The sequence below is a fragment of the Callithrix jacchus genome, chromosome 22 (genome assembly GCF_049354715.1).
Source record: "Callithrix jacchus isolate 240 chromosome 22, calJac240_pri, whole genome shotgun sequence".
NCBI lineage: Eukaryota > Metazoa > Chordata > Mammalia > Primates > Cebidae > Callithrix > Callithrix jacchus.
Window position 1 is genome coordinate 30683946 of NC_133523.1, and position 144179 is coordinate 30828124.

A 144179-nucleotide genomic window follows, 5' to 3' on the forward strand; every position below is an offset into this window, starting at 1 on the left:
TCTTCATCAAGTTAACATCATCAGCAACAAGAGACATTGGAAATGTGTGCCATCTGGTAAAAAGAGCAGAGCCCCACCTCTTGGATATTCCTGCTTAAAATACATAACCTGAATCTAAACACGAGGAGACATCAGTCAAACCAAACTGAGGGACAAACAAAGTGGCCAGTAATCTTCAAAATAACTACAAAATAACTATAAAAAATGACCAATAATCTACAAAATAACTGGCCAGTAATCTTCAAAAGTTCCAAGGTCAAGGAGAGACTGAAAATAGTTCAGCCTGAAAACTAAGAAATGTGACAGTTAAATGCATCGTGTTAACTTAGACTCAATCCTTCTGCTCTTGAAACAACTGATTACATTTGAATAAGGTCCAAGGAGATGTTAGTAATGTATCAATGTTAATTTTCTCATTTTAATTGTGTATTGCAGTTATTTAGGATAATCTCCTTGTTTGTAAGAAATACACATTCAAATATTAGAAAGTGGGCTGGGCACAGTGGCTCACACCTGTAACCCCAGCACTTTGGGAGGCCGAGGCAGGTGGATCACCTGAGGTCAGGCATTCGAGACCAGCCTGCACATGATGAAACCCCATCTCTATTAAAAATACAAAACTTAGCCAGGTGTGGTGGCACCCCTGTAATCCAAGCTACTCGGGATGCTGAGGCAGGAAAATCACTTGAACTTGGGAGGTGGGGGTTGTAGTGAGCTGATATCTGCCATTGCACTCCGACCTGGGCAACAGAGTAGAAAAAAAAAAAGTATTAGGGAGTGACAGGACATTAAGCCAACAACATATTCTCATACTTTTCAAGAATAAGGGAGTTCTTCTATTGTATGTACTTGCAAATTTTCTGTAGGTTTAAAATTATTTAAAAATAAAAATTATCTAAAAGCGATCCTTGAAGAGACACAGATGGCAAATAAGCATATGAAATGATGTTCAATGTCATTTGTCATTAGGGAAATGCAAATTAAAGCAATAATGTGATACTACTGCATACATATTAGAATGGCTAAAATCCAAAAAACTGACAATACCAATGGCTGGTGAGAAGGTGCAGAGCAACAGGAATTCATACATTGCTGGTGGAATTCCAAAATGGTGCAGCTACTTTGGAAGACAGATTAGCAGTTTCTTACAAAGCTAAGCACAGTTTTACCATACAATCTAGCAATAAATATCCAAGCCATATCAGAGCATGATTGCTAAATTGCATGGTAAAACTATGCTTACCTTTGTATTTCAGGTTGAAATATAATCCCCAACATTAGAGGTGGGGCCTGGTGGAAGGTGTCTGGGTCATGGGGCAGATCCCTCACAAATGGCTTGGTGCCATGCTGGCAGTAATGAGTGAGTTCTCACTCTGAGTTCATGTGAGATCTGGCTGTTTAGCATAATGTGACATCTCCTCCCTCCTCTCTTGCTCCTGCTCTTACCATGTGACACACCAGATTGCCATTTGCCTTCCACCACAATTATAGGCTTCCTGAGGCCCTCACTAGGAGCAGATACCAGCACCCTAGAGCCTACAGAACCAATTGAACCTCTTCTCTTTATACATTACCCAGTCTCAGATATTTCCCTCTTTTTTTTTCTTTTTTTGTGATGGAGTCTCACTCTGTCGCCAGGCTGGAAGGCAGTAGCACAATCTCAGCTCACTGCAACCTCCACCTCCCAGGTTCAAACAATTCCTCTGCCTCAGCCTCCCGAGTAACTGGGACTACAGGTGCGCACCAGCATGCCCAGCTAATTTTTGTATTTTTAGGAGAGACGGGGTTTCACCATGTTGGCCAGGATGGTCTCTATCTCTAGACCTCGTGATTCACCCACCTCGGCCTCCCAAAGTGCTGGGATTACAGGTGTAAGCCACTGAGCCCAGCCACGTTTTTCTTTATAGCAACACAAGAATGGATTAACACAGGCTGCTCAGCATTCACCCAACTGATATCAAAATACATCTGCACAAACATCTGCATGTGAATGTTTAGGGTAGATGTATTCATGAGCATCAAAAATCAGAAACTACTAAGATGTTCTTCAATAAGTATAAGGATAAAGAAACAGCGGCAGGTCCATTCAACAGGATACTATTTAGTGCTTTAAAAAAAATGAGCCATGCAAAAATATGAATATTAAATGCATATTGCTTATTGAAAGAAACCAATCTGAAAAGGCTATAGGCTATGTGATTTCGTCTGTCTGATATTTTGGAAAAGGCAAAACCTTAGAGACACTTAGCAGTTGCCAGGGTTCTAGGAAGGAAGAGACTTGAATAGGTGAAGGATTTTTTTAGGATGGTGAAACTGTTCTGAGTAATCCTGTAATGCTGGATACATTACATTGCATTTATCATATATGTAGACCTTTACAGCACAAAGAGGAACTCTTAATTATGGAGATTAAAAAAATAATTTAGGAGGTTGGAGGATCCCAGGAAAAATGTAGATGATAACAAAAGAATCTAACTGTATTGTAAGGGTATGAAATGATTTCACTGAAAAGGCAGGGTATAAATAGTGCTGACCTATGTAACTATGGAGATGAGTGAAGACTTCAGACTAAAGGCAAAAGGAAGTGTACATTAGCAGTGAACTCCAGTTGATGAAATTATTATCCATGGGAGTAAGCAGTTTGAAAACATTACACCAATAAATTGGAATTGAACAAGGAAATGAATGGGTGATGGAAGGTTGGAGCCAGGTTTCTCACTATCAGAGTGTAGTTTACAGATCAGTGATGGGAGAAGAGTAGAATGACCCAGGCGGTAATGGATTAGAGTTGGAGGCATCAGTATGAATTCATGTTTAGCTGCATATAGAAAAGTTTGGTTATATAAAAATAGAATTATAGAGGTATGTATTTACACTGGTTAGCAAATCCACTTATATTTTCTTGTTCTGTCATTTGAAAGGGTCTAGAAGCAGTAAGACCCCAAGAGCAATGAGCACACCTCGTGCCCAGATCTTGGATTCTAATACCATTCTCCTATAAAAGGAACCCCAGGGTAGGATGGTTAATTTGATGTACCAATTTGACTGGGCTATGGGGTGCCCAGATATTTGGTTGAACATTATTCTGGGTGTGTCCGTGGGGGTGTTTCTGGATGAGATTCACATTTGAATCAGTCGATTGAGTAAAGCAGATAGCCCTCCCCAGTGGGTGAATCTCATTCAATCTGTTGAAGCCTTAAATAGAACAAACAGGCTGAGTAAGAGAGAATTCACTTTCTCTGACTGACTGTCTTTGAGCTAGAACATTGGTCTTCTCCTGCCTTCAGGCTTGGGCTTGTATAGAACTATGCCATTATCTCTCCTGGTTCTCAGGCCTTCAGACTGAATGCAGCTATACCATGGGCTTTCTCAACCCTCAGCTTGCTCACTGCAGATCTTGTGACTTCTTAGCCTTCATAGTCCTGTAAGCCAATTCCTTATAATACTTACCTATCTATCTATCTATCATCTATCTATCTCTGCTTGATTGATTGATTCTGCTTCTCTGAAGAATCCTAATGCACCTGGAGAAATGGCTCCTGCTAGGACTGATGTATATAAGATTAGCCAGGAGCATTGTATCGTGTGAGAAATTAAGTGCTCCCCAAAAAGCATATTTATGGAGTTATATCAAAAAGACATGGGAACCACCTGAAAGGACTTCCAATGGCAAAGACAGGACAATTTGATCAATCAAGTAGATGACATAATGTTAGATTATAACTCAAAGTATATTATAGTTAGCCATGAGTCCATATTAGTATAAATAAATTATTGAATAAGTGACTAAATGGCAGGAAATACACAAATCTTCCATGGAGGTTTTTATTTGTTTGCAACAGAGTCTTGTTCTGTTGCCCAGGCTGGAGTGCAGTAGTGCAGTCTCAGCTCACTGCAATCTTGACCTCCTGGGCTCAAGTGCTCCTCTAACCTGAAGTAACTGGAACCACAGGCACATACCACCATGCCTGTCTAATTTTTGTATTTTTTGTAGCGATAGGGTTTAGCCATGTTGTCCAGGCTGGTCTCCTGGAGCTTAACTGATCTGCCCGCCTGAGCCTCCCAAAGTGCTAGCTAGGATTACAGGCATGAACCACTGTGCCTGATCTCCATATGGGACTTTATATAACTTCTACAGACAGCCTTTCCTCAAGGAGGTGCAACATGGCTGCCCACTCCTGAGGCATCATAGCCTCCTTCCAAAGAGTACATAGCATGTACCCTTGATACCACGTGATGGGAATGGCACGTCACCAATGTGGTCTTCCTTCCTAAAACCCATAACCCATAATCATGAGAAAATCATCAGTCACATTCCAATGGTGGGACCTTCTGCAAAACACCTGCTCTCAAATCTGTTAACGTCATTAACATCAGGAAAGTCTGAGAAACTGTCAGAGCCAGGAGGAGCCTAAGGAGACATGATACTTAAATGTCACATGGTTTCCTGGATATGATTCTAGAACAGAAAAAAAAGACATTAGGTAAAAACTAAGACAATCTGAATAAAGTGTGAACTCTACCCAACAGTAATGTATCAACACTGGTTTGTAAGTTGTGAGAAATGTATTATAATGAAGCCAGATGTCAACATTGGTTTGTTAGTTGTGAAAAATGTATCATACTGATGCCAGAGATTAATAATGGGGAAATTGGGTATAGTGGATTTTGGAACTCTCTGTACCATCTTTGCAAATTTTCTGTTGGTCTAAAAGTATTCTAAAAGAAAGCGTTAATTTAAAATTATCTTTAGCATTTGAAAAGGTTTGGCATTCTGGTAGAGAAAGTCATCATTCTTTAGGCCATCAGTTCCTCCAGTCACTGTGTTACACATTTGGGACACTAGTAGAGGATGTTGCTAGATGGCAGTTATGTCAGAGGGACATGGGATCCAACTGAAAGAACGTCCACTGGCAAAGATGAAACAATTTCATCAACCAAGTTAATGACAGTGTTAGATTATAACTCAAAGTATATTATAGCTAGCCATGAGTCCGTACTAATATAAATCAATTATTGAATATGTAACTAAATGGGGAGAAACAGACATATCTTTCATGCAGAATTTTTTCTTTCTTTTTTTGAGACAGGGTTTCACTCTGTTGCCCAGGCTGGAGAGCAGTAATGCAGTCTCAGCTCGCTGCAATCTTGACCTTCTGGGCTCAAGCACTCCTCCTGCCTCAGTACCCCAGGTAACTGGAACTACAGGCACATACCACTATGCCTGGCTAACTTTGGTGTTTTTTGTAGAGGTAGGGTTTCGCCACATTGTTCAGGCTGGTCTAGAGCTTAAGTGATCCACCCACGTTGGGCGGATCAGCATTTTGTGTGGAGGGGTGAGACTCACTTGGGAAGCTCTACTGGTCAGAGTGACACTGCTGTTGCTACCGCCCCTGGTCCTGAAGCTGTCCTTCCTCTCCAATGTACTTGACTAAGGCATGAGTATAACCTGCTCCTCCATCCCTGAGTGTGGAGATCCAGTCATGGCTAAGATGCAGTCTCACATAAGAAATCCCTCCAGCTTTGTGTGATGCCTGTAAAAGTGGTCTCCAGGTGCTTCAGAAGTCGACTTTAAGATTGCTGTCCTCACATATTTTTTTCCTAATATTTTGGCACATATTTGCTACTTTGCACAATCATCTCCGAAAATTTCATCTTTTAAACCCTATCTCTAGAATGCAGCAAGGGAGCAGTGTCATTGGTTTTTGATGTAAGAAAATCATCTCTGTCTTAAAAAAAAAAAAAAAATAGGCTGGCTGTCGTGGCTCATGGTCTGTAATCCCAGCACTTTGGGAGGCCAAGGCGGAGGATTGCTTGAGCCCGGGAGTTCCAGGCCAGCTAGGGCAACAAAGTAAGGCCCTGTCTTAACAAAATAATAACAATAATAATAATAAATAAATAAAGGCTGGATACGGTGGCTCATGCCTGTAATCCCCAGCACTTTGGGAGGCCGAGGTGGGTGGATCACCTGAGGTCAGGAGTTTGCGACCAGCCTGACCAACATGGTGAAACCTCATCTCTATTAAAAATACAAAAAATTAGCTGGGCATGGTGGCAGGCACCTGTAATCCCAACTACTCGGGAGGCTGAGGCAGAAGAATTGCTTGAACACAGGAGGCAGAGGTTGCAGTGAGCCAAGATTGCACCATTGCAGTTTAGCCTAGGCAAGAAGAGTGAAATTCCATCCCAAAATAAAGTAAAATGGGGTTAATGACCAACCCGAGTCTTCTTTGAGGAAACTCAGAGTAAGACAGACACAATGTCTGTTTCTGTCTCCAACCTGAGCTCCTGCCTGGTCTCAGCATGGCTTGGGAACTATGGATTGCCACTGAAAGAAGCTCCAGATAAAAACAGCAAAATAGTAAACAAGTGGCTCCTGACCTCTGGCCTTCTTCAAAAGCTGATGAGCAAATGGAGAGAAACGAGGCAAACCAAAAACCTCCATGTGTGCCCGATTAGAGAAGTGCAAAGCCACCTCTTGGCTTTAGTAGGAAGCTTGTGGTGGTTTCAGATTCATACAGAGAAGCCACCTTACCCTCACAGCACTATTCTTAGGAGTCAACCATGGCCAATGTTCCCCTCTCTTTTACAGAGGGACTGAGATTGGAAGGGCAGACAGCCTGCCTACTCCCAGGCACAGGCTATACACTGCCACTACTACTATTACCGTGACTGCTATTTCTGCTACTACTACACACTACAGAAAGGTGGCCTTATCTTCTATCTAGGTTTTTAGACTAGTTAAATGTACTACCAGTTGAATGGATTGATGGAAAGTTTATATTATTTATTTACTTATTTTTGTAGAGATAAGGTCTTGCTCTGTTGCCCAGGCTGGAGTGCAGTGCCACCATCATGGCTCACGGCAGCCTCGGCCTCCTAGGCTCAAGCGATCCTCCCACCTCAGCCATCCAAATAGCCAGGACTACTGGTACACACCATGACATTCAGCTAATATTTTTAAATTTTTTCTAGAGATGGAGTCTTGCTATGTTGCCCAGAACTCCTAGGCTCAAGTGATCCTCTCTCTTTGGCCTCCCAGAGTGTTGGGATTACAAGTATGAACCATGGGACCTGGACATTTTTTAAGAAATGGGTTTTATTTTTTAGAGCAGTTTTTGGCTTATAGATAAATAAATTGGAAAATACACACAGTTCTCATATACTCCCTCACCCTGGCAGCTTCCTCTACTACTAACATCCTGCATTAGTGGCTACATTTGTTAGATTTCGAGAGCTAATATTGATACACTGTTTGCTACATTTGTTAGAATTCTCGAGCCAATACTGATACATTATTTGCTACATTTATTAGATTTCATGAGCTAATATTGATACATTGTTTGCTACATTTGTTAGAATTCATGAGCCAACATGGACACATTGTTATTAACGAAAGTTTACAGTTTACCTTAGGGTTGACCCTGTGTTGTACATTCTACTGGTTTTCACATGTATCCACCACTATAGTCTCATGCAGAATAGTTTCACTGCCCTAACAACCCCCTTCATTTCTCCCTCACTCTCTTTTCCTGTGAACCACTGAAAACCATTGATCTTTTTCCTGTCTCCATAGTTTTCGCTTTTCCCAAAATGTTATACAGTTGGAATCATACACTATGTATCTTTTCAAGTTGGCTTCTGTATTAGTCCCTTCTCACGCTGCTAATAAAGACATACCTGAGACTGGGTGATTTATAAAGAAAATAGGTTTAATGGACTCACAGTTCCACATGGCTGGGGAGGCCTCACAGTCAAGGCAGAAGGCAAAGGAATGGCATGGTGGCAGACAAGAAAGCATATTCAGGGGAACTCCCATTTATAAGACCATGGGATCTCGTGAGAATTCACTATCATGAGAACAGGATAGGGGAAACTGCCCCCATGATTCAATTTTCTGCAGCTGGTCCTTCCCATAACATGTGGGGATTATGGGAACTACAAGATGAGATTTGGGTAAGAACGCAGCCAAAACATACCAGCTTCTTTAACTTGGAAATATGCACTTAAGGTTCCTCTATGTCTTTTCATGGCTTGATAGTCCATTTCTTTTTATTGCCGTATAATATTCCATTGTGTGGTTATACTTCAGTTCGTTTAACCATTCAACCTATTGAAGGATACCTTGGTTGCATCTGAATTTTTGGAATTATGAATTAAGCTACTATAAAGATTCACGGGGGGGGGCAGGTTTTTGTGTGGATGTAAGTTTCCAACTCACTTGGATAAATTCCAAGGTGAAAATTGCTGAATCCCATGGTGAGAGTATATTAGTTTGCATTCCCACCAGAAATGAATGAGAATTCTATTGCTCCCCATGCTTGTCAGCATTTGGTGGTGTTGGCATCTTGATGGGTGTGTAGTATAGTGCATTGCTGTTTAAGTGTGCAATTCTCTCATGACATGAGGTTGAGCTTTTTGATATTTTCATTTGCTATATTTTAACAAGATGTCTGTTAAGGTCTTTTATCCATTTTTAAATTAGGTTGTTTTCTTACTGTTATTTTTAAGAAATATTTTAGAATGTGTGTGAATGTGTGTGTGTGTATTTTAATATTTTTAGACAGAGTCTCACTCTGTTACCCAGACTGAAGTGCAGTGTAGTACAATCTCAGCTCACTGCACTCTCCACCTTCTGCATTCAAGTGATTCTCCTCCCTCAGCATTCTGAGTAGCTGGGATTACAGGTGTGCACTGTGAGACGCAGCTAATTATTGTATCTTTAGTCGAGACAGGGTTTCTACTACACCATTTTGGCTAGGCTGGTCTCCACCTCCTGATTTCCAGTGATCTGCCTGCCTTGGCTTCTCAAAGTGCTGAAGTTACAGGTGTGAGCCACCAGACCCAACCCTTTTTTCTTTTTTCTTTTTCTTTTTCATATTTTGAATACCAGTCTTTTGTCAGGTATGTGTTTTGCACAGATTTTTCTCCCAGTCTGTGGCTTGTCTTTTAATTCTCTTAATAGTGTCTTTCACTGAGCAGAAGTTGTTAATTTTAATGAAGCCCAACATATCAATTCTTTCTTTAATAGATCATGTTTTTGGTGTTGTATCTAAAAGGTCATTGCCAAACTCAAGGCACCTGATTTTCTTCTTCCTTATCTTCTAGTTTTATTGTCTTACCTCTTATATTGAGGTCTATAAAGACGTCTTTTTAATTGCAAATCTCCAGGGTGGAACCAGACTATCAACATTTGGAATTCCTGTAGTGAAAATAATAAATAATAATGGAAGGCTGGGGTTGAAAACACAAGCATGGCAGGCGAGATTCGATTCTGCCGGGAAGATGGCAAGCTCCTCTTTCACAAGGAGGCACCAGGAATTTCTCTAAGGATTCACTGCTTCCCTGATTCCTTTCCAGCCACATAGGGAGCTTGATCTTATCAAGGGGAGAGACAGAGACAGACATATTCCTGCTTAGGAGCTAAAGATCACTTCTGTCTTCATCCTCAGAGCCATTTCCACCCTTAAAAGGGAGGACAAGTGAATAGATCTGGCCCCAGAAGCAAGAAGGAAAATCCATTCTGCTCTCAGATCATAGACAGGGAGCTGAGAGGAAAAGAAAGGGTGAGTGAGAATTTGGAATTATTGCTTATTTTTGGTTAATGTTTTTTTCTGCTGCTGTATTGTGTCTTTGCATCTGATTCCAAGAAAAGGTGTCCCCAAGGTGGAGGTGGGACGTTCACACAGGTGACATCACTGTATCACTGCAGCTCAGAGCTGGGAGTCAGGAAAGGGATGCTGCCAAAGCTGGCAATGGAGGGTGGAGCTTCACAAGGAGAATTGTCCTGGTGGATGTGAGCCTTGAGAAAAGCCCTCACAGGGCTGGGACTGAGTCTTCTCTTCTCCAAGTCAGTTCTAAAGCATTTTAGGAGAAAACACACCCTCCATTTGGAATGTACTGAGTAGAATTGAAAGGTCTGGGAGAAGGATAGTAGGAAGGACAAATGGAGGAGGGCCAGGGAGGACTCCTGGGCTTTTGGCATGGGCGGAGTTCTCCAACAAGGAGGAGAATCCAGGGACCACTGTTTAAATGTGCAAAGTCTAAGCCAGGCATGGTGGCTTATGCCTGTAATTCCCACATTTTGGGAAGCTGAAGCAAAAGGATGGCTTGAGGGCAGAAGTTCAAGACCAGCCTGGGCAACAATGCAGGACCCCATCTGTACTAAAATAAAACAATTTAAAAAAATTAGCCAAGCCTGGTGGCATGCACCTGTAGTCCCAGCTTCTCAGGAGGCTGAGGTGGGAGGATCGCTTGAGCCCAGGAGGTAGAGGCTGCAGTGAGCTATCATTGCATTACTGCACTCCGGCCTGGGTAACAGGGCAAGACCCTGTCAAAAAATAAATACATACATAAATAAATGTGCTTAGTCTAAAGGGCCTCTGCAATGTTTGAAAAGCAATCAATGCCTTGTAGAAAGCCCACTAAATGGGCCAAGGGTTTTCTGTTTTCTGGGGGTGCCCAGGGTTCTAGATGGAAAGAGACAGGCATGGAGATAAGTGGCCCAGCACAGACCCTTCTCCTTTTCTAACCTTAGTACTAAAATCCCTTTGATGGTCCAGTGGGCCTTAGGCCAAAGGAAGAAAAGAGTTTATGAAAAAACATTCAAAGAACTAAAAATAACTCGTTTATTTCTTGGCTAGACTGGCTTTGTTCAAGTCTTGGAAAAGGCAAGAAAAAAAAAACTCGAGAGCAAAAAATCCATGGCAACAAGCATCTTCTGTTTATGGATAGCATCCGGGGAAATTAGGTATCTGGCTCCTAAAGACTAGATGTGAAGGCGAAGTCATCCGTATCTGTTTACTTTTCTCAGATTGAGCAAACTGAAAACCCATACCTGTTCTATATCTCCACGAGAAATAAATATTTGTATTTTTGTTTGACAAGACATAAGCCAAATGGTTTCAGGAGTTTTGAATAAAGATGATAACATATCACTGTGATTGCTGGATGACAGACTGACTTTCTATACCAAGGATTGCCAAGAAGGAAGGACAGAATGAAAGAAGTGGGTGTTAATAGGTATGGGTTCTAATTTCTAGTAAAAATCACTATCATGTTTTCATTTAAACTATTGACTGTTTTTCCTTCTTTGATTCTCATTTTTATATTTATAATCAATTTCAAACCACAGAGAAAGTAAAGTGAACCATTCTCGATCTCTAAGTAAGGTAAACATTTTTATTATTTTATTTTAATTGATTGATTGATTGATTGAGACGGAGTCTCACTGTCGCCACCTCTCAGGTTCAAGTGATTCTCCTGCCTCAGCCTCCTGTAGCTGGGACTACAGGCGCACACCACCAAACCCAGCTAATTGTTGTATTTTTAGTTGAGACAAGGTTTCACCATGTTGGCCAGAACATTTTTTATTTTATATTCATTTTAAAGATGGGGTCTCGCTATGTTGCCCAGCCTGAAGTGCCATGTCTATTCTCAGGAGTGGTCACACTTCTGATCACCACAGGAATTCTGACCTGCTCCATTTCTGACCTGGGCCAGTTCACCCCTTCTTAGGCAACCTGGTGGCTGCGCCCACCCCCACTCCTGGGAGGTTACTATATTGATGCCAAACATAGCACATGACAGCCCAGAACCCCTGGACTTCAGCGAGCCTTTTGTCTCAGCCTCCCGAGTAACTGGGATGGCAGGTACACACCACAGTACCCAGCCATACTTGTTTTAGAATTTATTTCATGTTTTCTATTATTTTCAGTTCTTAAAATGCAAATTCATCACCTGCTGCTGCAGCCTCTCCCACACAGTAGTTATTTATTACTGTAGTCATTTATTACCCTTCAACTTCAGGAAGGGGTTTTCTGAGAGTCTCACGTACTTGACCTGCAAAAGTCACATAACTGAAGCCCCTGCTGTTGGTTTATTCTCACCCAAGACCCTGGACTCAGCTCTCAGCTCTAACCAGAGCCATCCCAGGATCTGGCACAAACACTGTTTACAGATGTGTATGTTAGAGCTCATCTCTCAGACACGCCCAGGTCCAGAGAAAAACAACAAATGCTACAGGTGTTTCTGAAGTCACTTCCCCCTCCCTGAGCTCTGGTGCCTGTCCTGAAACTCCTTTCACAAATGAAGACATTTCTATTTCACGCCCTCTACATCCTCCTGCCAGGCCCTTTGGCCTATCAATACTTTTAGCTGACAACATTCCCCACAAGCTGAAGAAATGTCTCTCTCACCATAGAGACAAACTGAGTCTTCTTCATGGGTTTACTGGTGATATCAAGTTTCTATTTTACTGCCTGGTGCAGGCATTTAGAAAACCAGGCTTCCTAAGTTGTCTGAATAGAAAGGAACCTATTTATTATGCTGACTTATCCTCCTCTATAGACTCAGGGATAGCCTGACTTTAGCCATACACACCACACTTTCTTGGCTGCTGCATGTGGGACCCAGCTAAGAAGGCTAAAGAGATATAGGTGACACCGAGGTGGAGGAGGGAAGAACCACAAGAAACCTTGGTGCGAGAGGCAAGATACAAGGAGAAGGAACCAGACCAGCCACCCAGGATTACTGAATGATGACTACAGAAGCCCAGAAGAGGAAGGCACAAGGGATGCCAGAGGATGGAAGTTGGAGGTTGTGAGTATGTGCACTGCTGTGCGGGTATGCAGGTGTGTAGTTGAGCAAGTATGCATGTGTGCACGTATGCAGGTATGCAGTTGTGCAAGTGTGCAGGTGTGAGAGCATACAGATGTGCAACTGTGTAAGTGTGCAGGTGTACCAGTGTGCAGGAGTACCAGTGCACAAGTGTGCAGGTATACAGGTGTGCAGGTGAACAAGGGGGAGCCTGGGAAACAGGCTGACCTCTCCAAGGCCTCATTATCTGACAAGGCCAGGGTTCCAGCATTGGCCAAGAGGTTGCCATCACTGCAGCCACCTGGGAATCCTGGGGCTCTGGGACCACAGTTGCATCCTGCTGATGGACTACATTGGCTGAAGGGAAGGCCTGGAGCTAGAAGACATTTCCAGGCTCCACCACACAGCAGCCCAGGAAAACTGGAGGCTCCTCAACAAGGAGAAGCAGCCAAGCCCAGCCCTGCTAGGGTCCCATGCCCACTCTGCTCAGTGAGTGCTCCCTCTCAAGGATGCTTTGGTCCTAGCCTCTTGGGTCATTTTGGTGATGAGACTTCATGCCTGCAGAAGTCAGGCCAGAAAAGGGAGAAAGAACAAAATTCCAGAGACAAGAACAGTGGCAAAGGGACAAAGACCTTCCCTGTGAGGCCCCATCACCCAAAAGGACTTGGCCTGCTGCCAAATGGGAGCTTGGTGAGCAAGCAGTTTCTTTGAGGGCATCTGTAAATCAGGAACAGGTTACTGGAGGTACACCTGACACACACACCCAGCCCAAGATACCCAGATATGAGGATGTGAGGTAGGGCTTTCATAACACTGGCTGCCCCTGAGCCCTCCAGGTCTAATCAGTTATCCAAATCCTGAACCTGCTCAAATGGCCTGGTTTTAATGCACAGCATGTGTCTGCTGTTCATTCTGTTACTCAATCAGCATTTGCAGAGTGCCTTGCAAGAGGCAGCCTGATTCTATTAATTTTTTTATTTTTGTTTTTTTTTAGAGACAGGATCTCACTTTGTCACCCAGGCTGGAATATAGTGATGCAATCATAGCTCGCTGCAGCCTCAAACTCTTGGGCTCAGGCAATCCTCTCAACTCTGCCTCCTGAATAGCTGGGACTATAGGTAGACATCACTATATCCAGCTATTTTTTTTCATCTTTTGTAGAGATGAGCTTTCACTATGTTGCCCAGGCTAATGTCAAACTCCTGGCCTCAAGCAATCTTACTGTCTCAGCCTCCCAAAGTGCTGGGATTACAGGCCTGGAGCCACTCTGTCAGCAGGGCATGGTTCTAAAGGGGTCAGTATGAATTAGAGAGACCAGACCACCAACCTGTCCTCATGAAGCTTACATTCAGGCAGGAGAGACAATACAATAACAAATAAGCAAGACCGTTTCAGAGATCCTTCTGAATGCTAAAAATAAAATAATAAATGTTATTAATAGTGGCATATAAAGTGACATGGGGGGGCAGAGTTGGTGAATGGAAAAAGCACCTCACACAAGGTGGTTCAGAGCTGTGATCTCAATGACAAGGAGAAGCCAGCCATGAAGATGAGAAGGAAGAAGTTTCTGGGCATCTTTATAGCCCATGCAAAGGCCCTGAGGCACAAAAGGGCCTTGAGGAGTTCCAAGGACTGGCAGAGGCCAGGGTGGCTGCAGCCTTGGGGAAGGAGGAGTGGGGAACTGAGAGCTGCTGAGGAGAGGCTGGCCTTGGGCTGTGGCTACGGCTCAAATCTACCCCAGGTACAGTGGGAAACCATGAGCCAAGTTGACACTGAGAGTGATGTGATCAAATCATGTTTTTAAAATTATTTTTTGTTTTATTATTATATATTTTTAGAGACGGTCTCGCTCTGCCACCCAGGCTGGAGTGCAGTGGTACAATCATAGCTCACTGCAGCTTCCAACTCTTGAGCTCAACAGATCCTCCATTGTTGGCCTCCAGAGTAGCTGGGGCTACAGACACAACCCACCACACCCAAATAATTTAATTTTTTTTTAATAGACAGGGTCTTGCTATGTTGCCCAGGTTGGTCTCGAACTCCTGGGCTCAAGCAATCCTTCCACCTTAATCTCTCAAGTTGCTGGGACTACAGGTGTAAGCCACCACACCGGGCCATCACATCATCTTTTAAGAAGTCCTCTCTGGCTTCGTGTGAAGAGTGGGCTACAGGGGACCAGAGAATGGCAGGATGCCAAGTACAGGGCACCAGGTGGGATTCTGTAGCATTAGTCGAGGAGAAAGGGGATGCAGGCTGAGCTAGGATAGCAGGGACAGCTCACATCCCTCTCCTGGAGTACTTCCCCAACTGATTTAACGGCAGAACCTTTTGACCCTGGTGCTGCCTTCCAGCTGTTCCTGCAGCATGGGAAGAAGGATTTTGCTCTGCTCACTTCAGCTTACTTCTTCACAAAAGCATCTCCTTTGCTGGTCTTGCCCCTGCCAGTTGGTCTAGGCATGAGACTATGTGCTATGTTAACTTAATTACAAAAGACAATTATTCCGGAATCTTGGGACACTTAGGCACTGCCTTTCCTTTCTTAACATAAAGACTCAGAAAATAATTTAGAAAATGAACCAACTCCCTAATCAGACTCCTGACCAAATGTCCTGGAGGATGCTAGAAATGGGGATAACATTTTCTTTCCTTTCCTTTTCTTTTTTGAGATAGTTTCACTCTGTCACCAATGCTGGAGTGCAGTGGTGCAATCTTGGTTCACTGCAATCTCTGCCTCCCAGGTTCAAGTGATTCTCATGCCTCCGTTTCATGAGTAGCTGGGATTACAGGCAGCCTCCATCAGGCCTGGCTAATTTTTTTTTTTGTATTTTTGTATTTTTTGTATTTTTTTTTTTTTTTTTTAGTAGAGATGGGGTTTCGCTGTATTTGCCAGGCTGGTCTCAGACTCAAGTGATCCACCTGCCTTGGCCTCCCAAAGTGCTGGGATTACAGGTGTGAGCCACTGCACCTGGTCAGGATAACATTTTCTGTCCATGAGCAGACCTTGTTTTTTCTCTTGGGTCTTATTTTGCGGGGGGGGCACTGCACGGTATATCATTAGGATGGGCAAAACTCTGCAAAAGTGACATGAGCACAGAGATTCAATGGTGACTTTAAGTGCAAATTATACACTTTAAAAATACAAGCCATTATTCTAATCAGAATAATTACTAATACTATATGTGTGAAGACAAAGGTGAAATTCAAGAGATACAGTTTGCTTGTGGTGGGATCAATTATCAGACCTCACTCACTGCAGTGCACTTCTTTTATTACCAGGAGCAATAGATTTGGCACTAAAGGTTCTCACTTAAATCCTACTGTGCTATGCATCGTCTGCAAAACATGACACTAATGTAAGCATCTTAGAAAACACTTACATGTATACATGGAAATAGTGGGAAAATCAACTAAACTGAAATCAGCAAAGGCATTGCTCTTCAGGGAGTGAACAAAAGGTAGCTCTGCAAAAAAAGGCACATGGCCCTTCATGTTCTTTATTTTTTTATTTTTTTAGTTTACTTTTTTTTCTTTCTGGTCCCAATTTACATTAAAGGTACATGGCCCTTCAACAGTTTAAGATGGTTTATCATCCCAAACTGTGTGCGGGACTAATGTCGAGTGATGTCATGGGGCCCCACAACCATGGCAGCTCCCTGGATTCTGGTTCCAGGCTCAGATCTGCTGCTGATCCCAGAAACACATTTTATATTTATTTTATTTTATTTGTTTTTAATTAAGACAGGGTCTTCCTCTGTCACCCAGGCTGGAGTGCAGTGGCCCCATCTCAGCTCACTGCAACCTCCACCTCCTGGGTTCAAGCAATCCTCCCACCTCAGATTCCCAAGTAGCTGGGACCACAGGCACCCCTCACTACACCTGGCTAATTTTTTTTTTTTTTTTTTAATATTTGGTGGAGACGGGATCTCGCCATGTTGCCCAGGCTGGTCTCAGACTCCTGACTTCAAGTGATTCGCCTGCCTCAGCATCCCAAAGTGCTGGGATTACAGATGTGAGCCACCATGCCTGACCCCAGGGACACATTTTAGAACCCATCTGACAGCATACAAAACATATCTCACACTCCCAGATTGACACGGTATTTGAGAGTTAAATCAATTGCCTTAAACTATAATCCTTGGATGTACCATAACTGAAATATTGTGAAATAGGCTGTGCTTGAATGACTGAAGCCAGCTGGAATTTATACATTAAAACCCAATTATGACAACTGGAAAGGCCTGTCTACTACTTCAGCCCCAACCTGTGAGATGTATAATCTCTTGTTCTGTAAATAAAAGGAGAGGACAAAGGAAGCATGTGAGCATGTGGCTCTTGGTTTTTCTGCTTTTTTTTTTTTTGAGACAGAGTTTCACTCTTGTTACCCAGGCTGGAGTGCAATGGCATAATCTCAGCTCACTGCAACCTCCACCTCCTGGGTTCAAGCAATTCTCCTGCTTCAGCCTCCCAAGTAGCTGGGATTACAGGTGCCCACCACCATGCCCCGCTAAATTTTTGTATTTTTAGTAGAGACAAGGTTTCATCATGTTGGCCAGGCTGGTCTCAAACTCCTGACCTCAGGTGATCCACCCGCCTCAGCCTCCCAAAGTTCTGGGATTACAGGTGTGAGCCACCATGCCCGACATTTTTTTTTTCTTTTGAGATACAGTCTTGCTCCTCTGTCACTCAGGTTGGAGTACAGTGGCAGAATCATAGCTCACTGCAGTCTTCAACTCCCTGGCTCAAGTGATCCTCCTGCTCCATCTCCTGAGTAGCTAGGACTATAGACACTCACCACTTCTGGCTAATTTTTTGATATGTTTGTTTTACCATGTTGCCCAGGCCAGTCTTGAACCGCTAAGCTCAAGTGATCCTCCCACTTCAGCCTTCCGAAGCACTAGGATTATAGGTGTAGGCCACTGTGCCAGCCAGTTTTTGCTGTGTTTCTAAGGCCAAACAGGAGATGATGTTTAGGCACAGGACCTAGAAGATATTGTGCACCAGGCAGGAACTCATCTCTCCACCCAGACAGAAGAGCTCAAGTGAGTTCAGTTCATAGCCTTTCAAGGGCAGGAGGCTGTTGGTGCTGTTTGGTTCTTTCTTTGTGCCTCATCTGAGCCAGCTCTTGTTTCTGCATCTGTGGCAAAGAGAGTTGTCCTCCGAATTCCCTTTCTACATTACTGTTATGAATCTTTGCAAACATGAGCCTATGACCCATGGGGAGAATGCAACCTCCACCCACACTTTCCAGAGGCTGCAAGCAGCATGCCAAGACAGTGGCCTGATTGAGACTGTGTGTGTGATTTTAGATCTTAAACTCTTGAAGATGGCTTTCGTTTCTGTGCAAAACTGATGCTTTCCTAAGAATTCCATTAGCTGCAGTGCCACAGAGAGATGTTCAACAGATAAAAGGCTGGTCAAAATGGGATAAGGCTTAGCTTGCTGGCTTATCTCACTTCATCTCTCCCCAGGTTTCCTCCTCTATTCCTGGAACCTCGGGTGTGTCCAGGAGCCACAAGGAACTCTCGTGGGTTGGTAGGGAGACATAATATCCCTGGGGAAAAGCACAGGGAGACTATCTATAAGGAAGCATGCAGAGGCTGTGGAGCAGGGACAAGGTTAGTTCTGTCTGGGTCCTGAGCAGGCACCTTTGCTGCTGAGACCAGAACAGAGGTGGGGTTGGACATAGGTGGCCAAGGGAAGGTGGAGTGGTAATGGCGGGGTATTCTGGGGTACTGCATGGGTAGCAGCTTATGCTCCAGTGCCAAGTAGGGTACATCCCAGTGAGTCTGGCCTGGTTGGAAAAAGAAGGGGTGAAGTATAGAGAAAAACAGTGAGTGCCAAGGCTAGACTTAGGGAGTCTCAAAGAACCCTAAGAGAGTGTTAGTAGAAGATAGTCTAAAGATCACTGACCTGAAGGAAACATTTTGCTGTTGCATAGAATAAGGCTCTGGAGAAACAAGGCTGACAAGGTTGTATTTGAATGGCATGATCACACCCTGATCACAGACAAAGATAACAAGCCCATTCCTAAGAACTGCAGTTGGAGAAACTGAGGCAGGATCAGTGGTCACAGCACAGAATGCTATGCTGCACTCTACAGCTCTTCGTACCACACAGCCTTCCACTGCTGTCAGGCAGCACGTGTGTGATTCTAAGCAGGGCTGGGGGAAACAGCCTTCCCTACCCCCACCCCTGAAATGAGGACTCCTGTGATCCTCTGTGGGAGGTCTGCAGCAGGGTTCAGCAGCTGCCCTCAAGCAGCATCAGGGTCTCAGGGCCTCAGATACACTGCAGCTGGCTCTACTCTGAATCAGACAACCCAGCTCTGAGGATGACTTTGGCAGTTAGATGAGAGTTATGTCAAGTCCCGGTCCCAACTTCTCCTGGAAGAATCAGTTACCCTGCAGGTTTCTCGGACTTCAGAATCTAAAGCTTTGCATTTGAGATCAAATCCAATGACTCCAAACAAAGAAATCTTCTTTCTGGCTAGTAACAATTTTTGCATGCAGATCTAAAACTTCCTGGGACACTGAATTCAACCTTCCCCTCCCTGGGTACCAGCTCAGCAGAGGCAGGTACAGCTCTGTCAACAGGCTCCACAGCAAATAGACACCCACAGGACCCAGGAATCAGACAAAAGAAACAGGGTGTGGGACACACAGGGAGTGTTCATGGGACAGGGAGGAAGTCCACAAGCCGTCTCTCTCCCGACAGCTCATTGTTGGTTTTCACCTGGAATATCTTTGGCCCACATCCAGATTAAATGCCAGTTAGAAAGCTCTGCCCGCTTGGCTTTTCCGGGCAGACAGCAACGATGGTGAGCTCTAATCATTTACAAAGGTCACGATCCAGAGCAAGCCCCGGAGCAGTCATTTAAAATTCGATTGATCCCTATTTGTAGTCAGGGAAAGAAAATGGGCACTTGGACTGTATTGTAATTATGAGGCTTCCAGGCAACCATAAATAGATGTGCAATCTCAGTACTGGAAAATACCTGGAAGAAGAAATTATTACTCTGGCATGGCACGTTGCTAGGAAAGGTTGAAGACAAAATTGCGCATAAAAAAAAATCAATCATCTTTTAGCTAATTTGCCTTGCTCACCACTCATCAGGGTTATCACAATTATCAGATGTCTGCTGAATTACTAAGAGGAGGATCTGCTGACTGGAAATGATTCTCAAGAAAGCAAAGGCCTCAAATTTGGTGGGGTCTCTGGAGTGCTGGCATTTGGGGCTGGGTGGGCTCCAGGGGCCACGAGCTTAAGGGAAGAGCTTTGGGTGGCTCTCTCGGAGGCTCTTGCTGAGAGATAGGTTCCCAGAGTTCTCAAGAGTGTCAGCCCTGCCTGGGCACTGCAAATATCATCTTGATGCCCCTTGCTGGGGAAATCAGTCTGGTAGGAAGAGGGCCTGCTCATTCTGTGAGTAGCAGAAGATCAAGTGACCAGCACATCTTCTGCTGCTTAATCCCATGGGGCTGGCCCTGGTACTTGACATCCATAACCTTAACCTTCTAGCCACACCCCCAGGAATGAGTATTACCAGCCCCCTATTCCTGGTGGGGAAACTGAGGCACAGCAAGATTCAGAAGTGTGCCCAAGATCACCTGGATGTATGTAGCAGAGCTAAGCCCAGAGCCAGCTGGAGGTGGGGACCAAGGGATCTGGGGACCCCACCTTGTTCCAGGCAGGGCCATGCCAGTGCTTTTGGAAGAGCCAAAGGCGGGGGTGCCCACACTCCAGCTCTACCTCTGCCTGTCTTCCATACCCCTGCAGAATCTCTCCCTTCGAATCCTTAGGAAACTGCAAGGCTCTAGGCAAAAACAATGCTTGCTGGATGAAAAATGTTCCCCACAGGGGCTGGCGGGCCTTCTGGGTCTACTTCCTGAGCCTGCCATAGTCTGGAGGGCTGGCCCAAGTTCTGCATGGGGAGAGTTTCTAACGTTGGCTCCATGGGGTCACCCCATCTTCTGAGCTGGTGCTCTTCTGATCCCAGAAGCTCCATGACAGCCCCCAGTGGGATCAACAGAGCACTCTTAGAAATGATGCCAATTAAATCAAGGTCCCCTGTTCTCCAGCCAATACCAGCCAGCAGTGCCAGATCATGAGCAGGGCCAGGCACTTCCCAGCCAGGCAAGGGTGACAAAGGGAATAGTGTATTTGTCTTCCATGGAGCTAGCATCTAAAGGGGTGTAATGTTATACTCAATTTTAATTTTTCCTTATTTTAAAAAAATAATTGAGATGGGGTCTTGCTGTGTTGCCCAGACTGGTCTTGAACTCCTGGGCTCAAGCAATCTGCACCACTTGGCTTCCCAAAGTGCCGGGATTACAGGCGTGAGCCACCACACCTGCTCATACTGATGTAATTCTACTTCTACAGGTCTATCCCAAGGAAATAGGGTGTAGACAGAGATGTATACACGGAGTTGTTGATCCCAATGTCATTCAACAATGGCAAAGAATGTCAGTATTCACCACCGGGGACTGGTCAGATGAAGTAAGTCTTAAGAATTGTATAGATATTACACCACCATTGCAAGGCTTTATATAGAGTTTCTAGTACTCTGAGAAATGTTTATGATATAATGCTAAACAATGACTGCAACAAAAAAAGCAGGAATAAAATTATATAAAACCTTGTGGAGTATAAGTGCATGGACAACTATGAAGATTACTAGTGGTGAGCTCCTACTTTCCTATCTTTTGCTTCTTTTCAAAATTGTATGCAAGTTCAAATCAAAACCGCAATGCAAAACCACTTTACTCCTACAAGAATGGCCAGAATCAAAAGAAGAAAAATAAAATAGATGTTGGCATGGATGTGGTAAATAGGGAACTTTTGCATTGCTGGTGGGAATGTAAGCTAGTACAACCACTGTGGAAGACTGTGGAGATTCCTTAAAGAACTAAAAGTAGAACTACCAATTGATCCAGCAATTCCACTCCTGGGGATATACCCAGAGGAAAAGAAGGATCATAAAAAAGAGATTTGCATACACATGTTTATGGCAGCACAATTCACAATTGCAAAAATGTGGAACCAACCCAAATGCCCATCAATCAATGAGTGGATAAAGAAACTGTGGTATAAATATATAAAGGAATACTACTCAGCCATAGAAAGGAATGAATTAATGGCATTCATAGCAACCTGGATGGGACAGGAGACTATTATTCTAAATGAAGTAACACAGGAATGAAAAAACATCGTATGTTCTCACTCGTAAGTGGGAGCTAAACTATGAGGATGCAAAGGCATAAGAATGATACAATAGACTTTAGGTCCTCAGGGGAAAAGGGGATGAGGATAAAAGACTACAAATCAAGTTCAGTGTATACTGCTCAGTGATGGGTGCACCAAAATCTCACAACTCATCACTAAAGAACCTACTCATGTAACCAATCACCACCTGTTCTCCCAAAACTTATGGAAAGAAATAATAAAAATAACTTTTTAAAAATTGTCTACAATTAGCTACCATCCTTCTCTTCCCAACTCTTGTGGCCTTGGAGTAGCAGCTGGGGTCCTGGCCTGCACCCTGGGTCAGCCATGCTGACAGCAACTCAGGAACCCCAAATCTAGGTTTACCAGAAGGTGCTAGTCTTTTAAAAATATTGTTATGAAATTTACCCTTTCAACCATTTTTAAGTGTAAAATTCGGTGGCACTAAGCATATTCACAATGTTGTACGACCATCACCACTATCTATCTTCAAAACTTCATCTCCTTAACTCTGTGCTGGTTAAACAATAATGCCCTGTTCCTCTGACCCCAGCCCCTGGCAGCCCCATCCTGCCTCCTGTCCCTGTGATTTGTCCAGTGCCACAGCTCCTACAAATGGAATCACACAGTCTTTGTCATTCTGTGTCCAGCTCTTGCACATAGCACGATGTCTCCAAGATTTGTCCCTGTTGGCCCGCTCACCCCGTCCCTACCTCCATTTAATCCTCATTGAACTCAGGATGGGCGAGGCTGTTCCCATTTAAGAGTGGGAGAAAGTGAGGCTCAAGAAGGCCAAGCCAGGACATGTTCTCGGTTGGACCCTGAGTCGATCTCTTGTTGCAGCGGCGGAGTTCTGCTGTGCGTGTTCCAGAGGCAGGCAAGGAAGGAGCCGTGGTGGGTGCAGCCTCTCCAGCCACATCACCCATGCTGAGCTGAGTGTCTGCACATTCCCCCACCCCTACTCCTGAGAATAAACAGTCCATTCCCCCAGAAGCTTTCCTAAGGTCACAAGGGTGTTGGGAAAGACTCCAAGCTTTTCTGGGCAGCTGGGCCTCAGCTGGTTTCTTCTCAGAACCCGGCTCTGACACCCAACCCTCCTCCCCACCCGCAGGGAGGCAGACGTTGGCAGATCAGATGTCCTTGCCCTTACATCGGCCCGCTGCCCTCACCAGGTTCTGCCCGCTCCCAGCAGCATCTCGAGGTCCCTTGAAGGTATCAGACCAGGATGGCTGACCTGTACGTGGGGAGGGTTGGGCTGGGGCTGTGGGGCCCCTTGGCAGCCACCTTCACCTAAGGTCACAAAGTGCTGTGCACATTCACCCAAGGGTCCCAGCCAGCCACCAAAGCAAGCAGAAGAGCTTCTGTGCAGGCCCTGTCAGGAGCCACCTTGAGTCTTTTTTCAAACCAGTCCTCCAAAGGGACCTGGTCACACCAGGCCACAGGGGCTCTCAGTCCCCAGAAACAGGCCTTCTCCCAGTCCTGGCTGTTTCCACCCCGGCTGGGAAGCACCCCCACTCTCAACACTCTATTATGGCAATGAGAGGCTTTGTGAAAAGTGTATCCCTATTAAAGATACCTTCTCCACAACCAAATTAGAACAGTTAAGTAATGGATGGAGTCCTCTTAAACTAGTATAATACCTGCTAAAAATGCTCATTACCTCTGAAGTAGGCAATTATCGAGTTCCACTCTATTTCCACAACACATTACATCACTACTGAGGCACATACACCTTAGAAATGATAACTTCATCCTTCTCTCTCAGGTATCTCTGTCTCTCTCTTTTATTGTTATTTATTATTATTTTAGAGACAAGAGTCTCACTCTGTTGCCCAGAGTGTCATACAGTGGCGTGATCAGAGCTCACTGCAGCCTCGAACTCCCAGGCTCAAGAGATCCTCCCACTTAAGCCTCCTGAGTAGCTGGGATTAGAGGCACTCACCACCATGCCTGGCTAATTTTGTTTTTACTTTTGTAGAGATTGGGGGGTCTCACTGTGTTGCCCAGGCTGGTCTTGAACTCCTGGCCTCAAGCGCTCCTCCTGCCTCAGCCTCCCAAAGTGCTGGGACTACAGGTGCATGCCCCCATGCCTAGCCCTGCATATCATTTTAGTCTTATATTGATTAAACCAAAAATCCAGACAGGTCATCCCTGTGTCTTTGCTCCAATGTCTCCCACCATCCCCAGCTTGGATGGCCACGAAAACCTCTTCACCAGACTGCCTGCCTTTCTCCTTTCCCCCTTTGAAACCATCCTCCTCACAAAAGCCAGAGGGACCTTAAAAATGTAAATTAGATCATGTCATCCCTGCTTCAAGAGTTCCTATGGCTTTACACACTGGCACACAGTGCCCTGTGTTAGGACCAAAAGCCTCCTGGCCTCATCCCGCCCCTCACCCTCTCTCTCACTGCTCCAGGCACATGGCTTCCCCTCTCCTCCTTGAACGCCTTCCCCAGGGACTTTGCACTGGCACAGACACCCCCAGTTCTCTGCCCAACCAGGTCCTTCTCATCACCCATAAGTTGGCACAATTGTCACCTCCTCCGAGGCCTTCCCTGACCAGTCTAGCTGAAGTAACCCTGTGTTATTTTATCTCATCACCCCAATTTATTTCTTCATGTTTCTTATCAGCATCTGAAATCATGTATTTTTTGCTACATGTTTACTCTCCAAGGACAGAGCTTTGTCTTTTTTTTTGAGACCGAATCTCACTCTGTCCCCGACTGCTAGAGTGCAGTGGCATGATCTTGGCTCACTACAACCTCTGTCTCGAAGGTTGAAGCAATTCTCCTGCCTCAGCCTCCCAAGTAGCTGGGATTACAGGAGCACTCTACCACACTAGGCTAATTTTTGTACTTTTACTAGAGATGGGGTTTCACCATGTAGGCCAGGCTGGTTTCGAACTCCTGATCCCAAGCAATCCACCCACCTCGGCTTCCCAAAGTGCTGAATTACAGGCATGAGCCACCACACCCGGCCAGCTTTGTCCTTTGATAACCACTGTTTCTTCAGGGACTGTTACAGATTAGGTGCTCAACAATGTTTGTTGACTGACTGATAGAATAGTTGGGTTTTAAGTCCACAATTGATCCAAGGCTCCCCTTGGCCTCTGCCCCATCTTTCTCCTTGAAGGAGTTGTCCTTACTACTTGGTCCATTTTGTGTTGCTATAAAGGAATACCTGAGACTGGATAATCTATAAAGAAAAGAGGTTTATTTGGCTCATAGTTCTGCAGACTGTAGAAGCAGCATGGTGCTGGCCTCAGAGTGCTTCTAATCATGGCGGAAGGGGAAGGGGAGCTGAGTGTCAAGTGGTGAGAGAAGGAATGAAAGAGAGAAGGTGCCAGGCTCTTTTTAACAATCAGATTTCATGGTAACTAATAGAGTGAGAACTCACTCATTACCAAGCCATTCATGAGAGATCCATGCCCACTTACTGTCTTACCCACTCTGATGGCTTCCAGAGCTTCTGCTGTGTCCTGGATCAACCTGCCTGGACCCCCCAGGAGATGCAAACCCAACCCACTGCTGACTCAGCACTGTCTCTTGGCCTCTGCTCTTGTTACTGGGTTTCTCCCCCAAGTACTTGCTCAAGTCAGAAACTCAGTAACCTGAAGCAGCTATTTTTTTTTTTTTTTTTTTTTTGAGACAGGGTCTTGCTCTGTCATCCAGGCTGGAGTGTAGTGACATAATCACAGTTCGCTGCAGCCTCAACTCTTCAAGCCTAAGTAATCCTCCCACCTCAGCCTCCCAAGTAGCTGGTGCCACAGGCCCACACCACCACACCTGGATAATTTTTGCTTTTGTAGAAATGGGGTCTTCCTATGTTGCCCAGGCTGGTCTTGAACTCCTGGGCTCAAGCAATCCTCCCGCCCCAGCCTCCCAAAGTGCTGGGATGACATACATGAGCCACCGTGCCTGGTCTCAGATGCATTTTGTGTCCCCCACTTCCTGTCCTTTTGAGGGACAATCTGGAGGTATGCTTCACATGAGGTCCCCTGCAGGGCTGCAGACTCCAGCTCAATCACCCACCTTTGCAGGAATCTCTTCCCTGCCTTGCTCTCTTGGTGTCCTCTCGCTGGGCTCCCCTCCAGCACCTGTGGCTGAGTCTCAGGCTCACTTTCCAGGGTACCCAATGTGATGTCCCTAAAAATGCTTCCTTCACCAAGCACAACCAGTCAGTCCCCAGTCTGGTGGATTCCACCCCTAGGTCTCTCCAGTGCTGTCTGAATCCATTTTCTATGTCTGCTATAACTGATTACCACCAACTCAATGGCTTAAGACAGTGGAAATTGACTTTCTCACAGTTCTGGAGGCCAAAATTCAGTATCTGTGGGCCAGAATCAACGCGTTGGCAGGCTCTGGAGGAGAATCTGCTCCGTGCCTTTTCCAATTCCGTATTCCTTGGCTGGTGGCAACCTCACTCCTGTCTTTGCTTCCATGGTCACGTCACTGTCTCCTCTTCTGTCTACATGCAATCTCCCTCTGCCTCCTTAGAAGGATACACGTGGTTGCATTTAGCACCCATCTGCATAACTCAGAGATGCTCCCCATCTCAGCAGCCTTAACTCAATCTCATCTGCAAAGTCCTTTTTTGTTTTTGGAGACTCAATCTCACTCCATCACCCAGGCTGGAGTGCAGTGGTACTTTCTTGGCTCACTGTAACCTCAACCTCCCCACTTCAAACAATTCTCCTGCCTGCCTCGGTCTCCCAAGTAACTGGGATTATAGGCACACAAAACCATGCCAGGCTAATTTTTGTATTTTTAGTAGGGACAGAGTTTCACCATCTTGGCCAGCTGGTCTCCAACTCCTGACCTCAAGTGATCTACCTGCCTTGGCCTCCCAAAGTGCTGTGATGACAGGCATGAGCCACTGCACCTGGCTCTACTTTTTTTTTTTTCCTGTATAAGGTAACCTTCATAGATTCCAGGAATTAGGACCTGAGATCTTTGGGAGGCATTATTCAGATGCCACATGTCCCACCATCACTCCCCTGCCCCCAACTATCGTGAATAAACTCCTGTTTGGCCCCATCAAATCCCCAGCTATAATCAGAGACATCTTTCTGAAGGCAAATCTGCTCCAGTAGCTCCACACTCAAAGCCCTTGCCTGGCTTTCTGCTGCCTGCAGGACATGGAGTCCACCCCTAAGGCCTCACTCTCTCTTTGCACCAGCCTCTCACACCACAGCTCCCCAATGCCTCGAGGGGCCAGGAAGGCTCTGCTGCCCCATGCATGTGCAAGGTGGGGCTCATGGCTCCAGCCAACTGCAATCAGGTGGGAATGCAGATGCCAGAGTTTTAAGAGAACCCAGAAATCCAGGTTTGGTTGGCTTTTAGTTTGTGTGTGAAAATTCTCTGTATTTATATGTTGATAGCTAATTAAAGAAGAAAATGTGACATAGCACAGGCCACACAAAGCAGTCTTCCAGCTACCCCTTTACAACCTCTGCAGGAGCGTATGGCTCCCTTCTGTCACGGGCCTCTTCCTGCTCTTGCCTCTTGCTAGAAACAACCCCTGGCCCTGTTGCCTACTCCCTAATATGTCCCTTGCCTAATGAGCCCTAGCACTCCCTTGTCCTCTGTGTGGATGCCACCTTCCTGAAGACTGACTAAGATACTCTCATGGGCTGACTCCCATCCTGGCTCATATCACCCTGCAGAGATGGTGCCCACCCAGGGTCTCTGTCTCCCACAGGACCGGGAGCACCTGCAGGGCAAGATCTATGCCCTCAGAACCTGGTGCATAGAGTGTGCTCAACAGATATTTGCAGAATTACGAATATAGTTCTCTCCCTTAGGAAAACACCAAATATTTTATTTTCAGGATGCAGCCATAAAGCCACTAAATTTGGAAGCAAAAACATGAGTTAAAGTTGTTTTGAAATGAGTCCTTAAACTTAGACTTAAGAACTGTTTGCTAGTCTTGCAAAAGACCAATAGGAAAGATGAGAGGCTGCTTGCATTTTAAACCAATTGTCAGGGTTTGCTGCCAGCACTTGGAGGACCCACCAAGCCTTCCGTGGTTTGGATATCTGCATTTGTTTGCACTCCCCTGCATACCCTCATAAACAATCATCCAGCAGCGCCATTGCTCTTGGGTTGACAGACCCTTATCCAGGCTGGAGTGCAGTGGCATGATCTCAGCTCACTGCAACTTCTGCCTTCCAGGTTCAAGTGATTTTCCTGGCTCAGCTCCCCAAGTAGCTGGGAAGACAGACACATGCCACCATGCTTGGCTAATTTATATATTTTTAGTAGAGGTGGGGTTTCACCATGCTGGCCAGGCTGGTCTCAAACTCCTCACATCAAGTGATCTGCCTGCCTCAGCCTCCCAAAGTGCTGGGATTACACGTGTGGGCACCGCCTCAGCCATCAGTTGCTATTTTAATACTGCTTTTATTTCACTGTGGTTTTTTTTTTCTTTCACCTCTTTACTTTCTTGTAACTCATGCTACCAAAGCAAATTACTTGCTAAAGAAACACAGCCTGGCACCGAGGCAGTCTTTAAATGCAGGGAGACTTGGATTTTAAGCTGAGCACCAATCCCCTGGAGAGGCCTCAGCCACATGACCCTTCTGGAGGCTCTTCTCTGAAGAGTACTGGGGCTGTGAGCGACCATGTCAGTGCTCAGCATGCTGCCTGGCTTACATAGGTGATGGCTGAATGAGGATCTCAAAGGATTAGAGATGCTACATTTTGGATATTTGACCTTCCAAACCTCATGTTGAAATGTGATCCCCAGTGACGCAGGTAGGGCCTGGAGGGAGGTGTCATGGGGGCAGATCCCTCATGAATAGATTAATGCCCTCCCAAAGGGGTGAGCAAGTTCTCACTCTTCTTAGTTCCCAAGAGAGTTGGGATCATTTGAAGTCATGAGTTCGAGACCAGCCTGGCCAACATGGCAAAACCCCATCTCTACTAAAAATACAAAAATCATCTGCGCATGGTAACAGGTGCCTGTCATCCCAGCTACTCAGGAGACTACTTTTTTTTTTTTCCTCTAATGAGATAGGAGAATCACTTGAACATAGAAGGCAGAGATTGCAGTGAGCCAAGATTGCGCCATTGCACTCCAGCCTGGGCAACAGAGTGAGACTCCATCTCAAAATAAATAAATAAATAAAGCTTAGCATCTTTCCCCTCCTCTCTCCCTCCTTCTCCTGCCCTGTGATCTCTGCCTGCCAGTTCCTGGGTCATGGGGTGACCTTCCATGACCTTCCTGACCACCATGACCCTCCTGGATACTGAAAGTCAAATATCCACCATGGGTGGAATCTTCTCAAAGGCCTCACCAGAAGCAAATGCTGGTACCAGGCTGCAGAACCATGAGCCAAATAAACCTCTTTTTCTTTCTTTCTTTTTTTTTTTTTTAAGAGACTGTGTCTTGCTCTGTTACCCCAGCTGAACTATAGTAGTGCGATCGTAGCTCACTGCAGCTTCTACCTCTTGGGCTCAGGCAAGCAATCCTCCTGCCTCAGCCTCCCAACTAGGTGAGCCTACAGATGTGCACCACCATGCCCAGCTAATTTTGTTTTTACTTTTGTAGAGATGGGGGTCTTGCTATGTTGCCCTGGCTGGTCTCGAATTCCTAGCCTCAAGTGATCCTCCTGACTTGGCCTCAAAAAGTGCTGGGATTACAGGCATGAGCCACCACGCCCAGCTCTCTTTTCTTTAAAAATGACCCAAACTCAGATATTTGTTTATAGCAATATAAACAGACTAAGACAGTAGATTACATCCAAGCTGCTTTTCTAACTGAAAACAGCAAAACTTAATTCTGGTTGTGACCACCATGGAGACAGAGGAGAGTGCTGACCTCTCTCGCTCTTTCCCAGGGAGAAGAGACTAAGCAGATTATTTGAGGGCTGCTGGCATCTGCTAAGTCAATATTTAGACATTGTGTTGAGCCTCTCTCTGTGATCTGGAAAGCTCCCTCCACAGACAGGACTTGTCTGAAAAGGAGAAGGTGGTTTCACTCCCATGGAGGTGCCCCAGAGGTCCCTGAATTAGAAAGGGGCCCGGCTCTGTGTCCCCTGGCAGCTTCTTCCTCATGCCCGGTACAAGCTGGACCAGTCACCATAACAAAGAGGGATTTTCTTTAAAAAAAAAAAAAAGGTGGGAGACATACCATATGAAATTGATGGGGGTGCCACAGTTTGCAAATGCCATTTCACAACCACTTTAGAAGAAGCAGTGTGTTCTGGTGGTAATGAATTCATCATCGGATCCAGCACCACTTGGGCAGTGGGTGGGAATGTGGTTGGATTTTCCATTTTCATGGCTGTAAACCAGTAAGCTGTGAAGCAGGAAGTCTCACATAGCTATAAGATACAACTGCTAGACTCTAGAATAGAAGGGTATTAATTCACTATTATGCTGTCTCCTAGGCTGGAAGCTTCCTTGTGGATAGCCCTCACCTCTCACCACTCAGAGGCCTCAGAATCTCCCCTCAGGCTGTGCTGGCTCAGGCCCTGGTGAGATCTTGCCTGTCTGGTACAATAGCCTCTACCATTGCATTGCACAAAACCTTAGAAAATAATGTGAAAAGCGCCCCTGGCATTGTACAGCTGCAGTCAGCAGAAGTCTCTTGTATAAATTCAAATCCAAACCTGTTTATATTTGGCCCTAAATGCTACAGTCCTCATTGCCCTGGGCCCTACTGCACACCCTCCAGGCTCATTCTCTGGGTCAGAACCTTAGTGAGTCCTTGCAGTCCCTGAACACACCATGTACATTCACCTGGCCTTGCTCTTGAACTTGCTGCTCTTTGTCCAAAGAACCCTTGCCCTCCATTCTTGTCTAATAAGCCCCTATTCCACCTGTAAAACTCAACACCAGTGCCACGTTTCTCCATGATGCCCCCTGCTCCTGGCTGCTGCTTTCACACTTAAGAATGAGCTCTCTACCTCTGCAAATATGAATTGCTTCTGTCTGGCTCTTGCAAGCTTCTTACAGGCAGGAGATGGTCTTTTTCATCTTTATATTACTGGTTATTTGCACTGACTCTAGCAAAGGGCAGGTGCCAGCTCATGTCGGAAGAGCTGAATGAGGTGTCTGGAAGTGCTGCATGACAGCCTGTGGTTACAACCTGGATCTTCAATAAATTCTCAAGATCGAACAGGTTGAGGCTCTAACAGAGGTGGCTGCTTTTTCCTGTAAGATTCCTGGTAGGTCCATCTCTATCCGCCATCACCCTCCCCTCTTTTTTTTTTTTTTTTTTTTTCTTTTCTTGAGATGGAGTCTTGTTCTGTTATCCAGGCTGTAGTGCAGTGGTGCAATCTTGGCTCACTGCAACTACTGCCTCCTGGGTTTGAGCGATCCTCCCACCTCAGCCTCCCAAGTAGCTGGGACTACAGGCATGCGCCACTCTGCCCAGCTAATAATTGTATTTTCACTAGAGACAGGGTTTTTATTGGCCAGGCTGGTCTCCAACTCCTGACCTCAGGTGATCCGCCCACCTCAGCCTCCCAAAGTGCTGGGATTACAGGCATGAGCCATGCGCCTTGCCCCTCCCCTCTTTACTCCCTATGCCTGCTGTTTCCTGCACACAGAGCTGGAACTGTGCAGAAGGCAAATATGTCAAAGAAACCCCACACACTCCTGCATCCCCCTAAGGTGTCCCACAGACCTGCCTGGGCTCTTCCTGCTGAGCCAAAAAGTCCATCTAGGGTGCCCACACGTTGACCCCTCTGTCCACCCAGCCAGAGCTCAACAGTGCACATAATAAGTACTTCTGCACCCAAAAGCAGGCCCAGGTCACATTTGGAGACTGAAATGGCAGCCCTTTGGGACTTGACCCTATCTCCCTGCCTTTGCGGTCACCTCTCCTCTCACCCATGCTCTGGCCTTCCCAAGCCACTCACACCCTGGAATAGACTGTGCATTCCCACCAACTGTACCCCAATCCTGCAAGTCCTTCTGCACCTGGCTAGCGCTACTCATTCCCCAGGAGCCCTCACAAGTGTATCTCCCTCTGTGACTTCTGTCCTGACTCCCCTCCCCTGTGCTGGCACAAGGGCTTTGGAGCACTCACTACCGTGTGCTAGCGCTTTGCTGCTTCTCCACTGCACAGAGCCCAGGAGGCCCTGAAGACAGGAATGGTCTCTGTGTCTTGGGTTTCCCTCCAGGCTAGGGTGGTGTTTTACATGCAGCAAGTGCTCAGTGTGTGCTTGTGGGCACCAAATTAGATGTTCAGAATGGTGGAAAGCACATCCTAGAAAACGGCCACTCTGGTTCATCCATACCCTTCCTAGGAAGAGCAGATATAAATATAGAATCTTTTTCTTTCTCTAAAAAAATATTTGCAAATCTTTTGCCAAAATCTCTTCGAGTGAGTGTGTACAATTACTGCAAATTACAATGAATGAACAAAAAGGTTAACCATGTTGCAAACATCAATTCACCCCCTGTCTGATAATAGGGTTATTGAATCAGACTCCTCAGCAGAGACCCCCCAGACCATGGGACTGAGCCCCTTGGCTTTTTTTTTTTTTTTATGGGAAAGCCACATCTTTAAGCACCATCCTTCTTTTCACCAGTGAGAAATCCTGAGTCTCTTCCTAGTCTTGTTTCACTATAATTCTTTATTTTAATCAAGTAGTTGGAGAGAAAGCTGCTGAAACTTACTTAACTGCAACACTTAATTTTAATCAAGTAGGTGGGGAGAAAGTCCCTGAAACTAATTTCCAAAGTATCCCATACAGATAGGAAAGAAGGTAACATGCTGTTTAGAGGCACTCCTGCTTCTGTGACTGGGTCCATAGTTGAATACAGCCAAAATATATTTTTTTTTTAATTAAAAAAAATTTTAAAGACATACATTTAAAACCTCAATTTCAAAATGTGGGGCTATCTATTATAAAATAATATCTCAATCAAAGTTACCTGTCATGCCCTGTCTCTTCCCAAGCAGACTGGTCCCTGGGGGAAGCTGGGGAGAAGGAGCTTGCTCTGGAGAGCTCCTCTGAGGCCTGGCTTCCAGAAGCTTCCCCCTCTCTCTGTGCAAGTGAACAACAAACCACTGGACCAGACTCCAGCAGCTGAAATAAAACAGCTGTGTTTCTCACTCAACACCCTCTTTTACCAGATGAAGGGCACTGATTCTTGGAAAGGAGACAAATATTTCAGGCCATTTTCTCAGACCCTGACAAGGAGTAAATTAGGAAATCGTGTAAGTACAATGTGCGCGTCATCGCTTCCTATTGATCACATGTAATTTACATCTTACAAAGATGTGAATTCTTGCATTCTCACTCCACAAGGAAAATCTCGATGATTTATTCATTTCAAATGAAAAATAGAAGGTAGATGAGAAGAATGACTTCACAGACTGCATCGTTCTCGGGGCACTGGTGCGAGGCTTTCTCATACACTGCCCGAAGGGCTCCGTGTGCAAGTCCCTCTAATTAACAAGGTGAATCACGCTGCAGTTCTCTAATTAGTGAGCCTGACAAGCCAGCGGAAACAGCCAGGCAGACTGGTACACATCGCTGGCCGACAAAGGCATGGCACATTCCAAGTGAAAAATGCAGATTTCTCCGAAATAACTAAAAAAGTAAGATGGTTGGAGGAAAAGAAAGACCCATCTAATTTTAATTCTCATGTTTCATATGCAGTTCTCATTTGCTCTCATGGGTAACTCGCTCCTTGATAAGACGAGATTTGCCTACACTCTTTGTATAACCTTTCCGGGGAAACCATCCTTTAAAATGTAGGCATTTTTAATGTTACTTTATTGTGGTAAGAACACTTAACATGAGATCTACACTCTTAACACGTTTTTGAAGTGGACAATGTAGGGTTTTACTACAGGCACAATGTTGCAAAGCAGAGCTCTAGAACTGATTGATCTCGCTTAACTAAAACTTTGTGCTGCTCATGCTTGTAATTTCACCATTTGGGGAGGCTGAGGCAGGAGGATTGCTTGAGACCAGGAATTTGAGGTCAGCCTCGGTAAGATAGCAAGACCCTGTCTCTACAAAAAAATAAAATAAAATAATTAGCTGGGTGTGACTGTATGTACCTGTAGTCCCAGTTACTTGGAAGGCTGAGGCAGGAGGATTGCTTGAGTCCAGGAGTTGGAGGCTGCAGTAAGCTATGATTGCGCCACTGCACTCCAGCCTGGGAGACAAAGTGAGACTCTGTCTCAATTTTGTGCCTGTTGATTAATAACTGTTTGTTTCTCCCTCTCCTCAAGCCTGGAAACCATCCCTTCACATTTTGATTCTATGAATTTGGCAATTTTAGATACCTCATACAAGTGGAATTATGAAGTATTTGTCTTTCTGAAAACATAGGCATTTTTGCTTGAAATAAGAATCAGTGTCTCAATTGGAAATTCATGATACTCTGTGTGTATTTTTGTTCAATATGCAGTGCCTTCTAGAATTATTACTAATTCTGCCAAAACCAGAGATGTCTGATGTCAAACCCCTTCATGATTTTACTCGGTGCCATTCAGTCCCACAGCATTCCCTACAAGGAGCCCTCAAAAATCAGGAACAGGTAGAAACTTCTACTCTCCAAAGAGGGGTGGTACCAGCCTGGCTCACAGGTCCCACTGGAGATAGCCCTGGTACACTGGCCATTTGCCCTGGTTTTACCTGTTTTTGCTCATCTGCTAACCAGAGGCTCTTTCTGTATTAGGATAATTAGTTCTGTATTATCAGATAAATAATTTATATGTAAATATATATATATACACACACACACATATATAAAGGGGAGATTCTTAGGTAGTATTAACTCACACGATCACAAGGTCCCACAATGGGCTGTCTGCAAGCTGAGGAGCAAAGAAGCCAGTCCAAGTCCCCAAACTGAAAAACTTGAAATCTGATGTTCAAGGGCAGAAAGCATCCATCACAGGAGAAAGATGTAGTCTGGGAGGCTAAGCCAGTCTGTTCTTTTTGTGTTCTTCTGCCTGCTTTTATCCTAGCCCTGCTGGCAGCTGATTAGATGGTGTCCACCCAGTTGAGGGTGGGTCTGCCTTTCCCAGCCCACTGACTCAAATGTTAATCTCCTTTGTCAACATCCTCACAGACACACCCAGGATCAATACTTTGCATCCTTTAATCCAATCAACTTGACACTCGGGATTAACATCACACCTTCCATGATCATTAGCTAGGCTTTCTGAGTGGGTCCAGAAGCTTGGGAAGTGTTCTGGGGGTAGCTGCCAGATGAGTTCTTATATGGTTTGGCTCTGTGTCCCCACCCAAATCTCATCTTGAATCATAATTCCCACATGGCAAGGGAGGTATCCGATGGGAGGTGACTGGACCATGGGGACGGTGTCCTCACCATGCTATTCTCGTAATAGTGAGTGAGTTCTCAAGAGAGAGCTGATGGTTTCTAGGTGGCAGTTTCCCCTGCACTCTCTCTCTCTCCTGACACCATGTGAAGAAGGTCCTTGCTTCTCCTTCACCTTCCACCATGATTGTAAGTTTCCTGAGGCCTCCCCAGCCATTCAGAACTGTGAGCCAATCAAATTTCTTTCCTATATGAATTACCCAGTCTCGGGTAGTATTTTTTTTTCTTTTTCAGGAGTCTCACTCTGTCACCCAGGCTGGAGTGCTCCATTCACTGCAACCTCCAATTCCCAGGTTCAAGAGATCCTCCCAAGTAGCTGAGATTACAAACATTAGCCACCACACCTGGTAATTTTTGTATTTTTAGTAGAGGAAAGGATTCACCCTGTCGGCCAGGCTGTTCTTAAACTCCTGACCACAAACGATCCACCTGCCTTGGCCTCCCAAAGTGCTGGGATTGCAGACATGAGCCACTGCACCCAGCCATGGGTAGTATCTTTATAGCAGTGTGAAAATGGACTAATACAAGCTCTCTCCCTGCATCAGCCATGTTTCTCAGGTGCAGCCTGCAGTCACCCACAACACAGGGATGTGCTAAGTGCTCGCTGCAGCACACGACGGTGGGAACACCACCGTTCACGTTCACCTCCTGGCCTATTACTCCAGAGGACATGGCCACAAGCTGCTTCCTTGCAGGCTGGTGGGCTCGACCTCACTGAGAACTGGGAATGACCTCTCTGTCCTTTAAATTCCAGCAGCTTCCAGTGGAGCTTGGAAGGTATTTTCTCTCAGCATTAGAGAGCAGTTGTTCAATGGATGCAGAAAAAAAAAAAAAAAAAAAAGTCTTGTGGGCCAGGCGCAGTGGCTCACTCCTGTAATCCTTGGGAGGCTGAGGCAGGCGGATCACGAGGTCAGGAGTTCAAGACCAGCCTGACCAACATGGTGAAACCCTGTCTCTACTAAAAATACAAAAATTAGCTGGGTGTGGTGGCACATGCCTGTAATCCCAGCTACACAGGAGGCTGAGGCAGGAGAATCACTTGAACCCAGGAGGTGGAGGTTGCAGTGAGGTGAGATCGTGCCATTACACTCCAGCCTGGGCGACAGCGGGAGATTTCATCTCAAAAAAACAAAAAACAGTCTTATGAAGAGAGGACTTAGATTCAGATTCAAAGCACTTCTATTGAACCCAGCTCTATGCCAGACACGTGCTGGGAACTTCCTCTGGAGCAGGCATGGTGTCGCTACTGCTTTATAGGCAGAGACACTAGGTATCTGGAGTGTTGAAAATTGTGCCCAGAGCAGCTAGGAAATAAAGAGAAGCCAAACATAAACACTGGGTTTAGAACCCAGTCTGCACCCACATCTCTCTCTTTGTTCTAAGACTCATGTTCCCTAGCTCTAGACTTACAAACCAAAGGTTGTCACTTCATAAAACTCACTGCTCTTCTCAGCCAAGACCAGTCACAACAGCACACTCTAATGCCAGTGAGCAACTCAGCAGTTCTTTGCAATGAATGGTCTTCCTGCCTCTCGCTGGGCAGAAATAAGAATGACACGTTTAGAACTGTGGGGACACTTTTAAGGACAGCCTTGTCCCTGTACCATGACTCCCCCTGAAAGACTGAAACTGGCAAAACATTATTTGAAGGCAAATATATGTGAAAGAGATCTGAGAACCATCACCGAGGAGAGGACCAGTAGAAAGAAGAAGCCAAAAGGAAGCTATGGCCACAGAGGAGGCCACACTTGCTCCCACTCTGCCACCACCTGGGGCTCTTTCCTCCTGCTGCAGCCATGCGGCTCCCAGGTTTAAATTTTCTGTGAGACTTTCTCTGCATCCAAGCAAGCATCGCCACACACCTTTTCTTCCCTCGAACTCCCTATTTAGAATCATACAGTATCTCATCTTCAGCACTTAACATTTAAGAGTGTCCAGGCCAGGCTTGGTGACTCACACCTGTAACCCCAGCACTATAGGAGGCCAAGGCAGGAGGATTGCTTGAGGCCAGGAGTTTAAGATTGGCCTGGGCAACATGGCAAAATCCCATCTCTACCCAAAATACAAAAATTAGCCAGGCATGGTGGTGCACGCCTGTAGTCTCAGCTACTTGAAAGGCTGAGGTAGAAGGAGTGCTTGAGACCAGGAGGTTGAGGCTGCAGTAAGCCATGATCATACCACCGCATTCCAGCTAGAGCAATAAGGCAAGACCCTGTCTCAAGAAAAAAAGTTTCCAGCACACGCTACTCCACAAGAGCAGCTGTCACTGAGGGGAGAGCCAGGGCAAGGATGTCACCCGTGTTTCCCATGGTCTTCACACACCTGCTCCACCAGATCTGCCTGCAGAAGCCTTCCTGGCCCATCTCCAGTATCCAGTCTTCCATGAAGCTGTCCTGGGTCACCCTTACTGCCAACTCCCTGCCAGAGTAACTTCTCCATCCTCTGGATCCTAAAGAGAGGTGAAAAGTGCTCAAAATAGAATTATCCCTAGTTTTAAAAAGAGGAATATCTTTTTTTTTTTCTTTTAGACAGGGTCTTGCTCTGTCACCCAGGCTGGAGTGCAGTGGTACAATCTCACCTCACGGCAGCCTCCACCTCCTGGGTTCAAGCAATTCTCATGCCTCAGCCTCCCGAGTAGCTGGGATTACAGATGTGCACGACCACCCTCAGTTAACTTTTTTTTTTTTTGAGACGGAGTTTCACTCTTGTTACCCAGGCTGGAGTGCAATGGCGCGATCTCGGCTCACCACAACCTCCGCTTCCTGGGTTCAGGCAATTCTCCTGCCTCAGCCTCCTGAGTAGCTGGGATTACAGGCATGCACCACCATGCCCAGCTAATTTTTTGTATTTTTAGTAGAGACGGGGTTTCACCATGTTGACCAGGATGGTCTCCATCTCTTGACCTCGTGATCCACCCGCCTCGGCCTCCCAAAGTGCTGGGATTACAGGCGTGAGCCACCACGCCCGGCCAATTTTTGTATTTTTAGTAGAGATAGGGTTTTGCCATCTAGAGTTGTCCAGGCTGGTCTCAAACTTCTGACCTCAAGTGATCCACCCACCTTAGCCTCCCAAAGTGCTAGGATTGCAGGTATAAGCCACCATACCCAGCCAAAAAGGAATATCTTAAGATCCCCAGATATTGGTACATTTGAAGGTTTAAAAAAGTGTGTCTATGTTTGCATGGAACAGGAGGAACTGCACGGCAGACAAAGACCCCTTCATCCTGCCCCAAATAAAGAATTCTATGACCAAGACAAAAGATTTCGAGCTAAGCATTAGCCTCAGCAATGAGAATTGAGAATCCAGGAGGATTCCACTTGTGAAGGGGTCAACAAAAAACTCTGAAATAAACCAAAAGGCCTGAGCAGAGGTTAAGAGAACAGGGCTTTCAAGTCACGTAGCCCTGGGTGTGAACTCCAGCATCTGTCTTCCTCCATTCCTGCTCCTGAATTACTTTCAACCTCAGTTTTCTCATCTGCAAAATGGGACTAATGATAGTGCTAGTGGAGTAATTAAATGAGGGAATGTATCCGGAGCACTTGGTGTGGTGCCTGGCCCACAGTCAATGATCAGAAGTCTTTGGCCACCATCAACTGCATCATGAAAGATATTAATATGTTCTGTTTGTCTGTAATGGTCAAAGTCAATTGCAGTGAACAAATCCCAGGACACTGGCCTGGGCCTTGCTTTCTGGCTGTGAGGTCCAAGACTCAGGCCAGCAGGGCCGTGTCTCTGCATGAATGTTTCAGTTTTTTTTTTTTTTTTTAGATGGGGGGGTCTCACTCTGTCGCCCAGGCTGGAGTGCAGTGGCGCGATCTTGGCTCACTACAACCTCCACCTCCTGGGTTCAAGCAAGCTTCCCATCTCAGCCTCCCTAGTAGCTAGGATTACAGGTACCCACCACCACACCCAGCTAATTTTTACATTTTTATAGAGAGTTTTTCACCATGTTGCCCAGGGTGGTATTGAACTCCTAAGCTCAAGCGATCCACATGCCACGGCCTCCCAAAGTTCTGGGATTACAGGCATGAGCCACTGCAGCCGACCTCATTTCCCCTTTTTGATGCTAACTCACTTTTGTGTGCCCAGATCAATCTTATTACTCTATCAACTGGATTTTTCCTTACATTTATGCAGAATCAAAAAATACAATTAGTGAGTATTTGTTCATCAATAGAATTATCTTCCATTAGCCAGAGTCAAGATAAACACTCTATAATTATCAATGACTTTTAGAAAGATATTCAACAATATTTAAATTTATCAGTTCATTTTTAACATATCCAGTATCTGATCACCAGAAATATTGATCATATTTTAACTGCTTTATAAGTCTCACAGAAAAATTTAGTACAGTACACCTTCTCAAATATGTAAAAACAAACTCCCTCCCAACTCTCATAAGTTACAAACTCACACACTATAAAGAGAGACAATTGGAGAAAATTGGCCATGCTGTTTACATTAAGAATGAAAATAATGACACTCTTCTTTTTAAGAACCGTAACTAGGCCCAGCACGGGGGCTCACATCTGTAATCCCAACATTTTGGAAAGCCGGGGCAGGTGGATCACTTGAGGTCAGGAGTTCAAGACCAACCTGGCCAACATGGCAAAACCCCATCTCCACTAAAAATACAAAAATTAGCCAGGCATGGTGGTGTGTGCCTGTAATCCAGCTACTCAGGAGGTTGAGGCACAAGAATCACTTGAACCCTGGAGTCAGAGGCTGCAGTGAGCCAAGATTGCACCACTGCACTCCATTCTGGGCAAAAAAAGAAAAAAAGAAAGAAAAAGGAAAAGACGTGTCACTAGAGGTGTGATGTGATTTGGCTCTGTATCCCTGCCCAAATCTCATATCGAATTACAATCTTCAATGTTGGGGGAGGGGTCTGGTGGAAGGTGAATGGAGCATGAGGGTGGATTTTGCCCTTACTGATCTCATGAGAGTGAGTGAGTTCTCAGGGGATCTGGTTGTTTAAATGTGTGTAGGGCTTCCCCTCTCCTTCTTGGCTATGTGAAGACGTGCCTGCTTCCCCTTTGCCTTCTGCCATGATTATAAGTTTCCTGAGGCCCTCCCAGCCATGCTTCTTGTACAACCTGTGGAACTGAGTCAGTGAAACCTCTTTTGTTCATCAATTACTCAGTCTCAGGTAGTTCCTTATAGCAATGCAAGAACAGACTTAACACAACGGGGGGGGGGGGGGAGACACATTTTTGAACAACAATACGTTAAACAGCATCTCATTATTCAATTGAGATGACATCCTTATAAATCAGAAAGCTCTTTAACAAGCCGAAAGATAAGGTACTTTCCACGCAAATAGGAAACTAAAAATAGATCTTCAAACAAAGCTTCTTTAGTCACCTGGACACCAATTAGTGACACACTGTTTAATTTACTCAAAAGCTAAATTTAGGGAGGATGGCTATATCTTCCTTAGCATTACAATTTTTGATACTTTGGAAAAATGGGAATTTTTACATCTCTTTGGACAACTGGCTGTGGGGATGGCAAATGGTGCCCTAGATGTGAGCTTGTTCTGTCCTCTCCCTGAGAGGAAGGGAGTAACTATGTCAGACTCAAGCCCACAGGGAGGCCCAAGCAGGGGTTCTCGGTCAGGCATAGGTCATCCAGACGGGGCTCATCCAAGCAAGCTCAGGGGTCAAGGCTGGATCCCAAAGTCTTCTCAAGGTAAGTACGATCTTTTTGACAGGTTTTTGTCTTTCAGTGGGCACCACTAGAGACAGAAGGTTAAAAGGTCTTGTACAACGTGGGGTTTTTTTCCTCTGCCCTATATTTTCCTCTCTTAAATATTTGAGACCAGGTCTCACTCTGTCACGCAAGCTGCAGTGCCATAGCACAATCACAGCTCACTGCGCCTCAACTTCCCAGACTCCAGCTATCCTCCCACCTCAGACTCCCAAGTAGCTGGGATCACAGGCCTGAGCCACCACGCCCCGCTAATTTGTGTATTTTTAGTAGAGACAGGGTTTTACCATGTTGGCCAAGCTGGTCTCGAACTCCTGGTCTCAAGTGATCCACCTGCCTTAGCCTCCCAAAGTGCTGGGATTGCAGGTATGAGCCACTGCATCTGGCGGCCTCTCTTAAATATTAAATTGCTATATTCAAGGAACATGAACTTTGGCACCACAGGTTCAGAAACCCTGATCCGATGTCCTTATAGCTTTGCCTTGTCTGTTCCTGGCCTGCCACGCAAGCTGTCCTCCCTCAGTATCTGCAAAATGCAAGTCACTCCCCAGCTAGTGCTCTCAGCTTGGTCCTAATGGCACACTAGCCCAGGCCAACTGATAACAGCCAGACCTGCATTCCTTTGGTAGACCAGCATCACTCAGACCCCACTTGGGAGAGTTCAGGTGACTCCTTCTTGTCCACTCATTCTTGGCCTTCTCTACAACCCAGTAAAACCAGCCTGAAATCTCACACCTGTGAAGGGGTTGGCCTCTTTTTCAAGCTGAGACCTCCAGATTATGGATAAAGATGTCCCAACAAGGGTGACTCTCCTGTAGTTCCAAAGAACCTAACATCAGTAAGGCTCCATCCAGGTCATTCATCTCTATCCGGATGTTTCTTTCAACCTTCTTTGCACACATGCCAATACATCGTTCCCCACTCACAATAGAACTAGTTTTTAAAAAGCATCCCACATATGAAATGTTGTCAATGTCCCCACCATTAGCCCTGCAGATGGTTATGACACTTAGGGACATCGCTGGGTCTGATTTTTTCTTTTCCTCAATCACTCAATCCCTCTTGCTTTTTTTTCCAATGCTTTTTATGCATTGGGAACTGTATTTTATTTTATTTTGAGACAGAGTCTTGCTCTGACATTTAGGCTGGAGTGCAGTGGCACAATCTCAGCTCACTGCAGCCTCAACCTCCCAGGCTCAAGCAATCCTCCCACCTCAGCCTCCTGAGTAACTGGGACCACAGGCATGCACCACAGTGCCCGGGTAATTTTTTTGTATTTGCAGAGAAGGAGTCTCATTATGTTTCCCAGGCTAGTCTCCATCTCCTGAGCTTAAGTGATCTGCCTGCCTTGGCCTGCCAAAGTGCTGGGATTACAGGAGTGTGCCACAGCATCCAGCCTCTTATATGTTTTATTTAATTAATTTTTTTAACTTAAAAAAAAATTAACATTTCACATTTGTTTCAGGTTTATATTTTGTTTTTGTTGTATAAGAAATAAAACATTACCACCAGAGGTGAAGACCTCCTTTCTTTACTCTGTCCCAACCCTTAACCCCTAGAGGTATCCGGAAGTTGGTGTGTGTCCTTTCCATAAACATGTTATATCTTTACAGCCTCTGCATGCATCTTAAAAGAAGTTTTGTATTGTTTTTTCCTTAGTTTTAAACTTTGGGCCAGGCACAGTGGCTCACACCTATAATCCCAGCACTTTGGGAGGCCGAGGTGGATGGATTGCTTGAGCTCAGGAGTTGGAGACCAACCTAGCCAACATGGTGAAACCCTGTCTCTACAAAAGTACAAAAAGTTAGCTGGGCATAGTAGCATGTGCCTGTGGTCCCAGCTACTCAGGAGGCTGAGGCAGGAGGATTGCCTTAGGCAGAGGTTGCAGTAAGCCAAGATCATGCCACTGTACTCCAGCCTGAGCAACAGAGCAAGACTGTCTAAAAAAAAACCCCACAACTTTGCATTATGTCATACTGTACACGTGACCATTCAACATGTTCTTTCCCCATTAATACGGTCTCAAGATTTATCCATGTTGATGCACATGGATCTAGTTCAATAATTCTTGCTGCTTTATGTTAATTCATTATATAAATGTATCTCAATTGTTTTAATCCATTTTCCTATTGATGGGCACACAGGTTGTTTCTCATTTTTTATTATCAGTATAGTGCTGTAATAAAGACTCTATAGAAGTATCCTTTGTACACATTCAAAAGTATCCCAAGGATATATAAAAATGGTTAGGTTGAAAGGAATGCATACAATCAACTTTCAGTAGATATTGCCCTCTGAAGCACAATTGGCTGTTCTGATTTACACTCTGGCTTACATGGTGACTTCCCGTTTCTCCAATCTGTTTCAAACACTTGTCAGATTTTTTTTTAATTTTGGCAATATGATGGGCATGAAACATGTCACTGTTTTAATTCTGAGTCCCTAACTACTAGAGAGTTGGGCATCTTTTCATATGCTTCTACTAAAACTTCCTCTTCAGATCATTGTCTGTATCTTTAGCCATTTTTTTATTGAGTTGTTTGTGTATTTTGTTTATTCATTTCTCTTTTTTCTTTCTTTTTCTTTATTCTGGATACAAATCTTTGATCAATTATGGATACTTATAAAAAATATTTTCCCAAATGGGCTTACATTTTACTTTTAGTTTTGATGACTATTGTTGTTAGGAACTTTTATATTCTATTCTGGCCTAATTTATCAATTATTTCCCCTAGATATGCTGTCTGACTACTTCTATCTTAAGAATGTCCTTTATGCTAAAAACCCTCAATAAACTCGGTATCGATGGAACGTATCTCAAAGTAATAAAAGCTATTTATGACAAACCAACAGCCAATATCATACTGAATGGGCAAAAACTGGAAGCATTCCCTTTGAAATCTGGCACTAGACAAGGATGCCCTCTCTCACCACTCCTATTCAATATAGTACTGGAAGTTCTAGCCAGAGCAATCAGGCAAGAAAAAGAAATAAAGGGTATTCAAATAGGAAAGGTGGAAGCCAAATTGTCTCTATTTGCAGACGACATGATAGTATACCTAGAAGACCCCATTGCCTCAGCCCAAAAACTCCTGAAACTGATAAACAGCTTCAGCAAAGTCTCAGGATATAAAATCAATGTGCAAAAATCACAAGCATTCGTCTACACCAATAACAGACTTAAAGAAAGCCAAATCAAGAGCGAACTGCCATTCGCAATTGCTACAAAAAGAATAAAATACCTTGGAATACAACTCACAAGGAACGTAAGGGACCTCTTCAAGGAGAACTACAAACCACTGCTCAACGAAATCAGAGAGGACACAAACAGATGGAGAAACATTCCATGTTCATGGTTAGGAAGAATTAATATCGTGAAAATGGCTATACTGCCCAAAGTAATTTACAGAATCAACGCTATCCCCATCAAGCTACCATTGACTTTCTTCACAGAACTGGAAAAAACCACCATGAACTTCATATGGAACCAAAAGAGAGCCCGCATAGCCAAGTCAATTCTAAGCAAAAAGAACACAGCGGGGGGCATCACACTACCGGATTTCAAACTATACTACAAGGCTACAGTAATCAAAACAGCATGGTACTGGTACCAAAACAGAGATATAGACCAATGGAACAAAACAGAGGCACCGGAGGCAACACAACATACATACAACTATACAATCTTTGATAAACCTGACAAAAACAAGCAACGGGGCAAGGATTCCATGTTTAACAAATGGTGTTGGGAAAACTGGCTAGCCATGTGCAGAAAGCAGAAACTGGACCCCTTCCTGACACCTTACACTAAAATTAACTCCAGATGGATTAAAGACTTAAACATAAGACCTGGCACCATAAAAACCCTAGAAGGAAATCTAGGCAAAACTATCCAGGACATAGGAGTAGGCAAGGACTTCATGAACAAAACACCAAAAGCATTGGCAACAAAAGCCAAAATAGACAAATGGGACCTAACGAAACTCCACAGCTTCTGCACGGCAAAAGAAACAGTCACTAGAGTGGATCGGCAACCAACAGAATGGGAAAAAATTTTCGCAGTCTACCCATCTGACAAAGGGCTGATATCCAGAATTTACAAACAACTCAAGCAGATTTACAGGAAAAAAACAAACAAGCCCATTCAAAAGTGGGCAAAGGATATGAACAGATACTTTACGAAAGAAGACATATATGAGGCCAACAATCATATGAAAAAATGCTCATCGTCACTGGTCATCAGAGAGATGCAAATCAAAACCACATTGAGATACCATCTCACGCCAGTTAGAATGGTGATCATTAAAAAATCTGGAGACAACAGATGCTGGAGAGGATGTGGAGAAAAAGGAACACTTTTACACTGTTGGTGGGAGTGTAAATTAGTTCAACCATTGTGGAAGACAGTGTGGCGATTCCTCAAGGCCTTAGAAATAGAAATTCCATTTGACCCAGCAATCCCATTACTGGGTATATATCCAAAAGACTATAAATCGTTCTACTATAAGGACACATGTACACGAATGTTCATTGCAGCACTGTTTACAATAGCAAAGACCTGGAATCAACCCAAATGCCCATTGATAATAGACTGGATTGGAAAAATGTGGCACATATACACCATGGAATATTATGCAGCAATCAGAAATGATGAGTTCGTGTCGTTTGTAGGGACATGGATGAATCTGGAGAACATCATCCTCAGCAAACTGACACAAGAACAGAAAATGAAACACCGCATATTCTCACTCATAGGTGGGTGATGAAAAATGAGAACACATGGACACAGAAAGGGGAGTACTAAACACTGGGGTCTATTGGGGGGAAAAGGGGAGGGCCAGTGGGAGGGGGAGGTGGGGAGGGATAGCCTGGGGAGAAATGCCAAATGTGGGTGAAGGGGAGAAGAAAAGCAAAGCACACTGCCAGGTGTGTACCTACGCAACTGTCTTGCATGCTCTGCTCATGTGCCCCAAAACCTATAATCCAATAAAAAATTTAAAAAAAAATAAATAAATAAATAAGGAAAAGGTCCCAAGGGGGGGAAAAAAAAAAAAAAGAATGTCAAAATAGGATATTCTATTTTCTTATAAAATTTTCTTATTTGAGCCTTTAATTTATGTGGAATGTATTATTGTATATGAAGCAGGTAGCAGCTCAATTTTCTTTTTTCAAGACAAGACAATTTTGGAAAAACAGGAACAAAACAAGTACTTCTACTTTGAGTAATGCAGAACCAGTTTCTGCCAACCCTACAACTAAAAACAATTAGAGAATCTGGAAAAAAGTAAAATCTGCTTGAAAGCATCAGAGAGGTCGACCATGATAGTAAGGAATTACCAGGCAGATCTGGGAAAGGATGGAGACCCCAGGAGTACAGAATAGCATTTGGGGCCACTTTCCTTTAGAAGGCATCTGCCAATTCTGAGGTGGGAAGTCTGAGAAGCCAAAAGGTTAAACTACAAGATTGATATCCTTGAGAGTGAAAGGGATTGGTACTCAGGCCTACTGAGTAGAGACATGACTAGTGAACCCCCAACTTTTGCATGGAACCTCAAGTCTGTATACTGGGAGTAAGCATGAACCACAGGTAGGCTCTTGCAGGGACTGCAACTCAGTTACAAATCATCTCAAGCCCCAGCATTAGATTAAAGTAGACCTCGATGGCTAGTGTCCTCAGCTGCTTCTCCAGACTTACATGTTATTCTTGTTGTGTGCTTTGTTTCTCTTTATATTTTAAACCTTAGGAAACATTATTATAAAGTTTATTTATATTTACTCTCATATTAATCTCTTTTTGTTGTTGTTCTTCATTACTTCCTGAATCACCAAGCTTCCATCTGGGGCAATTTTTCCTTCAGCATGTCCTTTAGTGAAAATCTGCTGGTATTTAATTCTCTCCATTTTTTTTTGTTTATGTAAAAACATATTCAATTAATCTGTATTCTTGGAGGATATTCTAATTGCATATAAAATTCCAGGTTGACAGGGGTTTTTTTTCTCCCCATCATTTTAAGATTATCATTCTAGCCAATTCAATTCCTTTTCATTCCATTATTGACAAGTCAACCATCAATCTAAGTGTCACTTCTTTGAAGGTAATCTTTATTTTTTTCTAGAGCTGCTTTAAGATTTTCTCTTTGTCTTTAGCTTTTTACAGATTAGATAGATAGATAGATAGATACATAGATAGATAGATAGATAGATAGATAGATAGATAGATAGATAGATAGATAGATAGATAAGATGATAAATTAGAGGGTATAGTTTTAGTCATATTTACCCTACTTGAAATTTTCAGACTTCATGAATCTGTGGCTTGATGTCTTTTTGACCAATTCTTAGCTATTATCTTTTCATATATTATTTCTATCCTAGTATTTCTCTCCTTTTCTTGGAACCTAATTACTTATATGTTGAGCTTTCTTACTATATGCACGTATCTCTTATCCTTTCTTCTGTCTTTCCCATTTTCTTGTTTTTATAATTCATTTTGTATATTTTCTCTTGACTTAAATTCTAGCATCTTGCTATTCAAATAGTCTATGACGGCATTGGCAAATGCAGCATCTTAGCCCCAACAAAGCCTACTGAATCTTTGATAGAGGAGTACTAAAGTCTCCCACTATAATTGCAGATTTGTCTCTTTCTTCTTGCAGTCCTATCAGTTTAGGCTTCATGTATTTTGAAGCTTTGTTATTGGGTGCATAAGCATTTAGAATAGTTATTTCTTCTATCACTTTTATCATTGATAAATGAAAATGATAAGATAATCCCTGTTTAACTTTCTTTTGACTAAAGTTAGCATAATATATCTTTTTCCATTCTTTTACTGTTAACCCAATTGTGTCTCTATATTTAAAGTGTGTTTGTAGTAAACAGCATATAGTCAGGTCTTGCTTTTTTGGCCAATCTAGGAATCTCTGCCTTTTGAGGTATATAGACCATTTACATTTAATGTCATAATTGATATGGTTAGATTTAAGTCTATTATCTTGCTAATTACTTTCCACTTGTTTCTTCTATTCTTTCTCTTTTCCTCTTTTTCTAACTTCTTTTAAATTAATTGACTTTTTATTCCATTTTAACTCTTTTTTGGGGGCTCGTTAGACATGACTCTTTGTTTTATTATTTTCATAGTTTTTAAATTTATAATACATCTTTAACATATCACAATTGACATTCAAATAGTATTGTAGCATTTCACATATGGTATCAGAGCTCTACAATAGTATATTCCCATTTCTCCCATCAAGGCCTTTGTGATGCTGTTATACATTTTATATAAATTTATATTACTCTGTACATTACTCTGTAAATTCTGCTATGTATTTTTCTGCTGCCTGTCTCTCATGATGCTTTGAGTGTGTATGTGTATTTTGTATATGTTTTTGTTTATTTCTTTTTTACCATATGCTCATTTTTTTAGAACTTTATCCAGGCAAATGCTTAAGATTATAATAAAGGTGGATTCCTCCAGAAGGAGAATTTTCATTTGTTTCTGTCTACTGAACTGGAGTACTACCAATATGGCAATACTTCTATAGTAAAATCTCAGATTAAGATTTTTTTTTGACCATCTAGACAGTGTGAATTTTGGGTGCAAACTAGCCTGAGAAGAATCTGTTTGTTATTGCGAATTTTCAAGGGAGACTGAACCCTGCCCCAATCCTATACTAGCACCATTCATAATTTTTTATAAAATTCCCTGAGGATAGTAGAACTGGTTTATCTCTAGTTTGTCCTTGCTTTAAGAGTATAATCTCTGAAGTCTCAGCTTTATGATGTATGTCTTCCATTAGACTTCCTGTTTTGGATAGGCCCCAAGCTTGTGTCCTGCATTCCACAGCCCAAAAGGAAATAAACCCAACTTCAAGTTCATCTTATTTAGTAAATGCTCTCAAGGTAAAGAAGCAGCATCTATGCTTCCTTTTCTGAATTCCAATCTTCACTTGATTTTTGGTTTGAGTGCTTCTTACTTTCTTGCTAGCTCATTGGTTCATTTAATAATTTAAAATTTATTTTTCATCTGGCATTTTTAGCCATTTTCCACTGGAGATGTTGGCCAGGATTCCTCATCCACTGAGGTGCTGTAAACTCAGCACTTTGGAAGGCCGAGGCAGGCAGATCACTTGAGGTCAGGAGATCGAGAACAGCCTGGCCAACATGGTGAAATCTCATCTCTACAAAAAAAAAATCCCCCAGGTGTGGTGGTTAATGCCTGTAATCCTAGCTACTTGGGAGGCTAAGATGGGAGGATTGCTTGAGCCCAGGAGTATGGGGCTACAGTGAGCTATGATCATGTCACTGCACTCCAGCCTGGGTGACAGAGTAAGACCCTGTCAAAAAGAAAAAGAAAAAAAACCCTAAATGACACTGAATCACAGCTCTCCATTTTGTATGCCCAATCTCCTTGAGACCTCTCTGGCAGTTTAATCCCTACCCATTACCAAGGTTGTCTTTAAATGAAGCCTGCTTTAAAATGGATTTCTCCATCACAATTGTTGCCCACATCCCAGCCAACATCTCTTGCTATGCTAGGCTTTTCAGGGTACACATGACTCACGAAGGCAAAAATATGAAAACTGTTCCCCAGAGTGCATTCTAAGGCACCCAAAGAGGTTGGGATCCCTGCCCCTGCCCCATACACCGCACTATCATTCTGGAGCCTGCAGCAATAAAATTTTTAACACATCTGTGTTTTTAGTGGAATAATAGTGTAAGTCTTGTTTTCTCTCCTGCATATCTAGAAACTAAGGAGACTCTCAACACATGGCAGACAACCACATTTAACTTTCATTAGCTATTTTATCATAACTAGCCTACTTGTAGCCTTGAACATGATGTTTAAGCTCTCTGAGTCAGTTCTGTATGTAGATGCTGTAAAATCAAAATCAGCTCACTGGTGTCCCAGAGTTGTCATAATGAAGGATCCTTATGAGCCCATGCACATTTGAGTTTTCCTATATAGCTGATCTTGGGGACAGAGACTACTGCAGAAATTCACAAATGAGGCTGGGTGTGGTGGCTCCCAGCACTTTGGGAGGTCCAGGCAGATGGATCACCTGAGGTCAGGAGTTAGAGACCAGCCTGACCAACATGAGGAGACCCTATATCTACTAAAAGTATAAAAATTATCTGGCCGTGGTGGTGCACATCTGTAATCCCAGCTACTTAGGAGGCTGAGGCAGGAGGATCGCTTGAACCTGGAAGGCAGAGGTTGCAGTGAACCAAGATCACACCACTCTGGTGACAGGGTGAGATTCCATCTCAAAAAAAAAAAAAAAAAAAGATTTACAAATGAGTAGAAACTCACAAATGTATAAAATAAATGTTAGTTAAATGCTCCAGTTATGTTTGGTTACATAACAAATGATCCCAAAATTTAGGAGATTAAAACAACAAACATTTGTTATCTCCTACAGGTTCTGAGGATCGGGAAGCAGTTTAGCTGGGCAGTTCCAGCTCAGAGTTTCTCAAGAGGTTCCACTCGAGCTATTGCCTGGGGCTTCAGTCATCCTGAGGCTTGACTAGGGCTGAAGAATCCACTTCCAAGCTCACCCACATGCTGTTATTAGGCCTCATTTTCTCCCTGGCTGTTGGCTAGAGGTCGGCATAATGCTCTGCTTAGGACTGCCCACAACACAACTGGCTTCCTTTGGCCTGAGCAAACAGACAGCCCCCGAGGTGGAAGCCACAGTGTCTTCTATGAACTAATGTTGGAGGTGATACAATGTCACTCTGCCATATGTCATTGGTCACACAGACAAAAGCCAGTACAATCTAAGAAAGGACTACACAAGGGTGTGAATACTGGGAGTAGGGGTCATTGGGAACTACCTTGGAGGCTACCACATCAAATGAATAAACATATCCTTTAGGAAACTTGTGTAGCCTATTTATCTGGTTTCCCTGAAGAATTTCCCCCCAAGATACTCCTGGCCCCTTATCTCCTCCTCCCACCCTTTACCACTGAAGAGGTGCCTGGATAGTTATAGGCACTGGTGCACATTTCTTGCATAGATGGAGGTCATTTATTAAAATTTATGAGTAAAACTACCTTCTTCTCTCTGAGCTAGTTCATGACAGAAATCACGGTTAAGTGAATCCGCTTTGCAGACCAAACTTGCCTTCAGATGGAGAATTCCAAGGTCTAAACTGGCTACAGAGAGTCAGAGAAGCCACCGGCCAGGATGTCTGGCTACTCTTTTCAATATATTGTTATGATGGAGATGATATTTAATTTCCATTCATCTGATTCTCATTTCTTCCCTTGGTTGATTCTGAACTCAGCTAAGGAACACAGGCATTTTTTTAACAGCAACTCAAGCCCCAACTAGAAGGAATGCCTTGACATAATGAGAAAACATCATCCAGTGGCATGGGGACATTTTATATAATTGCAGTTGACTAGATTCAATCGTCACTTTAGGAATTTTATTCAATGATTGGCCTCACTGACATGGAGTAAATTTTTAATATATTAATTAGGCTTTTTTTTCCTGAAGGTTTCAACCCTTAAAATTGTCCGCTTTTTTTGTAGGGGTGCTTTCTTCCTATGGGATAAAAACTGGAAATGTAGCCATGACAAATGCATGCACAGTTTTAGTTATTTGTACTCCAATTGCCATGGAATAATCAAGAGGCGCCAAAGGACTGTTACTTTATAACGTTCAGTCACTTCTGCTTCCGTTTTTGCATAACACTGGACTCCAGCTGAACCTACCTTTGTGATCTGATTCATGGGTTCGTGTAAGTTATTAATGTAATTCCTCAGTTTTAAGACACATTTCCTCCTACCTCTTAATGTTTCTGGGATCAAGATGTCAAAAGAAACTTGCCAGTGCTTTCTTTTGCTATTAAAGGTAGGATGCGTTCTAAAACTAGTGATGTTTTGGAATCAAAGAGATGTAAATGTGAGGCACCTGGGCTGATGGCAGTCTTGCAGCTTGAACTGTCTAGGTGAGAGTTGTTCAACAATAACATTTGGTATGTTTTATCTGACGGTTTTTTGATATGTAACATGGCTATATCTCCCAGCAATCCTGATTGGCTTTTATTTCTAGGAAGGTTGGGGGTTTCTTGGGAGATTTGGAGAATACTAAATCAAGAACTTGTCTAGCTGGATAGGCCATTCTCACAGACATGGGTGGGAAATTCATTGGAGGACCCATGATACCCGTGGTTTCTAAGCTGTCCTGAATTCCTGCAAGGGCTATCTAAAGAGTGAGCCTTTCATTCTGTGTCTCTGAGCCCTCAAACTTGACCTTACTGTACTTCCTGCTAAGTGACATAAAATCAGGACCCCCAGAGAGGTGTTAGAGGAAAGAGATTTCTTAGGATATCTAAAGACTAGAAACACAGCCTGGAGGAGGGCCTTTGGTTGGTAGAGTGGAATATGCTGTACTATGTCTAAGAAAGCAGCAGTGAGTGATGCTACCTGTGAAAGAGGATGGAAAATGACTAGTTATAGCCCTTAGGAATTAAGCATAGTTATGTATGTCAGAGGCATTTGAACCAGAGCAACTCCATCTTGAATAGGGGCTGGATAAAATGAGACTAAGACCTACTGGCTACACTCCCAGAAGGTTAAGGCATTCTAAGCCACAGGATGAGAGAAGGTCAGCACAAAATACAGGTCATAGAGACCTTGCTGATAAAACACTTTGCAATAAAGAAGCTGGCTAAAACCCACCAAAACCAAGACGGCCACAAGAGTGACCTCTGGCCGTCTTCACTGCTGCACTCCCACCAATGCCATGACAGTTTACAAATGCCATGGTAATGTCGGAAAGTTACCCTATATGGTCTAAAAAGGGGAAACATGAATAATCCACTTTTTATTTAGCATATTATCAAGAAATAACCACAAAAATGGGCAACTGCAGCCCTCAAAACTGCTGTCTATGGAGTAGCCATTCTCTCATTCCTTTACTTTCTTAATAAACTTGCTTTCACTTTAGACTCACCCCGAATTCTTTTTTGCATGAGATCCAAGAACCCTCTCTTGGGGTCTGGATTGGGACCCCTTTCCTGTAACGTGTATGTTTGTGTATAAAATAGGGAATGAAGTAGAAGCAAGCAGGTGACATTCCCAACTACACTAAGCATTACTACCCCAATGCAAGAAAAAGAAAGAGTCAGAAAAAGGGTGGGAGAGAAGATTGGACTCACCCTGGAAGAGCAGTATTCATGGCTTAATGTTGCTTGCTGGGAAATATGCTCCCCTCATTGAAAAGTATTTATATTCAAAAGAATTTCTGTATTGGATTCATCTAGAAGCCCAGGCAGAGGTGAAGGTGAATATAAATTAGAGACAGAGTCTGCTATAAGCCATAACATGACCCAAGGCAGAGTGAATGATTCACTAGCAATAAGACAGTACCACCCAGCTCAGGAAAGGGCACAACCCCAGGCCAAATATTCTCATGGCAATTTACAGAAGCTTTAATTTGAAGGTACAATGTAAGGGCAGTTATTCTGGGCAGTTCTATTGTCACATGCATACAATGATCCCTTATGTGGCCCGTGTAGATTTTTGTTATTCCTGCATAATCAGATAGTATAAGGAAAATACCCACTCCATCTTTTGGAGTGTTGCCCACACACAATATAAAGGCGATTCCCTACCAGCCATGCTTACACCACATGACCAGGCTCTGTGTCCATAGGGCTGAATCAAAAGCAGACAAGTGTCTGGCTGAGCCAATCTGATACTGAGAATGAGGATCTGTGATACAGAAGAAAACAACTAATTTTTTTTCTTTTTCTCATACTTAACAATCAACCCAGGATACTTTTGTGACCAGGTACGTAGGGGTATTTCCCCACACACCAAGCGAGCAATTTTGCAGATTCTCCAGTAGACAGCAGCGGGTTGTCCTCCAATTCAATTCCATCCCGACACTCTCTACCTAGAGGCAGCATCGGATCCTACAGGGTGAGGACTCAGTCCCACATGACAGTCACGAGCCAGGCAGATACCAGTCACAAGCACCGGCTGTGACCCGTGCTTCTCACCAACTAGCTATAGGTCAGAGTTCCCATTGGGTTTGATTAATTTGCTAGAGTGGTCCACCGAACACAGAGAAACACCTTCCTTACATTTACCTTAGTTTATTAATAAAGGAAACAGTCAAACAGCCAGATGGACAATGCCTTTCCATAAGGCAAGGTATGGAAGAACAGATATGGAGCTTCCATGTCCTCTCCAGATGCACCACCCTCCAGGAGCCTCCAGGTGTTCTGCTATCTGCAGGCCCATCTGAACCCTGTCCTTTTAGGGTTGTATGGAGGCTTTATTACATAGGCATGATTGATTACATTATTTACCACTGGTGATTAACTCAACTTTCAGCCCCTCTCCCATCCCCAGAGGCTGGGGGTAGGGCTGAAAGTCACAACTCTCTAATCGTGCCTTGGCCTACCCAGTGACCAGCTGCCATCCTGAAGCTACCTAGGGGCCTCCAGACACCAGTCTTCATGTTAGCATACAGAAGATACTCATCATGCTGGAGATTCCATGGGTCTTAGGAACCCTCTGTCAGGAAATGGGAAGAAGATCAATATATACAGACTGTATAATTCCCAATATCACAGAGGAACCACTTCTACCTGGATTGTCTCCTTAAATGACAAGACATGAGGCCGGGTGTGGTGGTTCATCCCTGTAATCCCAGCACTTAGGGAGGCTGAGGTGGGCAGATCACCTGAAGCCAGGAGTTCGAGACCAGCCTGGCCGACATGGTGAAACCCTGTCTTTACTAAAAATACAAAAATTAGCCAGGTGTGGTGGTACACACCTGTAATCCCAGCTATTTTGGAGGCTGAGGCATGAGAATTGCTTGAACCTGGTAGGTAGAGGTTGCAGTAAGCCAAGATCACACCACTGTACTCCAGCATTTTTGATCAAAAAAATCAAAAGGATCTTATAGTATAAAAGAAAGATAACTTTCAATATAAGAGAAAACTATTATGATCTCATTTCCTGCTAGCTATATTTCAGCTTCAGAGCAGTGACTTATACATAGTAGTACTACTAAATATTTATTCAACTGAATTTAATGTGACTGAATTTAATGTCTCAAACTAATGTCCAAAGCTGAACATCATATTTCATGGGGTAACATTAGAGGCATTCTCAGTGAATGGGGAAAGAGAAAATAATAGACATTATTCCTGTTATTTAATTCCCTTAAATATCCCGGGCATTAGCTAAAGAAGCCACAATACAGAAACACCAAAATGCACAGACAGGGAAAAAAAAGTCCCAACAAAACATCTGCTCTTTCTAGCCAAAGGACCAGGAAAGAGTAGGCCAGCAAGACAGAAAACTTTTAGACAAAAACTGCTCTAGTTCAGCCAAAGACCACAGATAAAGCCTGGCCCTGCCTGGTCAGCAAACGGTGAGGAAGAGGCTAGACCTTTGCTACCACCAGGCTGTAATGGGGTGCCCCAAACCACCTGCCAGGGTGATGTCAAAGAAGACTAAGTAGGGAGCTGGTATTTTCATCCCCATCTGGCAGTAATGAGGCACTTCTCACTCTCCCCATTGGAGTGGTATCAGACAAGACCTTAAGAAGAGTCAAGACTTTCACGACTGCCCAGCAGTAATGAGGCCACCTCAACCTTTCCCCCATGGTGTCAGAAGAGGTCACATGGAGAGCAGTAATGAGACAACTTTCTCTCTCCCCGGCTCATGGGGAACTGGAACTCTCATCCCTAACCAATAGTAATGAGGGTCTCTCTAACCTTGGGTGTCAACAAAGGTCACATAGAAACCTGCACTTTGACCAACATTTGGTAGTAATGAGGCAGCATCCCTTTTCTCCTGCTGGAGTGTTGTCAAAAGGGACTGTTTAAAATAGGTTTAAATAAGACCCAGATTCTCATACCATAATACCCAAAATGTGCAGGTCTCAATCAAAAATCACTTTTACCAAGAACCAGGAAAATCTCAACTTAATGATAAAAAGACAATACTGAGAGGACAGATGTTAAAAATATTTGACAAACCTTTTAAAGCAGCCATAATAAAATGTTTCAACAAGCAATTATGAACATTTGGAATAAATGAGAAATAGAAAATCTCAATAAATAAATAGAAGATATAAAGAAGAACCAAATGGAAATTTTAGAACTGAAAAATACAATAATTAAAATTAAAAAATTCAATGAATGGTCTCAACGTGAAGGGGACAGAGGAAGAGCAATACAGGAAAGCATCAGTAAACTTGAAGTTAGAACAACATGAATTACCCAATTCAAACAATGAAGAGGAAACAGACTAAAAGAAGAAAAGAAGAAAAAAGACCAGAGCCTTAGGGACCTGTGGAACTCTAACAAAAATCTAGCATTTATGTCATCAGACTCTCAAAAGGAGGGGAGAAAGAGGGTGAAACTAAAAAGTATTCAAGGCCGGGCACAGTGGCTCACGCCTGTAATCCCAGCACCTTCGGAGGCCGAGGTGGGTGGATCACAAGGTCAAGAGATCAAGACCATCCTGGTCAACATGGTGAAACCCTGTCTCTACTAAAAATACAACACCTAGCTGGGTTTTGTGGCACATACCTGTAGTCCCAGCTACTTGGAAGGCTGAGGCAGGAGAATCACTTGAACCTGGGAGGTGGAGGTTGCAGTGAACCAAGATTGTGCCACTACACTCCAGCCTGGCAACAGAGCAAGACTCCATCTCAAAAAAAAAAAAAAGTATTCAAGTAAATGATGGCCAAAATTCCAAATCTGGCAAATGACAATATACCTATAAATTCAAGAAGCTGAGCAAACACCACACAAAATAAACTCAAAGAAATCCATACCAAGATACAAAATAGTCAAACATCTGAAAGCTAAATGCAAAGAGTGTATCTTCAAAGCAGTGAAAAAGAACAACTTACCTATAGGGGATGAACAATTTGAATGACTGCAGAGTTCTCCTCAGAAACAATGGAGATCAAAAGAAAATAACATGGCAATGTTCAAGTGCTGAAAGACAGGGACTGTCAACTCAGAATTCTATATCCAGTGAAAATATTCCTTAGGAATGAAGGGGAAATCTGGACATTTTCAGATGAGGAAAAGCTCAGAGGATGTATTGCTAGCAGACTAATATAAAAGAATGGCTAAAGAAAATTCTCCAGCTAGAAATGATATGATAAAATAAGGAGTCTTGGACTATTGGGAAGAAATAAAGAAAAATGGAAAGAGTGAAAATTTGGATAAGTACCATATATTTCCCTCACCTCTTAAGTTTTCTAAATTCTGTTTGATGGTTGAATAAGAAATTATAACATTGTCCAATGTTGTAATCGAGATGACAGTTCCAGTTCCCCGCTGGTTTTAAATGTGTGTATAGGAATATGTAAGACAATTACTGATAGGGGAGGGTAAAGGGACATAAAAGGAGGTAAAGTTTCTATGCTTCACTTGAACTGGTAAAACATCAACACCAGTAGACTGTGCTAAATTCTGTCTATATAATATAATACCTAGAGCAGCCACTAAGAAAGCTACACAAAGAGGCAACCTGAAAAAACACAATAGATTAATTAAAATGAAATTTTTAAAAATCCACAAAAATACAGGGGGAAAAAGAGAAAAAGAAAAAAACAGAAGAAACAAATAGATATTAAAATAGAAGACTTACGTTCCAATATGTCAATAATTACAATTAATTTAAGCAGCCTAACATACCAATGAAAAGAAAGAGATCAGCAGAATGGGTTGAAAAATATGGCTCAACTATATGCTATCTACCAGAAACTCACTTCAAGTAATGTAGGTAGGGTGAAAGTAAAAGGACATAAAAAGATATACACCATGCAATCATGACTCAAAAGAAAACAGGAATGGCTATAATCATATCAGAAAAAGTAGGCTTGAGAGCAAAGAAAACAACCAGAGACAGAGAGGTACATTATATATTGATAAAAGGGTCAATCCACCAAAAAGACATAGCAATCATGACTGTGTATGCATCACACAAGAGAGCTGCAAAACATGTGAAGCAGGAATTTATAGAACTGAAAGGAGAGATAGAAAAATTCCCAGTTATAGTTGGAGACTCCAACACTTATAGCAATTGATAGAGAAACTAGACAGAAAATCAACAAGGATATGGGAGAACTGAACAATACAATCAACCAACAGAACTCAGTCAATATTTATAGGACACCCAACGACAGCAGAATATACGTTCTCTTCAAGTGTCCATGGAACATATACCAAGATAGACCATATCTTGGACCATAAAACAAACTTTAACAAATTTAAACGAATGGAAATATTACAGAGTATATTTTCTGACCATAATGGAATCAAACTTGAAATTAACAACAGAAATATAATAGGAAAATCTCTAAACACTTGGAAACTAAACAACAAACTTCTAAATGATCAGTGAGTTGAAAAAGTCTCAAGACAAATCAGAATGCACTATAAAAGAACTGTTAGAAGTGATAACAAAGGCTGGCCGCAGTGGCTCCTACCTGTAATTCTATCACTCTAGAAGGCCAAGGCGGGTGGATCGCTTAAGGTCAGGAGTTTGAGACCAGTCTGCCCAACATGGTGAAACCCTGTCTCTACCAAAAATACAAAAATTAGCTGGGCGTGATAGTGATTACCTGTAATCCCAGCTACTCAGGAGACTGAGGCAGGAGAATTACTTGAACCTGGGAGGCAGAGGTTGCAGTAAGCAGAGATCACACCACTGTACTCCAGCCTGGCCAACAGAGCAAAACTTCATCTCAAACAAAATAAAACAAAACAAAACAAAAAAAACTGATAAAATTTTGCAAGGTGATCAGTTACAAAATAAATACATAAAAAGTGGTGGCTCATGGCTGTAATTCTGGCACTTTAGGAGGCCAAAAGTATCAGAAGAGGTCACATGGAGAGCAGTAATGAGACACCTTTATCTCATTACTGATCACTTGAGATCAGGTAGATCACTTGAGGTCAGGAGTTTGAGGCCAGCCTGGCCAACATGGTGAAACCTCATCTCTACTAAAAATACAAAAAATTAGCTAGGCATGGTGGCTCACATCTTTAATCACAGCTACTCAGGAGGCTGAGGCAGGAGAATCTGTGGAACCCATGAGGTGGAGGTTGCAGTGAGCAGAGATCACACTACTGTATTCCAGCCTGGGAGATAGAGTGAGACTCTGTCTTAAAAAAAAAAAAAAATAAGGAAAAGAAAATATGAAGGCAAGATAATTCCAGTCACACCTTCCGTATAGCTACAGTAACAAAGTTTGTATAGTGTTTTCTATATTCTTAAATACGTAGATGTGATAAGGGAAGAAATCCATTAATCCTCAGATACATTTGTAAATATAAAGCAATTCCAATGTAATCCTTATGGAACTCACCTGGAAAAGAAACACCTGATTCTTTTGCATGAACATTATGCAGAAAGAGGTAAGAGTCACCATACTAGATGTAGATGTGACTTATAAAGTTTCAATAATTAAAGTATTTTACTGAGGGAGGATTGAACAGACAGGCCACTGGAACAGATTAGAAAACCTAGAATCAGATCTGTGTGTGTGTATGAATTTAGTATGAGTTTAAGTACATAAACGTTTCATGTATTTTGACTGGTTTTCTACTTATTCATGGCAGAAGGGTAAATCCGGCTTCTGTATCTCCCTTGGGCCAGAAACAAACATCCCTGGCTGCTTTCAGAAAATAGATTGCAGAGGGTCTGGGACATAAAGGGGAGACCCACTCTGGGGCTCTGTGGGGATCCAGGTGAGAGTTGACCATAGTTTGGAACAGGAGAGTAAGAGATCTCTGCAAAAAGTGCTTAGATTCCAAGTGAGTTTGGAAGGCAGAAAAGACAGAGTTTGCTGATGGATTACATAGATATGGGAGTGAGACAGAAACTATGGGTTCCAGGATGACAGAGCTACTGGAAGAATGGAGGCACCCAGTCCTGAGACAAGCAAGTCTTAGGGCGATTCAGGCCAGCACCTATTAGACATCCAAATGAAGATGTGGGTAGGCAGAAAACGCAGAGCATGCAGAGGAGCAGGCACATCTGTTTTCCCAACTTTCCTTCATGCATTATTCTATTTTTTATATGATTTTATTATCTGAAAAAGTTACTGAAAAAGCCATTGGCTATATGTCATTGAATTCAGAACTTCAGGATTATCCTCATTTCTCAAGTTAGCAGATTTGCCCTTTAACAGTTCAAAAGAGACTGAAAGTGGCTCATGCCTGTAATCCCAGCACTTTGGGAAGCTGAGGCAGGTGAATTGCCTGAGCACAGGAACTCAAAACCCACAGGAAATATGGCGAAACCCCATCTCTATGAAAAATACAAAAAATTAGCTGAGCATGGTGGCAGGCAACTGTTATCCCAGCTACTCAGGAGGCTGAGGCAGGAGGATCACTTGGACCCAAAAGGTGGAGGTTGCAGTGAGCCGAGATCCTGCCATTGCACCCCAGCCTGGGTGACAGAGCAACACTCCATCTCAAAAAAAAAAAAGGAAAAAAGAGAGAGAAAAATGCATGTGAATGTCTCTGAGGAGTCAGAGTTCAGAGTCCTGGAGAAACCCTCCCTGGGAGGAAGTGGGGTCTACACAGTACAGCTGGCAGGCCCACACTCCCACTGAGGAAGGGCCCCAGCCTCCTAAGTTTTTCTTTTTCTGCTTATTTAAGCACAGAACCCAAAGAAGGAGACAGACTTTTCCTCACTGTGCTTACAAAGACAAAAAGGCAGCTTAAACATGGGAGAGACCTGGTTAGACCAAACATACCAGACAAGGAAGTGGGTTGAATTTCATTAACATTTCTTGAGTCCTTGCTATTTGCCTGGTATAGGAGCTACAAATAGGAATATAACAAGGAAAGTGTTGTGCAAGAGGGAGAACAATTACAATCACGAGCAAGAAGGGGAAAGGACATGCAACTTGGTCAAATGTATAGATTTGAACTCTCACCACTATCAAGAACCAAAACTTTCATTAACAAGGTTATCTCATGCCACCCCTTTAGAGCCACATCTTAACCCTTGATAATTACTAAACTGTTTTTGATGGCTATAATTTTGTTATTTCAAGAATGTTGTATGAATAGAATACCATTCTAAGAAAGAGATTGGATCTTTACATTTACCACAGTTCCCTTGACATCCACCAAAGTTCCAAGTTGTTGCATTAGCAATAGTTTCTTTTTCTAAATTTCAACCTTTAGATACAGCGTACACATACAAGTTTGTCACATGGGTATACTGTGTGACGCTGAGGCTTAGGGTACAGATCCTGTCACCCAGGTAGTAAGTATAGTACCCAATAGGTAGTTTTTCATCCAACACTCTAGTAGTCCCAGTGTCTATCATTCCCCTGTTTATGTCCATGTATGCTCAATGTTTAGCTCCCACTTATAAGTGAGTGCATGTGGTATTTGGTTTTCTGTTCTGCATTAATTCACTTAGGATGATGGCCTCCAGGTGCGTCCATGTTTTGCTGCAAAGGACATGATTTTGTCCTTTTTCATGGCTGCATGGGATTCCATGGTGTATAGGTGCCATATTTTCTTTATCAATCCACCATTGATGGGCACCCGCATTGATTTCCTGCCTTTTCTATTGTGAATAACACAATATGAGTGCATGTGTCTTTTAATTGCTGGGTCTCTCACCCCTCGAATGAATGCTTTCCTTCAAGGAGGCAAGAAGCAAGTTGCTACAGACCTGTATGGATTTGCTGCTGCTCACAGTGGGAGTATGCCTGGATAATCCAGGTCCAACTCAGTGCTACCAGTTGCATCTCATATTGGGAACCCTGCTCTCTAGAGGCCTCTAAATTCACAAATATTGTGAAATTATAGGGAAACTCCAGGATCTCCTAAACAACAGTGAAGCAGAGTGGCAATAGAGGATTAGGACCTAAAAGTTTCACACGGCTTGCAAACGGCAAATAGAGTCTACATGAAAAAAACTATGTGCTTTAAGAACTACCTAAGATTCCTGTGCCCAATATACTGGACCAGGCAGTTGTGATTTATGTTCTCTTTGCCTTATCCAGAGACTCATCAGGTAATAGAAAGACAGTCAACTTGGATCAGTTGAGGAGAGTTTAATAAAGTGATTACTTACCAAGATGTGGGCAGAGGGTAGAGAAACACAAAGCATGAGCCATACTCCTGGGCTAGAAAAAGCAGGGGTCCTTTGCCATGACTTCCCTGGAAATGTGAGTTTCTTGCCATCTCAAGCCAGAAGCCTGTGTGAAGAGCCACCAGAAAAAAAGCTGTAGCACACAAATGTTATACTGGGTAGCTAGACTGGTATGAGCAGAGCAGGAGATGCCTCCCCACAAAACACACACACCAGGAGTGTCAAGCAACTATCAGGTGATGATGGTCAGGTGGTTGTTAACTGGTCTCGCTAAAGTAATAATTGGTCACAGGCAGTGCCTGGGAAAGGCAGGCTCCTAATAGATAGAAAACACCTGGATGGTGATCAGCAGCTTCCCGATAAGATCTCAGGAGTTGGGCTAGGGGGGAGAAGTAACATGAGACCTTAGAAGTATGCCAATGTATAAGTCAAAAAGTTGAGCTGTGCACTTGCCTTTCAAATTGCCTTTTTGGCCCTCTTCTGAGTAGCCAAGTACTTTTCCTTTCCTCCCTGTTCTAAATATTTTAATAAACTTTCACTCCTGCTCCAAATTTGACTTGGTCTCTTCTTCTGCCTTATGCCCCTGAGTCAAATTCTTTCTTCTGAGGAGGCAAGAACTAGGTTGCTACAGAACCACACAGATACAGATTCACTGCCAGTAACATATTTTGGTGCTGTGTGACTCAGATACCTCTCACTGGTAACATAAACACAAACATCATATATTTTCACTTATCTGTGGGAGCTAAAAATCAAAACAATTGAACTCATGGACACAGCATAAAAGGTTGCTTACCAGAGGCTAGAAAGGTAGTGTGGCAGAGTGGGAAGGAGTTGGGAATGGTTAATAGATACAAAAAAAAAAAAAAAAAATAGAAACAAGGAATAAGACCTATGATTTGATAGCACAACAGGGTGACTATAATCAGTAACTTGTTTGTACATTTTTAGTTAACTAAAAGTGTGTAACTGGATTGTTTGTAACACAAAGCATAAATGCTGAGAAGATGGATAGCTCATTGTTTGAGTCCATTTATATATTGCTGATAAAGACATACCCAAGACTGGGTAATTTATAAAGAAAAAGACATTTGATGGACTCACAGTTCCAATGTGGCTGAGGAGGCCTCACAAGCATGGTGGAAGGTGAAAGACACATCTTACATAGCAGCAGGCAAGAGAGAAATGAGAGCCAAGCAAAAGGGGTTTCCCCTTATGAAACCATCAGATCTCGTGATACTTATTCACTACCACGAGATTTATTCACTACTCCCCCTATAGGAGAAACCGCCCCCATGATTCAATTATCTTCTGCTGACTTCCTCCCACAACACACGGGAATTATCAATTACCTCCCACTGGGTCCCTCCCACAACTCATGGGAATTCCGGGAGTTACAATTCAAGATGAAATCTGGGTGGAGACACAGCCAAACCATATCACTCATTCTCCATGATGTGATTATTATGCATTGCTTGCCTGTACTGAAACATCTCATGTACCTCATAAATATATACACCTACCGTATACCCACAAAAATGAAAATAAAAAAAATTTTTGAAGAAAGAAGTAAAGGGGAAATTCAACAACCCGTGACAATCACAGTTGGCTATATTAACACCCCTCTCTCATTAACTGATAGAACACATAAACTGAAAATCTGAAGGCACTATCAAATAACTTTATCTAATTAATATTTACGGACCACTATTCTTATGAAATGCAGAATGTACATTGTTTTCAGATGCATGTGCAACCCTCACCAAGACAGGACCATGTGCTGGGCCTTAAAATAAGTCTCAATGAATGTCAATAAAGAGGATGGTCTTACCACACAGAATAGAATTATAAGATGTCAATAACTATAAGATATCATCTAGGAAATCTCCAGATGTTTAAACAGCATACTTCCAAACAAACTATAGCTCAAAGAAGAAACACAATGGAAAATACAAAGTATTTAAAAGTGAATGATAATTCAAACAATATACAAAGTTAGAAAACATAGTTAAAGCTGTGCTTAGAGAGTAATTTACAATATAAATGTCTATGTTAGGAAAGAATGAATTAAAATCAACCTTTTAAGTTAGTATTTTAAAAAGCCAGTGAACGAACAAATACAAGACAGGCAAAAAGAAAAAAATAACAAATCCAAAAGTTAGTTCCCTAAAGTGATTAACAAATTGATATAAATGAGTAGGACCCTAATCAAGAAAAAAAGGAAGAAGATACAAATTACCAACATCAGAAATGAAAGCAAAGGCCGGGCACAGTGGCTCACGTCTATAATCCCAACACATTGGGAGGCTGAGGCAGGAGGATTGCTTGAGCCCAGGAGTTCAAGACCAGCCTGGGCAATATAGTGAAACCTCAAATTTAGGAAAAAAAAAAAAAAAATTAAATTAGCCGGTCATGGTGGCACGTGCCTATAGTCCCAGCTACTTGGGAGGCTGAGGTGGGAGGATGGCTCCAGCCCAGTTAAGTAAAAGAACAATTAAGTAGTAGATAAATTTCTTGAAAAACACAACTTATCAAGGGACATTAAAGGAGAAATAGAAAATCTGAATTGACCTCTATCTATAAAGGAAATAGAACTCATAATCAAAAATCTCCCACACAAAAAAACTCCAGGGCCTTATAATTTCACTGGTAAATTTTATCAATAATTTTTAAGGTAAAAAGAATGCCAATTTTATAGGAACCTTTTCAGAAAATAGAGAATGCTTTCAAACTCACTTGAAGAGGCCAGCATAACTTTTATATATTTGTAGCCCTGGTAAATACAAGTTCACCTTTCAGTAAAGACGCAAATGTTATTCAATAAAACAAAGAATAATCTTTTCAATAAATTATACTGAAACAAGTGGACTTATCTACATCTATATGTCTTTTTATACATAAATATGACTATGGATTTTTTTTTTTTTTTTTGAGACAGACTCTTGCTTTGTGACCCAGGCTGGAGCGCAGTGACTCGATCTCAGTTCACTGCAACCTCCACCTCCCAAGTTCAAGCAATTCTTCCTGCTTCAGTCTCCCAGGTAGCTGGGATTGCAGATGTCTGCCACCATGCCCGACTAATTTTTGTATTTTTTAGTAGAGATGGGGTTTCATCATGTTGGCCAGGCTGGTTTCAAACTCCTGACCTCAGGTGATCCACCCGCCTCAGCCTCCCAAAGTGCTGGGATTACAGACATGAGCCACTGCACCCGGCCAGTTATGGATTTTTAAAGAGAACCTCACTTACTTCCTTACACATATGGAAAAATTAATTTGAAATGTATCATAGAACTAAACTTATAAAGTACAAAACTTCCATAAAATTTTTTTTAATTAAAAATCTTGAAGTAGGCAAAGTTTTTTTAGAACACAAAAAGCACTAACTGTAAGAAAAAAATGGTAAGTTGAACTTCATCAAAATTTTAAATATCTGCTAAGCAAAAGATTGCAAACAAGACAAAGATGCCTACTTTTACAACTTCTCTTCTGTGTTGTACTGGAGGGTCTAGCCAGGGAAGTCAAGCAAGCAAAAGAAACAAAAGGGACCCAGACTGGAAAGTCATAGATAGAACTATCTTTATTTTCAGACAACATAATCTCATACACAGAAAATCCTTTAAAAATCTATTTTTTTTAATGACTAATAAATGAATTCAGCAAGGTGGCAGAATAAATCAACATAGAGAAATACATTTCTATGTATAGAAATGTATTTCTATACATTAACAATGGCCAATCTAAAATGAAATTAAGAAAGCAGTTTGTCCACACCACAGACTAATGGTAGAAGAAAAAAAAGCAGTTTCATTCACAACATGGAATCAAAAAGAATAAAATATTTAGGAGAAAATTTAACAAAAGGGCAAAACTTACACTTTGAAAACTATAAAACTTTGTTGAAAGAAATTAAGGAGATCCACATTAATGGAGAGAGACATTACATCTTCACAGGCTGGAAGACTTGGTATTATTAGGATAACAATTCTCCACGAATTGATCTAAGACTCAATGTGATCCTTATTAAAATCCCAGTTGGCTGTTTTTGCAGAAATTGACAAACTGATCTACAATTCATATAAAAATGCAAAAGCCACAGAATAGCTAAAACCGTCTGGAAATGAAAAAATTGGAGTACTTATTCACCCTGATTTCAAAACTTACTACAAAACTCCTATGCTCAAGACAGTGTGGTACTGACATGGTACTGACATAAGGAGAGACATTTAGATCAGCGGAAGAGAACTAAGAGTTTAGACAGAACGCTTTACAGTCATCCTCAACTGCATTTCAGCAAGGGTATCCAAACAATCCAATAGGGGGAAGAACAGTCTTTTCAACAAATGATGCTGGGAAAACTGTACGTGTAAAAGTATTTTTGTGTGTGGTGTGAGGAACCCTTCCATACACAAAATTAAACTCAAGATGGATCATAGACTATAATGTAAGAGCTAAAACTGAAAAACTCTTCGAAGGAAACGTAAGAGTAAATCTCAGTGATCTTAGGTTTCTTGAATAATGATATCAAAAACACAACAGATAAAAGAAAAGTTGATCAGTTGGACTTTATTCCTCCCTCTAGTGGATCCAAAATGTAACCGTATTTATAACTATTTGATCTTTTTAAAACAATAGCAAAAGATATGTCCATAGCAATTTTTCTACTAAGTGGTCATTTTCATGGTCATTAGGGTGAATTACTTTTGCTTTCCTGTATAGCATGACCAAGGGGCATGAAGGTATTTTCAGGGAGGAGAGAAATGACCTGTAATCTTGAATGTGGTTGTAGTTACACATCTGTACCAATTTTTATCAAAACCACTTGGCTTGAAGACTTAAAGTCTGTGTACGTATTTCACCATATGTAAATTTTACCTCAATAAAAATTTTATTTTACAAAGTGATTGCTCTGAGGGGAGGAAGACGAGATTTTCACTACAAGCCTTTCAGTACTTCTTAAAATTTTTTAAAGCACGTGTATAAATTATTTTAAGCTCTTTAAGTTTTAAAAAATAAAAGATGTTCCAATTTCAAGCTGCTTATTATCCTTGCTTCATAGAAAACAGAAGATGAGAAGAACTCTCCTGTTTGAGAGGGTATCATTTAGCATCAATAACAAGGTTTTCCTCTCTTCCTTCCCTGGCTTTCCCCCAGAGTCACAGCACTGGTCCAGAGAGACCACAGGGAGGTCCGGGAGCAAGTTGTGAGTCAGAAGAAGGCTTGCTCTTAAAAGCTGTGATGGAAACGAAGTTGTAATCATTTATTCCCTGTAGTGGGGCTACTGTACCAAATACAGAATCTCTAGGAAATGAAAGTCAGAATCTCAAAAGCTTCAGTTTTTGAATGCTAAGACTTATTTGCATATCAATATCGCCTCAGGACAATAAGCAGAATTAGAAAATTAAGGAACTACATTAGAAGGGAGAGAAAGAAGTAGGACAAATGTGTGGAAGTATAGAGCTCCCCTCTGTCATCTAGCAAGAGTCATAAATAAAAAGCCACAATCAACTCCATGGCTGTTGAATTTTGATAATACTATTACCAAAATTTTATTTACGAAACCAATGACAAACAAATTTTTTCCATTAAAAAATACACCATCTGTACAGCATTACTCCCTCTAGTGGATCTAAAAAAAACTAACCATATTGATAAGAATTTCATCCATCTTTTTGGGAACAATAGTAAAAGAAATTTTCATAATAATCATCATGCTGATCAGTGTTTATTTTAATGGTTAATCTAAATTAATTTTTCTTTTCTGTGTAGTATATTTTTTCTTTCCATACACTATCCTCTAAGAAAAAAGTACTTAACATTTACCAGAATAATTAATTACTCATAAATTAGAAAATGACAGACATTTTAAACATTACCTACAAGGAAAAAAATTGAAAACTATTGGAGGTAGTATTATACTCAACATAAATCATAAATATTCAATGAATTTCATAGTCATGTTCAAGTAATGGGCAACTGAGAGGGTAATTGTAATAGCCTATTCACCCACAAACTGTTCAAAATTGGGTTAGTTATCATTTTTAACCCATTTATGCCGGAGGTTGTGATTTTTTTAATTTTTGCATGAGTGAAAAATCGGACCTTGGCACTGACCTTGAGCAGTAGGATGTAAATAACTCCCACAGGTTTAGTGTTCCAATAATGGAACGCTAGGCATAAAAAAGTAAGTGATCATTCAGGTTTCAAATCTACTTATTTTACAAAGTAAATTTTCAAATATAATGTAAGGATTCATTAGACCCTTACATCTCATTTGTTGCTTAAAGGGTTTTGTGAACATTTTTTCATGCATGACTACATCTTATATTTGGGGGCAGAGAGGTAACATATAAATAACAAGATGACACGTGTGTTGGCTTGACTTTTCAGTTTGTCACAAGTCAGTCACAGATGGTGCTGCTAGGGAACATACAACTAAAAAGGGGCAAAAAATTAATGACATTCAGCTGAGCTGATCTCTGCAGCCTAACCCAAGTGAAATTTTAATAACTAGACAGCAATCCCTGTTATTAGATGATCTGGTACTAGTTTTACTATTGCAAATAACTGAATGGAGTTTCACATATCTTTTTAAAATGAAGAATTTGAAATGACAACACCATCTAAGAAGTATGAGGCTCTTGCAGAAGTGAATTCAGGTAAAATATTGATGACAAGGTTTCGTTCTGTCTGGGAAATAACATTTAACGGCAGGCGAAAAGATATGTTTCCCACCAAAATCGAATGCCACTACCATCCGCAACCCCACAGAGGCTCAGCTACCTAAAATGGAAATGAAAATATAATGTATGGAAATATTCTCTTAGAAAAACTCCTTAAGGCTTCACATGTATTAATGTATTAGTTTGCAAACATTAAGATCAAAGCCAAAGCAACAAATACATCCTAAAAAGTTTTTCGTTAGATTTTTATTAACGATATACAAGTAGCAGGGCATAAAAAATTAATAGGCCCGAGCCTTGAAATGTCAAACCCAATGATCTCCTCCATGCTCACCTCTTTTGCTTTTTTGTTTCACTCTTGCTGGCGCTGGGTCTTCTTGCCTTGAGCGACTCTACACGGTTAACAAAAGGAGAAAGAAAGGTTAACAGATGGTTTAAGAGCCCCTCATCTGTTGCAGTAAGTTAAAAAATAGCAGAGGAAAGAGAATAGGATCCAAGGTGTCAAAGACGCAAGGCCTAAATTCATACATGTGTAATTTCAAGCCTTCAGGCTTACCCAATAAACCGTTAAATATTCAGTTTTAAATAAAATCTACTGTAGGTTTCTTAAAAAAAAAAACCAATTTGCTTATAAGATTGCTAACTCAAGTTTAAAATTTAGTTTCTCTTCTTTTTTGTCTTTAAAATGCTATACATCATCCTTCTACCCTCATTAGACTCTCTATGCAATTCCATGCACCCAAATCTTTTATTTCCAAGAAGTCTAACTAATCTGGTGGAGCAGCCACTACAAAGCAGAGATAGAAATGTGGTACTCACGGCTGTACTCCCGGTATTTTGGGAGGCTGAGGCAGCCAGATCACTTGAACCCAGGAGTTCGAGACCAGCCTGGCCAACATGGTGAAACCCCATCTCTACTAACAATACAAAAAAATTAGCCAGGTGTGGTGGTGGGTGCCTGTAATCCAAACTAGTAGGGAGGTTGAGGCAGGAGAATCGCTTAAATCCAGGAGGCAGAGGTTGCAGTGAGCCAAGATCGTACCACTACACTCCAGCCTGGACAATAGAGTGAGACTGCTTCAACAAAAAAAATAAGAAGAAAGAAAGAGAGAAAGAGCGAGAGAGAGAGAGAAAGAGAGGGAAGGAAGGGAGGGAGGGAGGGAAGGAAGGGAGGGAGGGGGGAGGGAAGGAAGGAAGGAAGGAAGGAAGGAAGGAAGGAAGGAAGGAAGGAAGGAAGGAAGGAAGGAAGGAAGGAAGGAAGGTGCCTAACACACATTTCCCACGTCCTAGATTCCAAAATATCCCATGATGCCAAACTTTTAGTCCTTAAATCACTTAGACAATGAAATCAAAACTGAATTGCTAACAGTTCTTTGCACATCTGTCTCAGATATCAGCCAGCAGCACGAGGCCAGACTTCCTCCCTCCATGCTTTTAGCATGTGCTGATATAGGAAAGGCCTAAAGAACTATGTGAATGCCGGGCTTGGTGGCTCAGCCTGTAATCCCAGCACTTTGGGAGGCCAAGGCAGGTGGATCACTTGAGGTCAGGAGTTCGAGACCAACCTGGCCCACAGAGTGAAAGCCCGTCTCTACTAAAAATATAAAAATTAGTCAGGTGTGGTTGTATATGCCTATAGTCCCTGCTACTCGGGAGGCTGAAGCAGAATTGCTTAAACCCGGGAGGCAGAGGTTGCAGTGAGTGGAGATCACACCACTGCACTTCAGCCTGGGTGACAAAGCAAGTCTCCATCTCAAACATTAAAATTTTAAATTAAAAAATTTGACTTGAAATTCTAAAAGAAAAATTTGCCTGTTTCTAATCTATATAGATTACCAATATATTGTAAACAGATCAAATGACTAGTGACCATACTAAAGCCAAACACTTCTGCTTAAAGAAAGAACAGTGGCAGATGCCATCATCAGAGGGACCTGGATGAGGGCACTGACCCCAGCAGGGATTTCTGATGGGAGAGGAGTCAGCTTCACCGTGTGCAGAAGAATAAGCTTCCCACTGCTGGACTGGGGACGGCTCCCATCCCTAGGACTAGTGTCTTTCTTCAATCCTGAGTGAGTAATGGGAGAGACACTGAGTATGCCTAGGATTGAGTGGTCTGAATAATTCCAGCTGTTTCAGGACTATAGGAAAGGTCCCTAGTTGTCCTGTACCTGGCCCTGGGGTGACTTAGGACACAGGGAATATTGGCTTGGTGTGTGATAATTTGATAAAGGAGATCGTTGCGGGTTGGGCTCTGGATTGGTTGGTTTGTATGTTAAAGGCAGGCTTGCAGGAGAGTCTTTGGCTATCTCTAGGAATTAGCTAGCACTGGAAGGGACAGTCTCTCCAGGATCAAGGCCCCCAAATGCCACAGCATCAAGAATCCAGAAAATAAGAAAATAGAGTCTATACAGAATGGAAATGGTAAGTCTAACTCTTGAGAAATTTTGCCATAAAGGGAAGCAGGGAAATGTGGTTATAGATGCAGACATGATACAAGAAGTGTTTCTTTTTTTTTCCTTTGGGATGGAATCTCGCTCTGTCACCCAGGCTGGAGTGCAGTGGCATGATCTCAGCTCACTGCAACCTCTGCCTCCCATGTTCAAGCAATTCTCCTGCCTCGGCTTCCTGATAGCTGGGATTACAGGTATGTCCTACCACACCCAGCTAATTTTTGTACTTTTAATAGAAACAAGGTTTCTCCATGTTGGCCAGGCTGATCTCAAACTCCTGACCTCAAGTGATTTGCCCACCTGAGCTTCCCAAAGTGCTAGAATTACAAGCTGCACCTGGCCAAGAAGTGCTTTTAAGGAGAGAGAGAGAGTATAGCATGCTTTTATGCTGCTGGGAAGGAAGGAGTTGAGAGCAAAAGGGATGAGTGGGAGAATGAAGAGATGAACCACTGAGCCAGAGGAGGAATGGGGCACAGTGCTGCAAAAGTTGGAGCTGTTTACAGCACCAGAAGAGCCAGGGTGGGAACAGAGGCAGAGAGGCTGGTGTTTTTTATTTGATGGCTGGGTGATGAGACAGTTCTCATTTTACTGCTTCTTGTTTCTCAGTGAAACAGACAAGGTCATCTACTGAACATGAGGAAGGGAAAGGGTGTTGATGATTGAAGAAGGCATGAAACAGCAGTTTTGGAGAGTGGCAGAGTGAACCAACTGGGGAGATGGATTTGTATTGCTGAGCCGTGCTACAGGTCCACTTGTGGTTTGTGGTCCTAAAATTAAAGTTGGGCCAAGTTAGCATGTATTGGTTGAGGGAGTTCTGAGTATTCTAACAAGAGGGTATAACTATCTTCACACATATAGATAGTTATATTTCTAGCTACACACATATAGATAGCTATATTTCTAGCTACCTAAAGAGGACCAGAATGATTTAGCTCGAATGAGAAAAGAAATTGACTCTACAAAGTGAAATTGTGGGTAGTCTTTCTTAACCTCTTTACATGTTTCAGAATTTTCATAAGATGTTCCAAAGAGTATGTATTTTAATATATAAACAGATGAAAATAATAAAGCTATTTCAAAAATTGGGGGAAAAAATTAAAAACCCAGCCAAACCTCATTTTTGAAAGAAAGCACCTAACCTAATTTCCTGTAGAAAACCACTATCCTAAATGTGAATGCTTTCTTGACTATTAATTTGGATATAATTATAACCCTGTACAACAGGAGAAAGACTAATGAATCACATGGGAAAAAAATGAAGGAAAAGCACAATGCTGGAAAAACATACCAAAGACAAAACTGCAAAGCTACTGAAAACATAAAAGGATGTCTTAACAGGACACGTGAGTCCTCTTGGGAGACTTCCAGGTGAAATGATTGAAGATTATTTTCCAGCTGTTCCTGGAAGGTGGGGTAAAGAAAGAGGAAAAATTCCCTGCCAGGTCAGTCTATGAAATCATACAGTGAAATATGAGGGAATCCTGGATAGGCTGATATGAGGTCAGAAACTCATGCAAGGGTTGCAATCTGTTTCCTGTTTCTCTGCAGTCCTACTCTGCTCTGTGATGGCTGGTACAGACGGGGCCCCACAGCCCCTTCCTTGTGACACAGCAGACCGAGCAAAGGGGACTGATTTGGGAGGGGATGGGGCGCCTCCAGCTTTCTGGGCACTGCAGGCCAGCGGGTTATGGAAGGTCCCGCTTGCCCTGGGCAGCCATGCCAGCTGGTGGCTGGTGCTTTGGAAAGGTCCTCACTGTCAGCCACAGTTGCTTCATCTAAAAACCCAGTCTCCTGAAAGTGTCAGCGCTATTGGAGCTCAATGTCTGCAAGCTTGGCCAAATATGTCAAGAAGGACCGACCTGTGGGCTTAGAGGGAAAAAAGCAAATGCCTGCTAAGTTTACACAGAAAGACCACATTTAGTTTATTTTTACTAAATCTTAGACTTAAGTTTTGTCAGAAGACATGGAGAAGGCACACAATGGAAAGACCCTTCACCTTCTCCCACTTCAAATTTTAGGGATGATAAATTACCATGAAATTAATTTAGTTTTACTATTACACTTTTACCGTGAGTCCTGAGTCAAGGACATTTTTATGTTAACGTCTTCGTAGATGTAACGTTTTGTATGCCTGAAATAACTCTGTGTATAATACTGATATTGGAAAAATCTATTAATATTTTGTAAAATGATATGTCTGGTATAGCATTTGGCTTTTTCTGGGGGAAAAGAACATAATTCTGCAAAATATTAAAAATTCTACCAGAGAGACTGCATAAGCATGACAGATACACTAATTCCAGTAAGATGAGATCTTTATGAATGAGGAACTATGGTTGAAAAGATTATTTCTGATAATTGGAAATTGGGGGATTCTGAAGATTCTCCATAAAAAATAAAAACTTTTCCTGAGTACTTTGCTTTTTAGGCAGAAAAATATTTAACTCCTAAAGCCATCCCATGGCACAAAGAGAGTCAGGGGTTCTCTCTGGAATTTTGTTATAATAGGGCTCAGCGCATTCTAGCTTGATTGTTGGTTTCAGACACTTGCCACCTTGATGAGATTGATGAAAGTAAGAGGAATGCCACTTTGCCTGACCTCGTTTAAGAACAAGGACACACATTCTTTCAGAGTTTGAAACTCTGAAGACTCACGCTTTAATCTTTCAAACTCCCATCTTCCCAGGGCACCCTCAGCTTTCATCAGTGCTTTTCTCATAGTCATGCCTCTTATAGTTTTATAATTTTTTTAAAGGCAACACTAGATGAGTTTAAAGCCCTGGTATCCATTTTCTATTAAATAAAGTGTCAAAACTTCTGATGCTGAACTGTAGAGTCACCACCATGCCAACAGTTTTAATTTTAAACCCATTTCCCCCATTTTGATGATATTAGAACTTCACCCATGGCACTACTACCTTATAACTTTCATTTTTAATTAAAGAAGTTAAATTGGCAACAGAAAACACTTTGCTTTCACATTAGCTTTGTTAATAAAAAGTGAAAGTTTAAAGCAGTGTCCCTGTGGATGAAATCAAGTTCCAAGCTCCAGTTTCCACTTTATCTCATGAAGGCATCAAGCTAAGGGTCTGTGCTTATGACAACCTTAAAACAAAAGGAACAAGGAAAGATGAAAATATTTAAAACCTAACTATTTTTGGCTGATGCTGAGTCAAAAATTTACACTAGATATTTTAATACAGCAAAGATTCCACCCTCCTAGACACTTTGCAAATGATACTTAGGTAACTAGTCATGAGGGGCAGCGAAAATCTCAAAGAAAGTGAAATAAAAATAATTATAATTAAAGGCTGGGTATGGTGGCTCACGCCTTTATTCCCAGCTCTTTGGGAGGCTGAGGCAGGCAGATTACTTCAGGTCAGGAGTTCAAGACAAGCCTGGCCAATATGGTAAAACCCTGTCTCTACTAAAAATATAAAAAATAGCCAGGTGTGGTGGCAGTTGCTTGTAGTCCCAGCTACTCAGGAGGCTGAGGTACTAAAATCACTTGAACCTGGGAAGCAGAGGTTACAGTGAGACGGAATCATGCCCCGACACTCCAGGCTGGGTGACAGAGCAAGACCCTGTCTCAAAATAATAATAATTATTATTATTATTGAAGGAAAACATGGTAGATATTGATACATAAGAAGGAAAACCTATAATTATCATCTAACTAAAGAAATAACATTGAGACAATATATAGCAATATACAGAGGTAAAGCATTTCTATTATCATAGTAGAAAGAAATTAAAATACTTTTGGTTTGGTTAACATAAAGAGAGGAAAATAATCCAGATGTCTTTTTTACCAGTTTATTATTATTAAAATACAAACACTTGGGGTTTATGTCAACTGATAAAGAAGATAATCGGTTTCTCGGCAGAGTAAATGAGACTGGTTCCCCTTCTGACCGAGGTTTGGAGCCCCGGGAAGGCAGAGTCACCCATTTCGGACACAAGAAGGATGCCAGACAGGAGAATCCTGGGCAGAAAAGCACCATCAGTCTTAACGCCGCCGTTCTGGCCCTGGGAACTAACAACTTGGACGTCCAATCAAGAGACCTAATCTGAAAGTTGGTAATTTCAAAGACGACAGGAGGATAAATTTACAATGATGGGAAGAAACCAGCGTAAAAAGGCTGAGAATACTCAAAATCAGAACGCCTCTCCCTCTAAAGATGATCACAGTTCCACATCAACAATGGAACAAGGCTTGATGGAGAACGAGCGCATCCCAATGACAGAATCACTCTTCAAGGAATGGATAATAACAAACTTCGGTAAGTTAAAAGAACATGTTGTAGCCCAGCGTAAAGAAACTAGGAACTTTGAAAAAAGGTTTGACAAATTCCTATTGAGAATAGACAACTTAGAGAGGAATATAAGTGAATTAATGGAACTGAAGAATACAATACAGAAACTCCGAGCAGTATGCACAGGTTTAAACACTCGAATTGTTCAAGCAGAAGAAAGGATAACAGAGGTCAAAGTCCAACTTAATGAAAGAAAACAAGAAGACAAGATTAGAGATAAAAGGATAAAGAGGAATGAGCAAAGTCTCCAAGAAATGTGGGACTATGTGAAAAGACCAAATTTACGTTTGATAGGTGTACCTGAATGCGACAGAGAGAATGAATCCAAGCGGGAAAATACCCTTCAGGATATTATTCAGGAAAATTTTCCTGAACTAGCAAAGCAGGTCAATATTCAACCCCAGGTAATACAGAGAACACCACAAAGATATTCCTCAAGAAGAGCAACCCCAAGGCACATAATCGTTAGATTCACCAGGGTTGAAACGAAGGAGAAAATACTAAGGGCAGCCAGAGAGAAAGGTCAGGTTACCCACAAAGGCAAGCCTATCAGACTTACAGCAGATCTCTCAGCAGAAACTCTACAAGCCAGAAGAGAGTGGGGCCAATATTCAACATCCTCAAAGAACAGAACCTTCAGCCCAGAATTACATATCCAGCCAAACTAAGCTTCACGACTGAAGGAAAAATAAAATATTTTATGAACAAGCAAGAACTCAGAGATTTTATTACCACCAGGCCTGCTTAACAAGAGCTTCTGAAAGAGGCATTACACACAGAAAGAAACAACCAGTATTAGCCTTACTAAAAATATACCAAAAAGTAAAGAGCACCAACATAAAGAAGAATTTTCATCAACGAATGGATCAAACAGCCAGTTAACATCAAATGGCAGTAACCCTAAATTTAAATCGACTAAATCCCCCAATCAAAAGACACAGCCAAAACCCAACGGCATGGTACATCCAGACCTGTTTCACATGCAAGGAAACACAAAGACTCAAAACAAAGGGATGGAGAAAGATTTACCAACCAAATGGAGAGCATAAATAAATAAATAAATAAAAAGCAGGAGTTGCAATTCTCGTAGCGGATAAAATAGATTTTAAAGCAACAAAGATATAGTGGTAAAAGGATCAATACAACAACAAGAGCTAATGATCCTAACACCCAGATACACAGAGACTTAGATTCAATGAGACAGAAAATTAATAAGGATATCAAGGTCTCGAACTCAGACCCGGAACAAGTAAACTTAGTAAATATTTATAGAGCTCTCCACTTCAAATACCTAAAATATACATTCTTGTCAATACCACATCACACCTACTCATAGGTTTAAATGAAACATTGATTGGCCATTATTAATACCCATTTTTTTTTTTTCAGAATAAAGCAATATTTCCATTCACCATCCCTCTCACTCTTCCTCTTTCTTTCGCTCCTTTACTCATTTTTTTTTCTTTCCTTCTCTCAAAAAAAGAAATCAACTTGTAAACCTCTAGATCCAGGTCGGCAATGTCTCTCTCATTGCTTGAATTCCTTTCTTCCCTTCCCTCCCTCCCTCCCTCCCTCCCCGCCTTCCTCCCTTCCTTCCTTCATCCCTTCCTTCCTCCCTCTCTTCCTCCTACCCTCCCTTCCTACCTTCCTCCCTTCCTCCTTCCCTCTCTAAAAAAAAAAAAAGAAAAAGATATTCAGTTTCTCTCTATACATATCTAAAGATATGTATAATATATATATTACATATATTCATTATATATTATAATATATTACTAGCACTTATATATTATGTATATATTCATTCATTCTAAAATTGGCGAAATGCTCTATTTCTCTATCACCAAGCTGGAAAAACAAAACACCAGATTTCAAATCAATCCTCTTAAACTTCTTCCACTTTTTAAAATAGATACCCTTGTTTATTAAAAAAAATAAAAAAACCCTAAAGCTTAAAATGATACTAAAAACATAACCGTCATAAGAACCAAGAAAAAATACTCAAAATTTTATTAGACTTAGTGAAGGAAAAAAATGGAGGATTGACCATGTAGTCATCTCTCTCCGCTCTCTCTCTCTTAAAACCATGATAAAATTGTAAGGAACTCTAAACAAATGTGTAAGTTCATGAAGATGAAGATAACTAAAAAGAAATACATACCTGTAGATAGATATGTCAAGTGTTAATGAATGTTCAAAACACAAAGTGGGCCAGATGTGGTGGTTCATGCCTGTAATCACAGTGCTTTGGGAGGCCGAGGATCTCAAGTCCCAGAGTTTGAGACCAGCCTGGGCAACATAACAAGACCCCATCTCTACAAAAAACTTGGATGAATCTTCGGAAATTATGCTAAGTGCAAAAAGCCTATCCCAAAAAATTATGAAACATGTGATTTCACTTATATAACATTTATTTGGTTGTTGTTTTTATTATTTATTTCCTTATTTTATTTATTTATTTCCTTACTTGTTTTAGAGACAGAGTCTCACTCTGTCACCTGGGCTAAAGTGCAGTGGCATGATCATAGCTCACTAAAACCTTGTACTCCTGGGCTCAAGTGATCCTCCAGCCTCAGGCTCCCAAGTAGTTGAGACTACAGGTACACACTGCCATGCCGAGATTTTTTTTTTTTTAAGTAGAGACAAGGTCTCACTGTGTTACCCAGGCTGGTCTTGAACTCCTGGCCTCAAGAGATGCTCTTACCTTGGCCTCCCAAAATGCTGAGATTACAGGTATAAGCTACCATACTTGGCCAACATTTTTGAAATGAGAAAATTCTAGAAAGGAATAAAAGATTAATGGTTGGGTTGCCAGCAGTTCAGAATGGGGAAGCTGGAGGAAGGTGGGTATAGTTATAAAAAGGAAACATAAGAGCTTCTCAGGCTCTTTATGGTACTGGAAATGTTCAAACTCTTGAAAGAGTGAAGGGAACACAAACATATACAGATGATTAAATTGTATAGAACTGAATACACACAAATAAACAAAAGTAAAACTGGGAAAACTCACTGAATAAGATTAGTGGATTGTATCCACGTTGAATTCCTGGCTGTGATGTTATACTATAGTCTTCCAAAATGCTATCACTGAAGAAAACTGAGAAAACTGTACAAGAGATCTCTTTGAATTATTTGTTACACCTTCATGTAAAATTGCAGTTAATTTAATAAAATGTTCAAGTAAAAAATTTAAAAATGTTTTAAAAGCCCAAAAGAAGGCAAGAAACAGAGGAAATAAAAAGAGGGAATTGGGGCAGGACCCGTTAGAGTGGCGAGCGGCACAGGCACCAAGATGTCCAACCGAGTGGTCTGCCGGGAAGCCAGTCACGCCGGGAGCTGGTACACAGCCTCAGGACCGCAGCTGAATGCACAGCTAGAAGGTTGGCTTTCACAAGTACAGTCTACAAAAAGACCTGCTAGAGCCATTATTGCACCCCATGCAGGATATACGTACTGTGGGTCTTGTGCTGCCCATGCTTATAAACAAGTGGATCCGTCTATTACCCGGAGAATTTTCATCCTTGGGCCTTCTCATCATGTGCCCCTCTCTCGATGTGCACTTTCCAGTGTGGATATATATAGGACACCCTTGTATGACCTTCGTATTGACCAAAAGATTTATGGAGAACTATGGAAGACAGGAATGTTTGAACGCATGTCTCTGCAGACAGATGAAGATGAACACAGTATTGAAATGCATTTGCCTTATACAGCTAAAGCCATGGAAAGCCATAAGGATGAGTTTACCATTATTCCTGTACTGGTTGGAGCTCTGAGTGAGTCAAAAGAACAGGAATTCGGAAAACTCTTCAGTAAATATCTAGCGGATCCTAGTAATCTATTTGTGGTTTCTTCTGATTTCTGCCATTGGGGTCAAAGGTTCCGTTACAGTTACTATGATGAATCCCAGGGGGAGATTTATAGATCCATTGAACATCTAGATAAAATGGGTATGAGTATCATAGAACAATTAGACCCTGTGTCTTTTAGCAATTACTTGAAGAAATACCATAATACTATATGTGGAAGACATCCCATTGGGGTGTTATTAAATGCTATCACAGAGCTCCAGAAGAATGGAATGAATATGAGCTTTTCCTTTTTGAATTATGCCCAGTCAAGCCAGTGTAGAAACTGGCAAGACAGTTCAGTGAGTTATGCCGCTGGAGCACTCACGGTCCGCTGAAGCTCTGAATCCTCAGGGATGCCACCTGCACATTCTCATACTCTGTCCGGGGTCCCAGCCTAGCCTTTACCGAGATACTGGTCCTGGTTTGGGGGGATTCTGAAACCTCAAACTAATAGAACTTTCTTCTCTTTTTTTTCTAGTAGGTGTAGTCCTTCCTTAATTTCAACTCATTTAAAAATGCTTTATAGTTTAGGGCAGTGTAAGGAAGGCTGGCATCAAAGTATTTTGATCAAAAAAGATGACAATGTAAAGGCCCAGTTGTGGCAGACAGTGTTTTGAAAGTAACTTGTAAAGCATTTACCATATCCTAAATTTGCACTCTTTGCAGACTTGTGCACATATATTCCGCTTTCAGAATAGTTTTGCAAATTGTACACAAACAAACAGAAAAGGTGGAAGCTTTTTAATAAAGAAATTGCATTTATAAATGATCTGTATTAGAATATAATAAATCTCCAGTTATAGTCAATTACTACCCATGTTGTACAACAGATACCTTCTATTTTAGTTGCTAATAAAGGGCTACACAACTCAAAAAAAAAAAAAAGAGGGAATTAACAGAAAAAAATTAAATGGTGGGCCAATTAACATATATTTATAATTGGTTAAATGTAAACAGTTTAGATACACCAGTTAAAAGACAGATACTGCAGAATAGATAAGAATGGTTGAACTATACGCTGCTTACAAGAAACTTACTTTAAGTATAACAGTAAATGGAAATTAAAAGGATGGAAAACAATATACCATGATAATACTAATCAAAAGAAAGCTCAAGTAGCTATATCAAAATTAGACACAGTGGATATTAGACCAAAAAGCTGGTCCAAAAACAGAAAGGTATTACTTTTTTTTTTTTTTTTTTGAGACAGTTTCACTGTGTCACCTAGGCTGGAGTGGAATGATGCAATCTTGACTTACTGCAACACCTGCCCAGAGAGACATTACTTAATGATTAAAGGATCAATTTATCGAGAAAATATAGCGATTCCAAATATGTATGCAACTAACAATAGAGCTTCAAAATACATGAAGCGAAAAATGAGCTCTTGGAAATTTAAAATATAATATTAAAATAAATATTCAATCTATTCAAAAATCTGGAAGTTTAAATCAAAGAAGTTTGATATACTTACATAAAATGAAGGAAAGGCAGAAAGAAAATAGGAGATAAATTTTAAAAGAATTAGATCAACTAGGGTTGAAAACTATTTTAAAAAACGAATGCAAGAACAAATTCAAAAACTAAAGATAATGAGTCGCCTAGTCAAAATGTCTCCCTGAGAGATCAGCACAATTAATGAAACAATATTTATTCCAAGGTTCATCTCTATAAAATTGTGGGGGGGAAAACCTCCAAGGATTAAAAGAAAATTCTAAGAAAAACAGTTCACATACACAGAAAAGCAAAGCTGAATGGCACTGGACTTCTTAATAGCACCATTGGCTTCCATTATTGCTGTTGAGAAGTCAGTTCTCAGTCTAAATTCTGTTGTTTTTATGCAATCTGTCTTTACTCCCTGGATATTTTTAAGGTTTTAAAGATCTCTTCATATTGAATTATCTGTTATTTCATCATGAAGGATCTCAAGTAGAGTTTTATATTGTTTTGTTCTGTGTTTTATCCTACTTGGGATTCATTATCCTACTTGGGATTCAATAAGACCTGAATGTGAGGTCTTATTTTTTTTCATCAGTTCTAGAAAACTCTAGAATATAGTTTTGCCATTTTTCTTTTGGATACTGCTTATTTTTTCATTCTATTTATTCTCCTTTTCTAGAATTCCAATGAAATGTATATTAGATATTCTTACTCTATTCTTCACGTCTTTTAGCCTGTCTGTCCTTCATATTTCCTATCTCCTTGTTTCTCTGTACTGGATTCTGGATAACTGAGCTCTGCCTTCCTGTTTGCTAATTCTCTCTTCAGCTATGTCTAATCTACTTTTTAACCCTGGGGTTTTTATTTCAATTTTTTTTTCACTTTTAGATGTTCTATTTTAATGTTTTTCAAAATTGCCTGATCTTTTGTCCAAGTTTACAATTTTGTTTCCTTCTTTTATTTCTTTAGATTCTTTAGATTCTAATATCTGTAATAAGACAAAGATGCCAACTCAATTTAATATACTTCTGGAAGTCCTGTCATAGCAATTAGGAAAGAAAAAGACATAAAAGGTATTCAAATCAGAAAGAAAGAAGAAAAATTGACTCTGTTTGAAGAGGTTGCATATAGAAAACTCTAAAGACTCCACCAAAACACATTTACAATTAATAAATGAATTCAGTGAGTCTGTGGGATACAAAATCAACACAGAAAAATCAGTAGCATTTATATACATTAACAACAAACCATCCAAAAAAGTAATCAAGAAACAATACCATTTATAATAGCAATAAAAACATAAGATTCTTAAGAATAAGTTTAACCAGGGAGGTGAAAGATCTGTACACTGAAAATTATAAAATGTCAATTAAAGCAATTGAAGAAGAAACAAAGAAATAAAAAGATATACTATGTTCAATGATTGGAACAATTAATATTGTTACAACATCCATTATACCCAAAGCTGTCTACAGATTAAGTGTAATTCCTATCAAAATTCCATTGGCAATTTTCAAAGAAGGAGAAAAAATATTAAAATTCACATCGAACTGCAAAAGACCCCAAACAGACAAAGCAATCTTGAGGCGAAAAGAACAGAGCTAGAGTAACTATGCTACTTGACTTCAAAATATACTACGAAGCTACAGTAATCAAAACAGCATGGTACTAGCATAAAAACAGACACATGGACACACAGGAACAGAATAGAGAGCCAAGAAATAAACCTATGCATTTACGGTCAATTGATTTTTGATAAAGATGCCAAGAACACATAACAGAGAAAAGACAGTCTCTTCAACAAATGGTGTTAGAAAAACTGAATAGGCAGAAGAATAATATCAAACCCTCATCTCACACAATATACAAAATCAACTGAAATTTTGACTAAACATTTAAATATAGACCTGAAACTGTAAAACTACTAGAAGAAACAGGGATAAATCTCCTTGACATTGGTCTGGGCAATGATTTCTTGGATACGATCCCCAAAACAAAGGCAACAAAAGCAAAACATAGGCAAATGAGATGACCTCAAACTAAACACTTCTGCACATAAAAGGAAACAATCAAAGAGTGAAGAGACAACCTACAAATAGGGAGAAAATGTTTGCAAACCACACATCTGATAAGGAGCTGATATCCAAGCTATATAAGGAACTCAAAAAGACAAACAACCTGATTTAAAAATGGGCAAAGGACCTGAATAGATATTTCTCAAAAGAAGACATACAATGGCCAACAAGTGTATGAAAAAATGCTCAATGTAACTAATCATCAGTGAAGTGCAAATTAGAGCACAATGAGATATCACCTTAACACCTGCTGAAATGATATCAAAAGACAAAAGATGCCAGGTGCAGTGGCTCACTTCTATAATCCCAGCATTTTGGGAGGCCAAGTTGGACAGATCATCTGAAGTCAGGAGTTCAAGACCAGCCTGACCAACATGGAGAAACACCACCTCTACTAAAAATACCAAAAAAAAAAAAAAATTAACAGGGTGTGGTGGCGCATGCCTGTAATCCCAGCTACTCCGGAGGCTTGAGGCAGGAGAATCGCTTGAACCTAAGAGGTGGGGGTTGCAGTGAGCCGAGATCGCGCCACTGTACTCCAGCCTGGGCAACAAGAGTGAAACTCCATCTCAAAAAAAAAAAAAAAGACAAAAGACAATGAGTGTTGATGAGGACATGCAAGAGACAACTCTTGCACACTGTTGGTAGGAATGTAAATTAGTACAGACATGATGGAAAACAGGATGGACAATCCTCAAAAAATTAATAAAATTAATTGTCGTATGATCCAGCAATCCTTTGGGTATATATCCAAAGGAAATGAAATCCGTGTGTCGAAGAGATATCATGCACTGCCATGTTTATTGCAGCATTATTCACAAAAGCCAAGGTATGGAATCAACCTAAGTATCCCTCAAAAGATAAATGGATAAAGAAAATGTGGGGGGTGTGTGTGTGTACATACAGTGGAATACTATTCAGTCTTTAAAAGAAAGAAATGCCATTTGCAGCGTCACAGATAACCTAGAGGACATTACACTAAGTGAAATAAGCCAGACACAGAAAGACAAACACTACATGATCCCACTTATACATGGAATCTAAAAATGTGGAACTCATAAAAGCAGAGGATAGAATGTGGGGTGGGAAGGGGAATTGAGGGCATGTTGGTTAGAGAGTACAAAGTTTCAGCTAGAGAGAATGAATAAGTCCTGGAGAGTTAATGTAAGAATGTTGACTATAGTTAACAGTAATGGATTGTATACTTGAAAATCACTAAGAGCATAAATCTTAAATGTTTTCACCACACCAAAAAAAAAATCGCACGATAACTAAGTGAGGAATGAATATGTTAATTAGCTAATTGTGTTAATCATTTTGCAATGTGTATATATATATTTATTTATTTATATATAGCAAAATGTCATGTTGTATACTGCAAATATATACAATGTTTATTTCTCAATTATACCTCAACAAAGCTGGAAGAAACAAAATGAAGTTGTTTCTCTTAAAAAAAAAAATAACATCTCCTCTTGTCAGGCACGGTGGTTCACACCCGTAATCCCAGCACTTTGGGAGTCCAAGGAGGGAGGATCACTTGAGCCCAGGAGTTCAAGACCAGCCTGGGAAACATGGCAAAACCCTGGCACTACAAAAAATACAAAAATTAGCCAGGTGTGGTGTTGCACTCTTGTAGTCCCAGCTACTCAGGAGGTTGAGGTGGGAGGATTGCCTGAGCCCAGGAGGCAGAGGTTGCAATGAGCCAAGATTGTGCCACTGAACTCCAGCCTCGGCAATAGAGAAAGACCCTGTCTTTAAAAAAAAAAAAAAACTCCTGTTAAAATGATAGTTTGTACCTATGTATCTACCTTCACTTTATTCCTAAATCTCATTAAAATTATAGTAAAGTTATTTTCTCAAAAAAATAAAGAAATATCAGCCATAAACCCCCTTCAAGAGGAGAAAAAAAATAAAAACAAATGTTTAGAAATTGAAAAGGAGGTGAAAAATGACTTTGCAGATGCAAGAATCCAAATCTTGAACTGAGAACTGACCTCACCTACTCCACACTGCCCTCCAAATCCTTCGGTCTGTGTAATCCCATGAAAGTCTTCCTCCTTTTCAGCATTAGCAAGATTCTAGCCCACGCTTAATTCATTTTAAAATCCTGCCTCCACAACTCCAGTGATAATAACAAACCATTACCTACAGAACATTGGCAAAGTGCCCCCATGTAATGGCAAGGCTTTTTTTTTTGTAAGACAGCATCTCATTATATTGCGCAGGCTAGAGTGCAACGGCACAATCTCAGCTGACTGTAACCTCTACCTCCCGGGCTCAAGCAATCCTCCCACCTCAGCCTCCTGAGTAGCTAGGACTACAGGTATGTGCCAGCATGCCCAGCTAATTTTTTTTTTAATAGAGATGGGGTTTCGCCATGTTGGCCAAGCTGGTTTTGAACTCCTGGGCTCAAGCGATCCTCCTGCCTCGGGTACTTGGATTACAGGTGTGAGCCACCATGCCTGGCCATCAAACCTTTTTTTTAATGGATTGACTTCAGCATTTGAAGTTTCTCAGACAAGGTTGGACATATTCAGGGTGGTATGGCCATAGACCATTTGATGGTTCTCAAATTGTTTCTTTTTGTTCAATATTATTTCTCCAGTTTGAGTGTCAATGTCTTAAGCAATGAATTTCTATTTTATCCAGCTCTAAAATTTTTTGCAGCAACAAACTCCAAAGAGGTAATCAGTAAGTACCCACATTGGAGCAGTTCCAGAAGTTGAACCTGCTGATGTTCCTTACAGCCAACTAACTAGTGTCCAATTAGCAATCAAAAATAACAGCAGCGAGTCTCTTTAGCCATTTTTAGGCCTTGCCTCCAAAAAATATGCCATTTGTCCTGAATGACAGCAGGTGCCATATCAGAGACCCATCTCTCCATGTACTGCAGGGTGACCTGCCTGGTTTAGCATTTAGCAATCAGATTTCATAGCAATAAACCCCCTGCTGAGTAGGCAACAGATGAAAAAAAAAAAAAGATGCCTTTTATGGCACTTCATGATAATGGTTTTATTGCCAAAAGCTGTATTAGCAGAAGATGGAAGATTTGAGTTATAATCTCCTGAATGTCTGGATGTTCAGCCTGTTTCTGCCCAAGAAGAGATCAGCGCCCGTGGAAGACATATTTAAAGGTCAATCCACGGTGCCATTCCGCTCTGCCAAGAGACAGTCCACACTCTTTTCCCTTTCAAGCCAAAAGGGGGCAAAAACAACCAAATGAATGAGTTCATGCTGCTCTGAACTTCAGCACCAGAGTGAAGCACTGAGAATTAGGACCACCCGACTCCTTGTGATGATCTAAAAGTCACTTAGAACAATTCAGAGCAATGTCAGAAAAAACTTTCTTCTTTTTGAGAACAACAAAACCAGATGGAAAACTGCTAAAATGGCTCAAGTATGTGGCACTTTTATAATGTTTATGCGGCTCTTTAAAAAAAGCAGCTTTAATTGACTTTTTTGCTTCTCACGTCCTAGTTCTGTCAAAATCTCTTCTGGTTTTGGGGGGACTTAAATGAGAGAACACACCATTCAGAATATACTGTTAATTATTATAATTCAGAAACAATGTACTCCTTCTCTGGTCCTTGCCAAAAAGCCAAGGAAGAAAGGCAGCAGAAGGGAAATTTTAAAATAAAACACATTTCTAAAGACGCCATTGAAAACAAAGCAAACAGAGGAATTAAACTGGCAAGAAATTTCATTGGGCCGGGCGTGGTGGCTCATGTCTGTAGTTCCAGCACTTTGTGAGGCCAAGGCAGGCGCATTGGCTTGAGCCCAGGAGTTTGACACTAGCCTGAGCAATATGGTGAGACCCCCGTCTCTACAAAAAACACAAAAAATTTAGCCAGGCATGGTGGCTCGTGCCTGTGGTCCCAGCTACTCAGGAGACTGAGATGGGAGGATGACTTAATCCAGGGAGTTCAAGGCTGCAATGAGCTGAGATTGCACCACTACACTCTAGCCTGGGCAACAGACAAGACCCAAAAAGGGAGGCTGAGTGGGGAGGATTGCTTGAGCCCAGGAGTTTGACACCAGCCTGGGCAATATGGTGAAACCATGTCTCTACAAAAAAAAAATACAAACATTAACCAGTGCCAGTAGTCCCAGCTACTCAGGAGGCTGAGGTGGGAGAATCAATCACCTGGGCAATGGAGTGAGACTCTGGTTAAGAAAAAGAAAGAAACAATTAAACCAGCCCACCTCAAAATCCCTCCGTGTTCCCTGTCCCAATGTCAACCCCTCCCACTCCCCTGAAGGAATGAAAGGAAAGGAATGACCATCCTGGTTTTTATAATGATCACTTCCTTGCTTTTTTGTGGGGAAAGGGGGTGATTTTATCCCTGGGTATGCACCCTAGATAGACACTATAGTCTTGCAGTTTTTTTAAATGTTGTGTGTTTTAGGTATCTCCTCATTTTACAGGATCCCTCCATCCCTTTCTTTCATTATAATTTATCTGTTGAAAACCCTGAGGCCTTTGACCTGTAGTTTCTCACAGTCTGGCTTTGCTGATTGATACTGTTGGTATAATTCAACCTATTCCTCTGTATTTCTTGCAAATTGGCAGCTGGAGCCAGAGGCTGGATCAGACTCAGGTTCAGTCCCTTTAGAAATACCATAGGTAGTGGTGAGTTCTTTCACTAGGAAACAAACAAAATCTGACGATTTTTGTTTTAGTGACGTGAGCAGCTATTAATACACAATGCCTAAATCCATTAAAATGTGATATTCTAATTCTGTTGTTTCTTTTTATTCATTAGTTGGAACATTTTTATAATTAAATACACCCCCTCTTCTACCTCTGGTTGCTGTTGCCCCAGATCACCTGGGAAAGAGGATGAATGCTTGAATCTTTTCCTTTATTTACTAATTTTAAATTAGTAAATTCATGGAGGCCAAGAGTGATGGCTCACGCCTGTAATCCCAGAACTTTGGGAGGCCAAGGCAGATCACTTGAGCCCAGGAGTTCGAGAACATCCTGAGCATCATAGCAAAACCCTGTCTCTACAAAAAATACAAAAATTAGCCAGGCGTGGTAGTACAAACATGCAGTCCCAGCTACTCAGGAGACTGAGGTGGGAGAATCCCTTGAGCCCAGGAGGCAAAGGCTGCAATGAGCTATCACACCACTGCACTTCAGCCTGGGTAACAACAGAGTGAGACCCTCTCTCAAAAAAAAAAAAAAATCATGTATTAGATTTCTATCGTCCTCTGAAGGAGACTAATTCAGTTTTATTTTAAAATAATAATAATCTGTGGATTTTAACATATTTTGATGTTTTGATCCGTTACAAATATTTATCTTATTTTAGCTCACATGGTCCCAAATGTGGCCAATAGGATCTTTTTCAAATTAACTCCTAAGTCCCTTTAACATGATCTTAAAGTTTTTGCTAACTTTCTCACTATGTAGTATAATAAAATGTTCCTGTTTTATTTTGTTCTTTTTTTCTTTTCTTCTTTTTTTTTTTTTTTTTTTGAAACAGGGTCTTACTCTGTCATCCAGACTGGAGTGCAGTTGTGTGATCACAGCTCACTTCAGCTTCAACCCACAGGGCCCAAGACACCCTCCCACCTCAGCCTCCTGAGTAGCTGGGACTACAAGGCACATGCCATCACTCCTGGCTAATCTTTTTTTTTTTTTCTTTGTAGAGACAGGGTCTTGCTGTGTTGCTCAAACTGGTCTCAAACTTCTGGGCTTAAGGGATCCTCCCACCCCAGCCTCCCAAAGTGCTGGGATCATAGGTGTGAGCCACCCTGGCCAGCCCCATTTTGGACATTTTCTACCACAGATCTGGAATCAGCCATTTATCCAAGAGCTCTGATTTCTTTTAGTGGGAAACGGTATTTGAAAACTAAAATCTGGGCACAAGAGATGCTCACTGCTATGTCTTTTCATTAGTCAGAACCAGAAATAAACATACATACTCACATATACATACATACACATACACACACATAATAATTTTTAAATAAAATACCTCATGAGTTATATTGATAACTTATCATTTAAATCAAAGTTTTTTAACATCCTTCTGAATTATATCTATGTTTCTTTTCTGCCATGCTGGGAACCCCAGTTCTCCAAAACACAAAAGGTAATATTGTTAAAATATCTCATAATTATTTTAGATGCAACAGTTTAATGATATTAATGCAACTAGCTCCAACCTGAAGGAGATGCTAACCCGGAAAGAATTTGTGTGATCACCAAAAGAGAGAGGCACCCTGGATGTTTTGACATGGTTCACATGAAAGAGGCCAATAGCAACAGCTTTGCCACCCAACTTTCCAACAGTTTTGTAATTGGCAAGGGCAATAAACCATGGATTTCTCTTCCCCAAGGAAAGGGTATCCGCCTCACCATTATTACAGGGAGAGACAAGAGATTGTTGCCAAACAGAGCAGTGAGTGAAATGGTCTCTGGTTACCATGTTAGATCTTTGTACACAATTTAAAATAACCTGGCACGCGGTGGCTCACGCCTGTACTACCAGCACTTTGGGAGGCTGAGGCAGGCGGATCACAAGTTCAGGAATTTGAGACCAACCTGACCAACATGCAGAAACCCCGTCTCTACTAAAAATACAAAAATTAGCCGGGCGTGTTGGTGGGCGCCTGTAATCCTAGCTACTCGGGAGGCTGAGGCAGGAGAATCCCTTGAACCTGGGAGGTGGAGGTGGAGGTGAGCCAAGATCCTGCCATTGCCTGGGCAACAAGAGGGAAACTCCATCTCAAAAAAGAAAAAAAAAAAATGGCATGATTAATGTTTTTAAAGGTTTTAACTGATAACAGTTAAAAAACATTTTTGCATATGACTGCTCCTTTCTCCCCCTATTTTTTTGAAGTTGTGCTAAATTTACAGTGTCAGAACATATAGCCAACATAGAGCCATTATAAGCCATACTTTCTTTTTTCCTCTCATTTAGACCAAGGGTCTATAAGTAACTTATTCTGTTGTCTTTCTAGTCTTTCAGGTTGTCTGAAGCTGGTTTTTTTCCTCATAAATTTCTCAAGAAAGATTCATGGAAACACTATTTTCTGAGTTCCTGCAGATTGATAATAGCAATCTTTATACTTGAAAGTCAGTTTTCCTGGATATGACATCTTTGCCTCCCATTTTCTTCCCTTGAGTATCTTAAATATCTTTCTCCATTTTTTTCTGGCATAAAATATTGCTGTGAAAAAAAATTCTTCCCAGGTTAGCACCTTCAATCACCATTCACAGATTACCACTGTCAAACTTGATGAAATTAGAATCTTGTCAGTCTCCAAATTAATCTGAATGGTGTCATTCACCCTGATGAGGGAATCAGGGTAGTGGATGGTGTAAGCATGGTGAATCACCAGGTGAGGGATTCCTTTTGTGCCCACAAAGATTTTTCTTACTTTATACAACTTGTACTTGGCCTTCTCAGGTGTAATATAATGTACAGTAAAGCGACCATTGTTGCTACAGATCAGACAGAAACTGTCGCCCATCTTGTCTATGCTGATGACATCCATGAATCCAGCAGGATAGGTTATATCCATTCGGACCTTGCCATCCATCTTAATAAACCACTGCGTGCAAATCTTTACTTTGTCTCCTGTCAGGGCCTACTTAAGTCTGTTCCTTAGGAAAATATGAGGGTAGACACTGTCTCAGCTTGTGGGGACCAGTGGATAGACTAGGAGCAAACACACTGTGGTCAATTTATCCAGCATCCAATGCTGCAGAGCTTCTACCTGCTTCAGATGCTTCTTAAGACTGTGATGCATGGCTGCATTAGGCACGGAAAGAGCATGGGGAGCTCTTTCAACATGCAATTTCAAATGTTTTTTAATTTCAGATAACTTTTCTGACAGTATAGCTTGCAGTGTTTGTTTTCTATCTTTGCTTTGGTTTTCTTCTTCAGGGACTCTTATTACATAGGTGTTGGATCTTCTTTGCCTATTTGCAAAATATTGGTAACCTCCTCTAGAATTTCATCTCTTTCTTCCTTTATTTTTCACACTTTACTCCTTTTAACTATTTTAAAGACATTATCTGTTGTTTTATTTGCATTTGTATTTCTCCTAGTTTAGTCTTTATTTCTGAAATTTTTTCTCTTCCATTTTTAGGGGTTTTTCTCAATTCCATAAGCTTTTCTGCTGGTCTAATTCTGACTTACGCTGTTCTGGCATGTCTTATATAATTTTCTCTGTGTCTTTTACCTTATTTTGAATGAGAGGATTACAATGTTGATTTGGTTTGCGAGCATGTCTTTCCATGTGTTTTCTCTCTCTGAAGAAATGTTATTCTGCTCTTTAATCTCTTTTTAAAAATAATAACTTGGTATGGAATTTGACCTCAATTGCTTGCTCATTTTTATATAAAATTCATTTTCCTGAAATTTTAGAAGTAGGAATGCCTCCAGGTAGCTTTTCTAATTTCACAGAACCCCACTTCATTTATGCTGTCTCCTCCAAAATTTGGAAGTTTGCTTTTTGAGATGTGCTGGCTCTGTGCCCTTCCAGCTTTTTCATCTGGACCGTCTCTTTCCTTCATCTTTATTGGCCCTGCTCTACTCAATTCAATTTCTATTCCCAGCAGTTGCTTCTCAGTGTGGGACCCTGTCCTGAAAGGGAGTATTTCAGAGAGTCCATGGGAGTCTCCTCCAGCTCTTTGAGACCTTACCCCAGGCAGCTTGTGCTCGTCCATGATAAGAGAGGACAAAACCCTTCCTGATTTCAGTGACTATTCCCAAATTGGTCCACTGCACTTTCCAGTTAACACCTGTTTGCTCTTTGAAGATGATCTTTCTCTCTAGTCTATCAAATACCCCATTAGTTCCCTATTCTTCCACATAGACACTGATACTCTAAAGGTCTTATGGCTGTTGGTTTGTCTTTGCCATTTGTGTTTCAGGGTTTCTGGGGATACTTTCCAATTTTGTTGTAAATGTCATCCATGGGTTTTTGGTTGGTCACTAGTGCTATATTTTATTTATGAATTTGTAAAGACTAGAAAGCTCTGCCACCACTGCTGCCATCATCTTCCCACAATTCCTTATTTTTATTTTTAATATGATCATGCAAACAGCGAATAAGAACACCAGATAACAGGATGAACCCTTAGCATTGTGTTATAATTGCTAACACTATTCAGTGCAGTAACAGGCTGTACAGGTTTGTAGCCTAGGAGAATGGGCTAAACAATATAGCCTAGGTGTGTAGTAGGCTGTACCACCTAGGTACCACCTAGGTTAGTGTAAGCTCTACAATGCTTGCACAATGACAAAATTTATGGTACCATAAATCTATGCATTTATGGCATCAATGCACAAAGTTGTAATGAACCTAAAATCCCCAGGTACTATAATAGGTATCTAAAAACTGTTCTTATGATTTTATAAAAAACTCAATGTGTGTTTTTTCATGCATCTAATTTCTACATTTGCTTCAGCGTCCTTGTGAGAGGCTCACTTTCCTTTATGCCTTAACTCCATTGCCTGTGTAATGAGGATAATATCTTTAATATTAGAAAGATACAATTTTTATTCCCTTGTAGTAATATTCCATCAAATAAGTAAAGCCGAGATTCAGAGTACCTGGCAAAGGATCAGTAACAGCCAAGAACAGATGGGTCCCTCTTCAGCTTTCCATCTCAAAACTGGCTTTTTGGAGGCCATGGCAAGACCAACACCACTTTGGTGTTGGCCGCTTTTTGGAGGCCATGGCAAGAGTCATGCACTTTCAAGGCTGAGTTTTCTTGAAAACAAAGGCCCCTCCCATCTCCAATCCCAAAGCTCCTCTATAAATTCATAATCCAAGCTGGGAGGACTTACCCTAGGGAAGACCACTTCCTGCAACAGAGAAGACTCAACCTGTGACACAAGGGACATTTCTACCTGATAAAAAAGAAAGAGTTCTTGGCACTAGGGGCATAAGAGCAGTTCAGAAGGGACCCATCTTGGTCCAGGTTCACATGAACCCACAGCCTCTCGCAGCTGTTCATCTATGATCACAGCTGCCAGAGGTGCAGGCAGATTGGCCACCAACTCAGATGTGTGTGGCTCAATCCTATGGGACCCCCCAAGGAGCTTAATGAAATGTATCTTGAAACCACATGTCACCACCACCACAGGGAAGAAAGAGGTAGCATTGACCTATCAGCCTCCATGAATTAAGGGTTTTCCCTAGGAATATTACCTCCCCTACATTTCCAGGTTGCACATGTGTGAGTGCTGAACAGACACCCATGAGAATCCCATGTCCCAGCGTCAGAGGTCCCAAGGCAGGAATCAGGAGGCTGCAGGGAGGTACTGAGAGGTTTCACCTGTGCTGCAGCAATGTCTAAAAGAGGAGGAGTGCACAAGCAGTATCCAATATCAGTCAAGTTCTTATAATAGAGAAAGCAAACGTTTTAATCAGATGTTCTACCTTTCATTACAATGTGATTGTGATTATCAATATTGAGTGCCAACTTGATTGGATTGAAAAATGCAAAATATTGTTCCTGGGTGTGTCTGTGAGGGTGTTGCCAAAGGAGATTAACATATTTGTCAGTGGACTGGGAAAGACAGACACACCCCCTATCTGGGTGGGCACGCCAGCATGGCCAGAATAAAAAGCAGGCAGAAGAACAAGGAAAGACTAGACTGGCAGAAAACAAGGAAAGACTGAAAATAATCTGCTGGCTTCCACCTTTCTCCTGTGCTGGATGCTTCCTACCCTCGAACATCAGACTCCCAAGTTCTTCAGCTTCTGGACTCTTGGACCTTCAACCACAGACTGAAGGCTGCACTGTCAGCTTCCCTACTTTTGAGGTTTTGGGACTCAGACTGGCTTTCTTGCTCCTCAACTTGCAGACAGCCTATTGTGGGATCTCATCTTGTGATCATGTGAGTCAATACTCCTTAATAAACTCCCTTTTAAATATACATCTATCCTTAGTTCTGTCCCTCTAGAGAATCCTAATACAGTGATTAATCACTTTTTAGGAGAAGTGAAGATATGTACAGAGTCTGTTTACATCAGATTTTCATTCACTATACATGCAACAAAGAACACATAAAGTCCTATAGAGATGTAAAAGAATACTTTATTAGTCACCTCTACTAAGAATAAACCTGTACCTGCTCTGATGGGAGAGTCACATCCGTAGATCATACGTGATCCGCACATTCACTTCAGTGTTTCACCTTCAGAGCACTTAATGAACTCTGCTGAAGACTAAGTGAACACAGACCAAGTTCAGCCGCTCCCCCACCTGGCCAAGCAAATGAAGAGCAGTTCTTCCTGTCAAATGGCATTGGCCTCATCAAAAACCAGGAAGGCCCCAGACTGCCTGCCTTTCACATCCAGACAGCTTCTCCCAAGACCAATTCAGGAGCTATTCTTTTTGTTTGTTTGTTTTGTTTTAGGAGATAGAGTCTTGCTCTGTTGCCCAGGCTGGAGTGCAGTGGCGCAATCTCAGCTCACTGCAACCTCTGCCTCCTGGGCTCAAGCGATTCCCTCACCTCAGCCTCCTGAGTAGCTGGGACCACAAGCGTGTGCCGCCATGCCAGGCCAATTTTTTGTTTTTTTTAGTAGGGACAGTGTTTCACCACATTGGCCAGGCTGGCCTTGAACGCCTGACCTGAAGTGATCCGCCCGCCTTGGCCTCCCAAAATACTGGATTATAGGCATGAGCCACCACGCCTGACCTCATATCCCTTTTCAATGATCAACCATGTCATAACTGAATCTTTATGGCTTAAAGTAAGTTTTTTATATCCTTTCATATTTCATAAGTTTTCAGTATTCTTCAATATCCTCTTTGACCTGGATAACATTCTTCCAATACTGCTTACTCGCCTTGACACTTTCCCGGAATATAATGAAAGGATATGAGTCATGCACTTGGTAATAATGTATCAGCCACTGATGGATCACATATACTATGGTGGTCTCATGAGATTACAATATTATTTTAACTGCGCCTTTTCTATGTTTAGATACACAAATGCTTGCCATTGTGTTCCGTTGCCTGCAGTATTCAGTACAGGCATGTGCCGTAGAGGTCAGTGGCCTAGGAGCAATAGATTATTCCAAATAGCCTAGATGTGAAGTGGGCTACACCAGGGGCCCCCAGCCCCAGGGCCATGGGCTGGGCTGTGAACTGTTAGAAACCAAGCTGCACAGTAGGAGGTGAGTGGCAGGCCAGTGAGTATCACCACCTGAGCTACACTTCCCATCAGATCAGAGGCAGCATGAGACTCTCATAGGAGCATGAACCCTACTGTAAACTGTGCATGCAAGGGATCTAGGTGTTGCTTCTTATGAGAATCTAATGCCTGATGATCTGAGGTGAAACAGATTCATCTCAAAACCATCCCTACTCCCTGTCCATGGACAAATTTTCTTCCATGAAACAGGTCCCTGGTGCCAAAAAGGTTGGGGACCACTGAGCCATACCACCTAGGTCTAAGTACACTCTATCACATGAACACAACACCAAAATCACCTAACGACACATTTCCCAGAACACAACCCCATCACTAATCATCACTAAACAACGCACAACCGTATCTCCCTGACTCTAAGTCCCTGAGATCAACAACCATACCTTAGTCATCTCTGCACCCCCAGGATATAACACATAGAATCACTCAATAAATTTTAAACTGAAATCTGATTTAATTTTAGCCCTCTTGTCTTAGAAATATCTGAGGTATGGTTACTGATATGGTTTGACTGTGTCCCCACCCAAATCTCATCTCGAATTGGAGCTCCCATAATTCCCACGTGTTGGAAGAGGGACCCTGTGGGAGACAATTGAATCATAGGAGCAGTTTCCCCCATACTGTTCTCGTGGTAGTGACTAAGTCTCGTAAGACCTGATGGTTTTATATGGGGTTTCCCTTTTCGCTTGGCTTCCATTCTCTCTCTTGCCTGCTGCTATGTAAGACATAGCTTTTGCCTTCCACCATGATTGTGAGGCCTCCCCAGCCATGTGGAACTATGAGTCCATTAGACCTCTGTTTCTTTATAAATGACCCAGTCTCAGGTCTGTCTTTAACAGCAACGTGAAAACAGACTACTACAGTTATCTTTCGGTAACTGCACATTTAAGGTGTAATTTCATCCTTCAGTTGACGGTCTGGGGTCTTTGGCTTGGTTCATCATTGCTCTAAGTCATCACTGGGCCTGGGGTCTGGGGCTCATGCCAGGCTCTGAATGTCAAGTGACAACAAGACAACAACTTCTGGGTGCTCACCTGGTGCTGGACAGCGCTTTGTGTCCTTCATGTGTTTAATTCATTTAATGCCCTTATCAACCCTATGAGGTAGGTACAATTACTGTCGCCATTGTCCAGATGAGAAAATTGAGTAAGTTAAACATTAAGCAGCTTACTTAGGTCTCACAGCTAAAGTGGTGGCTTTATTTCCAGCACTTGAAATGTTACTAGGCCATTCTTGCTCTTAAGGGTGAATCATATATCTGCCATAACACTTTGTGCTTCTCTTTAATGCTGTCTTCTTTCCTCCCTAAACTTCCCATAGTTTCTAACATAGTTCCACAACAGACCCTGACTCCTATCTGAGAAATTCAAGCCATTAAACAAAAATAACTATGGTTCTTGATAATTTGACCAAGGATATGTCCCATTGCCTCATGCAAAGAGTGGTTCCTTCCGGGTCCATGGAGGGACTGTTATTGGGTTCTCAGGGCCGCTCCTGAGCTCTCACCAAATGCAGAGCATGGTGCTCTGGGAGCTTGGGAAGAAGCCCTAGACACACAAACATGCAAATAATACCAGCCCACAAATAAGCATGCCAGCAGAGTTCAGTAAGGGAGAAAGCACTGAGCTGAATGGGAGGGCTTTCTAGATAACATTTGGACAGATGGAAAAGAGAGGACATAGCATTTCCAGCAGGGAGATCAAGTTCAGAAGAGGTACAGAAGTGGAAACGCAACAGCAATTGCTATTCTGATTCTAGGCTTGTTGGGAAAAAAATGCTGGCAGAGACTGCCACTAGTGCTAGGGAAAATACCAACAGTGTAGACCAGTGATCAGCAAAGAGTGGCCTTCATGTTGTTTTTTTCTTGAGTATAGTTTTTTCTTGACCTACCATGTCTATTCATTTTCAATCTTCTATGCCTGCCATTAAGTAAGACCTAAGGGAGGCATTGTTTTGGACTGAGCCCCAACAGAGGCCCCAACAGACCAAACCAAAATGGAGTCACTTGTGCTAAGTGCATGTCATCAAACTGAAATTTTAAGGAAGCAGGACAATTCCCAAACAGACCAGTTTTCCCTGAAAAACAGGAGATTTGCAGCAACTAACAGGAAAGGGCAGTTAACTCTGATTTTTAACTCTGCTTTAATCCTTACAAGGAAAGTAACCTTAAAGTAACCCTATCCTTTTTTTTTTTTTTTTTTTTTTTTTTTTTGAGACAGAATCTCACTCTGTCACCCAGGCTGGAATGCAGTGGTACAATCTCCTCTCACTGCAACCTCCACCTCCCGGGTTCAAGTGATTCTCCTACCTTAGCCTCCCAGGTAGCTGGGACTGCAGGCACACACCACCACATCCAGCTAATTTTTGTATTTTTAGTAGAGACAGGATTTCACCATATTAGCCAGGCTGGTCTCAAACTCCTGACCTCAAGTGATCCTCCCACCTCGGCCTCCCAAAGTGCTGGGATTACAGGTATGAGCCACTGTACCTGGCCCCGTCCTCTTTTTGTATTACGCTGTTCCCTTGTTCCAGCTTAAGCTACTTTACAAAAATAAGTTTTTCTGCCACACCTAATGGAGCACCTTTCTGTTTTTAAATGGGATGCTGCCCAATTCATGAAAAGACAATTAGATCATTACAATCAATTAAAAATTTTTTTTATTGATACTGCTTTCCCATTACTACAGGAGAGCTGAGTGAGAGACCATATGTCACACAAAGTCTACCTAGCCCTATAGAAAAGCCTTGTCTGTCCTGGTCTAGAACATTAACCTTCCAAAAGAAAAGCTGCCAAAGCCATCCAGCTGCCACTATGGGTGTAAAATACAACCATTTATCCAAAATTTAAATGAAATTCAAGATACTCATGCTAATTGCATTCTCCAAAAAAAATTTATCAAAGAAGATAAACTGAAAAAAATTGATACTACAGATTCTAAAATAACTACTTTCCATATTTCAAAAGATCCTGGAACACACTTTAATCTGTACAAATTCTATAGGTAGGGCCTGAGATGCCAAATAAAGTTGGGATTTTAATAAGCAAATTCTCTCCTTCATTCTTAGCAATAAATATAAAAACATTCAAAGATCATCTGTATTGTATTTGTTAAGGACATGTTAAATAAAAGAAAACATACACAATCCATAAATGTGAAATAACTTGAAACAAAAATTTTGTAAAAGAATTGGTTTGACAGGGATAAAGATCACCAAGTTAAAATGCATTAATTCCAAGGTCATTTTTCCAAAAGTATCACCAAGCAAGATGATTCCTCATCTTTCAAAATGATAATTAAAGGAAAATGTGGATGTCTGTGTATGCATAGATATTTACAGGAATGGAGGAAAGACATGATGGACACACATGCATGGTAGGAAAAGCCCAGCACTGAAAGACATAGGCCTTGGCTGGGCACGGTGACTCATACCTGTAATCCCAACATTTTGGGAGGCCAAGGTGGGCAGATCACCTTGAGGTCAGGAGTTCAAGACCAGCCTGGCCAACATAGTGAAATCCCATCTCTTCTTTTTTTTTTTTTTTTTTTTTTTATTTGAGACAGAGTCTTGCCTATTGCCAGGCACCAGGCCGGAGTGCAGTGGTGCGATCTTGGCTCAGTGCAACCTCCACCTCCCGTGTTCAAGCAATTTTCCTGCCTCAGCCTCCTGAGTAGGTAGGGCTACAGGTGCATGCCACCACACCCAGCTAATTTTTGTATTTCTAGTAGACAGGGTTTCACCATCTTAGCCAGGATGGTCTCAATCTCTTGACCTTGTGATCCTCCTGCCTTGGCCTCCCAACTGCTGGGATTACAGGCATGAACCACCACACCTGGCCTCTCTTCTAAAAATATAAAAATCAGCTGAGCATGGCGTGAGTCATTAATTCTAGCTACTCAGGAGGCTGAGGCAGGAGAATTGCTTGAACTGCGGAGATTGCAGTGAGCTGAGATCATACTATTGCACTTCAGCCTGGGCCACAGAGCCATATTCAACCAAAAGAAAGAAGAAAGGAAAGGAAAAGAAGAAGAAAGGAGAGGACAGGAGGGGAGGAAAGAAGAAAGAAAGAGAGATGGAGAAAGAAAGAAAGAAAAGAAAGAAAGAGAGAAAGAAAGAAAGAAAGAAAGAAAGAAAGAAAGAAAGAAAGAAAGAAAGAAAGAAAGAAAGGAGGGAGGGAGGGAGGGAGGGAGGGAGGGAGGGAGGGAGGGAGGGAGGGAGGGAGGGAGGGAAGAAAAAGAAAAGAAAAAAGACACAGCCTTAGTTGTAACTGCCGGGAATGAGTCGAGTGTCTAAGCATAAGACACTTAGCAACCCTGGGACTCCCCTGCTCCAATGAAGGAATCCTGCTAGATTATCTCTAAGGGCTTTTCCCATTTTGAGATTCATAAAAATTAACAGAACATAGGAGTTTGTTTTTGAAAATTGATTAATTTAATGAATGTAAACAAATAGAATCCTTTCACAGCTTTCTGATATCTTGTGTTTACAGTATTTATGAATTGATAGTAAAAGAATTCTACTTGAAAGAATACGATTACTTCATGTAAGACCTAATATTACCTAGGCTTCTAAGAACCTTAACGTGTTGGACATCTCAGATCAGAAAGAAAACTGTAGAGAACAAGCAAGGAATAAACACAGAAATCCCCTGAGAAGAGTAACGCGGTTAAGAAACAGCCTGTGGCCTTGAGCAGCTGTGTGATCACCCACTAACGGTGCTCACTTTAAGAGTGTGGCACAGAAATGAGCGGACCGCACACATCAACACCCCCTTCTAGTTCTCATCAACAGCAGTAATGAAGGCCGCCCTCCAGGGAGAATTAGAATGAGATTTGGGAAATGGCACCAGGCACATAAGAAAAGAACAGGAAACATGTTTGAGAACAGCTCAATGTTGCCAAAAGAGCAAAAGATCATAAAAGAAGGGTGGGAAGTGGGGAGGGAAGGCTGTTTCGTTTCTCCTAGCAGAGGAAGACATTCCAGGAGCACAGATCCTGGGGAGTAATAGGAACAAAAACACCCGGGGCTGGTGAGTGTGTGAGGAAGGTGACAGACCCTGTGGGTGTTCAACCAGAAAGCTGGGAGCACATTCCTACATGGCCCCACAAAGCAGGGCTGGGAATCAGACCCCTCCTGGGGCTGTTGGAGAGAGCAATCAGGAGCTTGGAGATGTGGTTAGGGATGCTACTGAGGCAGCCACACGCAAAGGAGTGGGTGCAGGGGATCACCCAGAGAGGTGAAGGCTGGGACTTGGCTGCCTTGAGGGAGAGGAGGCTGCCAAGGACCACAGGGAGAACAAATGCCAGGCCAGGGAGTGACATAGGAGGCAGGACTGGACTCAGGAGGCGGCGCTCAGACTTGGAACCAAATGAAAGACTAGCTAAAACAAGGCCAGGGCAGAAGCACCTTTCCATAAGACACACCCACCAGTGCACCATGTCAGTTTACCATTGTCATGGCAACACCCAGGAGTTACTGCCCGTTCCACTGTTCCAGAAGTTACCGTCCCTTTCCACTGGTCCAGAAGTTACCACCCTATTTCTAGAAATTTCTGCATAATCCACTCCTTAATTTGCACATAATTAAAAGTGCATATAAATGTGACTGCAGAACTGCCCTGAGCTGCTCTTCTGGGCACACTGCCTGTGGGGTGTCCTGCTCTGCAAGGAGCAGTCCCTCTGCTGCTGCTGTGCATGGCTGTTTCAAGGAAAGGTGGTAACACCACCAGCTCACTCCTGAATTCTTTCCTGGGCAAAGCCAAGAACCCTACCCAGCTAAGCCCCAATTTAGGGGCTCACCTGCCCTGCATCAGGAACACACAACTGAGCTGAATGCTGCAGAAAGAACCAAGAAGGAGGGGCCTGAAACCACCTGCCAGAATTAATGACAAGGTTGTCATTTGTGACCAGAGCAAGAGCTGTGCCAGGGTGGGGCTGTCCCAGAAACCAAGTAGGTTGACTGAACAGAAAGGAGACAGAGCAAGAGGGACAAGGAATGATGTGTGTAGACCGCTGTTCCCAGAATGTGGCTGTGAAGCAGGGTGGGGTTTGGCTGGAGGGGGTTCTTTAAAAAATCAGACAAATATGAGCTAATTTAACATAATAAGAGAAAGGTCCGTCTTAAATAAAAAAGTAGAATATGCAAGAAAAAGAAGGGATAATCTGCAACCATATTTTTTCAAACTGTGAGTCAGGATCTACTACTGCTTTGTATTGTCAATTTATTGGCCAGCTTTGTTGTTGTTGCTGTTGTTGCTCTTTGAGACAGGGTCTCACTCTGTCACCTAGGCTGGAGTGCATTGGCACAATCACAGCTTATTGCAGCCTCAAACTCTTGGACTCAGGCAATCCTCCCACCTCGGCCTCCCAAATAGCTGGGATGACTGGCAAGTACCATCATACCTGGCTAATTTTCTTTATTTATTTTTTTTTGTAGAGAGGCTCTCATTATGTTCCCCAGGCTGGTCTTGAACTCCTTGGCTCCAGCGATCCTCCCACCTCAACCTCTCAAAGTGCTGGGATTACAGGCATGAGCCACCATGCCCATTCTATTGGCCAGCATTCTTTAAATTAAATGGAATAAATAAGAAATAGAATACCATGGAATACAATAGAAGATATCAGAGAACATCCAAATAATAAGCACTGCTTCTAGAAACATGTAAGATATGTGTGTGTGTGTGTGTGTGTGTGTGCGCGCGCGCCCTGGAATCCAATAGGGAATGAAGGTCTCAGTTTCACTAGGAAATTGAGTAGTGAAGTGCATCAAAAGGTGGGGAAGTCACGGACATAAAGGAGAGGATAGAAAGGATGCAGGAGGCAGGGCTGGGGTATGGGCGAAAGAGTGTCAGAGAGAGCAACAGGAACAAAGGAGGAGAGAAAATGATATTCTTATGGTGTCTTGCTATGTTGCCCAGACTGAACCCCTCTGCTCAAGCAATCCTTCCACTTAGCTGAGACTATAGGCATGCCACTGCTGGCCAGGATGGTACATTCTTATTAGCAATGAATCAAACACTTGGAATTCCTCCAGATTCAGTCCCTCCTTTTTTTTTTTTTTTTTTAACTGAGTCTCTCTGTCATTCAGGCTGGAGTGCTGTGGCATGATCTTGGCTCACTGCAACCTCTGCCTCGTGGGTTCAAGTGATTCTCCTGCCTCAGCCTCTCAAGTAGCTGGGATTTCAGGCATGTGCCACCATGCCCAGCTAACTTTTGTAATTATAGTAGAGATGGTGTTTCGCCATATTGGCCAGATGGGTCTCAAACTCCTAACCTCAAGTGATCCACCTGCCTCAGCCTCCCAAAGTGCTGGGATTACAGGTGCGAGCCACGGCGCCTGGCCTCAGTCCTTCCTCTTTTTCTCATCCTCTCTCTCACTCCCTCCCCCTTACATCCACTCCATCATCAAGGCTTGGCCACAAGGCTGCAAATGAGGAAGATACAATTCAGAATATGAAGCAGAAAGTCAAAGGTCAGCCACTTCTAGTTCCAAAGAATTTGAAGGTGAGGATATGGGAAGGAAAGATGAGGAGAAAGCAGGACAGTCAATGACCTGGAGGATGCACCCAAGAAACAACACTGGCAGAGGCAGCTTAACCAGAAGGGCATGAGGATGTATGCAGGATGCAATGTCTGAATAAGTCAGCAGGTCCCAGTGATGACTGAGCTAAGGTGCATTGACTGAAGTAGGTAAGGGACAGGTGCATTGGCTAATGTAGGTAAGGGACAAGGTCAATGGAACTAAAGGTCAAGGTGCCGGACAGGTAGTACATGTGCATCCCAAAGTCCTCCAAGTTTGTTACAAGGCTCGATGTGCAGAGAGATCATGAACCAAGTCCTGGGTGAGCAAGGCTCTCAGTGGTCATCTCCCTGATAACAAAATTGCTGTCCTCTGCCAACATAGAGTGGGGGCGGGCCTCCAGGAATGCAGAGGTGGGCTGAGGGTCTGGAGCTCTAACTGGCCCTTAGACAGCTTTTCACGTTATTTTCCTATTTTTAGACCCACCTTCAACTTCAGTCTGCCTATTCCTAAGTCTTTGGGGGATTTTGTCAAATAAATTGGGATGCTTTTTGGCTTTTCTCCTGGCAGCTTGGAAGACAGCTTTCTTGTGTCTGCTAAGTCAGCTACCTCTCACCCAAGTGCTCTCTAGCTTCTAAAATGTTGTCACTATTTTTCTTCTTTCTTGTCCTTTTTGTTCTAATGGATTATATATAGAGAGAGACACACCAAAGACAGGGCCCAGGCATGTACACATTTATGAAACTGCCCAGATTGCTCTGCTGGGTACCAGGCACCCCCAGGAAACCACCCCTCATCTGTCTGTATATCCTTCCATGCACAGGGGCTGAACATTGGCTCTAAGAACTATACTTTATATATATACTTAAGTTCTGGGATACATGTGCAGAACATGCAGGTTTGTTACATAGGTATACACGTGCCATTGTGGTTTACTGCACCCATTCACTTGTTCTGATGGATCATAAGTATATATATATACACACACATACATATATACACACACACACACACACATATATATATACACACATACATATATATATATACTTTTAAGTTCTGGGATACACATGCAGAATGTGCAGGTTTGTTACACAGGTATACACTTGTCATTGTGGTTTGCTGCACCCATCAACTCGTCATTACATTAACTATTTCTCCTAATGCTATCCCTCCCCTATCCCCCTGCCCCTGACAGGCCCCGGTGTGTGATGTTCCCCTCCCTGTGTCCATGTGTTCTCGTTGTTCAACTCCCACTTATGAGTAAGAACGTACAATGTTTGGTTTTCTGTTCTTGTGTTACTTTGCTGAGAATGATGGTTTCCAGTTTTATCCATGTCCCTACAAAGGACATGAACTCATCCTTTTTTATGGCTGCATAGTATTCTATGGGATATATGTGCCACATTTCCCCTTCCTTACACTTTATACAAAAATTAACTCAAGAAGGATTAAAGACTTAAACGTAAGATCTAAAACCATAAAAATCCTAGAAGGATTTTTCTTTCTAAAAGAGCCTTTCACTCTTGCTTTGGTTGGGTTTCAGGAAGGACCAAAAGTAAACACATGTTGAATCCACCATCTTTACCCCTGAGCTACTTCTGTAGCTGTAAAAAACAACAGTACTCTATTCAGGCCAGGCATAATGGCTCACGCCTATAATCCCAGCACTTTGGGAAGCCAAGACACGTGGATTGTTTGAGCCTGAGCAACAGGGCGAAACATTATCTCTACAAAATACCAAAAAATTAGCTGGACATGGTAGCATGCACCTGTAGTCCCAGGTACTTAGGGGACTGAGATAAGTGGATCGCTTGAGCCCGGAGAGGTTGAGGCTGCAATGAACTGTGATTGTGCCATTGTAAGCCAGCCTGGGAACAGAGCAAAATCCTATCACACATACACACACACACAACAATAATACTATATTCATTTTCACACACAAAAATATGTGCTCCCTTTAATGTGTGAACAAGATATCCCAGTCTCCTGCCTCAGGGCAGGCTGATGGAGTTAGCTGAAGGGTGTTTGGTCATACAGGCAATTTACCCTGAACCAAGCACATCCTCCCAGCCAGACCCCCACCACCCCTGGGACTGTGTCTGTCAATGACTGTTACCACCCCACTGGGAAGAAAATCACCAAACTGTTCTATGAGGCTCAGGCAGTGTGGAATCCTCATCCATGTAAATCAAAAGTATTAGAGCATCCCTTCACATGTGGAACCCAGGTATGTGATTTAAGAAAATTGTTTCGTAATAAAATATAATTTCTTCATGAGTAAATACAATGCCATCTAGTTACTCCTTCCTAAAGCTTTGATTGCAAAGAGTAGTTTCAGATGCTTCACCATTACATTCAGAAACCAGGAGTGAATTAAGACAGGCAATCACAGAATTGAAGGGCTTCAGAGGTAGGAGCCTTAGCTCTGTGGTCAAACAGCCAGCTCTAACCAGGAAAACAAAACCCAGGGCTTTATAGAAATGTGTGTGTTGGGGCCATGCCCAGACCCTAGGGTCAGACACACCAAGGACAGGGCCAGGCATTCACACACTTATGAATCTGCCCAGATGGCTCTGCTGAGTACCAGACACCCCCAGGAAACCACCCCTCATTTGTCCTCATAGCCCTCCACGGACAGGGGCTGAACATAGGCTCTAAGAACGTATGCAATGCACCAGATAGGCCTCACGGAAGAGACACTGAAAGCCAGGCTGGCAGATGCTCAGGGTATTTTTTTTTTTTTTTTTTTTTGAGACAGAGTTTGGCTCTTGTTGCCCAGGCTGGAATGCAATGGTGCTATCTTGGCTCACTGCAACCTCCGCCTCCCGGGTTCAAGCAATTCTCCTGCCTCAGCCTCCCAAGTAACCAGGATTACAGGCATGCACCACCATACCCAGATAATTTTGTATTTTTAGTAGAGATGGGGTTTCTCCATGTTAGTCAGGCTGGTCTCGAACTCCCAACCTCAGGTGATCCGCCTGCCTCGGCCTCCCAAAGTGGTGCCCAGCCTGTTCTGGGTACTTTTACAACCTGCTTTATTCTTTCATTTGCTCATTTATTCTTTCAACAGCAATGAGTCAGGATCTTCTATGTCCTAATGATAGCAATATTTATTGAGTGCTTACAATCTGCCTGGTACTGTTACCACTTTATAGGTGTTATCTCATTTAATCCTTAGATTATCAGAAAGGGGTCCTGATCCAGACCTGAAGAGGGTTCTCGTATCTTGCATAAGTAAGAATATTCAGGGAGAGTCCATAGAGTAAAGGGAAAGCAAGTTTATTATGAAAGTAGAGGAATAAAAGAATAGCTACTCCATGGAGCAGTCCTGAGGATTGCTGGTTGCCCATTTTTACGGTTACTTCTTGATGATATGCTAAATGAAGGCTGGATTATTCATTCTTCCCCTTTTCAGACCACATAGGGTAACTTCCTGACATTGCCATGCATTTGTTAACTGTCATGGCGCCAGTGGGAGTGCAGCAGTGAGGACGACTAGAGGTCACTCTCGTCACCATCTTGGTTTTGGTGAGTTTTGGCCAACTTCTTTCCTGCAACTTGTTTTATCAACAAGGTCTTTATGACCTGTATTTTGTGCTGACTTTCCATCTTCTCCTGTGACTTAGAATGCCTTAACTGTCTAGGAATGCAGCCCAGTAGGTCTCAGCCTCATTTTACTCAGCCACTATTCAAGATGGAGTAGCTCTGGTTCAAACGCCCCTGACACTCACAACAGTGTTATGAGGTAGGTACTTTTAATATCCCCCACTTTACATATGAAGAAGAAAGCACAGAGAGGATAGGCAGGATGATAAGGATGTGTAGCCACCCAGCAGGTTCATCTTGCCTGCTGCCCAGATAGAGCTGATTTATAAAACAGGGAATTGCTATAGAGAAAGAGTTTAATTCATGTGGAGCTGGCTGACCGGGAGACCAGAGTGCTATTATTACTCAAATCAGCCTCCCTGAAAATTCAGAGGGTAGCATTTTTAAAGGATAGTTCGGCAGCCAAGGGAATGGATGCTGCTGATTGGCTGGGAATGCAATCGGAGGGATGTGGAAAAATGGCCCTCATGTATACTGAGTCTGCTTCTGGGTGGGGCCACAGGACTGGTTAGCTGGTCCAGGTCAGAAGTGCAAAAATCTCGAAAAGGCAATCTTAGGTTCTACAACAGTGATGTTATCTGCAGGAGTAATTGAGGAAGTTGCAATCTTGTGACCTCTGGAATAATGGCTGGTCATCATTTATGCTACACCTTAGCAGGTCTCAGGTTCCTCTCAACCTCCTAACCTGGTGGGCTTTACAGAGATAATTTAGTTTTGGGGAAGGGTTATTTCTATTTAAACTACAAACTAAATGACTCCCAAAGTTAGCTTGACCCAAGTCCAGGAATGCCTAAGGGCAGTTTCGAAGCTGAAGGCAAGATAGGGGTTGGTTAGATCAGATCTCTTTCACTGTCATAATTTTCTCACTGTTATCATTTTTGCAAAGGCAGTTTCAGACACACAGCCAGTAAGTTGTGGGACTCAAATACAGCTCCAGAACCTGCGCTCCTTCCTAACTGCTAAGTTCAACTGCCTCTCAGGTGCTTTGTTTCCAGGTATCATATTTGTTAAGAGGCAGAGAGAGAAGCTGAGATGGATGGGCGGTATTACAACCCAACCATCAGTAGGGCAGAGGTAGTCATCCAGGGGCTATCAGAGGATAGAGGGGTGTTCTTGCCCCAGAGGTTGGGCCAGTGATCTGAACCTTGAATGACAGGAAGTAGGAGAGGATGAGGATGAGGGAGGGGTCCAGAGAGCAGAAATCACAGAAGAATACCATTGGGAATACCACAGTGGTGTAACAGATCCAAATTTCAGTGCCTACACTCAGGTGGCAAGACATACCATTTTCTCTTTTCTTTGAGACTTTAATATCTATTAGGATCCTCCATTCCTTGGGTGTCAGACATAGTTTAATCCAGAGACAGGGTCCACCTTTGCCCTGGGACCGTGTCCTCAACTGGGGGCTCCATAAAGCCATGTTACAAATCTATCCTTACTCATCATTGATACACAATGTTCCTGCTGAGGCTGCTCACACGGGGTCCTTGATCAGGGGGTCTGTGATTTTTCCCCATCACTTGCCTTCATGAACTCTAGCCCTCCTGTCCCTGTCTAGCAAGAGTCCTCTCTCTCTTTCTTCACTGACATGCTTCTCCAAAGATTCTCATCACCAGGTCTCCATGTCTTCACATCCCTCCCTTCATTCACTACTCAATACATGGTTAGTTGGAATCTATTCCCACAAGCTATCCAAATTGTTGTGCTAAGATCATCCATGGGCTCCATGTTGCTAAATCCAGCAGAAGCTCTTCTATTCATCTTGGTTGACTTCTCAGCTACACTCAGATTCAACGATAGCACAGTCTCCTGTGTTCACTACTACTACTTTAACCACACCTGAGTATCATCCTTGATTTTTCTCTTATTGTCTTGATTTTACCTCTAGCCTCCTCTGCCACCAAACGTTTAATCCATCAACAAGTTCTATCAATTATATTGTCAACAAATATAGGTCAAATCCATGGACTTCTCTTCAGTGCAACTATTAATACCCTGGCATGAGCTTCTTTCTCTCTCACCTGGATTCATGAAACAGCCTCTCTGCTTGGTCTCTCTGCTTCCACACAATGCAGTCACCACAAAGCAGTGATCACACACACACACACACACATCTGATTATGCTGAGGTAGAGTGGCTCATGCCTATCATCCCAGCACTTTGGGAGGCTGAGCCAGGTGGATAACTTGAACTCAGAAGTTCAAACCAACCTGGGCAACGTGGTGAAACCCCATCCCTACAAAAAAAAAATACAAAAATTAGCCAGGCATGGTGGCACACCTGAGCCCAGGAGATCGAGGCTGCAGTGAGCCATGACTGCACCATTGCACTCCAGCTTGGGTGACAGAGCAAGATTCTGTCTCTTAAAAAAAAAAAGAGTCAGTATAACGTTTCATCACACTTGAATACTATACAGTACAGTTCTATAAAAAAAAAAAAAAGGTCATTCTCTTTTAAAACCACAGGACAAATATCAAAATTAACACTGATATATTAGTCCCATTAAATCCTTAGACCTCATTCAAACTTTGTCCAATAATATACCTTGTAAGAAATAACTTCAGAATTACCTATTGTACTGAGTTATCATGTCTCTTTAGTCTCTTGCAGCTTGAATCGGTTCCTTAGTTTTCCCTTGACTTCCATGAAGATTACAGACAAGGCCAAGGAAAGAGGATCCCTTGAGCCTAGGAGTTGAAAACCAGCCTGGGCAACATAGCAAGACCCCATCTCTACAAATAATAATTAAAAATTAGGCTGGGCTCAGTGTCTCACACCTGTAATCCCAGCACTTTGGGAGGCCGAGATGGGTGGATCACCTGAGGTCAGTAATTCCAGACCAGTGCAGCCAATATGGTGAAATCCCATCTCTACTAAAAATACAAAAAATTAGCCAGGCATGTTTGTGCACACCTGTAATACCAGCTACTCCAGAGGCTAAGGCAGGAGAATCTCTTGAACCTAGGAGACAGAGGTTGCAGTGAGCTGAGATTGCACCATTGTACTCCAGCCTGGGTGACAGAGCAAGACCCTGTCTCAAAAAAAAAAAATTAGCTGGGTGTGGTGACATGCACCTGTGGTCCCAGCTACTCAGGAGGCTGAGGTGGAAGAATCACTTGAGCCCAGGCAATTGAGGCTGCAGTGAGCTGAGATCGCACCCCTGCACTCCAGCCTAGACAACAGAGAAAGACCCTGGCAAAAAAAAAAAAAAAAGAAAGATGACAGGCAAGTTGAACTGTAGGCTGTCCATCAATTTGGGTTTGGCTCTTTAGATTTGGGTTATGCATCCTTGGCATACAGTTATTTCATTGCATCTTATTAATTAATACATAATTTCAGCTTGCCCCTTTACTGATGATGTTCAGTTTGGTCACTTGATTAAGGGATGGGGTCGGGGGAGGTCTTCTGGACTTCCCTGCTTTAAGAGACTTGTTCTCTTTATAATTATTGAGTAGTATGTAGGGATGTACTTTAAGACTATGTAAACATTCCTCTTCCTCATCAAGCTTTCAGTTCATTTATTCATTCACTTATTCATTTAACCAACATGATGCATGGATTTCTATCTTTTTTAATCCATTATTCTCATTAATCTAATGCTTCAATTGTCCCAGTTTGAGCCAATGGAAATCACTTCAAGGTGGCTTCTATGTCTTTTTATTTGTCTTCATCCTTCTCGGAGCTCATACCTTCTGGAATATGATGTTCTAGGTTCCTCAGGTTCATCTTGTACTTTCCTAGTCCAGTCATCCTTCTTTTTTTTCTTTTTTGAGACGGAGTTTTGCTCTTGTTACCCAGGCTGGAGTGCAGTGACACAATCACAGCTCACTGCAGCCTCGCACTCCTGAAGTCAAGTGATCCTCCCACCTCAGCCTCCCGAACAGCCAGGACTACAGGCGTGCACCACTACCTGGCTATTTTTTTTTTTAATTTGTAGCTATGTTGCACAGGCTGGTCTTGAACTCCTGGCCTCAAGCAATTCTTCCTCTTTGGCCTCCCAAATGTGGGGATTACAGGTGGGAGTCACCATGCCCAGCCCCCAGCCACATTCACTCTGTCCAGGATCTGACCACCCCCATACCCAGCCACCCACCATGTGTGGATGCCCTCTTTACCTTAGAACTCCAACACCCCATGCCCTCCCCCCATGTTGAGTGGATGCCTGCCTCGCCTTGCTTAAATTTTTTTTTTTTTTTTTTTTTGAGGCAGAGTCTTACTCTGTCACCCAGGCTGGAATGCAGTGGCACAATCTTGGCTCACTGCAACTTCCGCCTTCCAGGCTCAAGTGATTCTCCCACCTCAGCCTCCCGAGTAGCTGGGACTACAGGTGCCCACGACCACTCCCAGCAATTTTGTATTTTAGGTAGAGACAAGGTTTCACCATGTTGACCTGGCCAGTCTCAAACTCCTGACCTCTTGTGATCCACTCGCCTCAGCCTCCCAAAGTGCTGAGATGTCAGGTGTGAGCCACCGCACCCAGTCTCTTGCTTGAATTCTGATACCCGCTGCATGGATGGTCTCACCTGGTCAGGCTCTGATGCCACACATCGGCCTGCCCTCTTATGTGGACAACTTCTTTATCCCCCTCATGCTCAGACACCCCACACTGGGCTGTCACCCTACATGAATGCTTTCCACACTCCAGATTGCAACACTCCAATCTGGGCTGGCCATCAGCAAGGAAGACTTCTTTAGCCAACTCAGGTTCCAGTGCCCCGCATCAGCCACCAAACCTCACCCTGGCTATCGCTGACACCCCAGGCTAGGCCATCCCCACCCCTCCCACATGGATATCCTCCTTACCTGCTGCTCTGTGTGGGTGTCTACCTTGCTTGGTCCCACCACCTACTGACTTTTAAATGGATTTGTTCAGAAAGAGAAAAAAACAGAAGAGGTGGGGAAAGAGAAAGAAATAAGGAAGAAAAAAAAAAAACAGTTCTCTCTCTTTTTTTTTTTTTTGGGACAGAGTCTTGCTGGAGTACAGTGGCACAATCTCAGCTGACCGAAACCTCCGCCTCCCAGGTTCAAGCGATTCTCCTGCCTCAGCCTCCTAAGAAGCTGGGATTACAGGCACCTGCCACCACACCCAGCTAATTTTTGTATTTTTAGTAGAAACGGGGTTTTACCATGTTGGTCTGGCTGGTCTCAAACTCCTGACCCCATGATCTGCCCGCCTCTGCCTCCCAAAGTGCTATGATTACAAGCGTGAGCCACCATGCCCAGCCCCATCCTCTCTTATTCAACTTTTATTTTAGAATCAAGTGGTACATGTGCAGGTTTGTTGCAAACCTTCCATGATGCTACAGTTTGGGGTATGAATGGTTCCATCATCCAGGTAGTAAGCATGGTACCCAATAAGTCATTTCTCAGCCCTTGCCTCCTCCCTCCTCTCTCTACCATTTTGCATTGTCTATTTTTCTGATCTTTATGTCCATGTGTACCAAATTTTCAGCTCTCACTTATAAGTCAGAACATGTCATTTTTGGTTTTCTCTTTGTCAATTCACTTAGGATAATGTCCTCCAGCTGCCTCCACATTGCTGCAAAGGGTGTGATTTCATTATTTTTTATGCTGCGTAGTGTATATGTACCACATTTTCTTTATCCAGCTCACCATTGATGGGCACCTGGAAAAGCCCATTCTCTTAATACACCCATTCTAATCAGGCTTTTGTCCCACCCCTCCACAGGAACTGTTCCCAGCAAGGTAACCATGACCTCCACAAAGGTGGATTCTCACAGCTCACTCAACAGAACTCTTCCTCCTGGGTATGCCTGGTTCACTTGGGTTGAGGACACACATTCTCCTGGTTTCCTTCCTACCTCGTGGAAATGCCTAAGCAGAAAAGCCACCTGCCGCCCATGAACCTAAGACGCTAAAATCCTGAAGTGCATGGACTGCATTCCTGAACTACAGGCTACCAAAAATGTCACTGTCATGACATAATCACCCCAGATATATACAAAGCAGTTAGACAGGAACAAAATCAAAGGGATACTTAATCATTATAAAACAAGTATCTTCACCAGAGGCCAAGGTTACAATAATAATCTAAACACTAATCTGGTTCTTAATTAATTTTCTTTAAGATGCTCATGACCATTTAGAAACCTGCACAAATAAATGTTAATTTATGTCACTGAAGTGAAAGAGAAAGAGGCTTTTTTGTTTTAAATGCTTTTCTGATTTTTTTAAAAATTAACAATCCTAACCTATTTCATGTTTAAAATCTTCTCTGCTGAGACTCAAGTTAGGTTTCCCAATAGAACAAAAATACAGCTCTTGGGAATTAGGGCAAAATGACTTGTTAAATGAATGAAGACAGAGGCTGAAATACAAATATTTTGTGAAGTGTTCATATTTTATCAGCCAAAGTGAGCTATAGCAAATCATCACATGTCTAAAAAATGTAGAGGATACTGGGAGCTGCTCGTTTTACATCGAGTCGACCTTCTGTTGCTTTAATGACCTGATCTGAAATAACCTGGCAGGCTCCCCGTCACCCCCGGGGTCCGTGTCAGCAAAGGGACCCACTCTGTCCATCACCGACATAACGCACGCGCCTGGCTGCCACTCACCAGCAGGGGGCACTGCGTCGGGGCCTATCTGTAGGCAAAACCACTCGAAAGCTGAAGATTGAGAAACATGTATTCCAGGAGACTGAAATATGTGTCACTGTCACCATCTCAGACAAACTAATTGCCACACAATCGACAGGGCATCTACATGTGCTCGTTCATAACAATATCCACTGTAGGGTGTTCTGAAGCCCAGAGCCTATCCCCGAATTACAAATAAAAAGCATCATAGTGAAGCCACAAATAGCAAGTCTATCTGGAACCCTGTCAGGGAGTATAATTTTTATTCTATTTTATTTTACTTTATTTTATATATATAATAAAATATATATGCGTGTGTGTGTGTGTGTGTGTGTGTGTGTGTGTTAGAGATAGATGGAATTTTGCTCTGTCGCCCAGGCTAGAGTGCAATGGCAAGATCTCGGCTCACTGCAATCTCCACCTCCCAGGTTCAAGTGATTCTCCTGCCTTAGCCTCCCAAGTGACTGAGATTATAGGCGCCCGCCACCACACCAGCTAATTTTTTGTATTTTTAGTAGAGACAGGGTTTCACCATGTTGGCCAGGTTGGTCTTGAACTCCTGATCTCAGCTGATCCACCCACCTTGGCCTTCCAAAGTGCTGGGATTACAGGCATGAGCCACCGGACCTGGCCTTTATTTTATATTTTGAGATAGAGTCTCTCTCTCTGTGTCACCCAGCCGGGAGTGCAGTGGCACAATGATAGCTCAATGCAGGCTCGAACTCCCAGGGTTCAAGTGGTCCTCCCACCTCAGCCTCCTAAGTATCTAGGACCATAGGCATGCACCACCATGCTCAGCTGAATCTTTTTTTTTTTTTTTTTTTGTATTTTTTGTAGAGACAGGTTCTCATTTTGTTGCCTAGGCTGGTCTGGAACTCCTGGCCTCAAGCAATCCTCCCACCTCGGCCTCCCAAAGTGCTGGGATTACAGGTGTGAGTCTCTGCTCCTGGTAAACATCTACATTTTATATTTGGGGAAAGTGGGGCCTATAAATAATGTATTTTGTGATATATGAGAGACAAAATAAGAATTTTAATTGCATTTAAAATTTAAAAGACCATAATGGCTGACCCATAAAACAGGATATTATCAATTATTTCCTCTCTAATGAACCATTCCTATCAGCACACATTCTACTCATGTCAAAAAAAATAAGTTTTGCCTGAGTACAGTGGCTCATGCCTATAATCCCAGCACTTTGGGAAGCCAAGGTGGGAGGATCACTTGAGGCCAGGACTTGAAGACTTATCTGAGCAACATAATGAGACTCCCATCTCTACAAAAAAAAAATTAAAAATTAGCTGGGCATGGTGGCATGCACCTGTAGTCCCAGCTGGTCAGGAGGCTAAAGGGGGAGGATCACTTGAGGCCAGGAGTTTGAGGTTGCAATGAGCTGTAATTGTGCCACATCACTCCATTCCCTGTCTCCAAAAATATAATATTTGCCTTTTCTTTCCCCTCTCATTACTGCCCCATTTCTCTCTTTCACTTTATAGGGAAGTTGTGTGGTAAACACACTCTAAGGGTAGTATTCACACCCTTAAATAAACTACTCCCCTTGAAGGAGGACATATTTTGCTTGAGTGTGAGCAAAGCTGTATCTTGCTTCTAACCAACTGGGACTACAGGTGCATGCCACCATGCCTGTACATATTTTGTATATACAGCAAAATCAATAGAATGTCACTCCCAACATTACATTACATACTATTAAGACTGCATCTTGTTCTCAAACTCACTCTAACACTCTCTCTCAAGCTAGTTCTGAAGAAATAAGCAGCCAGGATGGGAGGCCTATCTGTCAAGAAGCTAAAGACAACCTCTAAGAGCTGAAGGCAGCCACCAAGAAGCCAGGACCCTCAGTCTCACAACCACAAGGAAATGACTTCTGTCACCAACCTGAGTGAGCTTGAAAGCAGCTTCTTCCCCAGTTGAGCCTCCAGATTAGAACATAGTCAAGCCAGTCCCTTGATGGCAGCCCTCTGAGACCCTAAGAAGAGGACCCAGTTAATCTGTGCCCAGACTCTTGCGAGATAATGAATGTGTGTTTTCTTTTAGGTAACTAAGTTTGTGGTAACTTTTCATGCAGCTGTGTTCAGGGATTTCCCAACACCACTCTCAACTTCAAAGATCACTAAAAGGACTCACAGAATTCAGCAGAGCCATTACACTCATGGTTACAATTTATTACATTGAGCAGATACCCAGGAAGCAGGTGCAGTGGCCCATGCCCGTAATCCCAGCACTTTGGGAAGCCGAGGTAGGAGGATGGCTTGAGGCCAGGTGTTTGAGATCAGCCTGAGCAACACAGTGAGACCCCCATCTGCAAAAAATTTCAAAAATGTAGCTAATGCTGGCCTGTAGTCTCAGCTACTCAGGAGGCTGAGGCAAGAGGATCACCTGAGCCCAGGAGTTTGAGGTTGTAGCGAGCTGTGATGGCACCATGGTGCTCCAGCCTGGGCAACAGAGAGACCTGTCTCAAAGAAAAAACAAAAACAGAAAGACTCTCAGAAACACCCAGTGGGCTCCCTTCTGGAGTTGGACAGCCCATATTGAGGATAAATCGCTGGGAGAAGACCCCAGCTTGATCAGGGCCAGGCACCTGGGCGTAAAGGAAAAACTTCAGATGCTAGTCAGAGAGGGGACCCAAGAAAACAAATAACAGAAAGCACTGAAGAGATGACTGCACGTATTTTCTAAGACTTTGTGATAAAGTCAGAAAAGAGAGAAAGACACTCTGGCCCATTCCCATCCTCATTATAGAAATTTCCTTCTAAAAATACAACTTCAACAACAGAAAAAGATTATAGTCAATGCTCATTCGAAAATTTTTAAAAAGAGAGAGAAAAATGATCCAAACATATATTCATAAGATAATATTCACCAGAAGAAAAATGCAACTACAGGGTATATGAAAACATTAAACAAATATTTCAAAATGAGTTACAGGAAATTAAGAAAATAGGAGAAGCTACAAAAGAAAGGCATAAACACAAGCTAGAAAATTCAGAAATGAGACGGCCAGACAATAGGCAGATGTGAGAACAGTTTACAGAGCTCGGAAACAATTGTTAGAAACGAGGAAAAGAAGAAGAAATTAAAACAGAAATGAAGAAAAGGGTAGAAAGCATTAAGATAAAAATAATAAAAGTAAAAAATAAGCAGGCCAGGCATAGTGGCTCCCACTCGTAATCCCAGCACTTTGGGAGGCCGAGGCGGGAGGACTGCCTGAGCCCAGGAGTTCCAGAACAGCCTGAGACGTGGCAATACTCCATCTCTACAAAACATAAACAAAATTAGCCAGGGATGGTGGCTCATGCCTGTGGTCTCAGCTACTCGGGAGGCTGAGGCAAGAGAATCACTTGAGCCAGGGAGTTCAAGGCTGCAGTGAGCCATGTTCACACCACTGCATTCCAGCCTTGGTGCCAGAGAAAGATCCTGTCTCAAGGGAGAAAGGAAAAGTTAACCAAAGAGAGCCAATATATGTATTTAAAAATTAGAGCCTTCATCCTTGCCAATCAACACCTGGCACATTGGTTTGTTGTATCCAACTTTTTATTCCCAACAGCCTTTCTGAATTTTTTTTTTTTTTTTTGAGACAGAGTCTTGCTCTGTCACCCAGGCTGGAGTGCAATGGCACAATCTCGGTTCACTGCAACCTCTGCCTCTCGGGTTCAAGTGATTCTCCTGCACAAGAATAGTTTGAACCCAGGGGGCAGAGCTTGCATTGAGCCAAGATTGTGCCACGCACTCCAGCCTGTGTGACACAATGAGACTCTGTCCCAAAAAAAAAAAAAAAAAAAAAAAAACAAGACATGGTTTTCATAATCTACAGAGACTCTTCACTTGCGTGTGTTACAGGGAACACTCCTTGCAGATCAGAAAAACTAGACTGAGATAGCTCATTTTTGGAAACTGCCCTTAAGAGTGTCATCGAGTCCAGGAGTGGTGGCTCACGCCTGTAATCCCAGCACTTTGGGAAGCCAACGCTGGTGGATCACCTGAGGTCAGGAGTTCGAGACCAGCCTGGCCAACATGTGAAGCACCATCCCTACTGAAAATACAAAAATTAGCCAGGCAAAGTGGTGTGTGCCTGTACTCCCAGCTATTCAGGAGGTTGAGGCAGGAGAATTGTTTGGATCCGGGAGGCGGAGGCTACAGTGAGCTGAGATCGTACTACTGCACTCTAGCCTGGGTAACAGAGTGAGATTCTGTCTTAAAAAAAAAAAGTGGGGGGTCATCAAAGTGAATTTTAACTAGGCATAATGATTGTTTTCAGGGTTACCTTTGGACTAAACTTTAGGAGCTGGAATGAGTGAGACGTGATTGAACAGAGAGGCCAGGATGGTGGCATTAAAAGGGCTTCATCTCAGTACTTCCATAAATAGAAAGTGCATGTAGTTATAATTTTCACTTATCATAGGGTAAACGTAAAATTGATTCATTAAAAGATTATCTTTCTCGAGAATTCAAAGGACATAGAATTTTGTGACATACAATATTTTTTAATTACTTGTCTTTTTTTCTTTCTAATTGTACCCCCTGCCATGTCTATTTTTTATAAACCCATTGATACATAAGTAGAGTTGGCGAGGATGATATATTAGTTACAGACTTTCCATGCAATGAACCTGACTACATATAAATGTCAATTCATCCAACTACTTTGTTGGAATAATTTCTGTGGATTGAACCTGCTAGGTCAAAGTAAATGCAAAATCTACATTTTGAGGCTAGGCGCAGTGGCTTATGCCTGTAATCCCAGAACTTTGGGAGGCCAAGGCAGGCAGATCACCTGAGGTCAGGAGTTTGAGACCAGAATGACCAACAATGTGAAAGCCCCATCTTTACTAAAAATACAAAAATTATCTGGGCATAGTGGCCTGTGGTCCCAGCTACTCGGGAGGCTGAGGCAGGAAAATCAATGGAACCGGGGAGGCGGAGGTTGCAGTGAGCCAAGATCACGCCACTGCACTCCAGCCTGGGTGCAAGAAAAAGACTCTGTCTAAAAAAAAAATTCCCAGAACTCGAGTGAGTTTTCCCAACGTTTGATAATTCTCCATTTCCTAAAACGGTACAAACATCAGATATCAGTATTTGTAATCACTGATAATGTAATATTACAAAGAAATTCATTTTTCTTCTATTAATGTTAAGCTGCATCATTTTGATATAGATTTATTCATCATCTGCGTTGTTTCATTTCTCTGTTCCTTTTATTTTCACTTCCCTTGTAATATTAGTCTCTGTTACTGATTTCTAAGAGTTCATTTATGATTAAGGATGATAACATTTTGTCAAACATTGCAGATGAGATATCTGGTTTTTTCCTGTTTATTTTACTGTGGTGCTTAATTTTTTGTCTGTACAAAAGTTATGTATTGAAATATAATCATGTTTGGTTTTTAAAAAGACAAGAAAAGGAACGAAAAAGAAGGATTTCACTCTGTTGCCCAAACTGGAATGCAGTACAATCACAGCTTACTGTAGCCTCAAACTCCTGGGGCTCAAGCGATCATCTCATCTCAGCCTCCTGGGTAGCTGTGACCACAGGCATGTGACATCATGCCCAACTAATTTTTTTATGTGTTTTTTGTAGAAATGGGATTTCACCATTTCTCGAACTCCTGGGCTCAAGTAATCCACCTACCCTAGCTTCCCAAATTGCTGGGATTACACGTGAGTCACTGCTCCTGGCCTGAAAAATACTTAAAAAAAAAAAAAAACTAATTCAAAAATCTCCAATGAAATTAAAAAAAAAAAAAAGACTTGAACCTTCATACAGGTCACACCACATACCTGGGAAAATCAGTCCAGTATTGCCAACATTGAGACATATTTTAGTAAAATGATGAAAGTTTAAAAAAAAAAAAGTCCTTTGGGCTTTCAGACAAAAAGACAAAGTGACTTTTTAAGGAGAAAGAAATCAGCTTGGCGTCAAACTTTTCAACAGCAAACCTCAAACCCAGAAGACACAGGAGTAATATATTTAAGATCCTCAAGTAAAGAAAATGTCCTCCAAAGATCTTAAATTGATTAACTCTCGTATAAATTCCTGTACTAACTCTGAGCACACAAGACACCAGATAAGTTCTTCCTTCTTCCTCCTTCCCTGTGCCTTCCTGAAGTAGTTCAGTCCTAACTCAGCAAGCCGGTATGGGAGAGCAAGGCAGTCACCTGCACAAGGGAGGGCAGGAGCAGGTGCGATGACCAAAAATGGGTGAGATAGCCCAAGTGGGGTGAGGAAGATGTTCACAGAGGAGGGCAGCCTAGCAGAGCCTGAGCAGAAAGAGAAAGGCATCTACAAAAGGGGGCAACCTGGCATGTGTGCAAGCAAAAGGCAGTGAAACAAGTGTCCACACCAGGGGTAGCCTGACCCAGGAAGTCAGAGCCTGAATAGAATTAGAAAGACAGTCTGGCTGGGATCCCTCCCACACAAAGAAAGGAGGCATCGGTGTGTGTGGAGGGAGGCAGGGAGACATCTACAGTAGGAAGTCAGAGGCCAAGTAGGCTGAGAGTGTGCAGTGAACAACCTGGCTCAGGGAGCAGATGTCCAATCGGTGTGAGACAGGCAGCCACAAAGGGGGCATCTTGGCATCAAGAGTGATATTCCATGCAGAGTGAGAGGGGCATCTATGCAAGGCGTGAAGGTGGCAGTACAGATGGGAGATTTCATACAGGGAGGTTGTTCAAGTAAGTAAATACATTAAAGATAATAGGTACTGGGTTTCTCAACTGTCAGAGAAAAAGGATACAAACATGGAAAAGTTAAAAACTAGAGTGAACTCTGTCGTGTTGAACGAGAATTGGAAGTATCAATGTGACTCAAAGAGCGAGAAGAGTAGAGTAGATTGAATTGGATTCAACTGAAATGGATTAGACTAGATTGACAGATGAATAGATGGAGGGAAGAAGATAGATAGATCAAGCAATCAGTGGATGATCAATCAATAGTGATGGACGGATAAATGGGTGGGTGGATGGATGAGAGGGAGGGAAGATGAAGGAAGGAAGGAAGGAAGGAAGGAAGGAAGGAAGGAAGGAAGGAAGGAAGGAAGGAAGGAGGGAAGGAGGGAAGGAAGGGCAGATGGATGGATGGATGATGGATGAATGAATGAATGTAAGGATGGATGATGGATGGATGGATGGATGAGTGGATGAATGGGTGGATGATGAATAAAAGGATGGATGGATGGATGGATGAATGGGTGGATGGGTACATGAATAGATGGATGGATGATGAATGAAAGGATGGATGGATGATGGATGGATGGATGGATGGATGGATAGGTGGATGGAAGGAAGGATGATGGATGAATGGATGGATGGGTAGATGGATGATAGATGGATAGATGTGTGGATGGAAAGATGGATGGATGCGTGGGCAGGTGGGTGGGTAGATGAATGGATGATGTATAGAAGGATGGATGGATGGGTAGATGGACAGAAGGATGGATGGATGATAAAGATGCAAATGCATACATATGTAGTATATGGCATACATCTATATCCCTTAGCCTGTTCACAGAGTATACCTGGGCACAACTACATGACAATATTGATGAGCACCCCTAGCATCCTTAGATCTTAGGTTCTAAGTATCATTTCACATGAGAAGAAATTGGGGCTCCTTGACTGAGTCCAGGAAAATAATTGAGTCCAGATCTAGGACAGGTGCAAGATATGCCTGGAATATCTTGTTCCAGAAAGTAAGGAAATGCTCAGTGAATGATGGGAACATGTCAAAATGACACAGGAATGAACTTGAAGAGGATCCCACTGGCCTAAATATGAGACAGTTTGAATATAAAAATAAATAATGATAACAGTGGAGTATAATTGATCCAATAAAATAAAATCCTTAAGTCTGATATAAATAAATGAATGAATAAATTGAATTTGATGAGTAACAGGGTATTTACACAGTTTTAAAGTACCTCCACATGAAATGCTAATTAAGAGGCAAAGAGCCACTTTATAGCAGAAAAGTCTGGCAAATACCACTTTAATCAAGTGATCACAGTGAATGGGACAAATTAAAATTGTGGGACAGATACACGGAGAATGCGACATTCACCTTTGCAATATCCCTCCCCAAAATGCACAACCTGAGTCTAATCATGAGATATCACCAGACCCAAGTTGATATCACCAACCAAGACTAATCATGAGAATCCAAGTTGAAGGACATTCTACAGATTAACTCGTCCATAGTCTTCCAAAGTGTCAGTCATCAAAGTGAAGGAATCATCATGTCCCTTTGGCTCCTCCAGTCTAGAAGACCCCTCAGTTTGGAGAAGGATTCTTCCAAACTGGAAGAGCTAAAGGGACATGACCACTAATGTCTCTTAGCAATACATGATCCTAGCTGAATTTTTTTGCTATAAAAGACATTACAACAACAATAGGCAAACCTTGAGTTCAGGCTGAGGATTAAATGTTGCTGTGGACTGAATGCTGATGTGCTCCCAAGATTATAGATTGTAGCCCTAACCCCTAATGTAATGGTATTATTAGGAGTTGGGGTCTTGAAAGGTAATTAGGTTTAGACGAGGCCATCAGGATGGGGTCTTTATGATGGGACCAGTACCTTTATAGAAGAGCATAGAAGAGACCAGGAGTTTTTGTGCCCTTTTCACACCCAGCCCTTCCCACCAGCATGTGAGGATACAGCAAGACAACTGCCTGCAAGCCAGGAAGACAGTCCTCACCAGGAACTGAATCAGTTGGCACTTTGATCTTGTACTTTCAGCCTCCAGAATTATGAGAAATAAATATCTGTTGTTATAGCCATCCAGTCAATGGTATTTTATTATGGCAGCCTAAGCTGACAAAGATATATGTTAGCAATGGATCCCAGTACTCTTCCTAAGTTTTCCTAATAATAATGAGGTTACGTAGGTGATTGTCTTCGTAGGAAATACACACTGAAGTATTTGGGTGACAAAGCATCCAGCAAACAATGTATTCTCAAATGAGTTGGGGAGAAAAAGTTTATTTCCCTTTTTTTTTTTTTTTTTTTTGAGACAGAGTCTTGGTTTATCGTCCAGGCTAGAGTGCAATGGTGCAATCTCAGCTCACTGCAACCTTCGCCTCGGGGACTCAAGTGATTCTCCTGCCCCAACCTCTCGAGTAGCTGGGACTCCAGGTGCCCATAACCACACCTGGCCAATTTTTGTATTTTTAGTTGAGACGGGGTTTCACCATGATGGCCAGGCTGGTCTCAAACTCCTGGCCTCAAGTGATCCACCTGCCTCAGCCTCCCAAAGTGCTGGGATTATGGGCATGAGCCACCATGCCTGGCCAAAAAAATTTCTTTGGGTCCTCCAACTTTTCTACATATTTATTATTGAAGATAAAAAAATATATATGTCAATGCAAACAAAAAAGATTCAAGAACTATTGTTGCCATGAGTCTTTCCTGAAGGCATCAACTGCAGAACAAACTTCAGACAACTAAGAAATGATTAGGCAGGTTCCAGTTTTGGTGAAGGGCTAACAGTAAATACTGAGCATATTTAACTTTAGAACTAGGACAAAATGATGGGGTAAGGGTGCTAGGACAGTGTATCATGGTGACGTGTTTGATAATGTAGACAAAATACAACAATCAAAAATAGGGGAGAGAAAGTATAGAAGGATAAATCCAAGCTGGGTGTGATGGCACACACCTGTAGTCCCAGCTACTTGGGAGGCTGAGGTGGGAGGACCACTTGAGCCCAGGAGTTCGAGGCTGTAGTGAGCCATAATTGTGCCACTGCACTCCAGCCTGGGCAACAGAGTGAGAACCCCGTCTATTATAATAATAATAATAATAATAATAACAATAATAGTCATAATACAACTTGTTGATTGTTTTGTTGATATTAACTTAGAGTAAACCGATTTTATTTTAATTAGATGCTGAAGAAAAGAGAAGAAAGGGAGGAGAAGAATTACAAGCTATTTAAAACCTTGCTCATGATAGGGAAGCCAACACAGTATCAAAATAGGTAGGGAGGTGGTATTTAGGTTATTATTATGTAAAAATATTACCATAAAGATAACCATTAGGAGACAAAAGTCCAAGCCTTTCTAAATACCAAAGGGAATATCAAGAGAGACAGAGATAGAGAAAGGAAAAGAGAGCAAGAGAGAGACAGAACAACAACAACAAAAAAAAACTACAGAGAAACTAAATGCAGATGTTGCTCCACTTACGACAGGGTCACATCCTGACAAGCCCATCCATCGTAAGTTGAAAATATCATAAGCTAGTAATGCATTTAGCACATCAAGCCTACTGAACAACACAGCTTAGCCTCACCAACCTTAAACACGGTCAGAACACTTCCATTAGCCTACAATTGGGCAAAATCATCTAAAAAGGCGGTTTTATAATGAAGTTAAGTGCTGAATATCTCATAGAAGTTATTGAACATTGTACTGCAAGTGAAAAAATAGAACAGTTGTACAAGTAGTCAAAGTATGGCTTCTGAAGGACGATCACTTTTGCATCACCGTAAAGTCAAAAAATCTTAAGTTGAACCAATGTATGTCAGGGACCTTCTGAATATGAAAACAAAGAAAGGGGTCACTGCACTCAGACCAGCACCTGTCTCAAGAGAGATGGGACAACAAAAGTCACCGTTTGTGTTCTTCCAAAGCACTACCCTAAGCGTGCCGGACACACCACTAAAGCCAGGTGCCCTGGGAAATAGCCCATGTGACATATAGCAATGGGAGAAAGACAAATGTCCACATCTCTTCAGGAACTAGAGAAAGACTGATCTTCAAAATCAAAATGTCATAAATGTTGGTAGGGGTTTTCTACACAGATGTGATCTATTTTAGGAAGGAACAACTTTTCAAGAAAATGCTTTCCAGAGAAAGAAGCTCATAGAAAGGGCAGAAACCCTCCTAGGATAGCATTACAAAGGACCCATATAAAAAATTCTTAAAGAAAAATGATGTTACCTTTTCTCCGCCAGAAGGATCCATGCTCTGAGGCTTGTGACAATGTCTGAGTCACCAGAGTATATGTTTGCAGTAGTCTTAGCAGAGGAGGAAGTTGTAAATTATTTCTCTATGAAACCAAAAAATAATATTCCTAAAAATACTGACTAGTTTGCTAATTATTTAGGTCTATTTAGCAAACCCATTGTTTTTTATATTTTCTATTTAGGTGCTAATATCAACTGTTTACATACAGCTGGAAATCTTTTTGAATAATTAATTATCTAAGAGGAAAAAAGGAAAATAATTTGCTCCCACATTTGAGAAACTACTATCTTCTCTTCCCCTCTGGTTGTACAAGTACTCAAAGTATGGCTTCTACTGAACAAGGATCATTTTTGCATCATCATAAAGTCAAGACCTTGAGGGACAGGAGCTTCCAATAATCTCTCCAGTGGCCACATCTGGTGCTGACAGGCTCGTGTGCTGTGATCTGGTGGGACCTCACAGAAGCAAAAGGCTTGGCCCTTCCCGTTCACACCTGTCTTTGGTTCTAGATATTCCAGATAAATACAAACAGGGCAAAACCAGAGAGAGACACATCAGGAGATTACATCCGAGCTAGAGGGTGGCTAGACAAATCAGCTTTGGGAGTCCATGGCCTTGGATGGGAGTCCATCACGTCCTAAGTGTGGGGCCTTCACTGGCCCTTACTCTGTCTCAGATTCCTGACCTTGAGACCAGCTTCATGGTCATGCAACTGGCACAGTCACACACAGCCTGTCACTTAGAAGTACCCATCTAACCTCATCTTTTCAGGTAGGTAACCTGGTGAAACTCTGGGTGTATCACCAACAGCCATTGCCCTCAACTCCTTCCCTAGTCCTATATTACACTATCATCTTACTCTGCTTACACCAGTCCTGAATTTAAGTCAACACAATTAGCATTGATCTAACACATGTCAAGCCCTGGAGTAAGCACAGAGAACACAAAACTAGACAATGTTGGCTGAGTGCAGTGGCTCACACCTGTAATCCACACATTTTGGGAGGCCAAGGTGACAGGATCACTGGAGTTCAAAACCAACCTGAGCAACATAGCAAGACCCATCTCTACAAAAAAATTTAAAATTAGACAGGCATTGTGACATGTGCCTACAATCCCAGCTACTTAGAAGGCCAGGCAGGAGGATCACTTGAGTCCCGAAGGTCAAGACTGCAGTGAGCTATGATCACACCACTGTGCTCCAGCCTGGACAACACAGCAATACCCTGTCTCTAAAAATTAAAAAATAAAATAAAATTTAGAAGACATTCCTGTCTATGACAAGCTCACTAGGAGAGACAGACGTAAAAAATAAATGGCCAGGTGCAATGGCGGCTCACACCTGTAATCCCAGCATTTTGGGAGGCCAAGGCAGACAGATCATTTGAGTTCAGGAGTTCAAGACCAGCCTGGGCAACGTGGTGAAACCCCGTCTCTACAAAAAATAAAAAAATCAGCCAGGCATGGTGGCACGCACTTTGTAGTACCAGCTACTTGGGAGGCTGAGGTGGCAGGATCACTTGAGCCTGGGAGTTCCAGGCTGCACTGAGCCAAACCCGCATCACTGCAGTCTGGCCTGGGTGACAAAGTGAGACCCTGTCTCAAAAATAAATCAATAAAAACAAATGACTGTCATATACGTCAGTAACCACCTAAACATACATGATTTAAAGATATTAATGGCACAGAGCAGGAAAGTGCCAACTCTGCTAGAGTGATTCAAAGAAGCTTCAGACCAAAAGAAATTCTATTACCCATTTGTGTATTCAAATAGTATTCAAGAGTGATTATAAGTTTGCTAGGAAGTTGGGGGCGGGGTGGCAGAGGAAGAGACTGGCAAAGGAAAATCCGAGAAGGCATGAAAGAGTATGTCGAGGCCAGGCATAGTGCTCACGCCTGTAATCCCAGAACTTTGGGAGGCCAAGGCGGGCAGATCAACTGAGGTCAGGAGTTTGAGACCAGCCTGGCCAACATGGCGAAACCCCACCACTACCAAAAGAACAAAAATTAGCCAGGCATGGTGGTGCACGCCTGTATTCCCAGCTACTCAGGAGGCTGAGGCAAGAGAATTGCTTGAACCTGGGAGGCAGAAGCTGCAGTGAACCGAGATCATGCCACTGCACTCCAGCCTGGGCAACGGAGTGAGACTGTTTCAAAAAAAAGAAAAAGCATGTGGAGATCGTCAAGCTGGTTGGGACAACCAAACCATGTGAATGGTGCACATGGGAAGGATCTGAGAGAGTGGGCCCTAATGGCAAGACTCAGGTTCTGTGTAAGGAGCTTAGACTTCATTCAAAGGCAGCAGCAGAGAAGAGGTTTCGACCAAACAAGAGTGCTGTGGTCAGATTTCAGTTTTAAAACAACTGCTCTGCCAGGTAAGGTGGCTCATGCCTGTAATCTCAGCACTTTGGGAGGCCAAGGTGGGTGGATCACAGGAGTTTGAGACCAGCCTGGCCAATATGGTAAAACCCCAGCTTTACTGAAAATACAAAAAAATTAGCCGGGCGTGTTGGCATGCTCCTATGATCTCAGCTATGCAAGAGGCTGAGGCAGGAGAATCGCTTGAACCTGAGAGGCAGAGGTTGTAGTGAGCCAAGATCATGCCACTGCACTCCAGCCTGGGTGACAGACAGAGACTCTGTCTCAAAGAAAAATATATAATAAATAAATAGAAAATAAAAAGACCAGTCTTGGTTGGATGGAGTAGAGCAAGACCAGAGAGAGACCAGCCAGAAGATTACAAGAGTGCTGCAGAGCGGCTAGACAAGTCGACCCTGGGGTCTGCAGCCCCGGATTGAACGTAGGTCCATCACATCCTAAGTGCGAGGCCTGCTGAGGTCTCCAATTCCCAGTCTTGGAATCAGCTTCATGGACGTATGATCTGCACAGTCATACACAGCATGGCACTTCAAAGGGCTCTGTTGTCCCTGTCTTGAAATTCTTAATTTTTAAAAAAGAGGACCCACAATTTCATCTTACATTAGGCCCTAAAAATTATGTAGCTGGGCCAGATGTACCAGCTCATGCTTGTAATCCCAGCACTTTGGGAGGCCAAGGCAGGAGGATTGCTTGAGCACAAGAGTTCGAGACCAGGCTGGGCAACATACTGAGACTCTATTTCTATCATAAAATAAACAAAATTAGCTGGGCATGGTGGTGCACACCTGTACACTCAGCTACCCAGGAGGCTAAGGTGAGAATATCACTTGAGCCCAGGAGACAGAGGTTACAGTGAGCCAAGATCGTACCATTGCACTCCAGCCTGGATGATTCAGTGAGACCCTGTCTCAAAAAAAAAAAAAAAAAAAAGGCCAAATAAGTAAGTTGTAGAATGATTACTAAAGCAAACAAGAGGTTGAACTATTTGAAATCACCATTTCTGTGGCCAAAAATTGCCAAGCATCAGCAACTTAATATGGCTCAACTCAATACTTTTTAAAAACATAAGTAGTTATTAAAAAGACAACATTATCCAAAAACAAGACAGTGGCAAAAAGAACATTACTCATTAAAAAAAAAAGGAAGCAAATTTAGGAATCTTAAAAGGGCATCATTTATTACTCTTGTGATCAGAGAAAAATAAATAAATATTAATTTTTTAAATGCAATAATTCCAGAAGAAAGCAAACATTTTACTTAGAAGACATCACAAGAATTGAACAAGAAAAGCAATAAATGAACAAACATTCTGGCAAAAACCATAGCTGAAGAACATATGTATGGGTAAAGAAACAAATACTATAATAAAAATAGTTTTATGTTTGAATTACAGGCATATTATAGCACATGTTCAATAAGACAAAATGGCAATTTATTAAAACATGAATTCTACTTGATAAAAAAGCAAATTAGTGACTGGGTAATTCCTCTATTTATTATTTACTGAGCTAATAACAAATGCACAAAGAAATGAGACAGAAGGCTTTAAAACCTATTGGAACCCTCTTTGTGGAACCGGGCCAATCAGATCTTGTAGGCAGTTCTAACTCATGATATAAAAAGCCCTCTGGAGCATTCAGATGGGCTTTTTAAAAAATATACACAGCTGCTTGACACCAGGATGCCACGATGGGGTAGGTTAAATGGCTACCAACAGATACAAAGCCCCCAGCACTTTTTAATTCCTTAATCTTTTTCATTCTAGGTCTAACGATACACTTAGAATGGATGGGAGTTGAGGGATGGATTTCAATTCCTTCCCCCACCTCAAGAATATTAATGGATGCAGGAGCCTACAATTAAGGTGTCAACATAAGGAAAGTCAAAAGTAAAAAGTAACCAGAGTTTAGATGATTCGGGTCTATCCTCAGAGCTCAACTCTGTCTATCAGCCACATTTGATGCAGTGATTGCTCCTTTCTTCTTAAAACACTGTCTCCCTGTAGCTGCTGGCTCACCATACTCACCCGGTTTTATTTCCATTTTCAAGGACCTCTGCTTCTCTGTTTCCTTTGCTCAACCCTCTTCCCCTTCACAGCTTCTAACTGTTGGAGCTCCCCAAGGCTCAGTCTGAAGACATCCTGTCATCCCCCAACACCTGGGGGATTTCATCCGCTGGCTTTAAATGCCTCCTCTACTCTGAGTACCTCACACATATCTGTCCAGCCCCTCCTGTTCCACTGAGCTCCATGCATGCCTAGCAACCCACAGATGTTGCATTTTTACTTATATGTGTGATCTGGCTTGGATGTGTGTCTCCTCCAAATCTCATGTTGAAATGTGATCCCTCAAGTTGGAGGTGGGGCTGGGTGGGAGGTGTTTGGGTCATGGGGGTGGATCCCTCATAAATGGCTTGGTCCTATCCTTGCTGTAATGAGTGAGTTCTCACTCTATTAGTTCACGTTGACGCAGGTAACAATGGATTGAGCTGGTTGTTTAAAGAAGCCTGGCGGACAGGTGCAGTGGCTCACACCTGTAATCCCAGCACTTAGGGAGACCTAGGGGGGCAGATCACAAGGTCAAGAGATCGAGCCCATCCTGGCCAAGATGGTGAAACCCTGTCTGTACTAAAAATACAAAAGTTAGCTGGGCATCGTGCTGCATGCCTGTAGTCCCAGCTACTCAGGAGGCTGAGGCAGGAGAATCACTTGAACCCAGGAGGAGGAGGTTGCAGTGAGCGGAGATCATGCCACTACTCTCCAGCCCAGGAACAGAGGGAGACTTCGCCTAAAAAAAAAAAAAAAAAAAGGAGCCTGGCACCTCCTCCCCTCTCTCTTGCCTTCTCTGTTGCCATGTGACACAACTGCTGCCCCTTCCCTTCCACCATGAGTGGAAGCTTCCTGAGGCCCCACCAGAAGCCAAGCAGATGCTGCACCATGCTTGTGCAGCCTGCAGAACTGTGAGTCAAAGAAATCGCTTTATCAATTACCTAGTCTCAGATATTCCTTTATAGCAACACAAAATGGACTAATACAATGCCTAATAGGTATTTCAAATTCCAAGTGATTAAAACAACTCTCAATGCCCCCAATTCATTTCTCCAGTCTTCCCCATTTCACTGATGAGACTTAACAGTGGGAGCTATCCATCACTCCCCATCTCCAGTTCATCAACAAACTCTATGACCTCTACCTTCAAAGCACATACTGAATCCCACCATGATGTATCACCATCTCCACAAAGATCACCCCCTAACCCCCTTCCAGGCACGACTGTCTCTCACCTGGACCTCTACAATAGCTTTGCAATTGTCCCCTCCTCCCTACTCACCACCCCCAGGCTCCAAGAAAGCAGCCAGAGTTTTGTTTTTTGTTTTGTTTCGTTCTTTTTTTTTTTTTTTTTTTTTTTCAGATGGATTCTCACTCTGTTGCCCAGGTTAAAGCACAGTGGTGCAATCTGGCTCACTGCAACCTCCACCTCCCGGGTCCAAGTGATTCTCTCCTGCCTCAGCCCCCCAAGTGGCTGGGATTACAGGTGTGCACCACCATGCCTGGCTAATTTTTATATTTTTAGTAGAGATAGGATTTCACCTTATTGGCCAGGCTGTTCTCAAACTGCTGGACTTCAGGTGATCTGCCCACCTCAGCCTCTCAAAATGCTCGGATTGCAGGTGTGAGTGACTGCACGCTGCATCCTTTTTATAATCAGATCACATCATCATTCTCCCACAAAAACCCTGCAATGGCCTCCCATCACCCTTAGAGCAAACTTCACTACTTCAAGACATGGGAGCATAAACTTCACTACTTCAAGACATGGGACATGATTACATCAGAGGATGATCCCGAAATGCCGAGTAAACCTGAAGATTAGAACACCTTCTGATCCCGCTATTCTTTATTTATTTTTTTTTTTTTGAGACAGAGTCTCACTCTGTTGCCCAGGCTGTAGTGCAGTGGTATGATCTTTGCTCACTGCAACCTCTGCTTCCTGAATTCAAGCGAGTCCTGTGCCCCAGCCTCCCAAGTGGCTGGGACTACAAACGCACGCCACCATGCTGGGCTAATTTTTGTATTTTTAGTAGAGACGGGGTTTCACCATATTAGTCAGGCTGGTCTCAAACTCCTGGCCTCATGATCTGCCCACCTCAGCCTCCCAAAGTGCTGGGATTACAGGTATGAGCCACCATGCCTGGCTGACTTTTGTTTTTCAACTGGAATATTCATTCTATTCACACCTAACTGTAATTTTATATACAAATACATTTATTCCCATTATCATCCTGTCAACGCTTTTTCTTTCCATTCTTGCCTTTTGCGGAGATCTGTTTCTTATCTTCTCATTCCATTGTTTTCCTCTACTAGTTAGGCAATTATAGACTCTATGTTCTTTTAGCAGTAACCGTAGAAATGTCAACATGTGCAACTAACTTATCCAGTGTTAACTTGGTCTATGTATTAACCCTCGTCTGAAACAACACAGGACTTCAGATCACTTTAACCTAATAACCCCATGCCAGACTTATAGGCTATTGCTGTAATATATTTTTATTTTATTTTATTTTATTTTATTTATTTATTTGAGACAGTGCAGGGGCGTGATCTTGGCTCACTGCAACCTCCATCTCCCAGGTTCAAGCAATTCTCCTGCCTCAGCCTCTGGAGTAGCTGGGATTACAGTCATGTGCCACCACACCCAGCTAATTTTTATATTTTAAGTAGAGACCGTGTTTGGCCATGTTGGCCGGGCTGGTCTCGAACTTCTGACCTCAAGTGATCCGTCTGCCTTGGTCTCCCAAAGTGTTGGGATTACATTAACCCTGAAGCCCTTATTATTCTGTACACAGGCATGTTTCTCTGGGTTTACCCACATACTTATTATTTTTCTTACTCTTCCTTTCTTCTCATGATGCAGACTTTCAGGTGGGATGATTTTACTTTTATCTAAAATACATCCTTAGATCATTGCTATTCAATAGAAATACAATGTGAGCTCATGTGTAATTTTAAGTTTTCTGGTAGCAAAATTTTTAAAGAAATGTGAAATCAATATTTTTGCATTGTCTAAGGTAAATTCATTTTACTGTTTTAAAACAGGCATGCATTTCCAGTTTCCAATATGACAAGGACAGGCACTTAAAATACAAACATGAAATTAATTTTGAGTCTGGCAAAATTAATTTTAATAAAACAAAAATATCCCATGACAACAGCTTGACTCAATATACTTTTCTTAATTAAAACAAAAGTGTCTATGAATTATCTGTGCTCAAAGATTACTTTGTCATTGCTAACAAATTAGTATGCCTCAATTTCCAAGATAAAACAAGAAAGGGTTCTCTTGGGAAACTGTCATATTAACAGATAGTTTGTGTGAACATAGTGAATGCTGAATTCTGAAGGATTCAGGTCAACCTGACAACTGAGTTTTACTGATGGTAATCAAGTTCATGTCCTCTCTCTTTGTAGGTTTTTAAGCTGGACTATTTATTATACCGTTTAATATTATATTTCTTATGGACAGTCCTCAGATTTTCAGAGAAAATTTCTGACATCAGAGCTCGAGCCTTTAGCCCATTGGTGAGCCAGAACTGGCTGGCATCAGAGTGCAACAGCTCGTCGTTAAATACCAGGAAGTTTGGTGAGTTCAACCATTGGTATTAGGTTAGTGCGAAAGTCATTGAAGTTTCTGCTTTTCAAAGTAATGGCTAAGACCATGATGACTTTTGCATCAACCTAAAATAGCTTGAAATTGGCCATGGTGGGAGTATTTCCCCTATGGAACCAGTGAACACTACAAGTCAGGGCTTGTTTTTGATTGCACAACTGACATCACTATTTTAAATCCCTCCCTATTTGCACTGCTGGTTTCCCATTTCACTTTTTTTTTTTTTTTTTTTTTTGAGATAGAGTCTGGTTCTGTTGCCCAAGCTGGAGTGCAGTGGAGTTATCTAAGCTCACTGCAACCTCTGCGCCTGGGCTCAAGCCAGCCTCCCACCTCAGCCTCCCAAGTACCTGAGACTACAAGCATGCACCACCATGCTCAGCTAATCTTTGTATTCTTTTTTTTTCATTCGGCTTTCACTTCTAAAGTAAGCTAACAATTTTTGTATTCTTTGTAGAGATGGGGTCTCACTGTGTTGCCCAGGCTGTCCTCAAACTCCTGAGCTCAGGCGATCCTCCCCCTACAGCCTCCCAAAGTGCTAGGATTACAGGCATGAGCCCACCACACCTGGCCAGTTTTTCTTTTTCAATATTATTTTGGCTGTTTAGATACCTCATACTATCTGATTTCAAAACTACTGGAATCAAAACAGTGCAATGCTGACATTGGGACAGACATACAAACCAACAGAACAGAATAGAGAGCCCAGAAATAAATCATATATGATCAACTGATTTTCAACAAGGATGTCAAGACCATTCAATGGGAAAAAGACAATCTTTTTAACAAAGTCCTGGTAAAACTGGATATTCACGTGCAAAGAATGAAATTAGACCCTTACCTTACACCACATACAAAAATTAACTCCAAACGGAGCAGAGACCTACTTGTGTGAGCTACAACTATAAAATCCTTAGAAGAAAACAGGGACCAAAATGAAGAAGCAACTCAAGTGTCCATCAACAGATGAAAGGATAAACAAAACGTGGTGTACATATGCAATGGAATATTATTTGGGCATAAAAAAGAGTAAAGTTCTGTTATGTATTTTCAACATAGATAAACTTTGAAAACATGCTGAATAAAACAGGGTAGACATACAGGGACACATATTACATAATTCCACTTGTTTGGAATATCTAGAATAGGCAAATTCATAGACAAAGAAAGACAGGGGTTGTGGGGATTGGAGAATGGGACAGTATTGCTTAATAGGTACAGAGATTCTATTGAAGGTGAAAAAGATGTTTGGAAACAGAGGTAATTGTTGCACACTTTATGAATGTAATTTATGCCACTGAATTGTACACTTAAAAATTGTTAAAGTAGCTGGATGTGGTGGCTCATGCCTGTAATCCCAGCACTTTGGGAGGCAGAGCCCAGTGGATCACCTGAGGTCAGGAGTTCAATACCAGCCTGAGCTGGTGAAAACCCGCCTCTACTAAAAAAAATACAAAAATTAGCCAGATGTGGTGGCTGTAAGCCCAGCTACTTGGGAGGTGGAAGCAGGAGAATCACTTGAACCCAGGAGGTGGAGGTTGCAGTGAGCCGAGATCATGCCACTGCACTCCAGCCCGGGTGACAAAGCGAGACCGTCTCAAAACAAAAAAATTGCTAAAGTAACAAATTTTATGTTATATATACATATATATCATATGTGTGTATGTGTATATATATATATATATTCATAGAATCTTTATGTAAAAGCTCATCATTCTTTATTATTATTATTCATTTTGATGCTCAAATTCTCCCAGATCTGGCCAGTGGCAACTTCGCCAAACTGGTTCCTTCATCCTTTGGACATACCTATATCATCTTTGAAGACTTCCTTTCTTCTTTCCTTTTTTGCAGCTATATGTACACACACACACACACACACACACACACAAAATGGTTCTTCAGACTGTACAGGAGACATATATAATGTTTATATATGTACATATATATGTATACATACTTAAATATATATGTAGAGGAGGCGTATATAATGATATATATAATATATACAAACATGTGTATGTGTGCATACATATAAAGTTCTATATACATATCTATGCTTGGATATATATGTACATATCTATGCATCTATGCTTAGATACATATATATATGAGGCATCTAAAATGTTATGTGTGTGTGTGCGTGTGTGTGTGTGTGTATTACTGCAAAAAAGGAAAGAAGACCATAACGAAGTCCTCAAAGAAAATACGGACATGTCAAAAGGACACAGGAACCAGTTTGGTGGAGATGCCACTGGCCAGATCTGGGAGAATTTGAGCATCAAAATAAATAACATTTATAATAAAGAATGAGGGCCGGGCGCAGTGGCTCAAGCCTGTATTCCCAGCACTTCGGGAGGCCGAGGCAGGTGGATCACGGGGTCAAGAGATCGAGACCATCCTGGTCAAAATGGTGAAACCCCGTCTCTACTAAAACTACAAAAAATTAGCTGGGCATGATGGTGTGTGCCCGTAATCCCAGCTACTCAAGAGGCTGAGGCAGGAGAATTGCCTGAACCCAGGAGGCAGAGGTTGCGGTGAGCCAAGATCATGCCATTGCACTCCAGCCTGGGTAACAAGAGTAAAACTCAGTCTCAAAAAAAAAAAAAAGAATGAGAAGCTTTCACATAAAGTAAGATTCTATGAATATACACTGAATGATATGATTTAGATCTGTCTCCCTGCCCAAATCTCATGTCAAACTTTCCTTTTTTGCAGCTATATGTACACACACACACACACACACACACACACACAAAATGGTTCTTCAGACTGTACAGGAGACATATATAATGTTTATATATGTACATATATATGTATACATACTTAAATATATAAATATATATCCAGTGCCAGAGGTAGGGCCTGGTGGGAGGTGATTGGATCAAGGAGGTGCATTTCTCATGAATGGTTTAGTACCAGTCCTTTGGTGCTGTTCTTGTGATAGTAATTGAGCTCTTGTTAGATCTGGATGTTTAAAAATATCGCATCTCTTCTCTCCCTCTCTCTTTCTTGCTCCTGCTTCTGCCATGTAAGATGTGCCTGCTCCCCCTTCACCTTCTACCATGATTGTAAGCTTCCTGAGGCCTCCCCAGAAGCCAAGAAGATGGCAGCATCATGCCTCTGTACAGCCTGCAGAACTGTGAGCCAAGTAAACCTCTTTCCTTTTTATAAGTTACCCAGTCTCAGGTATTTCTTTATAGCAATGTGAGAATGGACTAATACATGGATATAAATAAATAAACAGGACCGATCCAAGATGGCCAATCGCTAACATCTTGGGACTGCAGCTCTCAGTGAAGGCGCGGAGAACTAGACGACGCCATACTTTCAGACAAATTCTGGTCGCTCACGGAGCAGAAGATCCCCAGTGGAGGAATCACACGGGTCGCCAGCGTGACTTTTGTGGCCAGCGCAGCGGTTCCGCTGGCGCCTCGGCATGGCAGCTCTCGGAGCAGAGTAAACAGGTTCAGAGGACCCACAAGGGCCCCCAGCACGACACCAGAGCCCGGCGCAGTGCCTGTGATGGCATCTTGTCGCGGCAGCGCTCGGCGCAGAGTAAACGGGACCGACTCCCCTTCTGACCGAGGTTTGGAGCCCCGGGAAGGTAGAGTCGCCCACTACAGACACAAGAGGGAAGCCAGACAAGAGAATCCTGGGCAGAAAAGCACCATCAGTTTTAACGCCGCTGCTCTGGCCCTGGGAACTAACAACCTGGACGTCCACTCAAGAGACCTAATCTGAAAGTTGGTAAATTCAAAGACCACAGGAGGATAAACTTACAATGACGGGAAGAAACCAGCGTAAAAAAGCTGAGAATACTCAAAGTCAGAACGCCTCTCCCTCTAAAGATGATCACAGTTCCACATCCACAATGGAACAAGTCTTGATGGAGAAAGAGCACATCCCAATGCCAGAATATTGCTTCAGGGAATGGATAATAACACACTTCGGTGAGTTAAAAGAACATGTTGTAGCCCAACGTAAAGAAACTAGGAACTTTGAAAAAAAGTTTGATGAAATCCTATTGAGAATAGACAACTTAGAGAGGACTATGAGTGAAATAATGGAACTAAAGAATACAATACAGGAACTCCGAGAAGTTTGCACAGGTTTAAACACTCGAATTGTTCAAGCAGAAGAAGGGATATCAGAGGTCAAAGTCCAACTTAATGAAATAAAACGTGAAGAAAAGATTAGAGAAAAAAGGAATGAGCAAAGTCTCCAAGAAATCTGGGACTATGTGAAAAGACCAAATTTGCGTTTGATAGGTGTACCTGAATGCGACGGAGAGAATGAATCCAAGCTGGAAAATACCCTTCAGGAAATTATTCAAGAAAATTTTCCTAAACTAGCAAAGCAGGTCAACATTCAACCCCAGGTAATACAGAGAACACCACAAAGATATTCCTCAAGAAGAGCAACCCCAAGGCACATAATTGTTAGATTCACTAGGGCTGAAACTTAAGGAGAAAATACTAAGGGCAGCCAGAGAGAAAGGTCATGTTACCCACAAAGGCAAGCCTATCAGACTTACAGCAGATCTCTCAGCAGAAACTCTACAAGCCAGAAGAGAGTGGGGGCCAATATTCAACATCCTCAAAGAACAGAACCTTCAGCCCAAAATTTCATATCCAGCCAAACTAAGCTTCACAACTGAAGGAAAAATAAATCTTTTATGAACAAGCAAGAACTCAGAGATTTTATTACCACCAGGCCTGCCTTACAAGAGCTTCTGAAAGAAGCATTACACACAGAAAGAAACAACCAGTATCAGCCCTTCTAAAAATATACCAAAAAGTAAAGAGCACCAACATAAAGAAGAATTTTCATCAACGAATGGATCAAACAGCCAGTTAACATCAAATGGCAGTAACCCTAAATTTAAATCGACTAAATCCCCCAATCAAAAGACACAGCCAAAACCCAACGGCATGGTACATCCAGACCTGTTTCACATGCAAGGAAACACAAAGACTCAAAACAAAGGGATGGAGAAAGATTTACCAACCAAATGGAGAGCATAAATAAATAAATAAATAAAAAGCAGGAGTTGTAATTCTCGTAGCGGATAAAATAGATTTTAAAGCAACAAAGATATAGTGGTAAGAGGATCAATGCAACAACAAGAGCTAACGATCCTAACACCCAGATACATAGAGACTTAGACACAATGAGACAGAAAATTAATAAGGATATCAAGGACTCGAACTCAGACCCGGAACAAGTAAACTTAATAAATATTTATAGAGCTCTCCACTTCAAATACACAAAATAAACATTCTAGTCAATACCACATCACACATACTCATAGGTTTAAATGAAACATTGATTGGCCATTATTAATACCCATTTTTTTTTAAGAATAAAGCAATATTTCCACTCACTCTCCCTCTTTCTCTTCCTCTTTCTTCCTCTCCTTTACTCATTTTTTTCTTCTTTCCTTCACTCAAAAAAAAAGAAATCAACTTGTAAACTTCTAGATCCAGGTCAGCAATGTCTCTCTCATTGCTTGAATTCCTTCCTTCCCTTCCCTCCCTCCCTTCCTCCCTCCCCCCTTCCTCCCTTCCTTCATCCCTCCCTTCCTCAAAAAAATAAATAAATAAATAAACAGCATAAATACACTTAATACACATAGAAAGAATGATGGAATTACAAAGTCACCATGTGAGGGGCTTTTTTTTTTTTTTTTTTGGGGGGGACAGAGTCTCACTCTGTCACCCAGGCTGGAGTGCCGTGGTGAGATCTCAGCTCACTGCAATCTTCACCTCCCAGGTTCAAGAGATTCTCCTGCCTCAGCCTCCTGAGTAGCTAGGATTACAGGCGCGTGCCACCATACCCGGCTAATTTTTTTTATATTTTTAGTAGAGACGGGGTTTCACCATTTTGGTCAGGATGGTCTTGAACTCCTGAACTCGATCCACCCAACTCAGCTTCCCAAAGTGCTGGGATTACAGGCATGAGCCATCGTGCCTGGCCTGTGAGGGGCTTAACAGTAACAGTTGATTCAGGCAAGAGTGAGCAACAGCCTAAAACAAGTAAGGAAAAGTTTGAGCAACATAATATTTACAGAGCCTCTGTGTACTCCCCAGAAGATAATAATTAGAAAGAATACAGTTACAGTGGTGTGTGTACATGTATGTGTGCACACATGAACATGTGTATACACAGTCATGCACCATATGCAGTGTTTCAGTCAATGACAGACCACATTTTTACTGTAACTTTGCTAGGTTTAGACATGTTTAGATATATAAATACTTACCATTGTGTTACAGTTGCCTAAGTATTCAGTACAGTACCATGCTGTACAGGCTTACAGCCTTGGGGCACTAGGTTGTACCATAGAGCCTGGGTGTGGACCTACCACCTAGGTTTGTGTAAGTCCACTCTATGATGTTCTCACAATGACAAAAACTCCTAATGGCACATTCCTCAGAAGTTATCCCTTTCATTAAGAGAAGGTATCTCTAGCCACCTGCCCACCTAACTATCTATCCCTGCAAAACCCTAATCTCCGAGTCTTTGGGGAGACTGATTTCAATGATAACTCCAGTCTCCCACATGGCCAACCTCGCATTAATTAAGTTAAGCAACACATGACTATATATCCATCAAGACAGAGAAAGAGAAAAGTTAAAACAAATGTATTAGCCAGGCACAGTGGCTCATGCCTGTAATCCCAGCACTTTGGGAGGCTGAGGCAGGAAGACTGCTTGAGCCCAGGAGTTTGAGACCAGGCTAGATAATATAGCAGGACCCTATCTCTACAAAAAATAATAATTTTTATTTCATTTATTTATTTATTTATTTGGAGACAGAGTCTCACTCTGTAACCCAGTCTGGAGTGCAGTGACACAATTTCAGCTCACTGCAGCCTCCACGGTTTCAAGTGATTCTCCTGCCTCAGCCCCCCGAGTAACTGCGATTGCAGGTGTGCGCCACCATGCCCAACTAATTTTTGTATTTTTCGTAGAGACAAGGTTTCACCAAGTTGTCCAGGTTGATCTCAAATTCCTGACCTCATGTAATCCTCCCGCCTCAACCTCCCAAAGTGCTGGGATTACAGGCATGAGCCACCACACCCAGCCTTTTTTTTTTTTTTTTGAGGCAGAGTCTTGCTCTGTCACCCAGGCTGGATGGCAGTGGCACAATCTCAGCTCACTGCAACCTCCACCTCCTGGGTTTAAGTGATTCTCCTGCCTCAGCCTCCTGAGTAGCTGGGATTACAGGCATGTGCCACCATGCCCGGCTAATTTTGTATTTTTTAGTAGAGACGGGGTTTCACCACATTGTCTTGGTTCGTCTTGAAGTCCTGACTTCAAGTGATCCTCCCACTTCAGCCTCCAAAAGTGCTGGAATTACAGGCAAGAGCCACCATGCCCAGCCAAAACAAAAATTTTTTTTAATTATTTGGGTGTGGTGGCACACACCTGTGGTCCCAGCTACTCGAGCAGCTGAGCAGTAAAACATATTGGGGATTTTTTTGGCATTAATCTTACAACTTTTCTATAATTCTGAAATTATGCCAAAATGAAAAAATCAAAATAAAAAATAAACTTCAAAGAAAGACATTTTAGATAAACAAAGAGGGTCAAGATTTCAGGATCAGCAGACTTGAACCAATGAATATTTTAAGTACATATTTAAGGCAGAAAGAAAATGATTCCACATGGAATGTCAGAGATGCAAGAAGGGGTGAAGAGGAAAGAAAGTGGTGAGCAGATGCTCAGTGTAAATGAACTCCAACTTCATAAAGTACAGCCGGTCCTCAAATCACATTGTTTCATTATAATGATGAGAAAAAATAATCACTTCCCAGCCAGAGTCACTGTCTGTGTAAAATCTACACATTCTCCCCTCATCTGCATGGGTTTTCCCCAGGTCCTCTGGTTTCCTTCCATATTCCGAAGATGTGTATGTTAGGTTGATTGGCATGTCTACAGTGTCCCAGTCTGAGTGAGTGTGAAACTGCCTTTGCAAAGATGATGGCAGTGAGAGAAGCCTAGCATGGCTGACTCCATCTTGCCTCCAGCCTCACAGGCTGGCTATCCTCGCTCATTCCTGGGCAGAAGCCTGGCTAACCACGGGAGGTTAACTTTAAAGCAAGGATGATAATAGTCCTTCCCAAAACTAAACCACGTTTGTAAAACGAATGAAAGACCACAATGTTAGGATTACAGGAGGGTCCCAAATTCTGCTAAGATGTAGGTGTACTTAAACAGTAGCCAGACATTGTTTTGGAGGTCACAAGATTTGTGCAAGATTTCACAAGATTTGAGTGACTTCCTCAATTACTCCTAGAGATAATGTCACTATTGCAGAACCTAAGGTTGGCCTTTCCAGAAGTTTTTTTGGACTTTCATATTTCAGACAACCAGCTAACTCCACCCAGATGAGGACTCATGACTCAACTGATCCTGTGGCCCCCTCACCCAGAGGCAGACTCAGCACATGAGGACTGTTTTCCACACCCCTGTGATTTCATTGTCAACCAATCAACATTCCCCATTCCTTAGCCCCCTGCCCACCAAGCTATCCATGAAAATCCCTAATCTCTGAGCGTTTGGGGAGGCTGATTTGAGTGATAACTCCCATTCTCCTAGTGGCTGGTCTTATGTTCATTATATTTTTTACTGTGATACCATGGTCTCAGTGAACTGGTTTTGTCTGTGCAGGGGGCAGGAAAAACCCACAGCATGATCACAAGTATGGGTGTGTGTGTGAGTGTGTCCACCAGCAGGAGGGCATCTTGTCCTGGGCTCATTCCTATCTTGTGTCCTGAGCTGCTGGGATAGGCCCCAGCCACCAAAACCCTGAACTGGAATAATTGGGTAAATATTATCTTACTTGTTTTTATTAATTTTTCTCAAATGTATGTATAGCTCACATTTATTTCCATGTTTAATATTAAGAGTATTTTGGTCTTTATTTAGAAGTTTTGTTATATTTTTGTGACCAGAAATATGCCATAGGAACCTAGCTCTTGTTTAGATCAGTTAGCCCACAGTAAAATTAGTTTCATTATACATCATCTTTCTCAAATGTGTGTATAGCTCAAATTTATTTCCATGTTTAATATTAGAAATATTTTTATCTTTATTTAGAAATTTTGTTATATTTTTGTGACCAGAAATATGCCATAGGAACTTAGCTCTTATTTATATCAATTAGCCTATGGTAAAATTAGTTTTATTATAAGTCATTTCACTTAAAATAGAAGTTTCCAAGAATCTACTGATGATGGTAAATAGGGACTTACCATAATTATAAAAATGCCTCTGGAGGGGGGGATTTCTATATATATAAAGTAAGACAGACAATAATAATAGCATGTAAGTCATAATGGGAAATAAATGAAGTTAGTGTGCTGGAAGGTAGATATATTGTTCAGGTGGATAGTAAAGGATTTGATTAACATTATACTTCCATAAATTTTCAAATAATTTAGGATTCTAGGGTAACCACTATAAGGGAGTGGAGGAGGGTGATAAAAATCATTTCTTTTAAAAAATCCATTCAAAAGAAAAGAAAATTTTAAAAATTCAAAGAAAGAGATGTAAATAAGACATAAGAATCTTCACTTGACAACTTCCCAGGTGATTCATTGGAGCACTAACCCATCATGATGAATTCAAGAGATGTGCTACAATTTCTGTTGTTACAAATAATGTAACTGTAATAGGTCCATCACTCAATGCACCCAGCAAGCACAGAGACATCAGGTTGCAGCAAAGAAAAAGGTTTAATGGTAAGGTCAAAAAATGAGGAAATGGGAGGAAACCTCAAATCCATCTCCCTGAGGAATTTGGGGTTAGGGTTTTGGAGCAGGCTAAAGTGTGCAAATCGTTAATGGGTGGAAGAGTGCAGCGTGAATTCCTGGAACAGGGAAAGGAAAAAGCTGTGTTCTCATGCTTATTCCAATCCTTTGTGGGGTCTTCAAACTGGTTGCTAGAATTTAGAGTCTGCAAAACATCTTAAGCCATTCTTAAACAAAAGCTTTATGAGTCTAATGTCAGAGATCCTATCTATAGGAGCAGTGGGGTGCCAATGATCAGGATCTAGCGCCACATAATTTTCATTTACAAGGAAGTGGGCCAAAGTGCAGCCTGACTGATGCTTCATCATAACTATATTTCTGTCCATAACTAGATATGAAATTCTTGCCAACCCTGTGAGATGGTGATTTTGTTTGGCTCTGTGTCCCTACCCAAATCTCATGGCGAATTGTAATCCCCACGTGTTAAGGGTTGGGCCTGGCAGGAGGTGACTGGATCAGGACAGTGGTTTCTAATGGTTTAGTACCATCTTCCAATGCTGTGTTGTGATAGCATTCTCACGAGATCTGGTTGTTTAAAAATGTGTGGTAACTCACCCCTCAAGCTCTCTTTTCTGCCACTATGTGAAGAAGGTCCTGCTTCACCTTTGCCTTCTGCCATGATTGTAAGTTTCTTGAGGCCTCGCAGTCATGCTTCCTGTGAAGCCAGCAGAACGCTGAGCCAATTTATACTCTTTTCTTCATAAATTATCCAATCTCAGGTAGTTCTTTAAAGCAGTGTGAAAATGGACTAATACAGATGGTTTCAATAATTTCTCAGAAATGTTGCTAAATAGTATGAGTCCCTTTTAAGCCAACAGAAGAAGATCCTGCCTTCAAATCTAAATCTATCTCATTCATAAATAGCATATTTGAATTTGTCCGTTTTTGAAATCTCCCTCTTATTCAATTAATTTCCCTGGTCTCTCTGATATAAACACAGGAGAATGTCCACAAAGCTTAGATTCAAAGTAATACTTCATTTCTCACCCAAAATCATACAAAAAATAAAAACAGTTTGCAGTGTGATTTATTGTGTCTTCAAATAATACGCAACATAACAAAAAAACACAACAAGCAGAATTAATAACAGAACAGCAATTTAATGTTATCCATTCCTTACACTTTTTTTTTTTTTTTTTTGAGACAGGGTCTCACTCTGTCACCCAGACTGCAGTGCAATGGCACAATCACAGCTCACTGAAGCCTCAACCTCCTAGGCTCAAGTGATTCTCCCACCTCAGCCTCTCGAGTAGCTGGGACTACAGGTTTGTGCCTCACCATGCCTGGCTAATTTTTGTATTTTTTATAAAGACAGGATTTCGGCTGGGCGCGGTGGCTCACGCCTATAATCCCAGCACTTTGGGAGGCCGAGGCGGGTGGATCACGAGGTCAAGAGATCGAGACCATCCTGGTCAACATGGTGAAACCTTGTCTCTACTAAAAATACACAAATTAGCTGGGCATAGTGGCGCACACCTGTAGTCCCAGCTATTCAGGAGGCTGAGGCAGGAGAATTGCTTGAACCCAGGAGGCAGAGGTTGCGGTGAGCCAAGATTGCGCCATTGCACTCCAGCCTGAGTAACAAGAGCGAAACTCCATCTAAAAAAAAAACAGAATTTCATCATGTTGCTCAGGTTGGTCTTGAACTCCTGGGCTCAAGCCATCCATCCACCTCAGCCTCCCAAACTGCTGGGATTACAGGCGTGAGCCCCTGCACCCGACCATTCCTTATACTTCTTACACTTTTAGCGAAATATTTTAACTCATTGAAACAGCAAATTGAAGTTACCCCTCAAAAAAACCACAAAACACTTAAGACTGCTTGCTGCTAATCCTGATGTTTGGCCTAAAATAGGTGATAAATTCCCAGTTTAAAAGTACAGGCAAATAATTAATAAAGAAAGTACAGGCTGTGTAATGAATTTAACTACAGCAAGACACTGACCTCGAGGGCAGTATTATTGTAACTATCTTTAAGAATTACAACACAGAACTCGTTATGTGTCAGTCACATTTCAACTTACAAAATAGCTAACAATGGATTTGACATTAACTTTATAATAAATTTAATCATCTCCCTACAGACAAGGATCTAATTTTACTGCATGTAAAAGGAATATATACATTGCCATTCTCCTAAAGACCTGATGAGTTATGAGTCTAAATTTAAATTAGTTTTGGAAAATCGTGTCCCATTTCTCCCATACACTGTGCCAGATGAAGTGAATAGCAAATTATTCCCCAAAGGACATGGACAGGCAAAGACAGACAGACACAGATAAACCCACACACACTCTTTTACAGCAATGACAAATACAACTGCATTGTTAAAATGCCACCAATCTTTTTTTTTTTAGATGGAGTCTCTCTCTGACAGGCTGGAGTACAGTGGCTCGATCTCGGCTAACTGCAACCTCCACTTCCCAGTTCAAGCAGTTCTCCTACCTCAGCCTCCCAAGTAGCGGGGATTGCAGGCACCTGCCACCACGACAGGCTAATTTTTGCATTTTTAGTAGAGACAGACTTTCACCATGTTGGCCAAGCTGGTCTCAAACTCCTGACCTCAGATGATCCGCCCACCTCAGCCTTCCAGAGTGCTGTGATTACAGGTGTGAGCCACCGTGCCCAGCCAATGCC

General features: G+C 42.2%; 1 protein-coding gene across 2 annotated transcripts; it reads left to right on the forward strand.

Annotated features, from left to right (window-relative positions):
• Positions 1-78661: 78661 nt before the first annotated feature.
• Positions 78662-80147, forward strand: LOC118150141 (protein MEMO1). 2 transcript variants are annotated; one of them, XM_035284820.2, is made up of 2 exons: positions 78706-79138; positions 79282-80147. In XM_035284820.2, exons 1-2 carry the CDS (start codon positions 78849-78851, stop codon positions 79595-79597), a joined length of 606 nt encoding a protein of 201 aa, XP_035140711.2. In that variant the 5' UTR covers positions 78706-78848; the 3' UTR covers positions 79598-80147. The 2 variants fall into 2 exon arrangements, with proteins under 2 accessions (XP_035140710.2, XP_035140711.2); XM_035284819.3 differs by having other exon boundaries at positions 78662-80147.
• The last annotated feature ends 64032 nt before the right edge of the window (positions 80148-144179 follow it).

Bases quoted from the DNA above. Each gene is read 5' to 3' on its own strand.
- LOC118150141 (XM_035284819.3), top strand. From the start codon at position 78,704: ATGTCCAACCGAGTGGTCTGCCGGGAAGCCAGTCACGCCGGGAGCTGG.